At 46.7% G+C, this 144,179-nt stretch overlaps 4 protein-coding genes and 1 long non-coding RNA gene across 8 annotated transcripts in view; all 5 read right to left on the bottom strand.

The window, feature by feature from the left end:
* Positions 1 to 13,958: 13,958 nt before the first annotated feature.
* On the bottom strand, positions 13,959 to 24,178 carry LOC135821589 (uncharacterized). The gene is made up of 5 exons (XM_065334589.1): positions 23,756 to 24,178; positions 19,621 to 20,080; positions 18,509 to 18,695; positions 17,853 to 18,171; positions 13,959 to 17,019 (listed from the first exon to the last, which is right to left on the bottom strand). The coding sequence occupies exons 1-5, from the start codon at positions 23,852 to 23,854 to the stop codon at positions 15,802 to 15,804; spliced, it is 2,283 nt and encodes a 760-aa protein (XP_065190661.1). The 5' UTR covers positions 23,855 to 24,178; the 3' UTR covers positions 13,959 to 15,801.
* Positions 24,179 to 33,364: 9,186 nt separating this feature from the next.
* Positions 33,365 to 119,155, bottom strand: LOC135821570 (phospholipid-transporting ATPase ABCA1-like). 2 transcript variants are annotated; one of them, XM_065334568.1, is made up of 56 exons: positions 118,855 to 119,155; positions 115,344 to 115,437; positions 114,415 to 114,544; positions 112,563 to 112,662; positions 111,915 to 111,978; positions 111,638 to 111,729; positions 111,223 to 111,450; positions 106,673 to 106,780; positions 98,074 to 98,154; positions 96,720 to 96,794; positions 94,113 to 94,199; positions 93,562 to 93,652; positions 93,138 to 93,309; positions 91,385 to 91,526; positions 90,324 to 90,491; positions 89,818 to 90,115; positions 87,918 to 88,035; positions 86,407 to 86,580; positions 84,801 to 84,915; positions 84,271 to 84,378; positions 83,047 to 83,129; positions 82,598 to 82,736; positions 81,504 to 81,605; positions 81,077 to 81,179; positions 78,380 to 78,800; positions 76,261 to 76,392; positions 75,084 to 75,164; positions 74,679 to 74,878; positions 74,126 to 74,295; positions 70,645 to 70,717; positions 70,420 to 70,524; positions 69,082 to 69,314; positions 66,570 to 66,609; positions 65,381 to 65,410; positions 64,871 to 64,975; positions 63,665 to 63,870; positions 62,173 to 62,315; positions 61,341 to 61,502; positions 60,528 to 60,758; positions 60,161 to 60,263; positions 59,732 to 59,840; positions 59,169 to 59,229; positions 56,727 to 56,901; positions 55,289 to 55,404; positions 54,610 to 54,757; positions 54,144 to 54,270; positions 52,532 to 52,688; positions 51,843 to 51,975; positions 47,717 to 47,785; positions 47,223 to 47,329; positions 46,684 to 46,825; positions 45,248 to 45,382; positions 44,599 to 44,702; positions 43,820 to 43,912; positions 36,807 to 36,912; positions 33,365 to 34,778 (listed from the first exon to the last, which is right to left on the bottom strand). In XM_065334568.1, exons 1-56 carry the CDS (start codon positions 118,924 to 118,926, stop codon positions 34,458 to 34,460), a joined length of 7,482 nt encoding a protein of 2,493 aa, XP_065190640.1. In that variant the 5' UTR covers positions 118,927 to 119,155; the 3' UTR covers positions 33,365 to 34,457. The 2 variants fall into 2 exon arrangements, with proteins under 2 accessions (XP_065190640.1, XP_065190642.1); XM_065334570.1 differs by lacking the exon at positions 87,918 to 88,035 and adding an exon at positions 87,749 to 87,866.
* Positions 119,156 to 120,766: 1,611 nt separating this feature from the next.
* On the bottom strand, positions 120,767 to 123,584 carry LOC135821558 (uncharacterized). Of its 3 annotated transcripts, XR_010554388.1 has the most exons (5): positions 123,039 to 123,584; positions 122,844 to 122,925; positions 122,434 to 122,488; positions 122,239 to 122,342; positions 120,767 to 121,320 (listed from the first exon to the last, which is right to left on the bottom strand). XR_010554388.1 is itself a non-coding variant. In XM_065334560.1 (4 exons), exons 1-4 carry the CDS (start codon positions 123,161 to 123,163, stop codon positions 121,305 to 121,307), a joined length of 327 nt encoding a protein of 108 aa, XP_065190632.1. In that variant the 5' UTR covers positions 123,164 to 123,582; the 3' UTR covers positions 120,767 to 121,304. The 3 variants fall into 3 exon arrangements, 1 of the variants encoding a protein (XP_065190632.1); XR_010554389.1 differs by lacking the exon at positions 123,039 to 123,584 and having other exon boundaries at positions 122,844 to 122,996; XM_065334560.1 differs by lacking the exon at positions 122,434 to 122,488 and having other exon boundaries at positions 123,039 to 123,582.
* A 6,544-nt stretch (positions 123,585 to 130,128) lies between these two features.
* Positions 130,129 to 132,738, bottom strand: LOC135806927 (uncharacterized). Its single transcript, XR_010551349.1, has 2 exons — positions 132,184 to 132,738; positions 130,129 to 130,691 (listed from the first exon to the last, which is right to left on the bottom strand). It is a non-coding gene; the product is annotated as an uncharacterized LOC135806927 (long non-coding RNA).
* Positions 132,739 to 136,537: 3,799 nt separating this feature from the next.
* Positions 136,538 to 144,179, bottom strand: part of LOC135821579 (uncharacterized) — an 8,971-nt gene continuing 1,329 nt past the window's right edge. The window contains exons 1-3 of the mRNA XM_065334580.1: positions 143,420 to 144,179; positions 141,957 to 142,037; positions 136,538 to 138,154 (exon numbers count right to left, since the gene is read on the bottom strand). The exon at positions 143,420 to 144,179 is cut by the window's right edge and continues 1,329 nt beyond it. Of these exons, the coding sequence (XP_065190652.1) occupies positions 136,933 to 138,154; positions 141,957 to 142,037; positions 143,420 to 144,179 (2,063 nt within the window). The 3' untranslated portion in view covers positions 136,538 to 136,932. The remainder of the gene's footprint in view (positions 138,155 to 141,956; positions 142,038 to 143,419) is intronic.

Below are 144,179 nucleotides of genomic sequence, written 5' to 3'. Positions count from 1 at the left end.
TTCGTTCGAAAGAAAATGTGTTGTCGCTACAATTGTTTGGTGTTACTCCTCGTCGAGGTGGTAACAATGTAACTTAATTTGCTCACTATGTAGTTGTCACTATTATTTTTTTCCTTCGAGTTTTGTGTCGTGCTAAACTTGATAATTTTCCACCTTGTCACGAGTGTTGTTATCTAATTATCTTTACGCTATATAAGTTTTAGTCTTTCCAGCTTGAGCCATTCCCTGTATAATCCTTGATGAGAAGGGACCGAAAACGTTCGGATACTTATGACAAGTGCCTTATTATGACTGGATGTGTGTTTGCGTGGATATTTGCGACCCATAACTTACCTTCGTTTTAAAGTATTATCCGCCTCCGACCTCTTTAAAAAAATTATTATTATTATTATTATTATACTTATTATGTAAGCTACATGTACTTGTCATTTACTTGAATGTTCCTTGAACTTATGGTTGATACATATGGTGGTAAAGACACACCTGGCAATAGGGTGGTAAACACACGCCTGCCAACACACGCTCTCTAGGCTGCAAAGTTTGGCACAGAGCTCTCCTTCTCACTACCACCACCATCAGTTCGTGCCTGGCGCCTAGTCGATGCATGGTTGGCGGTATCCGACATAGCAGGCCGGTACATCAAGTAGCGCAGGGCACATAGAAGATGACACAGCAACGACATAGCTCGATTGCGACGTACATTTCGTCCCCGCTGGACTCACCAGGCAATCTTCTTCTTGGATGTCTTCATACGGAGCTTGACTTAGGAGAATGAAATTGAAGACACCACTGCAGCTGTACTTATGGTTGATGAAATATGGTGGTAAAGACACACCTGGCAATATGGCGGTAAACACACGCCTGCCCACACACGCTCTCTAGGCTGCAAAGTTCTGGCACAGAGCTCTCCTTCTCACCACCAGCACCATCAGTTCGCGCCTGGCGCCTAGTTGATGCATGGTTGGTGGTATCCGACATAGCAGGCTGGTACATCAAGTAGCGCATGTCACCGCCAACCATGCATAAACTAGGCGCCAAGCGCGAATTGATGGTGGTGGTGGTGAGAAGGAGAGCTCTGTGCCAGAACGTTGCAGCCTAGAGAGCGTGCGTACGTGGGCAGGCGCGTGTTTACAGCCATGTTGCCAGGTGTGTGATTACCACCACATTTATCAACCATAAGTACAGCTGCAGTGGTGTCGTCAATTTCATTGTTCCTTAAAACTGTTTCGAGAAAACGTCGCGAAAAGTTTCCATGGAGATAAGAATGATACCAAAGCAATGAATAGAGTGAGCTGCACACTCAGTACAAACAATTAACAAAACCCACCCGTCATGTACATGATTGTACTGTGTATGTTGCACTATGTTCCTTGAAGTTGTACTGAGTGCACTACTGGCTATTCATTTCTTTGGTATCATTCTTATCTCAACGGCACTTGAACTTTTCTCTAATAATGTGTATACACAGGAACAAGCCAGATACCGGGTGAGGACACGTGCCACGAGCCCAAAGTGAGTTCATGGTACACCAAGGGCAGTTGGGTGATGATGCCTTGGAGCAACAAAACATCAGTGACATTCCAAGCTACGAATAAATAACTTGAAAATCGCAGTCCCTTACACTGCCACTAATGCACTGATTATATTAAAGATTCAACAGTTAGAAACAGGCAACTGCCGATAGCAGATCTGTATGAAGTTAGAAATGGGAAATGCTAGGCTATGACAATGACCTCTAACTAGTCCAAGCATGTAGCCATACGAAAAAAGGGATGTGCATGATCTGGCAAAAGACTACAGTCATGTAAATTGACTCAACAAGCCGAGGCTGGTTATCATAACTAGACAGCACATGTAGTATGCTGTACTGGAGACAAAGAGGACCAAGGTAGTAAATTGCACCATGCACCTCTAACAGAAACAGAGCACGGATTCGTAGAATAATTGTAAAACTTTGTACAGTATCGCAATCAAGGGAGAAAATATTAACTTTTCTCTGCCCCCTGTGAGAGTGGAATTTGATTCCAGAAATACAAGGCACATTAATTATTGGCAGGATAAATAATAAAACATGGCTACCTATCATCCTCGGCGAGAAACAAATCGAGAGCCACACTTGATGCAAGATATTGCGGACTTCTCCTCCTTGCGGGGTATATACCAGCAATGGCCACAGCGTACATGGTACTTCTTATATCGAATTCCGCATGCATTGCACAAAGGTGTGCCATCTTCAGCATCTCTCCAAAGCGGTGTTTTCCGTGTTGCACACGAAGCACACTCTTTGATGGTGGGGGTGGGGGTGGTGGTGATGGCGGCGGTAGTGCTGGGAGTGGAGGTGGTAATGGCTATGGGTTGGTTTGCTGGAAATCTGGGTTGTGAAATTACGACTGTCACACGGTGGCGGGGTGCAATGAACGGTGGGACATAGGGTGGACTAGAAGAGTCGTTACTGCTCTCCGGACTCCCAGTATCACTGCTATCATCTGATCTGAAGTAACGACAGCGATGTCGCCTTGGACGTAGGCAGATGCCAAGTGGTTTTGCCGGAGGTTGCAGTATGTTGACAAAGCTGTGCTCAATTTTCAATTCCGGTACGGCAGTGTTAAAAGCAGGTTGTTCCATGCGAAATGTCAGTGAAAGACCAGAAAAACTCGGATCAACAAGAGGAGGTGATTTCGTCGGGCAACCTTGCTTCCGGCGGTGGCGGTGGCTGATGCCATTGGCTTGTGGCACCCTGTGCACAATAACAGGTGAAAAACAAACATACATGTTGATCTGAGTTTTCTGGTCTTTCACGAACATTTCGCATGGATCAACCTGCTTGTAACACTGTCGTACCGGAACTGAAAATTGAACACAGCGTTGTCAACATTCTGCAACCTCCGGCAAAACCACTTGGCATCCGTGCCTACGCCCAGGGCGACATCGCTGTCGTTACTTCAGATCAGATGATAGCAGTGATACTGGGAGTCCGGAGAGCAGTAACGACTCTTCTAGTCCACCCGATGTCCCACCGTTCATTGCACCCGCCACCGTGTGACAGTCGTGATTTCACAACCCAGATTTCCAGCAAACCAACCCATAGCCATTACCACCTCCACTCCCAGCACTACCGCCGCCATCACCACCACCCCCACCCCCACCATCAAAGAGTGTGCTTCGTGTGCAACACGGAAAACACCGCTTTGGAGAGATGCTGAAGATGGCACACCTTTGTGCAATGCATGCGGAATTCGATATAAGAAGTACCATGTACGCTGTGGCCATTGCTGGTATATACCCCGCAAGGAGGAGAAGTCCGCAATATCTTGCATCAAGTGTGGCTCTCGATTTGTTTCTCGCCGAGGATGATAGGTAGCCATGTTTTATTATTTATCCTGCCAATAATTAATGTGCCTTGTATTTCTGGAATCAAATTCCACTCTCACAGGGGGCAGAGAAAAGTTAATATTTTCTCCCTTGATTGCAATCCTGTACAAAGTTTTACAATTATTCTACGAATCCGTGCTCTGTTTCTGTTAGAGGTGCATGGTGCAATTTACTACCTTGGTCCTCTTTGTCTCCAGTACAGCATACTACATGTGCTGTCTAGTTATGACAACCAGCCTCGGCTTGTTGAGTCAATTTACATGACTGTAGTCTTTTGCCAGATCATGCACATCCCTTTTTTCGTATGGCTACATGCTTGGACTAGTTAGAGGTCATTGTCATAGCCTAGCATTTCCCATTTCTAACTTCATACAGATCTGCTATGGGCAGTTGCCTGTTTCTAACTGTTGAATCTTTAATATAATCAGTGCATTAGTGGCAGTGTAAGGGACTGCGATTTTCAAGTTATTTATTCGTAGCTTGGAATGTCACTGATGTTTTGTTGCTCCAAGGCATCATCACGTTTTCACAGGGGGCACGCAAACAGAGTGGGGGGGGGGGGGCTGCACCCCCCCCCCCCCTTAGGCTAGAATACTGGACATGTCATGCAAAATGTGTTCTAAGTGGTTAGTTGAGAGGCTGCCAGGACTAGCCCTTTCCCAAAGATGCTCTCCACTTTTTTCACAACTTTTCGTTGTTAAGAAGAGGTTGGTGCGACTTCGGCAATAGTAGGGGAAGAGTGTGTTGCTCCCTACATGGGAGCTCGCGGTTTTCCTGCCGACTTGAATTCTCACTTGACTTGATTTTCGTTGTTGAGGAGGAAATCGCACCTTTCGCATTTTTCTTAATTTTCGCGGAAGTATTTCGCAACTTTTCCGCAACTTTCGCCCCATGGCATGGGGTCAAAAGGTCACGTCACAGACTACATGTTGGACAAATGCCTATTCACTCATTTCCCGCCTGCCCGTTCACTTCATACCAATTTCAGAGAAACAGTAGATCAACGTTAGTTACGATAATGTGCATTCCCTTTTCCGTGCACTGGAATGATGTAGGATACATGTAGGCTTTCCCCAAATCAGCCCGTTTTTTCGCCTATTCGGCGTTTGCTAAGCTCAAAAATACATCAGATTTGGCTGCAAAATCAGCTGATTGTTCAAAAATCGGCTGCAAAATTGGAATATATTGGAAAATCGGCTAAAAGAACTGGTGAGATATTGGAAGATTTGGTAGATTTTCGGCGATTCTCAAAGAAACCCTCCAAAATCGGCGAAAGGCTTAGCGATTTTTCAATAAGTCTTGTTTTGGGCGAATTTTTCGGCCGGCCGATTTGGGGATCTACTGGTAACGATCTTCCTAATAGCTAATGTTTGTTTGAGAGGAGGTCAAAGGACACGATTCACACGACCTCAACACACTAGTACTACAAGTACTGAGGTAGAGAGCTCGAGCGGTCATGCTTGCAGCAACATCATTTGTTCGTAAACGCACTTTGCAACAACATTTGGTAGATTTTCGGCGATTCTCAACGGAACCCTCCAAAATCGGCGAAATGCTTAGCGAATTTTCGATTAGTCTCATTTTCGGCGTATTTTTCGGCCGTCCGATTTGGGGAAAACCTTTAGGCACCCAAGATGGCAGAGGTCGTATCTGTTCACGGGGGAGACAGATGAATCCCGGGACATACCTCCCTGGGGCCTAATAAATTACAACTCCGAGGAGAGGGCAACTTTGTCTAATTGTTGTTGTTTTATTTAGAACAAAGAGGAAGAAATGTTTCATGCGCATGCGTATATCTGGTGAGGGAGCTGAGGTCATGCAGCCGCTCGGAGGTCGCTACAGTACTCCCCCACCAGAGAACAAGCGGAGTGCAGAGAACGAAAGAGAAAAAATATGATACATGGTGAGAGCGCTGTGTGTATGAAATTTGTTACCAACGTGGCACGAAGGCCGAAACAAAAATCAGAAAAGCAGGAAGCGGATAGAGAGATGCATGACAGAGGCGGGTTAACGTGTCAGAGGTGTGTTAACGTGACAGAGGTGGACAGCATGTCAGAGGCAGAAAGAAAGAAAAGAGGAAACGTACGCATGACAGAGGAGTGTTATCGTGTCAGAGGCGGAAAGAAAGGAAATGTACGTGTGACAGAGGAGTATTATCATGTCAGAGGCGGCTGCATGTTGCAGGCTTGGCGGGATACCAGCAGGAGCGCTGCACTGGGGCGAGGCGTGCCGAGTGAGGCGGGGACAGATGGAGGCGAGCGCAGCTCCATGGGGTCCGGTGCCGGGCGTGTGCCTGCGTGCGTGCACAGTGAGTGAGCTGGTACGACGGGTGGAGGTGGCCAATTTCCAGCTTCAGGCCAGGACGAATACGGACGACGACGACTGGACGATGGGCCGTGGTAGGATAGCGGGGTATCCAGGTGGGAGGGTGGCAGGGGCCACAGCAGCTTCGAGGCGGATCCAGTGATGGTGAGGCTCAAGTTTTACGTCAACAGCCGGCGATTGACGGGCAGCCAGAATGTGGTGCACACAGGAACAGACTGTGTCGAAAACCAGTGATGGCTGGCAGGCTGACGGGCGGAAACAGCATGACGACGGATGGCGGCGGCAGGAGGGCGTAGTCCGCAGCAGCTCCAGGTGTGCCGAGGGTGGGTGGGCGGCGAGAGGCACCACAAATTCCCAAATCCGGAAAGTCAAAAACTACAAATACTCCGCGAGCGCAGCGTCAGGGGTCACCAATTTAGGCACCCAAGATGGCAGAGGTCGTATCTGTTCACGGGGGAGACAGATGAATCCCGGGACATACCACCCTGGGGCCTGATAATTTACAACTCCGAGGAGAGGGCAACTTTGTCTAATTGTTGTTTTTTTATTTAGAACAAAGAGGAAGACATGTTTCATGCGCATGCGTATATCTGGTGAGGGAGCTGACGTCATGCAGCGAGGTCGCTACAAACCTAGATACATGCAACAGGCTACTGGCACTGTGTAAAGTTGTGGTTCACAGCAGGAAGGGGTATACAAGTGTGCTGTCGCAGCACTTCTGCTATTTCTGTTCCTTTTTGGGTGTTTTTTTGCACAAGAACTCTCCAATTTTAAGTTTGATGTTAGCAACTTTTTGAGCTTTTTCTGAAAATATGGATGCGATTTCAGCAACTTGCACTTGTTTTGGCATGGTTGCAAAAAGCATAAGTTGCGAAAAATTGTGGCATCTTTGGGAAAGGGAACCCTTTTAACAAAACAGCAAAGCTAGCTGTGGAAAATTGGGTCCACAAATAGCACTCCCTGATAGAAACCCGCTCAGCTTATGCGAGTCATCAGCATGATCATGGAGAATATCTGGATCGCCCTCACTCCAACCTTCAGTGTAGGTAGTACGAAACTTGTACCAGGAACATTCGGTTTCCATCGTCGGAGCCCATATCATCATTACAGCGTGCAACTCTGCATATTATTATGCAGAGTTGCACGCTGTTGCCAGTCTTGGGAGCTTTCCTCCGTTGTGATAATACATACATACATACATACATACAATACAATACATACATACATACATACATACATACATACATACATAGGAAAGTACTGTAAGCAGCCCTGTACTTCTGTAGGTCTACTGGGATTGATCGAAATTCAGCATACTTTTCGGATTGTTCATCACTACTGTTCTTCAAATCGCCCCTTTTCAACCGGAGCGGTAATACCACTACTTACTAGTCTGTCCCCGGGGAAAATCGCGATTCCGCGGCCGCGTTTTCCGCGTTTTTTGCGATTTTTTAAAAGACCGCGTTTTCCCGCGTTTTTTTGAACTTTTTTGTTGCACTATACGTACACACAGTGCACTGTTCGGTCAGCAACGTCTCATCGTGGCGGCTTTGTACTCAAAAAGAGTCAAATATGACGAGTGCTTACACTAGAGACTTGTAATGATTGATTTCACTACATACTCACTGAGAATTGCCTCATATGAACTGCAAACTTGCCGCATCATAAAATATTCACCGCATATTTACCGCAAATTCACCGCAAATTATGCCACATTATGCCGCGTTTTTTCCCGCGTTTTGCGATTTTCCCAGGGACAGACTAGTATTATACCGGTAGATGACGTGTAACACTGACAGGCTCCCACTCATGGTGCCACACCAGCAATAAGTACCAGAATGAAGTAGTTTAGAACATGTAAGGACGATCATGTCATCGCCTGAATCAAGCAAATAACGAAAAACCATGCTAATCGGCAAGGCGACTTGATCGTCGGCCTTACAACTGCAAGATTGTCGAGAGTCAAAAGCAACATTAAATTTTGTTTTGCTGCCCTGAAGAAAGAATCAATAGACCAAGCAAGTAAGTAAGTAACACTACAGTAGTTGGTTCCACTCACCGTCCATTTCCCGGACAAGTGCCTGCTGCCGATTGCGAAGAAGGTCGACTAGTCAAATCCTCGAAATCGTGCCGGCTGAAAGCACGCGCAAACTGCCGCTCTGCCATCTTTTTCCGGGTCCCTTGTGCTGTTTCGCTGCGCTGCATGAAGGAAATAAGACTACGATCAGATCCGCTTATAACGGGACGTTCCGCGAGAAGGCGCACATAGTGGTGTGAAAGACATGTGCGCATGGTTTTCTGAAGTCGCACCTAGGCTAGAGCCTAGTAACCCCTGAACACACCGTAGTCATTTTCTTACTTGTAGACGCTACTCCATCCGTAGCCTAGCCTGTCGCTGGGTAAACCAGCGTCGCACCTTTTTCCGATACAACAAAACGCAACGGCAACAACCCCTCCCCAGTTGTTATTATATTCACCTTCCAATGGGAGCAGAAAAGGAGGAGGGGGGAGGGGGGATATAGCCAGACATTGCACATTGCAGCAAACTGTAGTGTAGATCAGGGAGTCGTAAAAGGCGTTTACGACTCCCTGGTGTAGATCTACCAAAACAGATCAAAATCACTTTGCTTTCTTGGCACTTCTTGAGTCTGCTGAGCGAGCCTCCATGCCGATCGCAGGCGCGCGCCCTACATTCGTCTTTTCACCTTCCGGTAGACGTTGACTGTGATCATGTGATAGGGCGGAAAGCTTACTGAAGCCGAGTGAACGTCTACCGCAAGGTCGCACTTGTTCCACCCTACAACCTGTCCCCGGGGAAAATTGCGATTCCGCGGCCGCGCTTTTTTCCGCGTTTTTTGCGATTTTTTAAAAGACCGCGTTTTCCGCGATTTTCCCGCGTTTTTTGAACTTTTTGTTGCACTACACGTACACACAGTGCACTTTTCGGTCAGCAACGTCTCATCGTGGCGGCTTTTTACTCAAATAATGGGTGCTTTATACACCAGAGACTTGTAACTGATTGATTTCACTACATACTCACTGAAAATTGCCGCATTCACCGCATATTTACCGCATATTTACCGCAAATTCACCGCAAATTATGCCATATTATGCCGCGTTTTTCCCCGCGTTTTTTGCGATTTTTTTCCGCAATTTTCCCCGGGGACAGTACAACTAAGTAATTTAGTTACTTTACAAGTAGACCTACACAAGTCGTACAATCATTCATAGGGTAGCACGGTGCAATGATAATGGTCACTACTACCACGGTAGTAGACCCAGGTGCTCGAAGTCCGTACACTTTTACAGTGTGTGTTTGCCGAGCTGAAACCCACACTAGCAATGATCACTTGCCAGAATCCTGCTCGTGGATGGAAGGTATCTTGTTCAAGTAAGTTTGTTCTGAGGCCAGGCTCGATTGAACCAGGCCATCTTTCGATCCGATCTGTTCCTCTGGAGATCGCTGATTTTTCATATCAAATTTTTGTGTCGCAGAGGGTACTCTAAGTCCGTACTGATCAGAGGTGACTCGAAATACACACATATTTCTGCTAATTGCTAACTTGCAATCCCTCGGTTACGACGAAAGCACCGAAGGGATATGTTTGGGATGTGCCTCCACCAGTATTTCTTGCAAAAGCGTAGTTTGTTGCCGAAATGCAAGCTGTTTTTAGTCGGCTCAGAGAAGAAGCAGCTGCGCTGTGAAAACCGCGGGAAAACAGTGGTGGAGATGCCAGGAGTGTCAACCTTTCTGCAAGGATTGGTGGTTCTCTGTAAATTCTTCTCCTCTGGCCATTGTCAGCTCTAAGCTGGCTCTTGATGATTGAGTGAAGGTCTATTTGACGCTGTGTCCGTTCGAAATCGGCAAAGTTGATTTTTGCATGAAATGTAACCCAATTTGTATTTCGTACGGACACTCGAAAACCCACTCGCGTGGTATGGGACTTCTGCTTATCGTAGATCCCTGAAAATTGCTACGCGAGGAGAACATATGCCACACTGTCCCCTCCATAGAATATTTGAGTCGAATACAATAACAGAAGCGCTGACCGAATGCACTCTACGACAGGACTTTGAGCTGGGCAATGCCATTGCGCGCGTCCGGCAGGCAAAGGCGCAGGCCAGATCCGATACCCGGGATAGTGCTCGAGCTGATGCTTTGCTCCTCCGCTCATCGGTGTCGGCGGACATGCAGAGAACCCTGGATTTGGCAGCGGAAAAAGGCGCCTCCAGCTGGCTCACCTGCAGACCTCTTCGCTGTCACCGCTTCAACCTCACGAAAGGAGAGTTTCGCGACGCTGTGTGCCTGCGGTACAACTGGCTACCTCCCCGACTTCCGACATCCTGTCAATGCGGGAAGGAATTCTCCGTGTCCCATGCCCTGTCATGTTCCCTAGGGGGCTTCCCAACCCTCCGGCATAATGAGATCCGGGACCTAACCGCCAGGACATTGAAGCAAGTCGCCCATCAAGTTGCTGTGGAGCCCCACCTTCAACCACTGACAGGGGAACAGCTACGGTACCGGTCTGCCAACACCGATGACCAAGCCCGGCTAGATGTGGCAGCAAGTGGCATTTGGGGTGGGCGATTCGAGCGCACCTTTGTTGATGTTCGGGTGTTCAACCCACATGCGTCCTCGAATCGCTCCAACTCGATTGCCGCTTGCTATGTCAAACATGAGCGGGAGAAGAAGAGGGCATATGAGCAGCGGGTGCGCAATATCGAACATGCCTCCTTCGTCCCAGCCGTCCTGTCCACCACTGGGGGCATGAGCAGATGCGCCACTGCATTCTACAAGAGAATTGCTAGTCTGCTAGCTGAGAAGACCGCCGAGCCCTACAGCAACGTGATGGCCAACCTCCGCTGCCGCTTGAGCTTTGCATTATCGCGTGCCAGCGTCATGTGCCTCCGTGGGGCTCGCAGCACATTCACAGCTCACCTCACTGCTGATCCTGTCTCTGCTGAGGTTGTTGTTGCAGAAGCTGGCGTTGCCCGTTTTTGAAATTATGGGCATGTGTTTCTGTGGAGAAGGCGGAGAGCCGGAACGCAAACAATAATTATTACTTTATCATTTTATTAGTGCAATTAGGAGTATAATCGATGCAGACATGGCCAGACAACAACGAGTTCATGGAATTTTTAAGGATTTTTTATGTTATTCAAAATCGATTTTCGTGTTCCGCTCATCAGTGAATAGTATCGGAACTGAGGGTACTGTGTACAAAATAGAACATTTTATAACAGCATAATTAATTAAAAGTGTGAACAACAAAGGAAGTGCTACAGCATTACATAATAGGTGTCAAACATAGTGCTAACGTATATAACTGAGTGCAGCCACAAAGCAAGAAGTGATACAGTGCAACATGACACAACATTTACATCATTTCACCTCGGCAGTTGCCCTTGCCTCCACCTGAGCCACCCCCTTTACCTTTGGTGACTACCGAGACGGTGGTCCCCCCCGTCCTGGGATCCACGGTGCCGACTGTGTCTGGACAGAGAGGGAGATCATCGACAAACCAAAATGAAACCAATATCCTCACTCATAGACCCAGAAGAAGCACAGCAAACTATTCACTTGAAATTTATGCACGGAATGGACTTGGCCCACGCAAAATGGACAATGGAAATGGGTGTGCAGTAGCAGAGAACCCAGCAACGGTGACGCGGAGCAGCGGTCAAACGACTTGTGATGCTGGTGGAGATGATGGAGCCATGTTGGAGGCTGATAAGGAGTGCAGTGAGACTGAGCATCAAACGGATGATGAGGAAGTGACTGATGATGATGATGATGGTGGTGATGAGGACGATGATGATGAAGATGAGACGGAGGACGAGGATAGGGCGGAGGAGGTCGAAGGAAAGGAGCGGGATGAGACGGAAGAGAGCGACGTGAGCAAAAAGTCAGCTGTATTTTGTCACTTGTTATCACGTCCAGATTGTCTTAGTGTGTACGATGATTCTCACTTTTCTGTTTTGTGCCGTGCAAGTTATGTTAAGCAGTTGAAGGTTCTGGAAGCTGTATGTATTCGTGTGCATAATCCTGTTCTTTGTAAACAAAAGAAGCACGTAGTCGCGCTAAAGTTGTTCTCGTAGCTGGTTATCAGATGTAAATGTTGTGTCATGTTGCACTGTATCACTTCTTGCTTTGTGGCTGCACTCAGTTATATACGTTAGCACTATGTTTGACACCTATTATGTAATGCTGTAGCACTTCCTTTGTTGTTCACACTTTTAATTAATTATGCTGTTATAAAATGTTCTATTTTGTACACAGTACCCTCAGTTCCGATACTATTCACTGATGAGCGGAACACGAAAATCGATTTTGAATAACATAAAAAATCCTTAAAAATTCCATGAACTCGTTGTTGTCTGGCCATGTCTGCATCGATTATACTCCTAATTGCACTAATAAAATTGCTTTCTCCACGCCGACTCTTTAAATACTTTATCATTTTGGTCATCTTTTGTATTTTCATGACATGATTGTATGGGTTTATTAATTTTGCCCGTACAAGAGGCTTCGTAGCTGGAAAAAAAATACAATAACAGAACATGAAATTATGGGCGTACGAACTTAGGATACCATGTACGGACTTCGAGCACCTGGGTCTACTAGTACTATGTACAAGACCTACAGCCTTACAGGCTACAGTACATGACTTGTACAATGATTATGTACACCACTCATCAGGGAGTACTGTAAAAGCCATAATAATAACGAAGTGAGAAATCTGTCGTTAAAATAGGAATCGTTATACAGAAATCGATACATATACTGTCCTATTGAGCGTTGAGAATGAGTGAAAATCGTTACCTTTGCTGTCCCCGGGGAAAATTGCGGAAAAAAATCGCAAAAAACGCGGCATATATATGGCATAATTTGCGGTGAATTTGCGGTAAATATGCGGTGAATAATATTGATGTGCGGCAATTTTCAGTGAGTATGTAGTGAAATCAATCAGTTACAAGTCTCTGGTGTAAGCACTCGTCATATTTGAGTAAAAAGCCGCCACGATGAGACGTTGCTGACCGAACAGTGCACTGTGTGTACGTGTAGTGCAACAAAAAAGTTCAAAAAACGCGAGAAAATCGCGGAAAACGCGGTCTTTTAAAAATCACAAAAAAACGCGGAAAAAAACGCGGCCGCGGAATCGCAATTTTCCCCGGGGACAGCCTTTGGTACACGTAAACTAGTCAATTTTGGGAAATCGTTTATAATATATGCGCCTCGTTAGAATAAGTATCTAATATTGACTGAGTACGAGGTCAATATAGGAAATAAAAGCCGAGTAAAAGACCGAGGCGAAGCCGAGGTATTTTACGAGGTTTTTATTTCCTATACTGACCAAGTACGAAGTCAATATTAGATTTATCACGACAAACAGTCCGTATTTCAAATTCCAAAACGATAACCTCATGAATCCTGGTTTTATGATTGCACAACCGTTGCACCACCACCTACTCAATAGTACTCATGCAGTGACAATGCTGCACTAGGCACCGTTCAACTGCGCGACCCCTAAGCAGTCAAATATAAGCAGTCAATATAGCCCTAAGGAGTGAAATATGCAGGAATATTTGACTGCTTAGGTATGGCAAAAATCTATGTGAGTCAATACTAAGGGAGTGATAATGCCTTAATGGCTTTTACAGTAGCATTCACACCGCGTGCACGGACCGGTTGTAGTATGAGCATTTCACTCCCTGGTCGGATCCGGTGGACCTGTACTTGTCTTGCGCCTGGTCAACAAGGCTGTTGACTGTTGCGGGATCGTCATCATGGTCATGGAATTGAAAATGAAACGCTTTCCCGATCCCACTGTTTACAGACCTACGCCAGAAGATGAGAGTATGCAGGTACAACAGACATGGCATGGCCAAAGAAATCCAACCACATGAATAAAAATAGCGTTCCCGGGCGCTACGCAGCCCTAGTACTACACGTGCTGCACTGGTCCGTGCACTCTAACACGACGCTGCTTTATTCATGAGGTTGGATTTCTTTGGCCAGCACTGTCATGTAGTACATTTTACCTAACAAGGTTGAATGATCGGATCATGAAACAGCCGTCCAGAGATGGAGAACAATAATAACCTATTCGCCATACAAAATGTTAGGGTTTTCCCCCCGGTGCACAGACGAATCAATTAGTCTACAGTCAGAGCGAGCACGCATAAAGATAACCTAGTACCGGTAATACCTTTTTTGTAGTGCGAACTATCGCCAATCTCACGGCTGGCCGGGCAAGAAATCAAGTCAAAAAATGTTCATGATGAACATCTCGCCTCTGGCATGATCTGTTTGGCAAACTGTTGTGAAGCCAAACAATTGCAAAAATTGCTGGAAGTAAGTTGGTTATGGAAAAAAGACATGCAACTCAGCATGAGTCACAATCAACTGGTTATTATAACTGTAAATGTTCCACGTACTCAAGCAGCTCAGGATTTACAAAAGACCATATCTACAGAGCTAGCGGCTAGAGAGCTGGACGCGGAACTGGAAAAAATATGATCATCATAGGTGAAATGCAGGATCCTAGGAAATGAAACATAATCAAGAGGCATCTGGTAACAACTGATTCACATTAGGAACTTGTATGTGGTTGCAAATTCTAACTACAGTGTAAGAAATGATCACACACAGTATAGCAAACAGGTTTAAGCCAATGATGGGCTATTATAAGATCAACTCACAGTGGCGGATCCAGGGGGGGTTCCGGGGGTTCCATGGAACCCCCTAAATTTTGCAAAGTGTACTGCTGAGAAATATCGAAAAATATCATGTGTGCACAAAAGGACGTCCGTCCGATCACAGTGCAGTCACTGAGTCAAGGAGTACAGTGCACTGCATGCGGTAGATCGATACTGTACGTAGTCTGTCTACTGGCGTTCATGTCCGTGATTTACAAACGGACACTGCACTGTAGTGTAGACAACATTGGGTGGTTGTTTCCTTTTTGATCTTTGGAAACGATCCAAATTTTACCTCCATTGGCGCTGTCATTCACTGCTGCTCTGGATGGGTATGGTCAGTATTCCTTGGACAAGTTTTTTTCCGGAAGAGAAAGGATGTTCCGATTGATGACACTCTTCAACGAACTTCGAATCGTACACGTAGAGTTCAAGCTCTTCAGAAGATGAGGGCTCCGACATCAAAGCAAAGTCAGTAATCTCTACCTGCTGCAGCATGCAGTAGTGACTAGTTGTTACTCCGCAGGAACGGAGTGCTGCGCCAGCGATGTGTTTTAGATGGCCTTGAACGGATTGTCGAGACGACACTGTTTCGCTGTTGTTGTTTCTGTCAAGTGAAGACAATGCTCCTGTGATTATAGAGCATTTCGCATCGTAAAAATGCTAAAAATTTCCGAAAGTACAAACGGACAGGGAAAGTTGTCATTTCGGCATTTCTGGCTCTCAACGAACCCATGGCTTGCATATTCGATCTTTACAAGAAAAGTTGAAAGGGTCTTCAAGCCCTCACTGAACCTGTGTGCCAGTCGATTGCAAACATGACTATGTGTCCATACAAGTAAATATACAATGTAGGGTAAGCAGCAGCATTTGGCCCTGTACAGGTTTTCCATCGTCCACCACACCACAACTGAGCTCTCCAGCGATGGTGCAGTGGTGGTGTGCTGTGGCAACGTGGAGAGCGCTGTTGTGGTGTGGTCGATGATGGAAGAATATGTGTCCGTAGTTTGTTTTAAAAGCATGCGATTCCAACTATTACTTAGCACAATCGGATTGTCCTGTACAACCGCACAACTAACTTCAATACAATCTGATTCCATAATATTTTGGCTGTTCAATTTTGGTTCAACCGGAACCCCCCTGTAGAGATCTCTGGATCCGCCCCTGACTCAGTGGGCATCGTAGCCTTTCCAAAGAGAAATGATTATGACTGAGGTCAAGCAATCAAAGCAGTCAATGAAAGCAATATTTTCACATGGCTGCATCACAGCTCGGATAGCACAAAATTTAATACAGATACAGAAAAGGTGCTACGGTGGTTTTAGGTCCTTGTCGTCAGTCATGAAGTTATCAAGCAGAAATCCAACTGGATAATTTTTTAGGAACAAGAACCTGATAAAGGTATCAAGAGGCTACTTGTGCTTTGTGGATGGGCGTGGGTGGCTTGACTGCCATTGGCCTGCTGCCAGTATGTCTTAGAGAATCACTTTGAGTTCGTGTTCGGTGGTACCCAGTCTCAACAGCTCTCTTGGCCACCTTTCGTCGAGGCAGTCCTGGCTTGCTAGCGGCGGCGGCAGCAGTGATGATTGGATCATTGAGTTTGTTGTACTGTTCTATCCGGTCGTTGGTAAATGGCTTTGGTGGTAAGTCTGGTGGTGGATGAGCAAGGCGTGCATAACCATCGATGACACGTTTTGAGTCGTGATCCAATCTGTCATAGCCATGGTGCATGGCCGGTTCTGATGCGGATCTTACTCGAATTTCGTCTTGAATATTTGCACGGCTGTAGATGCCTAGCTGAGATGAATTGGTAGGTAGGTCAAGTGGCGGTCTGGAATCGATGCTGCAAGCCGCACTCGGATGGCTGGACACGGATGATGCCAGTGGAGACTCATTCAATGGAGAATAGCCTGCAGAATCAGGGGATGTAGATGAGAGAGAGTGCATAGGAGATCTCAGTGGCGATGGAGACTGTGTCTGTGGTGGGGAACGTGGTGGTGATGATAGTTGAGCAGGTGATAGAAGTGGAGAGGATGCATAAGGAGTGCCTGGGAAGGACGGAGAACCTCTTGGTGATGGTGACATACGTAAGCGTGAGGAAGGATCTCTGCTGGCCACAAATATAGGACTATACCGGCGCTTCAGAGCTGCTTGTGCTGATGCCTCTAAGTTGAGTGTGTTTGCATCTGATTCAAGTTGAAGTGGTGAGAAATCTTTGACGCGGGCCGGTTTGGGTGGTGTTGGCGGTGAACTTCCGTGTAGTGGACGGCACTTGGGCTTCACTTCACTATAGCGAATATCTCTTGTCTCGACTTGATCCTTCGAGCACGGATCCTTCTCTACTTGCCGTCCTGCGGCCCCGGGCCGCATTGTTTCGTACTTGTGACAATCAGTACTAGGCAGTGCCTTTGTCTTGAGTGGCGGAACAATTGGCTGAACAGGAGCTGAATGTGAGCGTATCTTGACAGTTGTGGCAGGGGACATGTGGCCATTGGGAAAGCTGCTTAATTCTCCGACGTCATCTTCTTCCTCGGACATATTAGTCTCTTCATCATTAGACTTGTTGAGAGCTTTACTCAGCGCGATCCATGAGTCCCTGATGCGTGTTATTGAGTACGGGCCCTGAGCAGAAATAGAGCAAAATACAAAACATAGCGAGTATTAGCTGTGGTGGATGCAGGCTATGCCCTAGTGGTGTTGATGTTACCTCCAAAGCGAGACCAAGCAGCTTTTGAAGTTAAAAGCCATGTCCTCACAGCTGTCTTGCAATGCAATCAGAAATGGCAAGCACAAGCACACGAGAGCTTACAGCAGTCCTGTTTCATGAATCACAATAGTTGGTGTTGAATACTTCAGAAGGAATTGCGACGCACAGCAATGCGCGAAGTACCAATGAGTTTCCATACACTCTTTCATGGGTAGGATGTGATATGTACATGTACTTTGTGCTGACACCTGCGCTACCAGACTTTACTGTGGTGGACACTACCGGGTCTATTCAGTTCCTACTCACTCAACGCGCTGAGTTACTTGAAAAATAGTCTTTTTGATCAGATTCTGCAGAATTTTGACTTTTCGGGTCAGTAACCCGTCATCCGAACGAAAAGGTTCTGACGATGGGTGAGTGGACTGAAACGTCATTATTCTACAAGTGAATTAAACTTATTTTTCAAGTAACTCATCACATTGAGTGAGCACAGGTAGTCAGCTAACAAAGTTTTTCTCTGTACTATCTACAGTGAAAGAATTCCTACTTTCCCCGCCATCACACTGCGGCTATACATCAACAACATGATCTACAGTGCTGGCAACTGAACTATCCGACCCCTTAGCGATGCGTTCACATTCTAGCGGTCTCTATTTCCTAGTTTTACTATCCCGTGTTGGGTGTTTGCGATGTGAGCTCAGCCGGGTCGGATAGTTCAGTTGCCAGCACTGTACTTATGCATACTCACAGCATTATCTTCATCAATGTTGAACTTCTGCAGGAGAACATTCTCGGACAGCAGAACATTATCAGAGGTAGAGCGCACCAGCAGTGGCTTGACTGAGGGTTCACTCCGGATACATGAGCTGCGGATCTGCACTGCTTCTGTGTTGCCAGCAAAACACTGTGGCCTAGTGTTGACCGACGGAATGCTGGGCCTCACTTCAGTGTCTGTGTACTTGCCATCCGCTAGCTTTTTTGACACAAACCGGAGCTTCTTGGCAATTTCTTCTGCTACATTGGTATCGGTGTTGAAGGAGAAAGTAGCTGGTCCAGTGGAACAAGATCTGTAGGGTCAACAGTCAACACAACCCAAAGTAATGAACTAAATATACCGTTCATAATGATAGGTTTTCCCCATGGTGCAGGAAGTAGCTATAAGTAGTTTTCTCCAGGGTGGGCAGAACAGTGAGAAGGTGTGCCCCATGAGCAAGAAGAACATAACAGACACACCCAAGCACTCTGCCAATCCCTTTCTGTTTATAGCAAGACCAGCAACATGCTTTATTTGTCTTGGCAAAACTTTATAATATGCAGTATGTTGCATATGTCACTGTGAGAGCAATTGCCGGCTATGCCGTATCAGGTTTAGTACATGCAGCTGTCTCTCCAGGTTTTACTGACCTTCCTGATTCAAAGTAGAAGAAGTGGTCCCGGAGTCCAAACTTCCTGATGGAATTGACCGGCCATTCAACCTGCTGGCTGCTCTTCGGGTCGGATAGTGTTAGAGATGACGCTGTGATGGTCAGTGTTGATTCTCCCGAGAACGGAACAAGGGGAGAAGGCTCCAGATGAACAGAGTAGGTAGACGCTGTAGTGTACATAAGCGTGGCAAAAGAAAGAATGAATTAGAAGTAAAAACAGGATGACAGTGGGAATAAACTGGGGAAAAATTGGATACTAGTATAAAAAATTTAGGGGAAGGTCCCTAGTTCGAGTCCTGGTGGTCACAGCCATTTTTCTTCTTTTCCCTTTTTTTCAAATCCCTTAAAGGGGAACAGTCACCCAAATTTTCTTTTTTTGCCTTATTGCTTTGAGGTTGTGTCCTTGCTTTGAGGTTGTGTCTTTGCTTTGAGGTTGTGTCCTTGCTTTGAGGTTGTGTCCTTGCTTTGAGGTTGTGTCCTTGCTTTGAGGTTTTGTCCTTGCTTTGAGGTTGTGTCCTTGCTTTGAGGTTTTGAGGCTGCTGATCACTTCATTTTCTTTGGAGGCGATTGAAAGTTGGTCAAAACTCCAAGCAAAATTGTCCGTAAGTGCAGAGTGACGTCACGCTCGGCTTCAAGCGCATCTTCATCATCACAATGAAACAAATCACGTCTGGTGTGCTGTACTGTAGTCAGTAGTGCTGAAGCATGCAGAAAACCAGAAATGTGGGGAGGCATCAGTATGTGTTGAGTTTTATTTGAAGCTTCTGGTAGCCATGGTAGCCAACTGAGACTTCCTTCACTGTGCTTCATGAAAATGAAATACTTACCCACAAATTTGGGAGAGAGAGGAAGAGATAGAGAGAGAGGCAGAGAGAGAGAGAGAGAGAAAGAGAGATTGTATGACTTTCCTGGCTATCCCACTGTGACACACCTATCTCACTGTGATTAAAGCTCACAGCCCCTGTCACCGCACTATCCGCACTGCACTGTGACAACAGCAGTCGCATGCACGCAATGGGTACAAGCAATGGGTGTACATGTGCAAGTGGTTATAATACATTATAGTATCTGAAATGCACAACCTTAGCTTACCTGAGGGCTGATACATTTTGTTGAAATCCAAACTGTGCAGGGAATCACGCTGTTTTGGATCACCTTGCTTTGACAGATCCGGCAAAGATCCAGTGAGGTTCTTCCTTAAGGAAGTACTGCCAGATAAGTGTGAGGATGGTGCGCTTTGTCTGAGAACTTGAACCCACTCTTCAGCCGCATCTTCACAAGAGGCACCGAAATAGAATGTTGTAGACTGCAAAGCCATGTGCCGATCCCCAATGCGAGCAGCTGACGTACATTCCACCAGAAATGAATGCTTCTTCTTCTCCTCGGGCGTTGGCCGGATACACGTGGCGCTTCCTAAATCGATACGTGCAAAGCAGCCAAGATCTTGTGCTGCATCGACCTGTGACTTGTACTGGGAAAGTTGCACTGCTGGACCCCGCCCTGAAGAACCGTTCCTTCGAACTTGACACCACGTCTTACGCCACGTTGACCTCTACATAAGATGAAACACAGCAAACATGTGTTAGAACCTAATCACGACTGTGAACTAATAACACTAATGAAATACTAACTGATTGAGCTATGCGCCCAGGCTGAAACCAGCAAGTGCCGACACAAATGTCACTCCACACACTTACAGCTAACAACAATTAATACAAAATACTCATAAGATACAAAATAGTTGACCCTTTGGGTCATTTTCCCTCACAAAAGAACCAGCTGCGGCAGTTACTGCAAACACTAGCAGATTTTTTTTAAATTCTTTATTCTCACGATGGCACCATCGCCAATAAGAGATGGTTGTTGTTGTTGTTGCTGTTGTTGTTGTTGCTGCTGCTGTTGTTGTTGTTGGTGGTGTTCTTGTTGTTATTCTTTCTCACGATAGCGACTCACGCCAATAAGAGATAATTGTGGTTGTTGTTGTTGTTATTGTTGTTGTTTGGTGGTTATGGTACAGCTTACACTTGAATTCAAAGTGTCCCCTATGCCCTTTCATATACGAACAGCTTCGGTATGTTGTTCAGGGCATCGCATAGGCCTGTGACATTTTTTACAGGTGCCTTGTGAATGCAGGTGGTGTACGAAAGAACTTTTCTTCTTCTCATTTCTGAAGACAGTTGGGCGTGCGAAAGCCACAACCCTGCAAAGTACCAGACCTCACCTTTGGGCCAATGGTGCTCCCCAAAAAAATCTACATAAGAAAATACAAAATTTAATATTCTTCTTGACTGAAGACTGTCTAGTTTTCAGATTCTGCAGTCATGTCCCAGGCCATCCTACATGGAATGTCAACGAAACTAACTTTGACGCACCACAAATCCCTGTTTCTCTCAATACATCTCCGTGAACTGTCCCCACCTTCCTGATAAGATGCGTTCTTACTACTTGTACACGCTTGAGATTGATGTTACTCTCCAAAGCCAAAGGGATATTTAGGTGCCCTCCTGCTGATACCATACCAACAGTATCCTAGCAACTATCATGTGACTACACAAGCACGTCTTGAATAACAGAACAGAGAGCCAGGACTGGCCCTGTAGTGTATGAACAGGCGCGTGCACCAGGTCAAAAAAAGGTGGTTTCCAAAAAATTTCGACCGCCATTTTGCAACAAGCTACCTGCAGATTCAGCAGTATTAATAACACGCATTACACACTGAAAGAAAGCTTTAAAAGTTATGGCTACCAGTCCCACCGAGCCATCAAAACAAATGTGGTACAAAGGCATTTTCCTGACACAGGATAAACGAATAGGCTAGCCGACGTTATACAAGTAGTTCGAAGTAGTGAAGGACGATTCAGACATTAGACATGGTTAGCATTTTACCGTTCACGCTATCTTCGACGGTCGGCCTGTACCGTTTTTTCGTGTGTGTGTGTGTGTGTGTGTGTGTAGACATGGCATTTTACCGTTCACGCGCTAGATCCAACGGTACTCGTACCCAACACCCAAAATACCGTCAGTTTGGTACCGTTTCGACCATAGAAAGCTCTGTTTAGCGGGAGAACGAAACGGTAAGATTCCAACTAGGGTTATTCCCAAGTCGATCGTTGCGTCAGGAGTGAGGACTCAGAAGCTGAAGTGCTAACCGTGTCTCGAAAACACCAAAAAAGACAGTAGACTCGCCCTACACGCCGACCATCGAAAATAGCGTGAACGGTAAAATGCTAACCATGTCTAGTAAGTGAGTCAAAGAAGCAGGTCAAGCCATGTCACTGTCGGAGTCTGCAGTGGCACTATAGCCCTGAGAAGACACGCGCAACCGGAAATTGAGACAATTCGTTAAGATCCATGGTATTTTTGTACATGTAATATCCATCGTAGAGCGCTCCTTTCTTTTGTAGCCGCTAAAGACCTGTGCCTGACGTCAAACATGTCTATGCATGTCTGGACTGTCGTGCGATAGAGGAAAATATTTATGACAATAATAATAATTGCCACCCAAGTGCGGAAGTGAAAATTTGCAATGGGACGTAAAATACCTGTTGAGTGCCGTAACTCCACTATTCGACCTTGGATCGACTTCGGATTTGTTGGAGCCGACAGCTGAGAACTTTCTAATGCGAATAGACCTTTCAATTCAATTCCGTTCAGGGAAAGCCAAGTTACGAAATATTCGAGTGTTTGCAGAATGCACTTCATAGCGGATGCAAAAAGGTGGTTTCCGGGCTCCAAGAAAACCACGCGGTGCACGCGCCTGATGAACATGCCAAATAACAGCCTGAAGAGGGACAGGAATGCTGTCGTAACTGAGCAAGACCTTACATGCAAGGTGCTACGCCCTGGGATACTAGTAACTGAAAGGATCATTATGTACATCGTATGACAGGTTACGAGCTGTTGTAGTAAGGTGGCAGGGGATGGCGCTCTCTTACCAAACTGCAGCCTTCAGGCTAAAAAAATACACCCACAGAAATTTCAGATTGCAAATTGTGCTGAAGACGCCTAAAACAGGTGAGATACAGCCAGGACTGGTGGGGACTGAGGATCATGACATTCCGCCTCTGCACAGGGAAACCAGTTGACCAGTCTCAAGTCTCAACCCTACTATTCCTGTACTACTACTACTACTACTACTACTACTACTACAGCAGCCCTGCCACAAAACATAGGACATTTCAAAATACAAAATGAGTCGTTTATACAGCTCCCTAGTAGGCCCTGGGCATACCCGATGATAAAAACCGTATTTTAAAAAATGAAGTCCAACCTCATAACCTCATAGGGCTTGAAAGTGATGACGTTAAAACGGCCAGGGAGTAGTAAGTTGACATCAGATTTCTATTTTTGGATCCACTAAGGTGTGACTTTGCTATTGCCTAAGTATGTGGGTGCATAGCAACCCACTCATGTCGCATGCAGGTGTGACTTTTATTTCACCACCAGTTGTAACCCTGCCCCCAGTAGCTAAATCAGTCAGTTTCACTGGCTACATCACCATGCTGTGGTAGTGTGGGTAAGACCGCTTGAAATGTGCTTGGATCCATACAAAACTGGATCCAAGTGGATCCAGTTTTTGAATTTTTGAAATTGTTGCTATGCTGTGACGTAGCACTTTCAAGCCCTATTGTGAAAATAATTGGACGGTGCACCAGTGCATGCAAGTACTGGCTTTATCATTCAGCCGGATTTTACAAAGCATGGCGCCACCGTATTTCAGTCTGACTTCCTTTTTGAGATACAGAACTGTGTATCCTAACTTGCAGAACTGTGTATCCTAACTTGCAGATTGTGTATCCTAACTTGCAGATTGTGTATCCTAACTTGCAGATTGTGTATCCTAACTTGCAGATTGTGTATCCTAACTTGCAGAACTGTGTATCCTAACTTGCAGAACTGTGTATCCTAACTTGCAGATTGTGTATCCTAACTTGCAGATTGTGTATCCTAACTTGCAGATTGCCTAACTTATCACTTTATAACTACAGTAACAGTCACCGATATACAAGGAATCCACATAATCATTGATCCTGTACGAGCTGCTACTAGAGCATGTCATTGAACTCGTTCAATGAACGTGCTAGAACTGTACCCAAAACGCCTCGTGTCGGAGTCAAAGTACCAATGCCGAGCTAGTAGTAGTACAATACAAATACGTGACTATTTGTTTAGGCCCATGATGGGAACGACCTCTGTGACTTCTCTCTATCACTACGAATGCACTTACCAAGCGGCTGCGCGACTTCACCAGCAAATATCCTTCCTTGATGACCTCAACGGACTGCGTGAATACACTCTTTCGGTTGGCCTCCATAGGCAAAGCCATCTCGATCTTCTCTCCAAGGTCCTCACGTTTTCGCAGTTTGACTAGCCACAATGCTAGGTTTCTGGCAAGGACACTCTAGAACTATCACTCCTCACCAACAGTACTCGCTAACTTCGTCTCACAGTTTAGCGCTGGATTACGTCTCTGGCAAAGTTTAGTTTACTCAGAGGCAGAATTGTTTTTTAGGTGAAACGCTGAACGTGCCAACATTGAATGCACTGAATCACGTCCGATGCAGCAGTGAACAGCAAAACTCATTGTAGTACTACATGTACATGTACATGTAGTACGTATTAACAGTGTGTTGTAGCAACATACAAGCGCTGCCTGTCCGGAGGGTCCGTGTACCTAGCAATCACGAGTCACCCGTATCACTCGGGGCTACGAGAGAAATTTCCAAGCAGTTGCCATGAAGTAGCAGCCGTGATGAGCCTTTGCACTTGCCCCTCACACTGCCAATTGCCTTATTCCGCATGAAGGAAAATAGTGACTGCCTACGAAGTTTCCTCTCTTGTCCAGCCTAGCGCCTCGCAATTGTTCTTTCACACTCCGTGTGTGTTCGAGCGCTCTGCATGTCACGCAGTGGGCAGGAATGTGTCATGATCTCAATCACAGACAAGCTGGGAAAGCCGTCACCTTTAGGTCCGCACGTCAATCGTCTTGACTAATATCTACAGTCAGTAGTTGAGCAACTCGCCTTCGACTGGCGTGGATCCGGCGATGTGCGACTGAGGCCCAGTGAGCAGGGTGAGGGACCTTCACCGCCGCCAGATAATGAGGTTGGAGGCTCGTTCAGAAATGAAATGCCTTCACACGGGTAAGACCAAGACTGGCAAGAGCTAGAGGTGAGCATGAGATGATCGTCCCGCTAACCTTTCCAGCCGTATTTTTTGTGCTGATCTGCAGTGGAATTATGTATAAACATGAACGAAAGCAGGCAGGCACAGTGGGTTGGTCTAAGACCATGATTGAGAAACAGAGGGTACCAGGTTCAAGTCCTGCTTGGAAGCGGAAGGAATTTTTCCAGCCGTGCTGCGACCCACAGTTATTTGGGAACTTGTGGCCTGGCACGAGGGTAACATGGATGCAGCTAATGATAGTAATGGGATTTCGGTCTTTGACCACTTGGTGGTGGGTCTGATCTACTCACCTCCCACCGTTTAGGCGCTGCATCTGCGCCTTTGATCGTAGACTAGAGGGTGGTGGCGTTCCCATGACGGATGCGGAAAACTGGGCTTCCAGCCGAGTCTCACGCGAACCATGAAATTTTAATTTATTATTTATTATTTATGAACGAAAGTAATTAGTTCGGTACCGCATACCGGTACGCGGTGCCGCCAGGCGCTAGGCCTAACATTTGTACGTGTAGGCCAGCCGAGTGAGCTTGTATCAGGCCAGGGAGTGGTAGATCTACGACTCCCTCCCTGCTTGTGAGTAACAGTAGTTAGTGTCAAGCATGCATGCATGGAGTAATAGTAGTTAGTGTCAAGCATGCATGCAGGGAGTAATAGTAGTTAGTGTCAAGCATGCATGCAGGGAGTAATAGTAGTTACTGTCAAGCATGCCGCAGGGAGTAATAGTAATAGTTAGTAGTTGTAGAGTCATAATTATTCATAAAGCCTGATGGCTATGTGGGTCTGTAGAGTGTAGTGTAGTGTACATGTAGAGTGTTGTTTTCAATGAGCATGTCTTGAGCACTACCAGACAACCGTAGGCAGGTGGCCTGCCAGTTCTTTGAAAAAATTGCGTCGAGTCCAAACTAGATTTGTGGTTTTTATGTAAAGAATGAAGATCATAGTTCGTGATTGATCGATTCAGTATAACCAGGGAGTGCTAAACCTTCTTCTCTCTTTTTTAAAGGTCAAACGCTGGTTTTAGTACTCCCCTGTTTATGATACATGTATATATAATATAACCCAACATTCTGGTCGTAGGGGTGCCATGTATTTCATAAGGCAGCATGTGTTTCATAAGGCAGCATGTGTTTCATAAGGCAGCATCATCAAAAGAACAGAGAAAAAAACAAACGTAACATGTACTAGCCAGTAAAGACCGAGTCGCGCTGTGCAGGTGCTGCAATCTTGCTTCAGGGTGGCAAAGCTCGGTCGACCTTCTCGCGCTTCTTTTCCCCAGCACATGCAAAGACTGAGTGAACGCTGACATTAGCATGGCCGGTACAGCATGTATAGGGGTGACGACTAAATCCCCAAACAAGGAGTTGTCCCTGGCAAACGATATCTCCTGGTCAAATGGTAGAATAAAAGTTACCCCTAATGTCGTTGGGGGATAGTGTGTAGTTGTGCAGAAAACTATTGTCGGATCCACTTCCAAATTCCACCATCCTTTTAAAAACAAGCTCGAAAATTGTCACTTAGGAGCTGGGGAAAACAACCCCCGTGGCTACCGAGCAGATTGTTGAGGATTGAACTGTGCCTTTCACAGTAGACTGTTGCTGCAGAGTGCAACCCTAGACCTGTCCTAGACCTGTCATAATGGTCCTGATGCTTCCATACCTGCCAGCTATGTTCTGGGAGAGCTGGCACACACTGGCTTGTCGGCATGGAAACCTGTTGGCTATCTTAGCCATGATCTCCGCAATGTGTGTGTGGGTGTGCGTGTGAATGTGCATGTGCATGTGTATGTGTGTGTACATACTATGTGTGTGTCTGTGTGCGTATGTGTGTCTGTGTGTGTCTGCGTGTGTGTGGTGTGTGTGTGCCGTGGAGATCCCTTTGATGATTCGAACCAATATGTTACTTGGCATGCAGGTTAATAACATGTGACTTTATCCTGCCCAGAACATCTTTCAAACGTATTTACTATTAATTTTTAGCATTTGACACGTGCACAAGAATGTGCTAACAGTCACATGCATGACTCATTATTGCTTTGACTACTCTATGAATCACAGGGTGTAGTGTGTGCCTGTTTGGCCTAACAAACTCCAACAGCAGAGGTACAGGGATGTCGAAGCCAAGACAACCAGAGCAGTGTATTCTATGTAGCAGCATGGCCGCATCTCATTCATCATTACAAACTGTTGAGAGTAACACGGCCCTTTACACATCCCCTGCTACCCTGACCAGGAAGTGATAAACAAAATCCTGCATAGCCGAATAGCCCAACTTACTTCTCCAGGGACATTGTAATGAATCGGCATTCAATGCATGCGTGTCCCGGGTCAGAATGAGAATGTGTACATGTAACTTATGACGTATGTAACTTCTTACAGTTGAGTTGCTTCGGCATGTGTATTTTGTCAAGTGACACCACCATTGTACTTCAGCTATTTGTACATGAACATTGTACAGTTGTGGCCAAAGAAATCCAATCCCCGTGCCGAAAGCAGCGCCAAGGCTCATGTGGCCCTCGGATCAGATTTTGGGAACATGCATGATGTAATTGAAATGGAAACGCGGCGCTACTTTTGACTCGCGGGTCGGATTTCTTTGACCGCGGCGACTGCACATGCCAAGGCTCATGTATGGTGTCTCTACCTCGTCTCACATCTTCCCATGATCTGGATTCTGATGGTTCATGTGCACTGCAGATGATGTCTTTCCTTTGCTGTGCTGTGTCATGTGTGTGTGTGTGTGTGTGTGTGTATGTGTGTGTGTGTGTGTGTGTGTGTCTGCGTGTGTGTGTGTGTGTGCGTGTGCGTGCATCATCATGTGTGTGTGTGTGTGCGTGCATGTGTGTGTGCGTGTGTGTGTGTGTATAACCCATACATGTCTATGCATTATTGTGATGGTATTCTGCTGTTTCACTTGCAGCATAGTAATAGACTGTGTGGGGGTCTGTGTTTCGGCCAATGAGCCATCATCGGTGCAACTTCAAGATAACTAGGAGAAAAGAATGATGGTGCTCTCGTGTATTTCAAGAATACATCGGTTCTAACTTGCCACATCCCTATCTTTGTCACACGGTACAGTGCTCTTCACGACACTCACTTACATGACTGTGTTGACAAATATGGGCGCAGAGGTAGCATGTTATGCTGTGAACGTAACTGACAACTGCCAGATACTGAGCATTATCATGTTGGAGTCGGCGTGCATTGACGTCATATGCCATGAGAACCTGGGAGATTACGTACACGTGTCATAGCAAGGGTTGATTTAGCTTTGTCAGTTAGACTACCACTTTCTAAGACTAACTGTACGTTGTCATGGTTGGTTAACCATTGTACTATGTACGGTACTACATGCCTGCAGTACGGATGATAACATGTGTGCTGTACGGATGATAACATGTGTGCTGTACATGCCACAACTGACATATTTGGAGAGACCAGAGTCACATGCTAGAAGAGCCACTCAGTGACCTGTCAAGACTTCGGTGCATCCAGACTTGACCAGTGTAGGGGTAAGAAACAGTCCGAGGTATTTCTGCTGCTTGCACTTTCTACACTGTGTGTGTATGTGTGTGCGTATGTGTGTGCATATGTGCGTGTGTGTGTGTGTGTGTGCGTGTGTGCGCGCGCGCACGCGCGTACGTGTCTTTGCCTATCTGTGTGCACTCTTCCTCATCAGCAAGTGTGTGGTTGTGCATGGTGACCCGACGCATGTATCCAGCGGGGCACTACACTTGTAAGGCACTGTCTCAGCCTCAGCCTCAGCCTCAGCCTCAGCCTCAGCCTCAGCCTCAGTCTCAGTCTCAGCCTCAGTCTCAGCCTCAGTCTCAGTCTCAGCCTCAGTCTCAGTCTCAGCCTCAGTCTCAGCCTCAGTCTCAGTCTCAGCCGCTCGTGAACTGAGTACTTTACAAGTAGCTATGTACATGTACAGTAACACTGCCCAGATCCGGGTTGCAGGCTGGGACCGAACACTGCCCAGATCCGGGTTGCAGGCTGGGACCGAACACTGCCCAGATCCGGGTTGCAGGTTGGGACCGAACACTGCCCAGATCCGGGTTGCAGGCTGGGACCGAACACTGCCCAGATCCGGGTTGCAGGCTGGGACCGAACACTGCCCAGATCCGGGTTGCAGGCTGGGACCGAACACTGCCCAGATCCGGGTTGCAGGTTGGGACCGAACACTGCCCAGATCCGGGTTGCAGGCTGGGACCGAACACTGCCCAGATCCGGGTTGCAGGTTGGGACCGAACACTGCCCAGATCCGGGTTGCAGGCTGGGACCGAACACTGCCCAGATCCGGGTTGCAGGTTGGGACCGAACACTGCCCAGATCCGGGTTGCAGGCTGGGACCGAACACTGCCCAGATCCGGGTTGCAGGCTGGGACCGAACACTGCCCAGATCCGGGTTGCAGGCTGGGACCGAACACTGCCCAGATCCGGGTTGCAGGTTGGGACCGAACACTGCCCAGATCCGGGTTGCAGGCTGGGACCGAACACTGCCCAGATCCGGGTTGCAGGCTGGGACCGAACACTGCCCAGATCCGGGTTGCAGGCTGGGACTGAACACTGCCCAGATCCGGGTTGCAGGTTGGGACCGAACACTGCCCAGATCCGGGTTGCAGGTTGGGACCGAACACTGCCCAGATCCGGGTTGCAGGTTCGGACCAAACACTGCCCAGATCCGGGTTGCAGGCTGGGACCGAACACTGCCCAGATCCGGGTTGCAGGCTGGGACCGAACACTGCCCAGATCCGGGTTGCAGGCTGGGACCGAACACTGCCCAGATCCGGGTTGCAGGTTGGGACCGAACACTGCCCAGATCCGGGTTGCAGGCTGGGACCGAACACTGCCCAGATCCGGGTTGCAGGCTGGGACCGAACACTGCCCAGATCCGGGTTGCAGGCTGGGACCGAACACTGCCCAGATCCGGGTTGCAGGTTGAGACCGAACACTGCCCAGATCCGGGTTGCAGGTTGGGACCGAACACTGCCCAGATCCGGGTTGCAGGCTGGGACCGAACACTGCCCAGATCCGGGTTGCAGGCTGGGACCGAACACTGCCCAGATCCGGGTTGCAGGCTGGGACCGAACACTGCCCAGATCCGGGTTGCAGGTTGGGACCGAACACTGCCCAGATCCGGGTTGCAGGTTGGGACCGAACACTGCCCAGATCCGGGTTGCAGGCTGGGACCGAACACTGCCCAGATCCGGGTTGCAGGTTGGGACCGAACACTGCCCAGATCCGGGTTGCAGGCTGGGACCGAACACTGCCCAGATCCGGGTTGCAGGCTGGGACCGAACACTGCCCAGATCCGGGTTGCAGGCTGGGACCGAACACTGCCCAGATCCGGGTTGCAGGTTGGGACCGAACACTGCCCAGATCCGGGTTGCAGGTTGGGACCGAACACTGCCCAGATCCGGGTTGCAGGTTGGGACCGAACACTGCCCGTAATTAGCAATTGCTCCTAACTCAGAACTTACATACTTAGTGCATGCAAGTAAGATTATGGTGCCAATCAATATTACTGTTTTGGGGCTGTTTTTCATTGAAAAGCCATTTTCTGTAACTCTAGATGGGTCAGATAGGTGCCTGGTAGACGGTCGTGCCCGGATTAGGGACGTCCTGGTAGACGGTCGTGCCCGGATTAGGGACGTCCTGGTAGACGGTCGTGCCCGGATTAGGGATGTCCGAATCTGGCGAGTTTACCTGTATGAGCAAGTGGAGTAATAATGTCTGCACACCATGACTAATGTCTGCACACCATGACTCGAAAAATCTATTCATGCGTGGGGACAACAGTGTTTTTTTTCTCAGTGAATCTCTATGTTGACAAGAGTGGTCTTGATCTTGATGATAGCAGCTCATGTTGACACAAATGAACACATGGATATACTGGTTCCTGTGCCATTCTGTTGAACTAGGCTTACAACACAGCTACACAGCATGCAGCTTCAGCTGAGATTGCTGGCAGGGCGGCGGACCGCTGCACAAAGCTATCAAGAAACAATATAAACAATGCGTGTGTGCACTGAGTAACACTTAGTTTGATCAATGGATCTGGAACAAATTGGTAACGGGCTCTCTAACCAATGTGCATCCATTGACCGTGTTTGGCATGTTCCACATGATGAGATTCTGCAGTAATCAGTACCATGCCAGTAGAGTCTAGTGGTGGTTGACGTGGGAATGACGAGGCATTTTCATTGCATGCGCCATGCAGAATGCCTGGAGCCACCATGCCTGACAGGAATGTGTCACCTGCCTTTGCAACAGGTCTGCAGGGTCAGAGTGACAGTAATTACATGCTGCGTTGTTTGAAATCAGATCTCCATGTATTTGGGTTGACCGTGACAGAACCAGTATGCCACTTGTCAACTCAGCAGACAGGTTGTAGCCGAGTGTAGGCATGGGCGGGTTGCACAGGCCGGCTGGTACATGCTGGTGTGAACCCTGCACACAACTACATGTACAGTGGAGATTGGATATAACGACCTTGGATGTAGCGACAAATCGAGTTTAGCGGCAAAACTCTGTTGCCCAAGTCGTTTAGCAAGTCCTTTCTGCACATTATAGATCGGGTATAACGACCTCGAAAACAACGCGATCGAATTTACTGACACTTTTCTGGTGCCCGAAGACCTGAAAATACATCGAGTACAACGACTTTCCTCTTGTATCAGACAGACTGGCGTGCATGGAACATGACTGTGTCACGTGTCCGGACCTCCGGGTCACTCCACACGTGCTTTACATAATGTCATTGCGCATTGTAGCCGCAGTGCAGCGGTGTAGTTGCCATGCATGACTTTTGCCTTGAACACTGCATGCAAGACACATGCCCATAGGATGATACACATCTGAAATTCACATGCATTATATCATGCACATGCAATACATTTCTGTCATTCTGATATACATATTGCATACTAAAATCGGGTTTAGTGAAAGATCGAGTGTAGTGACATTTTGTTTTCTCCCAAAAGAGTGTCATTATATTCAATCTCCACTGCACATGTATGAACCAGAGTGGATAGCAACAAGGCCAATAAAGGCAGACAACCAGTTCAACAGTTGATACTGCTAATAGCTGGGTGGACTGTTTGTAGAGTGACATTATGAACCTAGTGACAGCACACAATAATGAGTTGATAGTACACATGGTACATGCACTGGTCCAACACCCCAACACCACTGGCAACAAGATGGAGAATACCGGCAGTTGACTGTTGTGCATAGTGTTGATCTGGCATCAAGTACAGCTATTACTGTATCACTGTATCAGCTGGTGTATCAGTGATCAGGCAGAACTACATGTAGACAGTGCTGGTCAGTGCAACCTTGCTCTGGGAACACATTACCAGTAGGACACAGGCCAGAGGCAACTACCGTATTTCCTCGATTATAAGTCGTACTCAATTAAAGTCGCACCCCCACTTTCAGGTTTGAGCCAAAATGATTCGATAAATTCACTTCAGCAGTAAGTCATGCTCGATTGTAAGTCGCACCCCTTAACCCTTTTGCCCTTGAGTTTTGTGTAAAAAAGTGCGACATGTATTTGGGGAAATATGGTAAACCAGGGTGGACACACACACACACACGCGCACACACACACGTGCGCGCGCACACACACACACTTGTACTTGTTGCTCAGTGCCAAAAACTGGACACGTGGCTCTCCCCGGGAGAGGGGAGAGAGACTCAAAAGGAATCTCGGAAAGTTGACTCAATTGGCTATTGAACCGCCCAACGGCCGACACCCCCTAAAATCCCCAAAACTCTGGGTGGACTTGAAAATGATCCCACTTATGGGCTCACCACACCTCAGTATTAAAGTGGGTGAGGACGTATGGTCAAGTGTTTGTTCACCTATATTTTTCCCTTTTTCGTTTTTGGTTGTGCTTTCTTTCTCTTTTTCTCCCCTTCTCTTCTGATATCATGTCTAACATTGGGTGTGGCCCAAGCGAAGGCTAGGCTAACGCCGATGCCAACGCGAAAGGGCTGATGATGATGATGATGAGGAGGAGGAGGAGGAGGAGGAGGAGGAGGAGGAGGAGGAGGAGGACAAGGTGCAGAAAAAGGATTGACGGCACCAGGGTATCCATCCCGGGATCCAACTGCAGTTACCCCTGCCCCCAGTGAAGGTAATACATGTACTTGCTACTAGTGTGGGTGGCTAAATCAGAGTGGATCTGATATAAGCTTAACTAGCACCATTGATTACACAAGAGTTAATCTAGCCAGAAGCAGTCCATGGTTAACAGGTATGTATACTTCAAATAGAAAGTATATGAACCCTGGAACCAACAAAGGTGGCAGGTACAACATTACACCTTCAAGGAGCCAAGCCCGTTGGCAACAGACCCAACACAATCAGGCATAAGTGTACCCACCAACCGAACTGACTGGCACACACACACACACACACACACACGCACGCACACACACAGACACACACACACACAGACACACACACACCTCAGACACACACACAGACACACACACACCTCAGACACACACACACACCTCAGACACACACACAGATACACACACAGACACACATATGCATACGAGAACACACATGTACGCACATACATACATACATACATACATACATACACACACACACACACGTACACACACACAAATGCACACACATATGTAGACACAACTGGAATAACTTAGAAATGTGTTACACGACAGGGCCAGCCAGTTAGAAGAGAGTGATGTGCAAACGAAAAGAAACACTGTGAATTCTGATGACATTCCGTCCGTTGCCGTATTTAGCGTGGAATATAAGCAGCCGTGCCTGTGGATGGAAAATGTATGAACATATGTATCATGTATAGTAGACAGTCATTATGCACGCCGACAGAAAGATATGCAGCAGCCGCATAAGCAGCATGATCCGCAGTTCCTTACACATCGAATTTGGGTGTTGGCACAAGATATGAAAAGAAAAGGTGGCACTGCCAGCAAAGGTCTCACATCTTATTTTAATAAAAGAGAATAAATACAAAGGAGATGACTAATGCAGCAACAAATTACAATATGTGAACAGCAGTGAAACCCTAAATTTGCAAATGTGATTCAGTTTTCTGTGAATAAGAAAATATGCGAAAATCAAGAAATCCAGAGCACTAACATCAACAAGACTCAACAGAAGAAACACATACACACACACACACACACACACACACACACACACACACACACACACACACACACACACACACACACACACACACACACACACACACACACACCACCACCACCACCACCACCACCACCAGCACCAGCACCCAAGCGGATGCATGCACACACACACACACACGCTCGCGCGCGCACACGTGCACACACACTCGTGCGCGCACACATACAACTTGCAGGCGTCGACTCCAACCTTGCAAGCATACAAACTGCTGCTGCTACTACTACTACTACTACTACTAGACACGATCTTTATTAGGAAACTTGAAATGGAGAAGTGAAAAACAAATACACCCATGTAGATGGAGCAGCAATGCAATACAATTTCCAAAAAACTCAAAAATTCACTGTCATGGGGCAGTACTACTACTACTACTACTACTACTACTACTACTCCACACACACACACATACACACATACATACTAGGTAGGTGCAAAAAGCAGCGCTGCGATGACCCCAGCATCGCAGCAGCAACTACTAGCCATAGTTAAATGTGTGCAAGAAGAAAAAGAGAAACGGTTCAAGAAACAGAGAAAATATCTTACACATCGCAAGTGTCGGTGCCAGCAGTTGCATGGTCATCAATGCGAACTTCACCCAGATGATAGCGAACGGTGGGATTAGAGATAACATTGAGAGCACTGTGATTTGATAGCCGATCTTCTTCCTCTTCCTCCATGGCACCCATGTCATCAGTCTGCTTCGATGCAAAACCAATAAAGACCTGGTCAAGTGTGGTTTGGCTGACAGAGTAGTCTTCGATCGGTAGGTGACCACGTACCTCCTCGAACGACTGGAAAATGCGTGAGAGCGACAGCAACGCGCTCGGCAACTGGTATACCACCATGTTATGATGCTCTCTCTGCATGTAGGAAAAAGAGACAATATTAAACACAACCATGATATGATGCTCTCTCTCTCTCTCTCTCTCTCTCTCTCTCTCTCTCTCTCTGTCTGTCTGTCTGTCTGTCTGTCTGTCTGTCTGTCTGTCTGTCTGTCTGTCTCTCTCGACTGATGGGCATGAGGTGTAGAAGAGTCATCAATGCTACCTAACAGGTGCTCCCGTTTTCCACAAGAGCAGACTCACAAGATATAGGATCAGAATGCACACCGTGTCAAGGAAACATAATGCATCGCTGTGACGGGAATGGTCTTAGAGACTGCTTCTCCCATTCCCGTTGGCCTTCCAATCACATAATTACTTACACTCTTTCTGCATGCTCTGTATGGTGATCCCCGAATTACTTATTATTATTCATGCATAATCGACAACTATTACTCTACACACTATCCACCTTTAGGAACAATCTTTATTTCTACACATCCTTATTCTACCTCCTACACCGTACTCTGAACACAGCAGGGAGTCGAATACGACTCCGTGCATTTGATTCTGAAAAGATGAAGCTGGCCACGACGAGGGTTTCCCCTCAGTTCTTGGTTAGTCCAGAAAAGAGTGAGATTGATTTGTCGAGTGAGCTGGTTCTCTTACAATCGCACAAGCCTATGACATCGCTGAAACTACTGTGAAAAGCTGCATTCACCTCCATTGGCTTTGGGCGCAACAAGGAAGAAGGGAGCAACACGACGGAGTGTTCATCACTAGATTCACTACCATTACAGGCATGTGCTTGGCATATAAACACAATGAGTGATCAGTCACACGTGCTCTCTGATGAAACTGCGTGTGCGCATGACTAGAGCACATGATCACAAGTGTAGCACTGTTCCCACACTTGTACACAAACACTCTGAGTCTCACACATAGATAATAAATTAATAAGTACAGTGCTGCTCAATGAAATCCAGTCGCATCACTCAAGGTTGCGCCTTGCACCATTTCGCAGCCCAGTGTTTGCAGGTCTAGAGCTGCGCAATGTCCGGCTCGTACTTGCGTGACAACGCGACTGCATTTCATTGAGCGACGGCACTGTACATGTAAGTACGTATGTAGCTATGTGTGGACACTACACACACACACACAGGGTATGTAGCTATGTGTGGACACTACACACACACACACACAGGGTATGTAGCTATGTGTGGACACTACACACACACAGGGTATGTAGCTATGTGTGGACACTACACACACACACACAGGGTATGTAGCTATGTGTGGACACTACACACACACAGGGTATGTAGCTATGTGTGGACACTACACACACACACACACAGGGTATGTAGCTATGTGTGGACACTACACACACACACAGGGTATGTAGCTATGTGTGGACACTACACACACACAGGGTATGTAGCTATGTGTGGACACTACACACACACAGGGTATGTAGCTATGTGTGGACACTACACACACACACACAGGGTATGTAGCTATGTGTGGACACTACACACACACACACACAGGGTATGTAGCTATGTGTGGACACTACACACACACAGGGTATGTAGCTATGTGTGGACACTACACACACACAGGGTATGTAGCTATGTGTGGACACTACACACACACAGGGTATGTAGCTATGTGTGGACACTACACACACACAGGGTATGTAGCTATGTGTGGACACTACACACACACAGGGTATGTAGCTATGTGTGGACACTACACACACACAGGGGATGTAGCTATGTGTGGACACTACACACACACAGGGTATGTAGCTATGTGTGGACACTACACACACACAGGGTATGTAGCTATGTGTGGACACTACACACACACACAGGGTATGCTAGGACAGAGCTACGTGACAAGAGTGCACGGTCACAAGTGTAACACTCTTCCGAAAAATTTATAGTAATGTTCATTTCATGGCAACCGCCATACTGGGGAAGGTTGCCATTAGTTTCCTTCATTCAGAAAGAAAATGCCTGGAGTTTGCAAATAGAACGAAAGAAAGAGGTCCTTATCACTAACCTGTAGGAAAGATCCGGGGAACGTTTCACTGAAGAACTCCTTGACTGGTGTTAAGTCCGGGTGTGTTCCAGTCAGACGTACAGTCACTGTGTAGCCATTGCCGAATCTGAATAGCAGCAGTACATAACACCAGTACATGTGCACAAAAGGAAAAAATCAGACGGTGCCCATGCTGAGCATAAAGTGAAAAACACACCTCCATACGTGGTAAATTTGCATGTGAACATAGACACATAGACGCACAGCCCGCCTTTGCTTTAGCCCTACCTAATGCTTCTTCACAGTATGGTCTCTACACTTTGCCATTCCTGGCCGCTGACAGGTGGAATTCGTTTCCAGCAGAGTGCCGCCAGGCAGCCTCCTTCGCCATGTTTAACAGTATTCTACGCAGCCTCTTTTGCAATACATAATGGCATTAGTATGCAGCCACCGTTTTTCTTTACTCTATTTTACACACTTACGGTTTTCTTCATTTAGCTCTATTTCACGCACTTACCTAGGGTGCCCTGTAAGAAGACTTACAGTCTGTGGGGATCGCCCTAGTCCTAAAAAAATAAATGCTACTACTACCGTAAAGTACCGCCAGAGCGCCCCACCATCTGGTCCTTCCGTGGCCGTCTTGTGGGGGTGGTTTCCTGTCTGTAGGTCATACGACACGGACCTTGTACACACATTGCACGTTGTGGAGTCAATCCGTATCCAGTTTACCTTCGCGAATTTGAGCGGATGCGAGCCCCACATAAAACATGCCAAGTGTGACCTTAGTACACTAGAGGCATGTTCGATAGGTAAGGATCGGGATCCAGATCTCAGATCTGTTGGATCCTGCACAGTCAACAGAACACTTTATTCCCGTAGCTATGCAGAAGACGTTACTTCAGTAACGTCTGGCGCTAGCCAGGGTCCACCCAGCTTTAATTTGGTGTTTGTGTGTTTGTGTCACGCCTGGCGCTATCCCGTATCTGTCCCGTACCGTACCGTACAATCAAACACAGCTGGCCACATACAGCTGGCCGCAATATTCAAATAGGGCTTTCAAACGCAAGATCATAGCGTGAAGCAACTTGGAAGAATGAATATGAATGCGAAGTGTATGGGGGAATGCATGTAGGGCGATAGTGCGGGTTCGAATCCCAGGTAATGCATGAAAAAAATAGGAGAATTGAAAAATTTATAACATCCCTATGCTTTTTTTGCCTAGGTCATTGTAGTGCTGGGATTAGTGCTATCATAGTGGTCAGTGTTAGGTTGTAGAGTATAGGTTATAGCATTAACGCCATCATACTATAGTGTAGAGTTTGGCACATTCCGTATTGTGTTATAAGCCGAGTGTCGCATCATGCAGAATCAGAATACAGATCTTCTGGAACCAAGCAGTTGCTCTGGCAAGCGTGGGCTACGGTACTACATTGGCGCAGTGAACCGGCAGTCAAGCATCTGGACGCTATGGCGAAGGGCCGGCCACCCAAGGAATTTCATCCTGACTTCGGACAAGACACGGGTGCCGACTTCGACCTATGGCTGGAGGATGTGAACGACTACATGAAGATCTGTCAAGTTTCGACTCCAGAGGACAAGAAGTGTCTCTTCTTGAATCTGGCTGGTCTTGGGATCAGGAAGATTGTCAAGGGTCTGGTTGTTCCCGCTCCAAGTGATGCAACACACGACGACCCAGGAGACACATACAAAGCCCTTACAGAGGCAGTCCGTGCTCATTTTCGCCCATCCAGAAACACGACGTCTGAAAGGCACAAGTTTCGGCAGATTAAACAGACGCCAGATGAATCTGTCTCCACCTTCGTTAGTCGGTTACGCGAGAAGGTGGAGTGGTGTGACTTTGCAGCGACAGACGTGGACTCGGTCGTCAACACACAGGTGCGTGACCAACTGATTGCAGGGTTGCGATCGCAGGAGCTGCGACGGGAACTGCTAAAGGAGGCAAAGCTGACGCTAGCGGATGCCGTTTCAAAGGCTGTGGCCCTAGAAGCATCTTTCTCCGACTGCAAGCTATACGAAAGTCGGACGAGTCCAGGAGGCTTGGAGACATCAGCGCATAGAGGACCAGAATTGGCTGCTGTAGTTTCGGGCAGCGTCTCGGGTGGAATCGGAAGTGGCGACCCGCGCGCCATGGGGAAGACGTCCACCAAGAGCCTAGGATGCAAATACTGTGGTCGTGTACATGCCAAAGGCAAGCAATTTTGCTCGGCTGCACATGTAAGGTGTCGGGACTGTGGCAAAGTAGGTCATTTCGCAGCAGTCTGCCTCTCCAGCAAAGCTCATGCGGTGCAGGATGAGGACAGTGAAGCCGCGCGAATTGTGTACGATTCGATTTACGCTTGCAGCGACAAGGCAGCCAGTGGTCAATTCACTATGACGCTCATGGTGAATGACAGGCCGTGCGAGGGACTTCTCGATACCGGCGCAACACGGACAATCCTGACGGATGATGTGGTACAGCCCACTCGCTGCAGTGATCGTAAGCTGCGCGCGTACAATGGCGGCGAAGTCAAGACACTTGGCATGGCGGATGTCGATGTTGCCGTCGGGGAAAGGTCAATCCAATGCGAATGTTTCGTTGTACCGGCAGGCCGGCGAACTGTACTGTTTGGCCAGGATGTTATCGCACAACTGGAGCTGCTGGTGAACGCCCACCTGGCAGACACGGCACGGCTGGTGGACACTGCTCCCGTGTCCATCACTGTCGACCAGAAAGCACGGCCTGTGGCGCAGCCAGCTCGTCGTCCACCGTTCAGCGCCAAGGCTGACATCGAAAAGGAGCTGACGCGATTAGTGAATGCGGACATTATTGAACCAGTGAAAGAGGCGTCGCCCTGGGTGTCGCCTGTCGTCCCTGTGCGTAAGTCGAATGGTTCACTCCGATTATGCGTAGATTATCGGCAATTGAACAAATCTATCATTAGGGAGCGGCACTGCTTACCTACTGTAGATGAAATCACGGGAGAGCTAGCAGGCGCGCAGGTCTTCTCAGTCTTGGATGCGGAATCTGGTTTTCATCAATTGCTATTAGAGGAAGAATCCCGATTCTTCACAACCTTTGCTTCGCATTGCGGCTTATACCGGTTTAAGAGGTTGCCGTTTGGCATCTCTTGCGCTCCTGAAATATTTCAACGTGTTGTTTCTGACATCTTGGCTGGTTTACCCGGTGTTACTGTCTATATAGACGACATCTTGATCTTTGGCAAGAATCGAGTGGAACATGATGCTCGTCTAGCGAGTGTTCTAGAGCGTTTGAGGGCAGCGAACCTCAAACTGAACTGGGACAAGTGTAACATCGGCAAGGATCAGGTGAAGTACCTCGGACACATGCTAACCAAAGACGGAGTTCAAGCCGACAGCAGCAAGCTCAGCGCTATTTCCGAGATGGCACCGCCAAAGACAGTGGCAGATGCTCAGCGCTTCCTGGGTATGGTCACCTACCTCGGAAAATTCGTGCCTTGTCTGACCGGTGCCACAGACCCTCTGCGTCGGCTGATGAAGCGTGAGCCGTTCACTGTGGATGAGAGCCTGTTGAGCGCATTCGCAGCCGCCAAAGAAGCAGTGGTCTCCTCCCTACAGACGCTCGCTTATTTCCAGCCATCTATGGACGTAGCAACAGCCATCAGCTGTGACGCTTCACCCACCGGCCTTGGGGCGATATTATGGCAGCAGAGCGAGTCAGGTCAATGGCTGCCGATTACATGTGCAAGCCGCACACTCACAGACGTCGAGTCACGGTACTCTCAAATGGAGAGGGAGATGCTCGGGGTAGTGTTTGCGCTGACGCGGTTTCGTCAGTATGTCCTGGGTCGCCACGTGCAGGTACACACCGACCACAAGCCTCTAATTCCGATTGTCCAGAAACCATTTGACGAAGTTCCCCCTCGACTCCAACGGTGGTTGGTGGCTCTTATGCCTTACGATTATACCCTGAAGCACGTGCCGGGTAAGGAGCTATTCTGCACTGATGCGCTGTCCAGAGCCCCAGTTCCAACAACGGATGCTTCGCCTGCAGAATCGCGTTCTCTACACGAGTATGTTGGTCTAGTGCTGGAGGCAGCCCCGGTAAGTCTCGACGACATTCGCTGTGCTGCTCGAGATGACCCAGTCGCAAGCAAAGTAACCCAACGCGTGCTGACTAATTCATGGCATGATCTCTCGTCGTGCGAGCAGCAGTACTACCTCATCCGAGATCAGCTGACTGTGGTCGACGGCATCTTGATGATGGGCGGGCGGTTCGTGATTCCGGAAGGAGTGCGATCAGCAATTATGACACTGGCTCACGAGGGGCATCCAGGGCAAGAGGCGTTCTTAGACACTCTTCGCCAGAGAGTCTGGTGGCCAGGGATGACTGGAGACGCAGGAATCTTCGTGGAGCGTTGCTCTGAGTGCTGGAGAAGGCGCGCAAACAGTCCGCAGGAGATTCTACCGACAGAGATTGTTGGCATCTGGAACAAACTGGCAATCGACATCGTGACAATTGACGGATATTCTATTCTTTCGGTCATCGACTACGGGTCTCGGTATCCTCTCCTCAAGATACTGCGCTCGACTACCTCTGCCGCAGTCATCGAAGAGCTTGAGGACATTTTTGCTACTTTTGGCATACCCGATACCCTTGTTTCCGACAATGGGCCGCAGTTCGTCTCCGGGGAGATGGAGATTTTCCTCAGTCGCCTTTGCATTTCCCATGTTCGCTCCAGCCCACGGTACGCCCGCTCGAACGGCATGGTGGAGCGACTACACAGGGTGGTGAGGGAGAGATTGGCTGCTTTGAAAGCACACCTCCCATTCCGACGCCGGCTCAACCAAGTGCTGTTTGACATCCGCAGCTCGCGTCACAGGATGTTGGGCACATCACCGAGCGCAGCACTGTTCTCTCGGCAGCTGCGAACAAGAATCCCAGCTCGTATAGACCCTACGATCGTCAATCCACAGCATCAGTTGAAGGCTAAAGCAGGCATGGCCAACGATCACGATTCTCGACGAGGTGTACGCATGCTGCCTGACCTAAGGCCTGGCACGAAGGTTGTGGTGCAGGATGGCTACTGCGACACGGCAAGGCCGTGGACGGTGGTGAGTCAGTACGGTCGTCAGATTGGAGTAACGGATGGCTCCCGATACCTACTCCGAAACCGGCAGCATGTCCGCGAGTACGTTAGCCCTCACAAACCCGTCGAGTGTCCGCCTATGCCATTATTACCTGAGTCGAGACAGGATACGTCTTCTGCGCAGAGGTCGGTGTTGACCCCTCCGCATCCAGTGGATTCACCCCCGGCGTCGCATCAGCCTTGTGTCACCCAGAATCCTGAGCTCCAAGATACATCCGAACGGTCGACGACCGAACAGACCACTGCTGATTGCGAACCCGTGGCGTCCAGCAGCGGGGACCGCCGTTTCATAGATGGGGCAGTCACCCGCTCCGGACGGCAGATCAAGCTGACAGAGAAGGCCCGTCTGTATTCGGACAGTCTGCGCTAGACATTGTATGAGCTTTGGTACTTACCACATTGCGTTACTTAAGTTCTGCTCAACCTTCATTGTGTTCTTCGCTTATACTTCTAGCCTTTCTGCTTATCTCTTCTTCATTGAGAGGGAGTAATGTAGTGCTGGGATTAGTGCTATCATAGTGGTCAGTGTTAGGTTGTAGAGTATAGGTTATAGCATTAACGCCATCATACTATAGTGTAGAGTTTGGCACATTCCGTATTGTGTTAAAAGCCGAGTGTCGCATCATGCAGAATCAGAATACAGATCTTCTGGAACCAAGCAGTTGCTCTGGCAAGCGTGGGCTACGGTACTACAGTCATCAAGGCGGTAGACGGTGTCGTGTTACCCTCGACCGTACCTGTCCCGTACATATCCCGTACCTGTCCCGTGCCATCAAAGACAGCTGGCCACAATGCATATTCAAATAGGGCTTTCAAATGCAAGATCACAACGTGAAGCAACTTGGAAGAATTAGTATGTATGCGAAGTGTATCGGGGGATGCATGCAGGGCGATAGTGCGGGTTCGAATCCCAGGTTATGTCTTAAAAAAAGGAAAAATTTATATGAATTTATAACATCCGTATGCTTTTTTTTGTCTAGGTCATCAAGGCAAAAAAGCATAGCGTAGGGCCCTGAGCTTCCAAGCTCTCTCGTTTTGGACCTGACTGTTGCCATGTTGACAAAGTAATAAAATGGCGCTCACAAGTCACCCAAAAGAGTGAAAGTCGTACTCATCGCGCGCGCGTTGTACAAAAAGTCAACAAGCTCTATCTTGATCCACGTGTGCGTACCACAAAAGGCACAATGTGTACAAAAATGATTTTTACCCGCCATATACGCACAAAGGTCATATTTGGATCCGTTGGATCCGGTCAACCCTGCTCCCCGAGGTGGGTTGACTGGATCCAGATCCGAAGGATCCGGATCCGGATTTGACCAATCGAAAGGGTGTGAATCCAGTGGATCCTACCAATCGAACATGCCCTAAGGTTCTCAACACCGTACAAACTTAGTAGCACTCTGCCATACGGTTTTCTTCCCTTGGCTGTAAAAATCAAGGTGGGGCGCTCTCACGGGACGGGGCGCTCTGGCGGTACTTTACGGTACTACCGTAAAGTACCGCCAGAGCGCCCCACCATCTCATCCTTTCGTGGTCGTATTGTGGAGGTGGTCTGCTGTCTGTAGGTCATACGACATGAACATTGTACACACATTGCACGTTTTGCAGTCATTTCGAACCTTCCAGCCGACACAAGCTCCACACAGAAACCTGCCAAGCTTGACCTTAGTACACTAAGATTCTCACATCGTACAAACTTCGTTGCACTCTGCCATACGATTTTCCTTTCTCTGGCTGTGAAATCAAGGTGGGGCGCTCTCGTGAGACGGGGCGCTCTGGCGGTACTTTACGGTACTACTACTACACATGTGTTCGCGCAGACACAGACACACACTATGGGCATACAAATCCTAGCTCCATGTTATGAGCCCAAGTGGGAAATACCCACTTAGATTAGAAACGTACTTGCTGCGAAGGTGTTGTGGACTTCCAAGGCACTTGAAGCGACCGTTGACCATGATAGCGAGACGCTGGCACAGTGCTTCACACTCCTCCATGCTATACAACACAAACACACACACACACACACACCCCCACACACACACACACACACACACACACACCCACACCCACACCCCCACACACACACACATGTACACACACACACACACACACACACACACACACACACACACACACACACACACACACACACACACACACACACACACACATGTACACACACACACACACACATGTACACATACACGCACGCACGCGCGCACACACACACACACAAGCACACATACACAGTGCAGCAGAGTCATTGAAGAACACATTGTAAGTCCGTATTTCATATTGTGGTACAGACACACCAGTGGCACAATACATGGTGTGCATGTAGGACTCTCTTGAGAGCTCTGCAAGTAATTATCAACACCAGCACTACTCCACAATCCACTACATAACGGTACATAACGGGGTGTAGAAAGGCAATCTACAAGAGTGGGCACTGGCAAACCTACTGCTTCATAAAGCCGTGGTTGGCTATAAAAACCTTGCAATCGACACACAAAGTGGTCATTGGCTACCCCAGCCATGTATTGCTTGGAATAAAATAAATAACAACAACAACTAAAAACAACAACAGCAGCAGCAGCAGCAGCTCTGCTAACAACAAAGTAGGAATAGAACACAGTGTTACAGTATTCAGCACAGCACAGAGAGTACTGTACTGGTCTTACCTGTGCGATGTCAGGATGATGCAATGGCCAATACGTGCCAGACCAGACACGATTGTCCACAAGAAACGCCTTGCCTTCGGATCCATGCCAGTTGTGGGCTCGTCCTTCACACCAAACAACACACCAAACAACACAGACAAGAATGTCATCCCCACCAGCACCAGCACCAGCACCAGCACTAGCACAGGGATCAACACAAATAAGCAGCATCAACAGTTGCACTACCTGATATTCACAGTAGAGACAGTTGACGTGCCATTTGCCTCAGCGGAGACACTATCACAAGAACAACAGCTGGCCAAGCAACTGTCAGTTCATACACACGGACAGCATCTACTACTATCTAAAGTACACCGTTGCTTATCAGCGCTACACCTATCCGTGATTATTAGGTCATAAACAAGTGGCCTATTGCGTGTTCATGCACCATGGGCAATACCTGCTGGCAACAATCGGTGCCGAGATCAGTGCTGTGCATGAACTGTGTGCCTCACACTGATCTACCATTATCTGCACATGTATCAGTGGACCTGACAGGGGGGTATGTGAGGGACTACTTTACTACCGTGACAACACTGTGCTCTTCTCCTTGCTACATACAGGTATCAGAGTACCCACACATCCGCATGACTCCTTGCACACCACTTACCAAGAATATGACTGGTGGCTTTCCGATGAGAGCCATGGCGGTGGAGAGCTTACGCTTATTACCACCGCTGTAACTGCCAGCTGACTTATTAGCATAGCGTGTTAGACTGAGCTTTGACATAGCCCAGTTCACAACCTACAAACACACACACACACACACACACACACACACACACACACACACACAGCACATACAACACATACACAACAACAGTAAGGTGGTGGTCAGCTTGACAACTGACAAGTCATCAGTGCATCTAGACATTACAGACGGTCAGCATAGGTTAGCACACATACACACGCACACACACGCATGCGCACACACACGCATGCGCACACACGCACGCATGCACACACACACACACACACACACACACACACACACACACACACACACACACACACACACACACACACACACACACACACACACACGCACGCACAGGACACAGGCTGGTAACAGCACTGTGTTGCCATGTATTTATATGCTGCAAAGGTACGAGATACGTTTCTAACCAATACGCCTCAGCTGGGTTTGGCATAAACTTGTTGCAACACGCACTTCTGTTCACGCTGCCATGTGAACTTCACGCTTGTACTAGTTGTAGCTTCTTCGACCTTGAAGTTTTCTTCTGTTGTGCTACTGCGAACTGCATACTATACACATTGCCCCCTGCATGCATTGTCATTTCGTGCCATACTGCTATGAGTGCTGCACGTAGGTTGCTGCTTTAGGTAGGGGTTTCGTTCGCTTTTGATATTTTGATACTGTATTAAAGACATGGGTTTGCTGCCACACTGGAGCTCGCGCTATTCCGCCGACGACTTGACGACTTGACACTTGACTGACTCACGACTGCCATCCAGAGATCCAGAGAACACGAGAAGTCCATCGAATAGCGCGAGCTCCAGTGTGGCAGCAAACCCATTCCTAAACAAAATCATCGCCGAAGTCGCAACCTCTATTTTGTATTAAAGACATGTTATTATAACGAGTCGCAAATTTAACGATTGTCCAAAATTTATAGGTTAACGAGAAGAAATGTTAACGATCTTGCAGTATTTCGGCATATCCACACACAACATATATGACGGAGTACGGCCTCGACGGATCTTACTATAACGAAGAAATGTCATCCGTTAAAAAGTTAGATTTACTTCCTCGCTATATATACATGTCTTACAGTATTGCATTTGCCAGGCTTTTGCTGTTCTTTCTCTTTTTACCTAGTCGTATTTGCCATGTAATTTTCTCCCTCTCTTTTTCCTTTCATCATCTTTCTTTCTGCAATAATACTAGTCCCGAACATTAATGAATAAGTGGTGTGGAGACAAGAGTTTGACTAGAACGATGACTAATATTAGTGAGCTAGACATTGAACGTGCTGAACATTAGTCGAGATGAGACTAGGTGACAAACTGGCAATACTATTGTACCTTGCGACATTCAGACTCTGGTACGCCGCGGAGTCGTGCATAGAGTGTCAGGTGCTCACGGCCAGTCAGGAGATCATCCAGGGCATCAAACTGCGGACAGTAGCCCATCTTCTGTTGAACTTGCAGCCTTTCCGTTACCACACTATGCATGGCAGTACACAACATGAAAATGGGTCACAAGAAATAGGGGCAACTCATGTTTGTAAGAAGAAAAAACAAGCAGAAGACTTCACTGTCACTCACATACAACTATTCACTTCAAGCACAACAGAGACATCACACAACGTCATGTCAGGCGGATGTGTGTGGTGCTGGTGGTGGTGGGGGGGGGGGAGGGGGATCTAACATAACCCGTGCAAGTAGTGGGACGTGTTGACCTGACGACTGGCGAGTACACTAATTCATGTTCTTAATCTCCGTAATCACAGGTTCAGGTTTGTGTGCACTGATACATGTTTAAAACATCTCAAAGTACAATGTAGCAGCGGTGTCACACTATAGAACAGCCACTAGCATTCCCTCCATGGAGGACAGCGTACCTGAGTCCGTTGAGGAACGCATCTCCAGATGTAACACTCTCTTCACCGGTCAACATCTTGAACGTGCTTGTCTTACCGGCACCGTTCACACCTAGCAGACCAAAGCACTACATGGTGTATACAATACAACACCAACCCAAACACACCCGCCACACCCATGCGTACACCCACCCACACCCATTCGTACACACACGCGCACACAGACACACACAGACACACACACACACACACCAGCAATGCAAGACGCAAGCAAAGTAAGATGAAGACCGATACCAAATCATGCATAGCCTTAACATTAGCAGAAAGGGAGCCACACTGCATTCAGGGAGGCTCATGCCAGCAGCAGCAGCAGCAGCAGCAGAAGCAGCAGCAGCAGTTGCTGATGTTGCTTAAGTAAAATCAAACTAAAACCAAGTGGCGCTTCTAGAGCATCAGTGTTCAGATGCAAATGCAACACTCAAAAGAAGGGAAAGAGTGGGTCAGAAGAAGATTACCTCTCCTTTGGGGACACCCAATGACAGCTTTTTGACGGCGCAGTGGTTCTCCCAGCGTGTGCCGTACACCTGCAATTTGCAAACAACGTCATGTCAAGTCACACAGAGAACAAAATACTTGGAAAACAAATGCAGGTTGAAGTAGAGACTTACAGTGGCTGTGCAACAGAAGTTACATGACCACAACAGTTGCACTTGCAGCACTACCACACAACGCTAGTCACATCAGCATGGCTTTGGACGGATGGTATTACTGCAGACGATACCATTCGTATTGATATGGCATGTTTCGCTACCCAAAGTCCATTCCGTAAAAAAACACTCACTCACTGACTTGTCAGTTTGAGCACTATGGCAAGGTGCGTTCGGTCATGGTTTAAATTTGGCTTTAAAATTTCATTGCAACCGCATTTTACCGGTTATAAGTCGACCTTTTAACGACCTAAAAAGCGACCTAAACGGGGCTAGTCGACTTATAACCGGGGCATAGCTGCCCGTAAACCGGTAAATTGAGACCCTAAGTCTAGAGGTCGACTTATAACCGGGGTCGACTTACAACCGGTAAAATACGGTATCAGGTTCGGCCTCATTTTCTCTGTGCTGTGATTGCAAATGTTTTCAGTTCATAAGAAATAGAAATAGTTCTATTTTGTAAAGAGCCGTTTCGGAGAAAGAAGTTTCAGCAAAGCAATAAATAAAACAATTGAAGCCGACTTAATACCATGATGGACTAATAAAACTGCCTGCGTAAGCGCCACGTTGTTCGTAGTAGTACCGTATTTTACCGGTTGTAAGTCGACCCCGGTTATAGGTCGACCCCCGTATCCGGAGGTCTCAATTCTGCGTTTTAAAGTTTTCACCCAAAGAAGCACTACTAACCCCTCCCTGCTATTAACACATCAACAAATATTGTAAACATTCCTTGTTGGAGGTTTTAACATCCCAATCCTTCAAAAGACCAATAAACTGGAAAAATGTGTACACATAGTGCACTCGTGCATGCAGTTCAGGTTTTTTTTTGTAAGATTCTGATAGTTCCCGGTTATAAGTCGAATCCCGGTTGTAAGTCGACCCCCACCCTTTCTCCTTCTATTTTAAGTCGTAAAAGGTCGACTTACAACCGGAAAAATATGGTACATAATTATAATGTTTCGTTTCTTCACTTCACATACATTTTTATTTTACTAGTCCATCATGGTATGATGTCGGCTTCAATTGTTTTATTCATTGCTTTGCTGAAAGTTCTATTTTGCTTGGAGTTCGTTCGCCATGCTTCACGAATAAGTAGCACATCGTCGATGTCGACGGATGAAGAAGTTTCTTTGTATATATTTTATTCCCGTAGCTATGCAGAAGACGTTACTTCAGTAACGTCTGGCGCTAGCCAGGGTCCACACAGCTTTAATTTGGTATTTGTTTGTGTGTTTGTGTCACGCCTGGCGCTATCCCGTATCTGTCTCGTACCGTACCATCAATCACAGCTGGCCACAAACAACTGGCCACCATATTAAAATAGGGCTTTCAAATGCAAGATCATAACGTGAAGCAACTTCGAAGAATGAGTATGAATGCGAAGTGTATTGGGGAATGCATGTAGGGCGATAGCGCGGGTTCGAATCCCAGGTTATGCCTTAAAAAAAAAGAGGAGAATTGAAAACTTTATAACATCCCGATGCTTTTTTTGCCTAGGTCATCAAGGTGGTAGACGGTGTCGTATTACCTTCGACCGTATCTGTCCCGTACCGTATAGGCCTTGACAGATTATGCTAGCATAATTTTTCGCATAATTCCTACCAAAATCGAATAATCGCATAATTCGAGGCAAATTGCATACGAATCGCATCAAATTGGAATAATCCGCCTGTTCGCATCAAATTCCATACAGTTGTACATGTTCTACAAGTACAAGTACGTCATGTAGATGCACCAGGAAGTCGTAGGTTTACGACTCCCTTGAGAACATGTCCAGTCCACTACAATCAGTGACGGTCGTAGCTAGGTCGGACGGTGCGTTGACCCCGTTGAACTTTTGCTACTACAGTACAACGCCCTCTACAAAAAAAATCCCCTGTTATTTTGCACAGAACCATTATACATTAGCAGCATATGTGAGCATAATGCGGCATAATATGATAACTTTTAGCATAAAAATAGCATAATTCTGCAATTTTTTCAGCAATGCGAAAAGCATAATTTCACGAAAATATTAGCATAATCTGTCAAGGCCTAGTACCGTACCGTACCGTACCATCAAAGACGGCTGGCCACAAACAGGTGGCCACGATATTCAAATAGGGCTTTCAAACGCAAGATCATAACGTGAAGCAACTTGGAAGAATTAGTATGTATGCGAAGTGTATCGGGGGATGCATGCAGGGCGATAGTGCGGGTTCGAATCCCAGGCTATGTCTTGAAAAAATAGGAGAAATGAAAAATTTATAACATCCCTAATTCCCTATGCTTTTTTTGCCTAGGTCATCAAGGCAAAAAGGCATAGCGTAGGGCCCTGAGCTTCCAAGCTCTCTCGTTTCCAGATCCGAAATGACCGTGCACTCTACAGGTTTCGTGGATGAAAACTTCCTTGCCTGTTTCCGTGAAATTACACTAAGCGAGGCATGATCTCGGTACAAAAGCAATGATGCAAAAGCAATGCGACAGAAACGACATGCAAAACAACGGGAAGCTACTGGAAAAAAGAAGATGAAAAAGACTCGGAAAAAACACCACAGAATTCAGAAATGACGGGCCAAAAAAAGGAAACTACACGAGCGGTACGAGGAAACAAGACATGAAAAAGATTCTGGAACCTTTCACTGTACCTCGCACAGTTCTCAAAACAGCGTGAATGCAAAAAGCCTCGTACAAGAGGGTTCCGTTTCCGCTGAAACTTTTCAAGCGTCTTTTTCATGCATCTTTTTCATCTTCACACCCGTCACCGTGGCAATATTCACACGCAACTCACTTGCATGCGGGTTTTCAAGTAGTGTGAGTACAACCTTACACGACCACACTATAACTGATACATGCTGTACTTCGCACTAGAGAAGGAAACGTTCTTACCTGTGTCGTATTGACCCATTTTGTTCTCTCATTCTTAGTTTTTTCTACCTACCGTTCACCTCAAGTCTTGTTCCCTTCCATGAGAAGTCAGTTGTCCCCGACCAAAACTTTACTAATGGCTGATCGCTGTTCTCATCTTTCTACATGTATTTCGCTGGTCAAATAATTTTAAACCACTTTTAGGCAGGGTGTAGCCTTGCACGGACGTAAAACAATAATTTAAAGGATTATTTTATGTGTGTGCAAGGCTGCAAGCTGCATGCTCCACATGAATACACTGCTCGCGCTCATGCTTTAGTGATCTTCATGCAGCCATGTTCGGAATATTCTATGATGCGCATGCTCGAGAGGACGAGTCTTTGATCTGGCCGGATAATCCTCGTGTCATGTGTGCATATTCTTAGCAGCACAGCTCCCTATTTTGTAGCAATTAAAAATGTCTTAGCATCCATAAATTTTAGTAACGAATGTTACGAATCGGTCATCTTGTAAAGGTATTGTTCTGGTGTGGTGACACATGGGCAAACCTGACCTTGAGGAGATTTTGCTTACCAGGCACACAGAAAAGCAAGTAACATACAGGTAGGCCTACTACTCAAAGAATTCTCTAGAGCACTACAAAACTTGCTCCCCATGACAAAACAAAATCAAGAGCTCACAACATTGTCTCTCATCCAATAATAGTAACCAGACCATCAATAAACCTGCTGTACCATCCATAAAAGGGTGGAATAACAAAATGCACATTTTGCCGATGGACACTTCCAGAAGTACCCCGATGGACACTTCCAGAAGTACCGCCAGTCTGTTGGCACCCTTCAAAAAGCCTCTCCATGTCGGGCTAGTGAAGTACAGAAGGGAGGAACCCTGGCCTTGCTGTGTAACACTCAGTGTGCAGTGCATTGAGCCTTCTCTAACTCTGACCATTTCCGTGCTTGAAGTGGGGCTTTGGATACAGTGTGTATTCGACAGGTCCAAGATATTGCTAAGACACAGGCACCCCAGCTACGAGAGGTTTGTAGTATATTGTATTCCTGTAGGCAGGCAGGCAGGCAGCACTACTAACCTTAGTAAAGTCGCTCAAGACAATAGTGTCATCAGCAGCACGGCCAGACATCACACGTCTCCTCTCCCTGGCCACGTCATCATCCACGTCATCATCCACTGCCTCCACAGTACCAGCTGCCTCCTTCACTCCACTGCAATCATATTGACAACAAGCAGAGTACATACAACAGGCACTGAGGAAAACTCAGGTTTTTGCCACGAGCAAGATATCTCCAGAAAGCTACATAGAAGCGCTTCAGCAATTGTTGCAATAGAAAGCTGAGCTCCTAAGTACTTCGATTGTGGAATTTGTCATGATTTGAGTGAGGTATGAATGTTACATGCATGGGGCACCACTATCCCAGGGTTCTTGCCAGGGGGGGGGGGGGGGGGGGGAGGGGGAGGGGGCAGCGCCACCCTACTCTGAGCGCGCCTTACTAATCTTTTGATTTTTGTGTTTTTACAAGTCACACGACAAAAATGCGGCCACATATCGATCGTTTCGGGTGCTCGCTGTGCCTGTGCGGTGTATTTTGTGTGACAACCCCCCCCCCCCCCCTACAATTTTTCCTGGCTAGAGTCCTGCTACCCCTTACATTAATTTTAATATCAGATGCAGCATTTTGCAGGTGAGGTGATAACAGTTAACACGATGGATATGGCAAATGACTCGAAATGAGGGTTGGGATAGAGGGTAGGGATACTTACACAATACGACCGTAGATTGCGGAGAGGAATTTGGTTTCCAGCATGAGTGTGATGAGGAAGAAGAAGACCCCACACAGTGCCATGGCCAGCAAGTTACGGCCAATCTGATCAAGATCAAATCCCCATGGTAACTTGTATGGAATCAGGGTATTTCCAACTGTGCAAGAAACAGGATAATATCACACAGACACATATTATTGGCATCTCTCGGAGCTCCATACACCAATGACTGCGCTGAACAAATGGTGGACTTTCACCCAAACTGATGCATTACCACCATGGAAGATATATTTTAAACAGCTACAGATGCTATCTATTCACCCACAACATGCATACAAATTGATATAAAATATGCAGAAAATGTGCAGAAATGTGACCAAAATAGAACGAATGATACTCAGAAGTAGGACACACTTCAGGCTATTGAACATTTTGAAAGTTTTCACTAGTATACTTTAATGCCTTATCATCAGGTGAAGCAAAATCAAATGAACATGGATACTGGATGATTAAGTACAGCAGAGAGGTGATAGAAACAGCCACGTTCATTTGATTTTGCCTGTATTTCACCTGATGAAAAGACATGAAAGCAGGGCGCGAAATAACGGTCGGACATCGGACAATTTCCGACCGTTTACGGTCAGTTTCCGGATGTTTTGTACACACCCGGACAAAGTGTCCGCGCACTTTTTTGCAAAGTAAAAAAAGAAAAGGCACGTCAATCCTTTGTCTCATAGTACTAGTCATTAGTGATGTCGTCTGGCAAGAGTAAGCCAAGCACCGCTGATGCGGGTGCTCCTCTTGGAAAGAAGCCCAGAGGAGTCAAGACGACCACTTGTGACAAGTGGGTCGCCGAGTATGATAGGGAGCTTTCAACTTCTGTTTGGCTGAGCTATGAGCGCAGTCCCTCAGATCGTAGCGTTGTCGAAAATTTGAAGTGTAAGATGTGTTCCCGTTTTGTTGATAAAATTCGCAGCAGCAAGAATTTTTCTGACTCTTTCGTCGTTGGCTCAAGGAACCTGAAAACGTCAGCCTTCAAAGATAATGCTGCTTCTGAAATGTATCGCCGTGCCATGGCATTGTTTGGCAAGGAGCAGTCAAGCGGAAACCCAATAGAGTATGCGCCAATCGCTCGAGCCTTGTGCAAACTTGACGACGCAGCAGCAGCCAAAGCTTGCAGTGGTAAAACAGTAACTACAACAATTTTAATAATGCTCTTTTCATGTCGTGATAACATTTCGATGGTATTAATTCTACGCTGAACATTCTGTGATTTGATGTGAAAATTTGCATGTCCGGACATGTCCGGCCATTTTTGCAATTGGCAGGACATTGTGTCAGAGCACATTTAAATCCTTAGCGTATGCCCTGTGAAAGTATACTGGTGAAAACTTTCAAAAATGTTCAAGAGCCTGAAGTGTGTCCTACTTCCAAGTGTCATTGCATTCTTGTCTCCAAGGAAATTGCTCCCTTAAAATAAAAGGATTTTGCTGTTCATAAATTGATAATGGCAGATGGCAGATCGTCCCTGTACAGAAGGTGGAGCACACACGTGACCCAGTGGAAACACTTTCACATTCGCACAATACATGTACATACATCATGTACATACCTCCAACTGAATCACTGAGTGTCTTCAAGTAATACTGATAGGTAAGATCCATCAAACCTCGGCCAAGACAATAGTTCGGAAACACCAAGAAGGCAACACGTAGGACATCATTGATAGCTGTCAGTTCCTACAATGCACGAGAGCAACAGAGAAGGTGACACAAGCAAATCTTTGCAGGTCACCAGTTTTCCAAATGTACCGGTACATACTTAGCACAGCACAAACACTCCCCCTGATGGCAAATACACCATACACAGGGTATGCAGTAACGTATTACAACCGGCTTGCTGGCCAGTAAAACCTGCAAACGGGTGCACTTTCCACAGCATGAGTCAAGCAGCCGCAGATTGAGCCCTGCAGCTGTGCAGCCTAGCTTAGATCACCATGCAACTCGCTGTGCAATTCTTGAGTAAGTGGTCAGATCTCATTGGTCAGCACTGCCGCAGTGCGCAAGCAGTAGACTAACCTCATCAGACGGGAAGAGCTGTAAGATGAATGTGGCTAGAGTACCAAACACACCGACCAGGATATTACAGGCAACCAGGAACACATACGCTGTTGATGGCACACTGAACACGTAGGTGGCTGGGTACATGAGCGGAGTGATGGACCAGCTGAAGAGAGGAAGTTACAGCACAAAAGTAAGAGTCAGTAGTACATAACCCCAAGAGTGTGCAACTCCAGCTATGGGGTCTGCGACGGCAGAACTTCACATCACGTGATGAACCCGTACACATTATTTGCACTCTGTGCATGATAGATACAGGGTTGTACACAGCCCAGCTTTGGGTACAACTCTCTTGTGGTCACTTTGCACTGTTTGCCAGCATAACCTTTTGAACCATGTCACGTGATGTGAAGTTCTGCCGTCGCAGCACAGCATAGAGGTTGTGCAGGCAGTTGCACACTCTTGGGGTTATGTACTCTTGATTTTACCTGTAGTGTCACTACGCGCTGGAAACAATGAAAGAACATGTGTTGAAGTGACGGCATCACGAAGCAAGACCTCGATAGAGAAGCTCCAGTTTTTTGACATGAGAGAAACCCCTCCAGGTATATAACATGATAATGAGTGAAACTTATATCGCCAAGAATACCAGGAGATCGCAATGCCTTCCACAAAATAGATAGCCACCAAACCTTACCCATAGAAGATGAAAAGAACCAGAACCGCAGGGAAGATTTCGGCTGACGTGTATACTTCAATGTCGAATATTAGGAAGATGAGGATGCAGACGAATACTGTCACCATGTAGTTGCACTAGTGTAGAGGAGGAGAAGACAGCATGCATAAACACACACACACACACACACACACACACACACACACACACACACACACACACACACATGCACACACACACACACACACACACACACACACACACACACACACACACACACACACACACACACACACACACACACACACACACACACACACACACACACACACACACACACACACACACACACACACACACACACACACACACACACACACACACACACACACACACACACACACACACACACACACACACACACACACACACACACACACACACACACACACACACACACACACACACACACACACACACACACACACACACACACACACACACACACACACACACACACACACACACACACACACACACACACACACACACACACACACACACACACACACACACACACACACACACACACACACACACACACACACACACACACACACACACACACACACACACACACACACACACACACACACACACACACACACACACACACACACACACACACACACACACACACACACACACACACACACACACACACACACACACACACACACACACACACACACACACACACACACACACACACACACACACACACACACACACACACACACACACACAACAATCACAATATGCAACAGCAGTCAGGCCTCACAGTGTCACAGCATTCGTCACTACTGTATTAGTCATACACCAGCAAACATGTCACAGCACTGCTGCAGCTAGCTGTGACAACAGTAGCAGTGAACAGTAGTACCGTAAAGTACCGCCAGAGCGCCCCACCTTGATTTTACAGCCAAGGGAAGAAAATCGTATGGCAGAATGCTACTAAGTTTGTACGATGTGAGAACCTTCGTGTACTAAGGTCACACTTGGTATGCTTTTATGTGAAGCTCGAAGGTAAACTGGGTACGGATTGACTGCACAATGTGCAATGTTTGTACAAGGTCCGTGTCGTATGACCTACAGACAGGAATCCACCTCCACAAGGCGGCCACGAAAGGACGAGATGGTGGGGCGCTCTGGCGGTACTTTACGGTAGTGATACAGAATGGCAAGAACCATTCAAGGTGAAAGCCAGTAAAGGTACGACAAAAAGATCCTGTACCATGCCAGCCGGCAGGCACTAGCAACAACAATGGCAGGCATGGGAGAAGAACCTCACCATTTCCCATACATAAGCAGGTATGAGAGAAGAAACTCACCATATCCCATACATAACTGAGAGAAGAAACTCACCATATCCCATACATAACTGAGAGAAGAAACTCACCATATCCCATACATAACTGGCAGACCAGTAGACAAAGCCACTAACACCAGCCAAGCGTTGTAGATGTTTTGCATTACTAGTGCGCTCCTTGATCAAGAAGAGCACAAATGAGGCTGGTACGAATGACATTGCAAAGATGATGCAGACCGAAATGATCAGATCAACACCACTTTTCCTGGAGGACGCAAACAAAAGCATAAGAGAGGGAACTTATTCGCAAAGGCAAGACACCATGACCAGAAGACAATATATATTATCTTGTGCAGCCTACCTAAGGGTGTGCAGACTCCACTGTAGCCACTTCATGTTTCACACAGTTATACACCACTGCTCAAAAACGGTCTCTTGGCTACAAATTCTTCCAAAAATAATAAAATCCAAATTTTCGGGCCAGGCCCATCTTCAGGAATAATAAATCCTTGTGCAGCCTAGACTGAACAATTTCATTTGAGGCACAAACAAGAAAAGTATGGTCTTCAAAAGCTGACCCGAGGCAATCCTGCAATGTGAGAGCCCCATACTGTGCTTGGGCCAGCTTCACACTACGTGTACTGAAAAACACTGTATCCAGAGAAAAACGGAGGTTCCTCCTTTTTATACCGCATAGCATCCCGTGGCCTTTCATGCGTACAAGTGCTTTTTCGACAAGTTTGATGTGGTACGAATCCTCCTCAGCCGAAAAAACATAAAATGTGCAGTTTATACTTTATAGGCGTGGAGGGCTTGCATTTCTCATCGTACTCTCATTTGCTGTTTGTCGCCTGAACTATGTCGTTTCTATGCGATCTGCACAGGAACTTCACGTTTATGTGGATTTGTGTGCAGTGTGAAGCCGGACTTAGCCCAACATAGGTTAAAGTGAGGCATGTCTCCTACACACACATACTCACGCACACACGCACGCACACATGCATGCACACACGCACACACACACACAGAGTCACACACAGAGTCACACACAGAGTCACACACAGAGTCACACACAGAGTCACACACAGAGTCACACACAGAGTCACACACAGAGTCACACACAGAGTCACACACAGAGTCACACACAGAGTCACACACAGAGTCACACACAGAGTCACACACAGAGTCACACACAGAGTCACACACAGAGTCACACACAGAGTCACACACAGAGTCACACACAGAGTCACACACAGAGTCACACACAGAGTCACACACAGAGTCACACACAGAGTCACACACAGAGTCACACACAGAGTCACACACAGAGTCACACACAGAGTCACACACAGAGTCACACACAGAGTCACACACAGAGTCACACACAGAGTCACACACAGAGTCACACACAGAGTCACACACAGAGTCACACACAGAGTCACACACAGAGTCACACACAGAGTCACACACAGAGTCACACACAGAGTCACACACAGAGTCACACACAGAGTCACACACAGAGTCACACACAGAGTCACACACAGAGTCACACACAGAGTCACACACAGAGTCACACACAGAGTCACACACAGAGTCACACACAGAGTCACACACAGAGTCACACACAGAGTCACACACAGAGTCACACACAGAGTCACACACAGAGTCACACACAGAGTCACACACACACACACACACACACACACACACACACACACACACACACACACACACACACACACACACACACACACACACACACACACACACACACACACACACACACACACACACACACACACACACACACACACACACACACACACACACACACACACACACACACACACACACACACACACACACACACACACACACACACACACACACACACACACACACACACACACACACACACACACACACACACACACACACACACACACACACACACACACACACACACACACACACACACACACACACACACACACACACACACACACACACACACACACACACACACACACACACACACACACACACACACACACACACACACACACACACACACACACACACACACACACACACACACACACACACACACACACACACACACACACACACACACACACCTCAGACCTCAGACCTGCCCATCGCGGAAGCGATGATAGCGAACAGCTATGTTGGACATAGCAACTTGTGCTGGGATTACACCATTCACCAGCTTGCAAGGCTGATGAATTGACCGCCACTATTTTTAGCCTGGTGTCCACCACACAGCTGATTGAAGACACACACACACACACACACACACACACACACACACGGTCACACACACACACACACACACACACACACACACACACACACGGTCACACACACACACACACACGGTCACACACACACACACGGTCACACACACACCACACACATGCACGCACGCACACACCCACACCCACACCCATACATACACACTTCACCACTGCCACTGCCATTGCCATCACCACATGTCCTCAATGAACTTACAGGTAGTCTTGTGTTAGCTGCAGCGAGGTCTTGTTGAATGGCTGATTGTACACACTGATGCCTGAAGAGATGAAGAAAGGCAAAGGCACGCACAAAAGACAATGTATGGCGTCAGCACATAATATTATGTGCACACTGGTGCACATAACAGCCAGCACACTCAAGAAAATCCTCTACCCACAAAGCACCAACGGAGCCACATCAGCTATGGGTACCTACAGTGCACGGCTTATGACTTAACGTAAACAAATGGACACCAGCACAACAATGACAATAATGTGTGTGTGTGTGTGTGTGTGTGTGTGTGTGTGTGTGCGTGCGTGCGCGCGTGTGTATGTGTGTGTGTGTGCGCGCGCGCGCATGTGTGCATGTGTGCAAAATTGATAGGAAACAAAACAGGATCCGTTTCATTGACAAAGAAATATTCATACTCAAATGAAGCAGAGGGTTAGTGGACAACAGGCATGCAATGTGCAGAACTGAATCACATGCGCAGTTTGAAGTTTTCCAGTACCATGAGTAGCATAGCAAGTAATGGCCGTGGAAATAACACATCCACTTACCATATTTATTGGGATCAATGGATGGATCGAGTGAGCTACGGAGAATAGCATTGTTCAGCACATTCAAGTAGATCGGATACGTGTGGTAGCCTTTGGTATTGATCCAAGCCTACAGTACAACAGAGTCAGTACATTGAACAATAACTGCTACATGGACATTGTCCCAGTGCATGCTGTATTGAAACCAGCATGAAAGTCAGCTCGAAAATTTCTCCTCAACATGACGCACATGACCCAATGACAATAACCGAAGGAGAGAACCTACTTCTTGGCAGTCAAGATCCAAGGCAGCGTGGTACTCCAGGCAAACATACTTTGATGTGCAACTAGACGGCTAAGCTACTAACAGTTAGAATCTATCAGTTGAATGCACAGAGTATCTGCATAGAACATAGACAGTTCTTGAAAACATGCTTCAGTACTATTTACCCGTGCTGCCTTCCTTCTTGAGAGGCGATTCAGGAAGCGGTAGGAGGATGCATTGTGTGACGAGGTGGTTAGATATTCAGATCCAGCTGAGAGGGCTCCCCACCTGCAAGCATACGATTGTCAATCAACAAGCAAACACAACGAACGATTAGATTAAGAAAGTCTGCAACATGCAAGCACTAGCAATAAGTCACCTGGCACGCACATTTCTCATGTTCCAATATCCGTAGACCATTCCTACAGGTGTGCAACGCTACAGTATGTCCACTGCATGTCGTTGATGTGAAGGGTTTAGGCGGTAGTGCTACTGCTGCTCATGTCAATGATGAAAAGATTTTTTAAACGAGCCGTAGAATGAAACATGTACCTTTGCCTGCGGAAGAAGAGAGTAGTATCAGTAATCCATGCATCCAGGTTAGATGGGGAGATGTCCTGTAGTGTGGTACCACCAAATGTATCAGCTTCGGTGATGTTCCGTGGCAAGTCCTTCTCACACCAGTTCGGGTAGAGTGAGCAGGCATAGCTATAGCGACACTCTGCCTTGCCGGTGTTCGAATCCTCGTCAAACGAGGCTGGGTATGATGTAGTCCTATTGAACCTGGTTAAGCACAGAGTTGCACACATTTACACGTTTAGTCCTGCAAAACGGCCAGCAGTGCAATGATTGACTCTACATGTACATGCACCCTAAAGTACCATTGATTTGCTCCCTGGAGAGGGGGGATAACATATTCGTGAAAATTGCGGAGAGGCACTAACTTTGGCCTCAGTGGCTGTGGGTGAGAAGCAGTCTGGTGCTAGATTGGCTCCCGGAGGTTCCTCTGCAGAGGTTCATTTACCTCAGGATGGATGAAAGCCAACCAGCAGCACCCAGGCCAGCACAACTGTGCGACTACTGTGGAGAGCAGCACCCACCTGGCAAGCAATTCTGTCCTGCTGCCAGGCCAAATTGCAGAAACTGTAACAAGAATGGACACTTAACAGGACTTTACCGCACTCGGCTTTTGGCCTCAGTTTGTATTTGGTGTATATTTTGTATAAACACTCCGGCTCAGGGTCTACCCCATACATACCAGGCCTGAATTGAAGCCTGGTCAGTGGTCACCCTATCAGTGTGTACAGGAACAAGTCTGGCTTCTACAGGTAAACTGGTTTTTTACAGGCACAACAAATAGCTTACTGTAAGGTAGCGCCCCAATAGGCAGGTCGATAGCTAGTTCCGTAGCCTGTGTACGCTGGATAGCTGTAGCATTCACTGATGTTCAGATTCAGATGGAAGTGTTCAGTGCTGATACCACATGGGTGCTTCATACTGGATATGATACGAGAGGACTGTTCTTGCCTATCAACACATGGAGAGAATGCAACACAGCAATACATAGTTGGAGTATAAAAGTGCACAACAGCAGTGCATGGCGCACAGGATGAGAAAACACCACGTTCAAAGCTTCATTGATAAACACAACAACACCATGAGACCTACCAGTAGCTGTTTCCAAACACAGGCTGGGGTATGCCAAGTCGGGTTTTTAAAACTCTTTCAATGCTGATGACGAGATATCTTGCCCTTCCAGGGGACATATTTCGGCCACAGTGCGCATGTTCGGGTTTTCAAACAAAGCGCTTGGATCTCAGTTTTGCAGCGCAGGTTGATTCTGAGGATCGGTTGGATTTGAGTGAGGCGAACAAAAATATGATTCTGCGGCATGATCAGGAAGCTTTGAGAGGACATGGAGGTGGCCTTGGCATGCCAATGGTGCTGAGAGCCACTGAAGTGTCTTCGCTTGGCTCAGACCTTCCCAACAAATCATAGATCGTGGAATCCATCAAGGTATCAAGGTAGCGTGTTATGTTAAGATGGCGACAGATCTTGCTCGGTGCTGTGCATGCAGAATTTGACAGAGAGTAAGTGTGCTGAAAGCCTAGCTGTCCAGGAAACCTAGCCCGGCAGTGAAAGGGTTATTGCAAGGATATGTCACATCGATTCTCAACACAGGATGTACATTACTTACGATGTGTCATAGTTCCTGAACGGTGTCAGCTTCGGGTATGGATAGGTGGATGGGACAAGAAGGAGACTGGGCATGTTGCCAGTTTTGCGTGCCAGCAACTTGACGACCATAGCCAATGCTACAAACACTGCTGGAATAATCACCTAGAGATGAGAGAGAGAGAGAGAGAAAGAGAATGACACACACACACACACACACACACACACGCGCATACACGCACGTGCACACACACACACACACACACACACGCACGCACGCACGCACACACACACACCTATGAATGCAATAAGAGACTATACTAAAGCAGGGACAGTAAACCTGTGTTAAAGCGACCACTGCAACAAGAAACCACCTGTAAATAAAGGTTGTATTTCTCCGCAACATGGGGTAGCTGTTGAATGCAGGTTTGACTGTATGAATAACATAGGAAGGTAATCAAGCTGAACAATTGCTTGTTATTTGTAATGTTCTCTCGACGTCCTAAGTACGTGTCGAGAGTACACCAAATAACTAACTCAACACGGTCTCGTTGTGAGGCAAAGAACCCTTTCAATTATCAGTGCAAGAACACAAAATAGTAGTGCAACAATTATCAGTGCAAGAACACAAAATAGTAGTGCAAGAAACATAATACAGCAGGACAGTCGCGGGTACTCCATATCGGGATCTAGTAGAGTACTTGAGGGTACGCTACAGTGCATGACACATCTAGATCTGGGATGAATCATCAAAGGGATACCGTAATGGATAGTCTAGATGTATAAAGAGAAGAGTCTTCATGACCATCATCCTAATGATGGTCATGAAGACCGAAACGTTGAAACGATACCTCTAATGGATGTGTGTGAAATGCAGTGCTCTCTTGAGTGTAGGCAGGTTGCCTGCAAACTATTCAAGTGTAATGAAGCTGCGTGAAGCGTCCTTCAAAATTTTGAAATAATAAATGTAAAGAGGAAAAGAACAAAATGAGTTATGACCCAAGCGGGATTCACAGAAGCATTTTTGCGATGCGCAATGCGACGCCCACAAACTGGGAAATCCCCAAATTGCATCCATCTCGCAGCTCATGTAACTGAATCTGCCATCTTGCCAAAGAGGGAAAGAACGAAAAAGCACGAGCCTGCAAAAAAGATTGATCCAAAATGGAGTCTCACGAAAATCGTTTTTTATTAGTTTATTTTAAAAAGAATAGAAACTTCGCCCTCGTGTTTGGGAGAAATAAAAACCCTCGTCAATTAACCTCGGCTTCGCCTCGATTTTTTTATTTTTCGTAAACACTCGGGCTCAGTTATTATTCTATAATTAATACTGATACTGACATTTTCGGTGCGTTTTATTTTAGGTAAAAATTGTCGGCACCGAAGTCACCGAAAATAAAACACCACCGAAAATGTCTGCTTTTACAGTAACCCAGTTCCCTCAACACAATCCAACAAGAAAAGCTTAATACATGTACATGCATTTTAGCATACTAGTAACAGTCAGTACAAACCTGCGCTAGAAAGCCCTTGCGGTTGCGCCGTGAGTGGTGGAAGCGCTTCATGAACAGTGCACGGAACTGCTGCAGTAGGATGCGGATACCAGTGACTTGATAAGATCCACTACCGCCAGCAGTGAGATCTGCCGGTTTGACAATGCCATCGGTGTCCTCTACACCTTCCTCAGCAGGTTCCTCTTGGTTATCCATGAGAGGGGCTTCTGTGCAAGACAGAGTTACACCAAAACAGTAGTGCGGTGGTATTGAGAGTATCTCCACGGTCCATATTTGCACGGCATGCTTATACACAGTCACACACAGTCACACACAGCTGCAATCACCCACAGGCAGTGATACAGGCAATAACGCACTCAATGACACAATGAATAGGCGACGAGGAGGCACAAGTAGTTACAGGCCGTAATAAGTGATTAGCACGGCAGGCGAATCAGCAGGTGTTCTGACAGGTACAACACTCCAACGTTTCACACATAAAAGTCGGGCGTAGCCCAACTTCAAGTGAGTTGGTGACCATGGGGACAGGCGAGGATTCAAAGGCTTGAAGGTCCGAAGAGAGAAACATTTTTGTATGACCTTTTCTCTACAAACTACAACTACTTCGTACGAGTTTGTCGTGTATTTAAGTATTTTATCGGATGCTGACTGAACATGCCAAATGGCAACCATCAGATCCAATCTCCAGCAAACTAGTGAGTGAGTTGCCGGGTGACTGCAGCCACTTTCTCCGAGTGAGAATCAAGTTTCACGGAGCTTCCTATCCAGCTGCATTCTGTGAAAAAGTCAGCTTCCCCATTTTCAACTTATTGGCAAGAACATGCAAAAGAGTGACACAAGCAAAACAAGACAAGCCGACCTCCAAACTGAACACATCAAAACACACAAGCTTGGAAAGCACAAAAAGAACTATTTCCTTGTGCAACATGTTCTTCACTGGACTTTCAGGAGCTTAACGCGGGCAAAAAGCTCGCGTGCATGTTTGGATTCCTGCGTGCAAATCCTGCTTGTTCGTAGGCAGATTTCCATGGAAACAGGTCTCAAACGTGAGAATGCCCATTGTGTGAATCGCCTGTAACACGGCTAGTTACAAATCCCACTCGACTCATAAAGCTTGCAAAAGGGTGTCACCCTGAAGAGACTAATAGTAGCTCTATGACACGCGTAGATACACTTGCACACTGCACAGAAAAGACAATGACGAACCTTGGTCATCTGTCATCAGGGGCTGATCGCTGGATATTGGCGAGGCACGATTAGCGACTCCATGCACTGAACCACTACTTGCACGAGTTAGTCTTCGTCTTGCAGCTACAGTAGCAGCAGTAGTGGCATATAGGAAACGGATACACAAACGTCATGATAGCAGATAATATAAGAGACAATATAAAGGACCATGCACACATGTACAGCACAGTACTTGCCCAGTACAACACATCTATTATGCTACAAATTCAATACAAATCAACTACAAGCATACATTGCAACCTTGCACAACAGAGAGACAATAGAGACATGCATGTACCATGTGTACTAAACTAAAGTCTATGATCATGAGGGGACCTCGTTGAATCTCAGTGTGAGGACAGCGGGAGTGAAAACACTGATGACTCTGATTTTCCATGCTGGCCATGGTTCCCCAAATGGAATGATAGCAACCCTGGTGATAGTGTGAGTGCGAGTGTGAGTCATCATTTGATCATGTAAGTTACTTACAAGCAAAGAAACCACCAGTATCAGCCAGGTCTACAGACACAGAGCACAGCACAGGCACAACACACCAGTACTATTAGAGACTATTACTACAAGTAGGACATAAGCAACCAAACTCACCGTGAGCCGAACTTAAAAGATTATATTCGTGACATATGCTCTTGCAAACACCCCGCCCTACCCAACGACAACTAGCCTATTGAGTGTTTCCTGTGTTCCTGTTTTACGGCTGCCACAATTCCTCAATTTCCTACAAAAATACATGCACATGTACATGTCTTCAGGCCCTTCACGCAGACACCATGCCATGCTACTAAGATGTTTAGAATAGCCGCTGATCCACAATATGTACGTGAGTAACGTAACACAAGGAAACAAAAGAAGCAGAAGCAGCCACCACTGAGACGCTGAAGTCGTGAAGATCACCAATCAACGGTAAGCTTCCAGCTAGTGTTGAGCCAAGTCCTGGATGCTGTTTGCTCTGCAATTATCTCCCTCTCCACCACGCTCAAAGTCAGATTTCTCGACTGTTTGTCTTTTATTCTTGCTGTGTAGTAGAGCGAAGGCATCATCAAGCAAACTTACTATCTTTCACAAAGAGCAGCAAACTGCACTTCAACTTTTACTCCTCTGCTACTACTAATATACGGTGTATGTGCGCTTGGAACACATGAAAGAAACTTCACTTCTTTTCCACAACCGTCAACGCAAACACCGGACAGCCAGAACTACAAAACGGTGTGGAACAAACTGCTATGTCAAACATGTTTTTTTTCTTGTGCAGACCATGGTACTGCTGCTAAAGAAGACTTGTGGAGCACGATACATAACCACAGCATGTCCTGACACTGCACAACTGCAGGCAGGTACAGTAGTGACAGTAGTTTGGTTTCAGATTTTGAAAACATGTACCTATGTGTAAATGAAAACGGGGAATATCGTAGAATTGTTAAAGCGTGTGTCCGGCAGACACGCACGTGCGATCAGCGGACAGTGTACCATAGTCTTTGTCGAACAAATATCGAAATATTAGAGGGGGGGGGGGGGGTGCTTTGGCACACAAAGCACCCCCCCCCCCCCCCAACCTATGCCCCCTGTGTTAGGACAACACATAGAGGAAAAGAGAGAGGAACGGAGTCAAGGAGAAAAGAAAAACAAGCATCAGGAAGAGACAAACAGAGACAATACTTGCCATTGTTTACGGAGCCATCATCCGACACCTTCAGGAAAACCTACATGAATAAAGCCAAATTACAAAAAAAGAAGAGTTGTTTGCGTCCTGTCACATTCACTGAAGAGCAGTTACGCCACATTCACGGAAATAAGAGAGTGCCAATCGAGTCCCCTAGTCCAAAAGTTTGTCCGTGCTCGTATACGACTTAAATACTCGGTAAAAGACAGCTACGCACAAAACACATAACCTTTTTAAATTAACTTGTATTGTGCCAACACTGGCCAACACTGGCCAACACTGGCCAACACTCAGATATGCACTGCTTCTTCACACAGTTGAACAATTCTTCTTTCTTCTCAACGTTTCGGTCACGCTGACCATCTTCAGGGTGAAATAGACACGGAAGCAAGGCAGACTTTAAAATAACAAGCTGGCTAGGTGGGTGCGGAATACAGCAGGGAAAAACAAAACAAAAAAACAACTCCCAAGCGAAAAATGACACATGCCACATGATCACAATAGGGGTGATAGTCCTCACATCATGTGAGAGACTAGGGTGGTGACATGTACAATTTGTGGAATACGGCAGGGGGTGGGGGGTGGGAACACTCTCAAACGAAAAAACGGCAACAGCCACATGATTACAATAGTGTTGACAGTCCTCACATAGTGTTAAAGTCTAGGGTGGTGTAGGGTGGTAGGGTGGTGTAGGGTGGTGATATGTACAATTTGTGGGTGCAAAGGTTTCACACGGATAGCTATCACTCCAATGAAAAGCCAGGCAACCACAGTTCACAGGAGATCCCAGCCACTGCTGGTGTTAATATTAGGCTCCATGTCCCGGATCTTGACCTTTTTAAATTGCAGCAAGTAAAATCTATCCGATATTATAGTTTCTATTGGCTGCCCAGTTGAGTTGCAAGCGTAAAGCATGCATAAACGAGAGAGCTTGGAAGCTCAGGGCCCTACGCTATGCTTTTTTGCCTTGATGACCTAGACAACAAAAAGCATAGGGATGTTATATATTCTCTAAAAAATTCCTTTTTTTTAAGACATAACCTGGGATTCGAACCCGCAGTATCGCGCGCCCTGCATGCATCCCCCGAAACACTTCGCATACATACTAATTCTTCCAAGTTGCTTCACGTTATGATCTTGCATTTGAAAGCCCTATTTAAATATGCATTGTGGCCAGCCGTCTTTGATGGTACGGTACGGGATAGGTACGGGACAGGTACGATCGAGGGTAATACGACACCGTCTACCGCCTTGATGACGGCAAAAAAAGCATAGGAATGTTATACATTTTTCAATTCTCCTATTTTTTCAGGCATATCCTGGGATTCGAACCCGCACTATCGCCCTACATGCACTTCGCATTCATACCCATTCTTCCAAGTTGCTTCACGTTATGATCTTGCGTTTGAAAGCCCTATTTGAATATTGCGGCCAGCTCTATGTGGCCAGCTGTGTTTGATGGTACGGTACGGTACGGGACAGATACGGGATAGCGCCAGGCGTGACACAAACAAACAAACACACAAATACCAAACGAGAGAGCTTGGAAGCTCAGGGCCCTGCGCTATGCTTTGTTGCCTAGCTCATCGTGGATGTTGTTAGAACTGATGGAAATGCCTTTTCCTTTGATTAGCTACATCATTGTATTGCAAAAACGTTTCAATGAGATACTGAAGTACAAGTAACGTCTTCTGCATAGCTATGGGACCGGCGCTGACTCTGCCGATCACGGGCGTTCTGGAGTCGACGGGATGTCTGTCCTGACGTTTCCTGGGACTGGCGCTGACTCTGCCGATAACAGGCGTTCTTCTTCTTCTTATTATTATACTGACGGCAACTAACATCCATTCTGATTGCATTTACTCGTCTCCCTACTTCGTATTTTTTTGCAGAAAATCTCCCCATACAGCAGGGAGTCGTTTACATAATATGACTCCCTGCTATAGATCTACATGACTGTATATACGTTATAATTATTATGCTATCGGCCTACATGCGATTCCCGGGCTGGTCGACAGGCGGCCCAGCCAGCCTGCTAGTGGGATCTCGGCCTCGCACACAAATCCACACAAAATGTTACTGCACTGAATGCATTCCCCCGATACACTTCGCATATATACTCATTCTCTTGATGGTACCGTACTCTTGATGGTACGGGACAGGTACGGGATAGCACCAGGCATGTCGATGGCACAAACAAACAAAAATATTGTGGCCAGCTGTCTTTGCTGGTACGGTACAGTACGGGACAGATACGGGATAGCGCCAGGCGTGACACAAACAAACAAACAAACAAACACCAAATTAAAGCTGTGTGGACCCTGGCTAGCGCCAGACGTTACTGAAGTAACGTCTTCTGCATAGCTACAGGAATTAAAGCTGTGTGGACCCTGGCTAGCGCCAGACGTTACTGAAGCAACGTCTTCTGCATAGCTACGGGAATAAAACTGCGTTTATTATAAAAACACGGATTTCAAAGCGGATAGACATGCCATATCGGTGGTCATGTTACCTCTTCAAGGGTGGTGTCAGAGACACCATACGATGCAATACCAAGCTCATTCAAGTGCGCATCCAGGTAAGTAAAGAGGCGTGTAAAGCTGCCATCATGAGCTCCACTGGCTGGTAAGTTGAACATCAACTCAGCACCAATGTCCTCTACCATGTTCACTTCACCAACAAACGACTTCAACACACCAGTCACCACTGATGCCTGACACTCTCCAGTGCCACGAGGAATGGCTTCTACATAGGAGTATGCACGCATGCACACACGCACGCACGCACGCACACACGCATGCACACACACACACACGCACGCACGCACGCACACACACACACTTGAGATCTTACTTGTGCAAATCAACAAAAGTGGATGAAACCTACAGTAAAACTCCCCTAATCCAGGGGCACTACTGACTGAAAGAAAAAAGATCTCTAAATTGATACCTCCACCTCCACAACAAAAACTAGGCTTCTACAGCTTCAAGCTGAATTTTGGCAATTAAGACCGTTTCTTCGCCAGTACCAAATCACAGATTCTAGGAATTACTTCCTCATCCTTTTCGAAATCACAAACTCCTGCCAACACTCGAAAAGAAAGCACAGTCTACATTGTAAACATGTGCCTACGAGTGTGAGTGACCTGCAGTCCTGCACGTGAAGCACAAATTAGTGCTACACTCCATGTATTGCTACATTGTACATGCACATGACAACCGTTCGTGACCGCAAAACGCAAAGGTTTCATAACTGCCTACATGTAGTGTTCTCGTAATCACGCCTTTTCTTAACTGCTAACATGACAATAACACCCTGCGTGTATCTAATAGTACTCATTTTGTTTTCCCTGGCTGCGCTGTTCAACACTGCTACAAGTATCTCAGATCATTGAAATGGAGTAGGACATGTGCAGCAGGATGAGTCATCAAACTCCAGAATGAAATAGCCCAAGGTCAAGAGGTGCTACAAGCAGTCAGGCCCCGTTTGCACAAACTCGACAGCGGTGAAAAAGTTTTGAATGGTTTCAAAACTGCACTGATAGGCCTATCATTTACACAGAGACAGCAAAAAATATCTTTCCATCCTGTTCGTGTAGACACTGAAAATGGACTGAATTCGCTGCAAAGTGTATCACATCATCTCCGTGTAAACGGGGCTTCGTGCAACTACCACAATAACAACCACAAATCGATTCCAATGAATTAGTCGCAAGTAAGATGATGGCTGAAGGGTTTGTCAGGTGATGTATGAAGATCAGATTGCAGTGGGCCGGGCACAAAAATCTGTATTGCAGTGCGATAGGACAAATCAAATTGGACTTTTATTGGCTCACAGCTGTACTACATACCGGCAGCAGCAGCAGCATCTGCTATATCCTTTGCACCATTAGCTTGGGGTACGTCTGATAGAGATGCCATGGAGCCAACACCTTCGTCTTCAACACCTGTCCATCCTAAACAGGGGACAAAGAAAGGTTGTACTGGCACTTTTAAAAGTTCTGCACCGTAAGTCCATAACAATATGCTGCTCTATGGCATGGAAACTGCAAATATGTCGCAGAGCGAGGACATACCTCTCTGGTTTGCAGCATGACCATTATCACCATTGGCACGCTGAGGTGGAGGTGACGCACTGCCAGCTGAACTCTACAGTCAACAACAATGCACATAAAGTAGATGACGATCAGTCCAGAGTTAAGTCTCAGACCTACAGCAGCAACAACAGCCTATGCAGTCTTATGAATGACACAGGTACATTGCACTTCAGCCTTCTGTCACAGACGTTAGGCAATATTAGTACATTCAGCTATGGGTTAGAATTTACTACAGTAACAACACATTTTACAAGTGATGCACGCACACTCCATGGACGAAGGAATGAAGGGGAGAAATGATAATGTGATAACAAATGACAGAACACAAGCAGCATAAGCACAGTTGAGCCACAGTGCATATTCAGTGCATATTCAGTGCACATTCAGTGCATATGCAGCATCCAGGACTGGTGTGACCCTTGATGCCATGGATACTTGGGATGTCATATGAATGCTGCTGGGCACGTGTATATTCTTTCAGGCTATATCCAAGTACATGTACTGCATTCAGAAAGTGTGCATGAAGCGCATAGAGATGAGTGCAGTCAGGTGCTAGCGTTGCACGCTGGGTTGTTTTTCACTGAGCACAACTATAGATAGAGTGGCTCAGAGCGTAAACGATAACAATGTTGAACAAGTAGAGGACAGGTCAGGTAGACTCACCCCTGACAAAAGACACTGCAAATCTAAACCAGCTTTGTTATAGAACTTGTGCGGATTCACAGTGTCCTTTAGAACAGTAGACCCACCTGTCTTACTTAAAGGGGAACTACACCCAAAAATCAAAACTTCATGGTCCGTAGAGTTTTGGACGCTGAGTCGAATGGTGAAGGTCCCACTTCGATCCGATCCGACCAAGCGTATATTATTATATCAGTTTGAAATTGTCCTTTTCGGGTCCGTGCCGTGACGTCACAAATCCGTGACGTCATTGAGACTTGGTGATCCTTTGGCCAGATCCAGAAACACTGGGATTTCGCATCTTCTTTCAGTTTGTCCATGAAAGAAGAGGGTATTTGCTGTCATCATGGCTTCTGGCTGTGTTGTTGGCTACTATAATCTTACTGGCAACCCCCCTGGGATGAACCTGCACCAATTTCCGAAGGATTGTGCTCGGCACAGGCCGAGCAGTGCACCATAGCAGCTATCAAGCGACATAATTATTTGCTTGACAATTTCGGGACTACAATGTAAATCCTTCGCGTGTGTTCCAGCCATTTGGCAGAGGAGGATTTTCAGGAGGAATATTATGCACTCATCCGATGCGGACGCTGGTGGATGAAACTGTGGTGTCCCTTTTTCGCACGCCACACTGTGAAGCGTCAGTCGAAAAGCGGAGGTGAGTGCAATATTTCAAAAACACTAGCTACTGTATGTAGTTCTTTCTTTTCCAAAGCATTTGTAGAATTGTTTTGGACTACATCACTACGAAATGTGAAGCTTTCCGAAACCGGCCTGATGACAGGTGGGCGGCAGTAGATCTACTGTTTCCCTAGGCTATACTGCGTGCGATCGATGAACCTGTCTGCGATTGCTGTTCTTGATTTTACAGGAAGAAGATCAAGAGCGGCTGTACCATCGGTCGCTGTGACTCACTGTTGAGCTACGACCACTGCCACCGCCCAAAGGTTATAGGAAGGACTGTTTGCAGCGCCAGCGCCTCTAGCTAGCATGTTTTTTCCTGTATGAACAGACAGTATGTACTGCTGATAAGCTACAGCACGCAATGACCTGCAGTTCAAGGAGAGAAGATAGTCCACATACCGGCACCAGTGTAGACCTATTCAGGAACTCGTTGCGTTTTCTCAGTATGGATGCAGATGAGAGCCAGACATTATTACTATTGTGTGTGTGCGTGCACGCGCGCACCCATGCGTGAGTGTGCGCGCACGTGAGTGTGTTTGCGCGCACACGCGTGAGAGACAGACATTATTATTATTGTGTGTGCGCGCACGCGCGTGAGTGTGTGCGCTCACTTCCGTGAGTGTGTGTGTGCGCGCGCGCGCATGAATGTGTGTACGCGCGCAGGCGCACACATGTGTGTGCTTTCGTGTAACGTAATTATAACATTTCAAAGATATTCACGTCATCTATTCTGTGTTCTCCTTTATGTCATTCTCTCCCCCTTGCGGGAGGGACATGGAATGACAAGTAGTAGATGCATTGCCGTTAGTGATCCTGAGGGATGTGTGCGTGTGCAACCAAGTGCATGAGTGCGTACATGTGTGCGTGCACGAGCATGTGCACAGGTACTTGTATGCTTATGCACTCGTGTGCGCACGCGCTTGTGAAATTGCGTGTCTGCGTGCGTGAGCATGTGTGACTACTATACTATGTGCCCACCAAGGTGAGCACATGTGCGTGCGTGTGTGTGGGGCGCAGGCGGATATGTGCACACATTTTAGAATGATAATCAAGAAGGACAGAGAGCTGTGAAGGTAATGCAGTCATGAGACACCACAGTAGGGCAAAACGCACTCAATATGCTACTGTGCTGTTGCTGCTAGAGTGCACAGCGTTGGTACACAGCTACGTGAAATGCAAGAGAACGTCTCAGCATTCTGTAAAGACTAAGTGATAATGCAAAAGGTGAGAATGTATTTCGCCACAATACGAATTGAGGTGCAGTCCACTTATGTGAGATAAAGCACAAGTGAACCGATACACATTGCACGACTTGCACGGAGATAATGCTAGCCATGTTACGCAGCAAACTCCATGTACAGGAGTACGAGTGAGGAGACTATTGATCTGAGTACTGTGCGAATACAAAATTTCACACAATTTACGATATGAAGAGAACGATTCGATTTGTGAACATTACGTAGGACTATACTGTGAAAACACTTACGGATTGTCAGGCTTGTCTGAGCTGCTTTGGTCTGCCGCTTCATTTCGAAATAGCCCAGCCAACCGGTCGCCAGATGTTGCTGATGGAGAGCGACTTCTCCAATTGCAGTCATTTCTGCTTCATCCACATTTACAGCCCGAATGGAAGCCACCGCTTGCGCTGCCATATCCTTTCCTGAAAATTTCGGCTCATGCCCGAAGCCAAACATTTTCAGCCCAGTCTCTGAGCTTTCAAGCTCGTCTGATAGGTCGGAATCGCTCATGGTGAGGAACTATTCCTTTCACATACCAAAATACTTGTACTTCTGAGCTTGGCCCAAGCAGGCTAGTCTCAATGACGTAGAAGGGCGTTTGGGGGGGGGGGGGGGGGGGGGGGGGTGTCGCGGCCGCATGACGTCATGGCGCGTCCCCCGAAAGTACAATTTAAACCGAAGATATCTCAGGAACGCTTGGTCGGATCGAAGTGGGACCTTCACCATTCGACTCAGCGTCCAAAACTCTACAGACCATGAAGTTTTGATTTTTGGTGTAGTTCCCCTTTAAATGAAATTGCAACAAGCCTCAAAACTTCTATGGTGAACAAGGTTGCAAATGAATCACAACAACTCACTCCATCCGTGACTTTCTTGACCATGGTGAGTGTATAGCCTTCTCCATACTGGCCCTTCAAGAATAGAGATGAGCCGACACAGCGCAACTTGCCGTTAGAGATGATTGCAATGCGGTCACCAAGAATGTCTGCTTCATCCATGTGATGTGTTGACAAGATAATAGTACGACCTGAAGTGTCCACATTGTACACATACAAACAAACACATCGAACACACACATATCCACAACAGATTACAACACAAGCACAACCAATACACTACCAGTACACAGCAAGACTCAAATTCAGCTAATACACAAGCCCATTGGATACAAACCTGAATAATGAGGAGAGCTAAAACACAAGGAACCTCAGAAGAATGTAAAACAACCCCCACCAAACGGACACTCCTGGCAAAAGTGCATCGTGCTAAAGACGGTGTTGCATGTGCAGACGATCCAATCAAATGTGTATTCATCACAGAGTTCTCGAAAGAAATATGATGCGTGCAGCGCTTTCCCAGGGGACATCATTTCAAAAGGACAAGATTGATATGAAGAGGGAACAGCTTTACCTTTGTTGCGATAGCGCACAAGCATGTCCCAAATAGCACGTCGTGAGTAAGGGTCAACACCAGCAGTGGGCTCATCCAAAATGACTGTGCTCGAGTCCCCGACAAAGGCAATAGCAACAGAGAGCTTGCGCTTCATGCCACCCGAGAGATTCCTTGCAAGGCAATCACGCTTGTTAGACAGGCCGACTTCTGCCAGCCAGCTGCATACAACCATAGAGCGGTAAAGGAAAACACAACATGCAAAACACTGGCTGGCATGTACATTAGTTATGCTGATAACAGCCAGAACACCTGGAAGAGTTCTCAGGAGGAAGTACACATGCTCATGCGTAATTGCTATGGACTGCGAGTAACTTACATCTTTTCGCCAAGTACCAATTAGCAAGTGGACAGATAAGAACTTACTCTGACATCTTCTGCTGGCATTCGGCTCTGGAAACGCCCTTGACCTGCGCGTAGAATTCAAGATGCTCCGCCACTGTCATCCTGAAAGAAAAAAGGACGAGAAAATCCAAATCATAGGTTGGCAAAATGCTCAGTAAGAGAGAGAATGAAAAAGAAGTACTAAGCGAAGACCAAGCGACACTAGATCTCCCTACATAAGGTACTTCATGTCACATAAAAAATGGATATACTAGTATCCCTTTCCAGGTGTTAAATCTTTTGAGCACAAAGGACATAATAACAATATCATTCAAAATGCTGTTGTCCCGCGGAGTACGATTAGGTCCCGATATAATGCCCCCCCCCCCTCCCCCGATTTTATTACTACATCCAATGCATCGCTAAGTTATAAGCGATATTACATGCGTAAGTACAATGTGCTCGTACACGGAGCGCAACATGGTCACATGTGTAGATGTGTGCATGCAAAAAGACACAGTCCCGCGCATGTACTGACGACACGTTATGCCTTTCAGGTGCACATGCCAAACACATGTACACAACAACCACAATTACCCATACTAGGGCCATAGCCACACTGGACCGCCCTAACACGGAGAGGAAAGAGAGGAAGTGCTTAACAGCTCACTGCCTAATATCACTAACTTTGATGCATCTTGCAGCTTCACCTGCAGGAAAGTAGTTGGGTGGACACGCCCATTCCCAAAGCACTGCAAAGGACCGAACCAATTCTTTTACGTAAACTAGGAAACTACTTTCTAAAAATGCATATTGTTTTTTTTAATGGTTTAATCCGATATCACTATAGTCGATGTAGTATACACTCTATAGCCGACACCAAGGGTACATAACCCCCAAGAGTGTGCAACTGCCTGCACAGCCTCTATGCTGGGCTGCGACGGCAGAACTTCACATCACGTGATATAGTTCAAAAGGTTACGCTGGCAAACAGTGCAAAGTGACCACAAGAGAGTTGAACCCTAAGCTGGGTTGCGTACAACCCTGTATCTATCATGCACAGAGTGCAAAAAATGTGTACGGGTTCATCACGTGATGTGAAGTTCTGCCGTCGCAGACCCCATAGCTGGAGTTGCACACTGTTGGGGGTTATGTAGTCTTGGCGACACAGACTGCACAAGGGAGTCAACATGCTCAGCAATACTACCAAGTACTATACCTGTCAAACAGTACGTTGTGCTGCGGGCAAATGCCCATGTTACGGCGAATATCATTGATTTCCGTACGAATGTCATGTCCGTACACGTACGCAGTGCCAGACGTCGGTGGGTACATGCCCGTCAGGACAGACCTGGCAGCAGCACATTCAACACAAGGCAAAAAACCATGAGTTGAGCAATCTCAACAAAATAGAAGCACACGTGATGCACTTGAAGTAGTCATGCACTAATTTCTATCGACCACACGACAGAACATACATGTACATTGTTGGGCCTGACAATAGGTTGTTGAAGTGCCTACGTCACGCTGCCTGAAAACTCGTAGTTACACGTAGTTACAAGGCCAAATGGTGACAAACAATAGTCGCGTCACCTGCAATTGTCGTGTTTCCAACGGTCACGGGATCACTTTGACTGGGGCGCGCTGGTGCAAGATCGCGACTTAAAATTTTGTTTTACTTCAAGCAGTTTCTCCTTCGCTCTCAAGCCATCGTGCAGTGTTTTCCTGCTGAGTGTTCACCAGCACCTGAGAGATAGGAGTTCTGATTTTCGCTTGCTGCTGGACAAGGAAACGAGCTCAGAGTTGGCTGGTCTCAGAACTAAAAGAAATCAGCGATCGCTGCGATAGAATAACAGAGACACCCATCATTGCTTCTTGGCCGGCGACTACATGTAAAGCCGAATGACAGGACAGGCACAGCAGTGGCCAAGCAAAAAATCAGCTACGGCTTCTCCCTCTCTACAAAGCAAAAACTACAAACTCGGCGACAAGTAGCAGTTTATTTGAAACAAGTAGCAGTTTATTCCCGTAGCTATGCAGAAGACGTTACTTCAGTAACGTCTGGCGCTAGCCAGGGTCCACACAGCTTTAATTTGGTGTTTGTGTGTTTGTGTCACGCCTGGTGCTTTCCCGTATCTGTCCCGTACCGTACCGTACCATCAAACACAGCTGGCCACATACAGCTGGCCGCACTATTCAAATAGGGCTTTCAAACGCAAGATCATAACGTGAAGCAACTTGGAAGAATGAGTATGAATGCGAAGCGTATTGGGGAATGCATGTAGGGCGATAGTGCGGGTTCGAATCCCAGGTAATGCCTGAAAAATAGGAGAATTGAATAATTTATAACATCCCTATTCTTTTTTTGCCGTCATCAAGGCGGTAGATGGTGTTGTACTTCCCTCTACCGTACCTGTCGCGTACCTGTCCCGTACCATACCGTACAATCAAAGACGGCTGGCCACAATGCATCTTCAAATCGGGCTTTCAAATACAAGATCATAACGTGAAGCAACTTGGAAGAATTAGTATGTATGCGAAGTGTATCGGGGGATGCATGCAGGGCGATAGTGCGGGTTCGAATCCCAGGTTATGTCTAAAAACAAAAAGTAGAAATTTATAAGAATTTATAACATCCCTATGCTTTTTTTGTCTAAGTCATCAAGGCAAAAAAGCATAGCGTAGGGCCCTGAGCTTCCAAGCTCTCTCGTTTGAAATAAATAGTGTCGCTTGCGCGCTCCTCAGTCAAAATGATACTGTAGCTGTGTTCACTGCATGCTGCTGCCACTGGAAACACGACAAGTGCAGGTGACGCGACTTTTGTTTGTCACCACTTGGCCAAGTAACTACGCGTTGTCAAGAAGCTGTGACGTCAGACTTCGACGGCCTATAGGGAGGTTTAGTTACGGGAACGTGGGTGATCACGCAAAGTTCATGCAATGGACCCACGTTCACAATGTTGTGTTAAGTCACACGGAACAAACAAAAGCATGAAACGAAAGGCCCAAACTTGGTCAAAGACGAAGCTTCGAAGCTCATCGAATGTTTTGATTTCACCCTTCGAAAACTTCTTCAGCTGAGCACCCTCACAGCTTGCACAATGCGCTCCGTTCTGATTTTCACTCACGCTCTGGCGGAACGTGGGTGAGCCTCCATACACGGTATGTCGTGAATCAGAAAACGGCTGTCCGTGGGGTCACTGAGTATCACGTGGTACACACACGTAAAGTACACACGGATTACGTGGGACTAAACCTCCCTAATATGAACATTACCTGTACAGTAAAACCTGACTGAATATCAATAATCGGTACAGTCAATTACCCGACAATACATACATTGTTGTGGTCTTTCCAGCACCGTTGTGGCCTAAGAAAGATGTGATCTGTCCTTCATAGAAGTTCAGGCATAAGTCATCGACGGCCAGCTTGGTCACACCTGTTGCACTGTCATATGATTTGACCAAGTTGTGGAAAGAAACACCGCATTTGAGATGTTTCGGCTCATCCTCAGACGCGAGTGGCGTCCTCACTGCAACCGGAACGCTGCCACCGGCTACACAGTCAGGCGATGCCGAACGAATGGAGTCAGCATCGGCATCTTCCATGTTGTCCACAAGCATGGCACCATCACCTGCCAGTTGGATATGCATGGGATTGCGGCGATTCTTTCGCAGCTTGCGGCGAGCCATACGCTGCGGACCAAGCCAGTAGCTCTTGGTGAAAGGGAAATACCAGACACGTGGTATTCCATACTGACCTGAACAGCAGAGAGAAAGAGATGAGAGAGGGGGGGGGGGGGGCATGTAAACACACAACCAGTTGGCATGGCAAAGCATCGAGCAAACCACGCAGGCATCAGTGGGAACTTGGAAAATTGAAAATCACTGAACAGGGAAAACACTTCTAACTTAGACAATACACTTATACTGCCTAAAGTTCGCTCTTTTCACGAGAAGGGCAAAACGCAAATATTAACCCTTTGGGCCTCCACTGAAATAACCACAACAAGTAAATCCCTCATCGTTTGATTTCCATCATTACATTGGTTCTACTTGACCGACTTTGACAATCCTGGGCTCTTTGGAAAGCTTTTGGAGTCAGGATTACAATGAGCCCAAACTCATCAAGGAAATCCGTAGTAACTGTTGTCAAACACAATATACCAGAAACACTGCTGTAACACAATATACCAGGAACACTGCTGCAACACAATATAGAAAAGGAACACATCGATACCGCCACCATTTCATTGTCATTCACTTAAAATCATTCAATTTTTGGAGAAGATGCAGAAAGTTGCGGCAACGCGCTAGATGTGAAGTCCCGCATTTGTGTGGGTTTGAAGCCGAGAAAACCCTGTTTAGGGCAAAGAAAGGAATTCACCAAGCGCAAGACCGTGAAAATTCGAATTTTTCGTTCTCTTTCCGCTACGTCAAACTTCGTCCCATAAAGCTCGGAGTCGTCTGCACCGACTCCTGATCGTCTCTGCTACCATCTAGGTCTTTCGATTGTTCAATTCGGTTGAGTAATGATCGAGTTAAGATCCGTGGAAGACACATTGCACGACACTATAATTAAATGATCCATTTCGATTGCGAGAGGCCCAAAGGGTTAACCAGCGTGAAGTAAACCTTCAACAGAGGATGTGTGTATAGTCTGTTTCAAAAAGATTTACAATCAGGTTTGGGTCTTAAAAAGTATGAAGATAAGGGAAATTTGGACAACAAAGTACATAGAATGGCTTGTTAGGACACGGCAAATTGTTCTGTGAAGGTTTCGGAACAATTGGACCAACCGTTTAGGAGTTAGAATTTCGGCCAGGTTTCCGGCCTTTTCCCATGGTTTACAATTTGCCCAGGAAGCCAGTATCGATTTTTTATCAAAACCCACGATTTATCCTTTCCTTTTTGGCCTTGTGGTTATGAATGCTGTCTGCTGACCATGAAGTTGTGAGTTCAAATCCCAACCTATCCTCAAGTCAAACTTTTTTTTCATTGTTTTGGACTTTTGGTGATGAAGCTGGTACAAGACAAAGAAGATGGCTGCACCAAACGACTTGTTGTTGGAGCTCGCGCTTCCTGCCGAACTGACTGACACTTGACCTTGTTGACTGGCTCACGCATGTGAACACACCCACAACACTGCAATGGTGTGAGTGAATTATAATGGAAGTCATCGCGCTGTAGCTTTTTGAGATTTATTTTAGTATTTCAAGATCGCCAATTTATTTGAATTTAGCAGTCAACTTCTATCAGCGTTCACAAGCGTCTGCTTTTCTCAAAATGTCGTTGAAGTCACACGGATAGCTTTGCCAAGTCATGGCCTTGGGAATGAGCCCGTGTCGATGTCGTTTTCGTCACACGGTGAGTAAATTGCATCGCAGCTCAAAGAAACTATTTTGGTCACAAAGCGGACCCATGCAGCTCGTCAACATTTACAACACTTTCGTTTCGACATGTCCTCTCTGACTCCATTATCGATACGAGGAAGAACTCGTTTGTTGTAAACCAACATGACTGTGTCAACGTGAGTGAGTTGTCATTTTTCCTGCTTTCGCGCGGAATATTTCTTCGAGTTCACAGTGAGTTTTTCCAGGCAGCGCTCGAGTGCTCATACGGTAAGACGCCAAACTCCGCGGGCGATCGCCAGGATTGTAAATCTTTTTGAAACGGACTGTAGGCACAGATTTCCGTGAACATTCGCCAACGCAAACTCACTGATTTGAGAAATCGCCAAAAAATTAGTGACGGGAACATCGGCTGGTTTACAATACTGATACAGTCAGACCTCGCTTATCCGGTCCTCTTTTATCCGGATCCCTCGCCATCCGGAAGAAAAACGTTGGTTACCGATTTACAGCATATGCCATGCATACATACCGTGTGTGTGTGTGTGTTCGATTATCCGGTTCCCTCGCCTATCCAGTTATTTTTCGTGGAAAACGAATGTGTGCGGTTAAGCGAGGTCTGACTGTAGACCTAGAAAGTGCTGCCATCAGGCAACAGCAGCAAGAACAACATCAAAAGCACTCACCGGGCATCACATTGTCTAGATACCAAACCAGAACACTGTAGATAATGGTATCAATCACCATGAACCACAACGTCAACGTGAAGCTGAAGTCATCATCAACCAACTACAAAAAAAGCCAGCATTCACAGTGAGACATAGGGCAGAACATGCAAGCATTCATAGTGAGAGACAGGGACATTATAACATAAGCATATGAGTGAACTAAAATAAAAGTAATTAGGTGACAAGAGATGAAAACTGAAACAGTGGCAAGCTCAATGTTGACACCTCTCCCCATCTCTCTCCCTCTTCCTCCCCCTCACACACCCACAGCCGCACACATGCACACACGCATGCACACACGCATGCACACACGCACACACACACGCGCGCACGCACACACACACACACACGCACACACACAACCTCCCCTCCGTTAGTGACTTACAGGACTTTCGCTCAAGTTGTCCCACTGCATACCAGTGGCCTGAGTTTCATAGAATGAAACATACTGGGTAGATAATCCGAAAGCTGTCGGCGCCAGTAAACACTATAATTGATATCACACAATACCACAGGACAGTGGCATACAACATTATATACTAACTACTATAGAAATACAGCAACAACTGGATAAGCCATGCAGCAGCAAACAGGCTTGCATGTTCCAAACAAACCAGTCAATCAGTGAATATGAAATGGGCTTCACCGGCATGCCATGCAGTTACCATGGCACTAAAGTAAAACACCAACACCAAGTGTTGCAAAAGAAGGATCCACGAGCGGGATTCAAACACAGCACCCCTGTCTTTCCGGGACAGTGCCCTACCGATTAGGCCACCGGGGATCACACACACACACACACACACCCGTGTGGCTCCTTCTTGCTACACTGCTCCCCCACCCCAACAGGCTGTACCCTCACGCCGTGCCTACTCACGGGGTATGATGGGTCGTGGGTTCGAGCCATTGCCAGGTGCCAATGTTGCAAAAGAAGGATCTACGAGCGGGACTCGAACCCAGCACCCCTGTCTTTCCGGGATAGTGCCCTACCGATTAGGCTACCGGGGATCACACACACCCGTGGCTCCTTCTTGCTACACAAGCTACATATATGTGTTGCACAACCTTCAGCCATTTCCAGGAAAGTGCTAGGCCTACACCGGTTTTTTTAAAATACACATGTTGTCTTCGCTTCACATACAGTAAAATCTGTCAAGGCACCCACTCCGATAAGGCAACCCCACCTGTCTCACGGGACCACTACAACTAGGACCAAGTGGGGTCTTTTCCAGTCAAATGACTCTGGATAAGGAGACCGCCTGCACACAGATGTGGCTTGTTGTCAGCTTTCGTTTACAGGAAATGAAGCTAGGATTAAAAGAACAGAGCACTACCGCTGCATCGTAAGATACCAGAACCAAGAATGCAATCCTTGACACATCACCAGACCTCAGCAGGCCCAGCTTAAAGGCAAGTATAATACTGGGAATAATAAATGCCCTGAGAGCTCTGCACGCAACGTGAGGAGAAAAGACTTACAGCCAAACACTTCTGATAGTAGGTGGTGACATCTTGGCGAATAAACAGTATCACCGATGGCAGATAGCAGCCAAAGTAGATGATGGCACCGCAGCAAGCAGCCAAGTTGGCGCGTGAAAAGAACATACTGACCAGGAAACTAATGATAAACACACAAACACACAGACACACATGGATATGCTGCTGCACCATCAGGAGCAGTACCCACTCCGCTATTTCGCATGTAGTCTAGTTTTGACAACAGTGGTGTTCAAAAGATTCACTCTGCTAATCAGACATTGTGCAAGTAAGTGCTCACAAACTGCTCACAAAACAAAGAACAAGGGAGTCGGAAAGTACCTGTTTTGGTGCATACTTTGAACACGGCACCAAATTCACACCAACCTCGCGTTTACACATTTCAGATGTAAAGCTGAAAATACGATTAGAGATCTACATATTCTACTAACCAGAACGTGATGGTTGAGATGCAGAACAATACCAAGTATAGCCATATCAGCACCACGTTGCTATATTTCAGAACTTCTCCATACTACAGACAAGCAAGATCAGTCAGAACACACATCACTCAGTTTACAATCACAATAACAACAAATGGAGGTGATAGCAACAACAAGAGAACAACAGCTCATGGCAGATACAAAACATAAAAGTTCTTACTTAAGAGGCCATCCGGCATATCGTTAATTTTCACGAAACGAAAAAGTTTAGTTTAGGACCCTCCCCCACCCATCCACCCCCCTGAAGGAAAAATAGATTGACTTGACAGGTAGAATGCATTGATGTCTCACATATCAATATTTTTCAAACCGAAACTCCCCTTGACCCACCCACCCACAAGCGAAACTTTTTTCTTTTCGTGTAAAAGATCAACAATTAAGGACGGCCCCTGGAGATTCAGAAAGAACAAAAGAAAGGCTACAATGGGTAGGGCTTTTGAAGATACCCAGTAAGATACACAAAATAATAATTTGAGTGTCTTTGAAAGGTTGGTGTCCACTATAATGAAGGCACTGCATTTAGAAAAAAATCAAAACACGATCACAGCCTCCATTGGCAACTTCTCTTGTCTATATAGCCAGCACTCAGGGGCGGTGACCCTTTCAGGGCCACTACTAATTCCACGTATTCCCGCCAGGGCACATGGCGAGGCATGTCTCAGCCGGAGTACGCAGCTGTAAAATTTATAATTTCACCATTTTGGTCTCATCGGCAAGCTACAGATCTCCTCTCTCCAAATAATGCAACTAGATGTCCAGTAGGAGCAACAAAATCACCGTCATGCCATTGGGGGCTGCCCTATTGCACGTGAGTGAGATACGGCACCAACCTCGACAATTTTCTTCGGTCCTGAAGTTAATCTCAGTGCAGAACACTGAACCAAAGTTCTCCAGATTCCTGAAGTTCAAGCGAATCTTTTGGGGTCTACTTCGCATGCGCCGTGTAGCGATGAGTCACAGGGGAAGCCCCCTTTTGAGAAGATACTTCTTGCTGCAGTGATCACTGTGCACGCATGATCACTGTGCACGCAATTTGTCTAAAGGTTCAAGCATACTCGTGTTTCTCTCGCTGGCGCTCCGTAAATCCACATCGCGATACATCAAGCTATTTCCGCAGCTCTCTAACGAGCTATCATTTGCGATGATCGTATAATTATGAAAACGTAGACTTACTTTCAAAGCCAGTGTCAGAGTTGTGGCGGATATGACCATTAGGACGAAGCTGTTGAAGAACCAGGCAGCCCAGTGCATGCTACTGTCCAAGCCCATGACTTTCATCACCTGCAACCAGTCGGGAATACCAAGATAACGTACACACCTGGCAATACATACGCTCACACACTCTGTTTCTCTGTCTCTCTGCCTCTCTCTGTATCTCTCTGTCTCTGTCTCTCTCTTTCTCACACACACACACACACACACACACACACACACACACACACACACACACACACACACACACACACACACACACACACACACACACACACACACACGGACACACACACACACACACACGCACGCACGCACACACACACACACACACACACGGACACACATGCACCGGCTAATACCGACCCCAACAAAGGCAGCACTATTAAAAGTATGGCGGATACATTTCGATCCTATGATACTAGTAAGAAGGACTTGGAAGCTGAAGTAAAAGCCTTAGCTCACACTACCATTGTATATCCAGCACTCACCTCCTTTAGACGATTCTCCTTCTCATAGACAATGTTCTTGATGAGCATAGCCACAGACAAGATCCAGCCAAGGACACCAACAAGTGGCATGATACTAGCTATGGCCGATGCAAACCTACAACACAATGGATGACAAATATAGTCAACTTGATGAGTTATAGCAGCAGGTGTAGACTCTTAGCATGAGTCCATAACCCCCCAGAGTGTGCAACGCCGATCCAGCTCTGCATAGGGTCTTGGTCGAGCGGAATCGGATCTTCTGATGTCATGCGTACACTCCACACCAGCGCAAGGCCGGTCTCGAGGCAGGGCACCATTGTTTTTGATCCGAGAGTACCCGCGACTTCCCGGGTTCCCCTCAGATGTGTACGGTATTATGACGCAAAGATCCGATTCCGCTCGACCAAGACCCTATGCACAGCTGGATCAGGCGTTGCACACTCTGGGGGGTTATGTACTCTTGCTCTTAGTAATTGCAATTTATGCATTTGTACCATGTCCATGTGGTTATAATATTACGACTATCTCCTTGATTCTCTCTCATTTCGCACATGTTGATGTGGATAACTACTAGTGAAGGTGGTGTGTTGGCTAATTCATTCAGTGAGAATGTGAAGTTAATCCTGTGAAAAGGCTGTGATGCATCCTGCAGAGCTTGGACATTCAAGGAGTGTACAGCAGAGTGTCAGAGAGATTTTTTATGACACTTCAACAAAGTGGAAAAAAGCAGGACACCAAACAACTAGTTCAATACTATCCGGATGCAGTGCACGCTCAAGGCTACCGACAGACGAGATCAACCTACTCTACGAGATAACATACCGTATTTCCCCATAAGTTAGTACGTACTAACTTTCGAACTTAGCAGCCACATGAGTACTAACTTTCGGGGGTGGCACTATCTTTCGGGGGTGGCACTATCTTTCGGGGAGTACTTTTTTATCGGGGGTAAATGACACGCAGTGGGAAGCCTGCGCAACTCTAGTGTCCGTGCATATGATGTATGTACTGTACGGTGTCTGTACATGTAGGACGGGTACGAACTTACTATCTTTCGGGGGGAACTGTCTTTCGGGGTGATAACCTCGGCAGTGGAAAGTGTATTTTTTATAGGGGGTACTAAGTCAATGGAGAGAACTAACGTACGGGGAAATACGGTAGTTCACAGACAGTGATACAATCATACAGCGGTGGCAACTGAAATCCAATTCCAGGAGCAGTGCGCTTGAACAGCACCAACACACCACACAACCACACCAGCCCCAAGGCATGAACGGTGCATGCATTCGCACAGCGTACACATACTTGCGCTCGTCAAGTATTTGGTGTATTCATGAACATAGGAAAGCACACAGTACAACGGTGCACATGTACATATACTAGTACACACGCATACACATAACAAGAGAACGAATGCCATAAAGGCGATTTCATGCGTTGCTAGCGTGCCAGGGGAGTGCACACTACTTGCGAAGATTCATTTTAGCTCCGCAAGATTGGTACGTAAAAATCCACGCAGTTGGATTTCACTTTCCAAAGCTGTACAATAATAAACAGAACAGGCCAATAGCATTGACGGAGGTCCTTTTCCGAACAGCAGTAGTACCTGTCATTCAAAAAGCATGGATACGGGAAGTCCTGCACCCATGCACCAGGATCGAGCTCTATCTTGTTTGTCTGCAACTCCTGTATAGCTCTGTCAATCAGGTCTTGAAGGAACAGGAATCCACCATAGCGGTAGCGAGAGCAATACCAGCGACACGGTCCCGGCGACCAAAATCTGTCCAAGTGTTCAAACATAACACACACATACACAGCCACAGTCCACACCCACACATCCACACACACCACGCATGCACGCACACACACACCCAAACACAGCCACAGTCACAGTCCACACCCACATATCCACACACACCACGCATGCACGCGCGCACACACACACACACACACACACACACACACACACACACACACCACACACACACACACACACCACACACACACCACACACACACACATACACACACATACACACACACACATACACACACACACACACACACACACACACACACACACACACACACACACACACACACACACAAACACACAAACACAGAATGACTACTTTGAAGCACTTGTAGCCACCAGTCAACTGGCCAGTACCTAGCAAAACTAGTACGCACTCTGAGACTACCGAAAACAATTTACTTCTAGAACACTGTCAGTGTAAATTTACATAGTGAGCCTACCTACTAGCCTACCTACTAGCCTACCTACTTGTCTCATACACAGGGTGCCATGTGTGAATTTTTCACTTTATTCTACGATTCAATGGGGAAAGTTTGAAAAATTCACAACACATCAGACCAGTATCTCCACGTTTGAAGACACAATTAGAAGAAGAAACATGACTGGTGTGCTGCACGTTTGTCTATCACAATAGAATGGGTGCTGCAGAAAATTCATCTATCACAATAGAATGGGTGGTACTGCACATTCGTCCATAACATGAGGGTAGAAATGCAGTCATCTAGACAAAACATGCATATAATCACCATGCACGAAGTAGGGCAGTGATCATGACGATGGGCAGGGCAGGACACAGTAGGAAGGTGATAACCGAGTAGTGATGAGGACGATGGGCAGAACGATGGGCAGGGCAGGGCAGTATGAAAGTCATAGGTAGGATGATGGGCAGGGCAATGGGCAGGGCAGTGGGAAGGTGAAGGGCAGGGCGAAGGGCAAGATGATGGGTTGGATGATGGGCAGGGCGATGGGCAAGATGATGGGCAGGGCAGTGGAAAGGTGATGAGTATGGCAATGGGCAGGGCAGTGGGAAGGTGAAGGGCAGGGCGAAGGGCAAGGTGATGGGTAGGATGATGGGCAGGATGGGCAAGGCAGAAAAACAGGGTGTGCTGGCATGCAAGACTGCTTGAACTTACAGTCTGGACAGTTTACGGGTGCTTGGCACAAAGGTCTCGTTCTGTCGTATCTTGTATATCACATGTGGGACTTTGTTCAGGGAGGTTTCGTTGCTAGGCAAGTTCGTGAAGACAACACCTGGCAAAGATTTTCACAAATTCCAAACAAAACGGAACAAATTTAACTTACATGTTTGCCAGCCACCGAGTGCTTGGCACAAACGTCTCATTTTGTCGAATCTTGTAAACGACGTGTGGAACGTTATGCAGAGACGTTTCGTTGTCAGGCAAGTTGGTAAAAACAAGTCCTGTCACCAAAGATTAAAAATGAACTCTATTTACTAACGGGACTCCAGGCAATGAACGCAAAACACAATCATTCCAAATTTCCAATACCTATATACAACCAGCTGGGTCATCTAATCAGTTGAAAACACATGCATGCACATACGAGAGGGAGTCGTACATGCACACACAAAAATACGCTTTCAGGGTGTTATCTAAAGTGACCTACCGTATTTCCTCGATTAATAGACCCGGTCTTTTGTTTTTTGAAGAGGGCTGGACCCCCGGTCTCTTATTTGGGCATGGCCCATTATTTGAGCATGGTCCACTATATTTTCATCGGCACATCGCTGGAAATAGTGGATTTTTAACACGTCATCAATATAGAAGTTCTATAATGATTTTTAACACGTCATAATATTATTATGACGTGTTAAAAATCCACCATTTCCAGCGATGTGCCGATGAAAATATAGTGGACCGTGCTCAAATGATGAAAGAAAGCACTAGCCACTACAAAAATTGTAGTTGCGCAACCTAAAATCGCGTCCTTTTTGGATCCACCACGTGCTTTCTCAGTGCGCATGCGCAAAGCGATGAACTCTAATAAGAGACCGGGTCTCTTATTCGGGCATGGTCTACCATTTTTCCGTGAGGACTCTAGGAGGGTCTACTATTTGAGCATGGTCTATTATTCGAGCATGGTCCATTAATCGAGGAAATACGGTACATTGGCCCTGTGCTACTCCCGGTTTTGGTGTGCCTTCGACAGCTTTGCACAAGCTTTCGTCATAGCATACTTAGTGTACATGCTCAACCATCAACTTTTCTAGTTTCACGTATTACTGTGAGCACTAGGGAAAGATGAAGAACAGCTGATATTCTCAAGGAAAATATGATTGTACTCATCTCTAAGGTTCTCTAGATAATGCCCTTTGACTGCTGCAGAGTAGTGCTGCCCGCCCACTAAGTAAGGGCCAGCAAAACGGGTGACTTTTAGTGAAAAGAAATGACCTCTAAAAGTCCGTGACTCTGGCATCCACTCTCAAATTTCATGGTCTTTGGCTTACAGCGACAAGGAAAACGATAAGCTTAAGCGCAAGTCACCACAAGTTTGGAAACCAGCTTGAAAGCCAATCGAATCTGTCCCAAAGTTGTAGTGCAGTCGCGCAGGTCAAAGAAACTGTGCTTTTAACCAACATTCACTCTCCTTGAGCTCAAATTAGTCCACTGCTCAATTCGAACTGAGATTGTCATGGCACCAAGCGGCAAGAAGTGCAGAAAATAGAAAATCAAGAGCCCACGCATTGGGCAAAAAAGTTAATGCGCATGTGAAGTTGTGGTTCCATCAAGTGCCATAAGGCCCATAACTGAACACAGTTGCCCCTATCACTCCAGCGATTGTCGCAATTGCAAGCTGAGAGTTTTCTCTTCGACCTACATTATTCCGAGCATGAGAATCGCGTAAGAATGGGCGAAGTTACGATCATTTGAGCATACACGCATCCTGAAAATCCTCATCAATGCGCGATATACATTCAGGACATAAAAACACATAACAGTACAAGCTCGGGTGTCATCCAGAATCACGTAATAGTACGAGCTGAGCAGTGGATGGGTTAAAAGAATCCTCACCGGCACACATTGTCACGATAGCCACATAGTCGATTTACCCTACCCCCTCTGATACTGCCCTGACAAAATCCATCGCTTTCTGTGTGTTAACTCAGAAGGTGCAGAGATAGATAAACATGAAGGGAGCCGATGAGCACTGCGAAACCGAGCGGTGACTGACCACAGCTTACCAGCTAGAGCAATGATCTTGTTGGCATACTCGTTATCAGCCAGCACCTCCAAGTCATATTCAGTCGGTAGACCCAGAAACAGGCTACGTACATAGCGTTCGCCAGTGGAGCTGTAGTTGACCAGTGTGCTAAAAGCCGTGTCAGTGTACAGCGCCAAGTCATCCAGCTCAGGCACAGTGATACCCTGGGGAAATCCTGCCAGCAGGATTTTCGCAACGGCAGAGCTGACTCCAAGAGGCTGGTTGAAAATCTGACGTCCCAAAATGATATACTCACACAACTGACGGTTACTTGCAAGCTGCAAGATAGCACAAAATAAGAGCACAAAATGGCAACACTAGTAGCAATCAAGTTGAACTCTAAAAATCTATGCAAATGCCGAAGAGATTTTCAGGAACTTAATCTCAACAAAAGAAGGCAAATACCATTGGTCCACTATCATTCAGCCACAAAAAAAGAGAGAAAAAAGAATTCTGTATCCCTGACTGTGCCAACCAAGAACTTACCATTGTCTGGACCGACGAGCAACTCGTTGCCACAAATGTGTCAGCAAAGGGTGATGACAGTGAGGCATTCACCTGCGGAATAATGGCAGCCAGACTTGATGGCAGCCCTCGGAAAGATGAGTTTAATGCGATGACAAGGTCTTTCAGCTCCACCAACGGCTCAAGCATCTGTTACACATAGAAGAGTTGCCCACAAAACGTTAGGCAATTTGAGGCAATTTGAACCTGGGTAGCAAGTTTATTGCCAAGTGAGAGGCAGCAATAAATGGCATAGCTGAATACATTGTACTCCCGTTTCATCTTGCCCACTCTGCTTGGATAGCTGTGCCAAGAAAATCCAACCTTATCAACTGTGACACATCCCACCAGCATTGAGTTAGCGCTTACACTCACACTTCCATTCACACCTTATTCCCGCATCTACACTTGAATTGTGTTAGTTACCACCTATGTTCTCCCCCTATATATACCATGCTATCTACTCCCATTCAGTATCTACTCCTCGGCTCAAGAAGTTGTTACATGCAGATGATGGTGTCAGAAGTGGGATACAAGCATCTGTTACACATAGAAGAGTTGCCCACAAAACGTTAGGCAATTTGAACCTGGGTAGCAAGTTTATTGCCAAGTGAGAGGCAGCAATAAATGGCATAGCTGAATACATTGTACTCCCGTTTCATCTTGCCCACTCTGCTTGTATAGCTGTGCCAAGAAAATCCAACCTTATCAACTGTGACACATCCCACCAGCATTGAGTTAGCGCTTACACTCACACTTCCATTCACACCTTATTCCCGCACTTACATCATCTACACTTGAATTGTGTTAGTTACCACCTATGTTCTCCCCCTATATATACCATGCTATCTACTCCTCGGCTCAAGAAGTTGTTACATGCAGATGATGGTGTCAGAAGTGGGATAGCATTGGGACCTACGCAGAACCAGTACATGAAAATGTGAACCAGAAACACGTAGGTCATGGTGCTGTGCACAGGAAGTGTGCTACGTATACTATAGAGTCAAGGGTCAGCTCTATCAGGTAAATGCATTGTATAATACCTGATCGATGATTTGATTGCCCAATGCATTGTTGGGTGAGTAGAGGATCTTCAGAGAGCCATTAAGGAGATGTTCAGAGATCTGACCAAACAGCTTAGATGTCACCAGATTCTCTGCATTTTGGGCACCACTGTTAGCCAATCTAACACATGTATAACCACAGAGACATACACACATACATACAATGTACCGAAAACGTTAGTACAGTAGGCTCGTACGCCCAAGAACGCGGTTTCAGAGGGCCAGCCTAGCAAAGTTCTTATTTTTCAGCGTCCCTGGCTACGTTCTTATTTCGCGTTCTTACACGTCCAACATGACCCGTGACGCTCATGTACAATGCACTTTGCGCTACATGTACCGGTTGTACACTTTACATGCACGTGTAGTATGTAGCGCTGCACTGGGTGATGTTTTCGCGAGGACCCGACAAGAGTTTGTGGTTGCGGACTTGTTTTTCGTGTACTCGGACAAGATCATGAACTGATGAAGGAAAAATGTGGTCCGAGCCACCTTAAATCCAGGCTGGGGCGTTCTTAGATTTCCAGCCTGGACGTTCTTGGGCGTACGAGTCTACTGTAGCATAATCTAAAAAGCCAGCCCCTACACCAAAGTATCAAGTTCCAATCTTCCTATGTACAGTACCCTTCACTACTCTCTGAATGTACACACAAACTAAACCAAGCTTCACTCTGACAGTCCAACGTTCACCTTGCACAAGTGGGCATCATCATGGATATGAGCAGCAGTGAACACTGAACCAACCTATATACATGTGTACACAGTGTCAAACTCAAACATGCAATGTGACAACACCCCCCCCCCCCCCCCCACACACACACACCCAGCTCTTGGGATTGAGGAAAATGTGATATAAAGGCCTGAAGTATGAAGAAAGAGTCATACATCACACAGCAGTCACTAGAGAGGTTCTGCAAAACGAAAATGCGTACGAAGTTTCGCAACGGGCCTTGCGAGAGTTTGCGCGAATTTTCGCACGAACTTTGTGTTCTGCACATTTTGCAGCTCACACGCACTCCATACCTGCCAAGCATCCCGATTTTCGGAAGACCTTCCGAAATTCAAAAATTCTTCACAAATATAAAAAAAAACTTTAGTGATTCATAAACTAGCACGAATCGGCGAGGAGATATTTTCTGTTGATCGCAATTCTAAAACATATTTATTTAAGGGATCAGAGTTTCATGCCGTAAAATTCATGCATTTCATATGCTGTGCAATTGGCGACGCCTAAAGCGGGATTCACAGAAGCTTTTTGCGATGCGATGGGCGATGCGACGCGATTGGCGACGGAGGCGTGCGATGCGAACTCGCGAAATACCATTCACAGAAGAAGTCAACGATGCGACGACGATTTGCAGATCTGGCGCGAATTTCACTGCAGGTGAGTATGTCACCATGGTATTCGCGCGGTTTGCTACAACTTGTACAAATTTACAGGCAACTCTTGAACCTTTGTACAACTTTGCTGTAGAAAAGGTCAAAATCGTACGCCAAATCGCTTGTCGCATCGCAAAAGTTAAGCCAAGCTCAACTTCTGCGATGGCCCAGTTGCGGCAGTTGCGTGGGGTGTGAGATCGCTGCGATTTGGGGATTTCCCGGTTTCGCGGCTGTCGCATCGCGAGTCGCATCGCAAAAAAGCTTCTGTGAATCCCGCTTAACGTTAGCGAAAGAAATCCTTTAGCTTCACCAGTGTAGAATAACCATTTTACAGTATTCACCCAAAAGTCCTCACTTATCATTAGACACAGTGGCCTCCTCAGTGAAGGGTAGCGTAATTCCTGGTTGTGTTGTTCCAGTTGTTCCTGGAGTGGCAGTGGCACCAGCACCAGTTTGCAAATAGTTCAGTACAGTTGGCGCAGATACCACCAGAAGACGAGCGAGTTGTTCGACGGACTGTAAATTATCTGGCAAAAGGGGATGAGACAAAGAGCAGATGCTGAGAACAACGAAATGTAATAGCACAGAGCAGGGTCATTGCATGCAATGACAAGAAAAACTTCATAAAGTTCAATAGATTACAGATGGCAAAACCTTGCCATCTTCAAACAAGAAGAGACTGACCATGTCACTGAAGAGAAATGCCATACTGCCTTGATTGGTCAAAGAAATAGTACAAGTTGAGTACGGACAACTATACAACACTACAGATCATGTACCATTGTAGCCGTTGAAGCTATTTCTGTATGGCAAGTCAGACCCACAGAGGAAGTTCGATCCGATGTCCACCACCGAATTGTTCTCGCCCAGCTGAAGGGAGGGAGAGAGAGAGAAAGAGAAAGAGAAAGAGAGAGCAGAGAGCAGAGAGCAGAGAGAGAGAGAGAGAGAGAGAGAGAGAGAGAGAGAGAGAGAGAGAGAGAGAGAGAGAGAGAGAGAGAGAGAGAGAGAGAGAGAGAGAGCGAGAGAGCGAGAGAGCGAGAGAGCGAGAGAGAGAGAGAGAGAGAGAGAGAGAGAGAGAGAGAGAGAGAGAGAGAGAGAGAGAGAGAGAGAGAGAGAGAGAGAGAGAGAGAGAGAGAGAGAGAGAGAGAGAGAGAGAGAGAGAGAGAGAGAGAGAGAGAGAGAGAGAGAGAGAGAGAGAGAGAGAGAGAGAGAGAGAGAGCACAAAGACAGACCATTCGAATTGAACAAATATGAACAAACAGAACGCCAGTAATAATACGGCCTTGTACATCTTATAGGGTAAAGTTAGAACCAACTTGTTCCGGCTTACCTTCTTGATGGCATAGTTGCCAAAGTCCACCAGCACACCAAGATCGGTATCATTCAGCAACTTGAGACTGTCGTTTAGAAGAGTAATCTAAAAAGCAAAAGCACACGCATACACACACGCACGCACACACGCACGCACGCACGCACGCACGCACACACACACACACACACACACACAGGTAGAATGAACAACTACTTGGCTCCCAATACATAGAGTACAAGCAGTGGCAGGTTTAGCAGTAATGCCACTTCTGCTGCTGCTATTCAGAAGGGAAAATGGTCTTCACTAACCAATACTTTGGTGTCGTTTTTCTTCAGCGAATCAACTTTTGTGACTTAGAACATGAATGTGCTCGAGATCAAGAGAGGTTTCACTGTTGCAGTCAAGCAAAGCCCAGAAAACAACTTTGAAGCAGTCAATGACTATCTTACCACATCATTATAGCGACAAGTCGTGTTTATGGACAGTGGACTAGACAAAGGTGTTAGTGAACAATGTCGTACTTCAAAGTACGTATATGTGCGAGCAGCACTGACATAAAGAAGATGCATGTACTACCTGTGTTCACAACTGGCGCGTGTACGAGGTACTACCTCAGACAAGCGAAACTTGGCGTGTTTTTTTACTTCAAATTACTCGAAATAACTCACACTTTACAATCAAAACTAATGATTGACTCACCAAAATTCAACTTTGTATTGCTCAACAAGGACATTAGAGACATCTGTTAGGCTGAACAACTCTCCTCTGATTCAGAGATCGCAGTTTCTTTCGGACAGGAATTGTCCCTGTTTTGAGACGAAAGTGCGACTAGAGCGGATTCAGTTGCAGCAAGTACCTCTGTTGTAATCGCTCTGACAATCTCGATGTCGCTCCTGTGTGCAGTGCTCGAGCCACGGTGTCGAGGGTAGTCGTTTCCGCCGCCACTATCCAGATTGAAGTGGTAAGAACTGTGCAACACCTCCACAAGCGCCTGGAGTCCAACTGTTTTGCAGGGTATTCTTGCCAACTGTCCAAAATTGCCTGCAGCAATTCCTGGCGATTTTCCTTAGCCACCAGAGACGCATTGCTCTGGTGACTGTTGAAAGGCACTAGGATTGTTTGGCATGGACGCATGGACTCTGTGCTGGCGGAGTGACCAAGAGGAGAGAGAGAGAACTCCTTGGTTTTGCATTGCAACGCGAAAGCACGACGATTCTCCTTCGCAGAATGGACGCGCGCACAGTTTTGCTAGTACACGAGAGACACGCACGCCTCTGACTAAGTCTGAGCCATGTGCCACTCACTAGCTCGTCGCTTGGCTTCCTGCACCCGGTTGCATGGAGCTACAACTAGTACAAGTAGATCGTACCTCACAGCCTTGTGAAATAGTTTTGGTACCAACACAAAAAAATCAAAAACCGCGCCAAGTTTCGCTTGTCGGAGGTAGTATGTTTGTTGGTTTGTGCCCAAACGTGCGTCCAGGCTTTCACAGAAAATAGAAATTCAACTTGAATTTTAGGTCATGCTACGCCTTTGACTTTGACTACAATTGCTTTGATCCCGCCAGTCAAAGTGACTGGCAGGTACGCCAGTACGCGCTTGATAAGAGCCGAAAAATATAACAATCATGTTGGGATTTCTATTTCAGCACGTTTCCAAATACGTGACGCCCGCAGGTCAGCAAATATACGCGCACACACACACACACACACACACACACACACACACACACACACACACACACACACACACACACACACACACACACACACACACACACACACACACACACACACACACACACACACACACACACACACACACACACACACACACACACACACACACACACACACACACACACACACACACACACACACACACACACACACACACACACACACACACACACACACACACACACACACACACACACACACACACACACACACACACACACACACACACACACACACACACACACACACACACACACACACACACACACACACACACACACACACACACACACACACACACACACACACACACACACACACACACACACACACACACACACACACACACACACACACACACACACACACACACACACACACACACACACACACACACACACACACACACACACACACACACACACACACACACACAGTGACACATGTGATTTCACGCGCACACATGCCAGATATGATAACTTATGAAAACAGCTTTAGTGCAGTACTGTGTAAGCAGAAATATCCGTCTGGAATGTAATTTCGTCTTTTCGTTCAAGGAGTTGTCCAGCTTTTAAATAGGTCCGTGGACTAAATTCTAAACCAGACGAACTCCCTTTCTATGGAGTTGGACGAAATTATTGACCGGCTAAATGTTCTGCTTGTACAGTAGATACCTGTACAGTGGAGCCCGGGTGAGACGTACCCCATGAGAAACAGGAAAGTGTGCTCAGTGTCTGAGGACTTCTTATCCAAACACAATTCACTACGGAACAATTCAACCGTGCCTAGGACAACGCCGGTACTACGCCAGTGCACATGTTATCAGAGTACGAACTAGGGGAGTTCCGCTGCACATGTACATTTCAGTAGAGCAAGAAAAACCTACGTCAGCGGCCAGTTCAGAAAAAGCAGCAGGCTGTTGCTGGATTGCACGAGTGACATTGGCTAGGACGCCAGTACCCTGTACAAAAGTGTAAAGCACACAAGGACACAAACTGACAATGTAGTATCTTCAATTATCACCATGCAAGTCACTGTCGCTTGTGCTTGTGGCATGCTGCTATACAAAACAGCCAGTATAGGTGTTCAAACACACTGCCTCAGATCCTAAATGTATGTGAACCGAATTGAGTTGCATTGCATCCCCCCCCCCCCCCCCCCAACACACACACCACTCGCATACTTGAACTTGAAGCAATCGGGCAAGACAACTACTCCCATTTATAACTTGTTATCTTTTGTAAGACCACATACCGTAAAAGCCTCTGTATACGCCCACTCGAAATTACGCCCACCCTCCGTGTACACACCCGGTCAGGGGAAGTCAACACTTTTGTTTCAAAATAGCGTCCCTGCCCATGTATCTCTTAATTTGCTAAATCCTATATATAGGATTTTGGTCATACTTTTCAACTCAAAATGGGTGTGGCATGAGAATAGCAAAAAGTATGTGACCAATTCTTCCTTGCTAGGTCTTATTAGATATCGAGAGTTGAATAAGATAATTTTTTCAAACACTAACATCTCAGGCTCATCTCCTTGCCCAGTATTACTAAGGCCTGTGCCCTATTTTTCGAATCCTATATATAGGATTTCAGATTTTATTGGACCTTGTTTTATCCTTAAAACTGGTACTTTCATGACGGCATGTGCGATATGTCGTCATGAAGCCACCCCGTACCACACCTGTAATGTTCTTCTGCACATTCACTGCTTCAGTCCTTTCCATGACAGCAGCTGAACAATTATGCTCAAATTTCCAATTATTGCGGAAAATAGGTATTCATCAGAAATATTATCACCCTATGAATCTAAAATGTAAACATTCATGCCTCAAACATATTTACAACTTCCATGAAAACCATTATGCTGTTATTATTGGTCGTGATGACCAATAACAACAGCATAAAAGGCACACATTTTCAAATCCTATATATAGGATTTTCGGCCAGCAAATTAAGAGATACGCCCAGGTATACCGGCAACACCAGTATATGTACTTGTACAGGTACTGATACTCAAAACTTACTGCTATCCCTATTCCAAGTATACGCCCGGTTCCAAAATAACGCCCGTGCCCTTGTATACACCCAGGAAATCGAGGCTGCTATTCTATACGCCCGGGGCCTATACACGGGTTTTTGCGGTAGTTAAACGCCATTTAAAAAAAAGTGGTCTTACAGTATTTGTACACAAAAACGCCTCTCCCAGAACAACACAAAGATACCATCGGCACTTACATCCACTGTATTTGTAAGGTCAGTGATCAAGTTCGCCAACTGGGTTGCGTTGATATGACACAAGCTTGACTGAATCGTAGCCTGCAGAGAAAGAGCAACACAAGCAAAAACAAAACAAAAAGCAAGAAGGAGGAGGAGGAGGAGGAGGAGGAGGAGAGAGAGAAAGCAACGAACCATACGGTAAATAACAATAAAATCAGTGTAATGCGGTAACAGCAAGATGTACTCAGGATGCACTAAGGCAAGAAACAACATTAGTCACTGCCTAAAAACTTGAAAGAGTCTGTTCTACTTTGCTCCTCTTCGCGCCCAGTCACACTGTTCATGCACGAGTAATGCACCGTAAATACTTGAGATATTCGGTTTTGGAGAAATGTTCTTAAAAATGGCATATCTCAGACTACCGTAGAGGCCCATAAATGGCATAATACAGGTGGAATCCTGATACATGTAAATCAAGCCCCAAAATACCAGGGAAAAACGTCTAACTATCCGACATTATAATTATCCAAACACACACTTGAGAGGGATCAAAAGCGTTTCTTCTGTAACACGGTTTTAACCGATTTTCACGGTTTTAACCGATCATCAGACAGCAACTTGACTACAAATTTCAGAAGATATAGGCTGCAAGCTTGGATCATAGCGCGAATGGATGATCCGGGCTGATAGTGTAAATATGAAAATGATTGCGTGAGTTGGTTGATGGGGTGCAAAAATAGGCGCAAAAATTATCCAAACATGTACCCACAACACATTATGCAGGTAAAAAGGCTCGCATTTTCACGCAGAGTTATGCTATGCACCTGAGACACAGATTTTACGGGCACTGAACTGGACACAACAGCCTGCTCATGCACACTGAGCTGCCTTGTATCATGTGCAATCAACTTCGAATTATGCTCTGCCAACTTTGGATTATCAGCCTCAATCCCACACAATTTCTATGTAGATTCCGTGGGACTTTTGATTAAAGGGGCACTCCGGCTTCATTTTCGACGCCGAGTTTTCGATGCCAAGACGAAGGTAGGTGAAAGAGAAGACCCCTCGAACAAGAACGAGTCTCCAGAAGCGATCGAGTCGAGCAGGAAGACGACTTTTGAATTTCGCCGAGCGAGCGCTGACGACGTAATGAGGGATTAGCTTGCCAGTGGAAATGCACCTGCGCACATACATTTCACACACTTTTTGGCCAATTTTCAATCGAAGAGGAGGTTGTTTGCTATGTTCTCCCAACGTCGTGAGCGATCCCGCCTTCTATACCCTTCCAGGTACCCTGAAGGTCCTCCAGAGGAGAATTTATCTCCAGCAAAGCGTCGTTGATCCGCTAAATTCGTCTCGAAACATATTCACCCAGTGCAGTGCTGATAAATGTAGAATGTTGAATCTGTGATAATTGTCGGCGATGGAGAGAGAGGTTGATAGCCGCTGTCGCAGGGAGAGTGAAGCTGCTGGAAGTAACAACGGGGAGCCCGTTTGTATCACCTGAACAACCAGACTTCAAAGCAGCTTGACCAAATCGGAGGGTGCCTCGTTGCTTATCGTGAATATTATACCGACATGAATTACTACAAGTAGACTGGTGAGTTTTTATCTTGTTTTGTTCGTATGCTAATACCCTGGCCTGGAGTTCTCGTTAGCAAATTCCTATTCCCTGGCGTTTTCTAAACATTCCGTGTAGTACTGAATATGTGATCAAGTATTCCGATTTGGGTAGATGTGGAATTTGGACATGTATTTTATAAAAAAATTCAATTTTCCAAATAGAGCGTTCGTAGAGAAATGGTTGCCCAAATACAACAAAATTGATTCTGCAGTTCTACAACTTGTACTGAAATCCTGTCAAAGTAAAAATGATTCTTCATGACAGTTCGGGTCAATGAAATCTGATCCAGGCAAATGAATGGTGACGCCTGCCACCCCGGGAACGAATGCCCATTTGGTGGGGATACCAAAGTACTCGAAAGCGTTGCGTGTTTCAATGTGGCATTTGGAAGTTCTATAATGATCTCTGGTCAATGCAGCATACGATAGCCATCATGAATTGCAGGCCTCGAACGCAACTCGGACCAGAATTGGCAGTTCCCTAAGTTAGATGCTTTATATTTCCATGGTCCCAGCTGTAGTTATAGAGGTTTTGTTGCACATTATTCTTATAGTCGATAGGTTTATACTGATGGCCACAAACAATGGCAGTTCAAACTTCACTGATGTGTTCATGAGCTGAGAGATTTCTCTCCACTATTTCTGTTGTGCACACAGGTCTGTCCAATATGCATTGACCGTATTGGGTATGGTATCTGCTTTGAGAAGGGAATCGCTGGAGCCACAGTCCAACTATACAGGCTTTCAAGAAACAGAGAGGAGCCATCTGAGATACCATACGGACTACGTCTGGTGTATACTTCATACTTCATAGTACTCCTTCGACTACTGTCTAGAATCAAGTCAACTGAAACAAGTTCAAACAACTCTGGCTTCAAACGAGCCGTCGGTTAGACAAACAAAACATTCTCTCATAATATTATACTAGAGCACTCTGACAACTCACGACCTATTCCTAACGATCGCCACCGCTTATAAATATGTAGACTGCTGATTGGAATGTTCTCACAATCTCAACAATTCATTGCTATAATTATTTGAACAATGTAGAAATTATTCCACTTTTCCTTCCATAAATGTTGTATCCACATATAATCCACAGTGCTGCAAAGTTTCAGAGTTCTCAGGGTACAAACAAAATTATTTCAAATACAGTGAAATTGTTCGCGGACATTATAGCGTAACTTGTAGTTCCCTGGTCCTTTTCTTTGCTATAAATCAATCCTTTGCTCTCTAGCCGCCGGCGAGTCCAACAGTGAAATTGTTAGTTCATATTATTATAATGTGGGTATGTGGGAGGGGGAGGGGGAGGGGGTTGAACATATTTCTATATAAGGGACCTGCAACTGTAATACTACAGGGTACAGTAGCCGGCAAATATGTAGAAAACAGAAATACATGTTCCCATCATTGTACATGGACGGGCGCAGCAGGCCGAAGCTATCAGCCAGAACAGGATTTACAATCACCTAGAGATACTTGAGCTATTCCAGTATTCTCCGTGAGCTGTCCCATTCCACAATGGTCCGTGCCACCATTATTTCGGGTAGTATCCATGTGCATAATTCCAACACCATCTCAGATTCTTCAGCAATTTGTGTCACGGCAAAAGACAACGCTTGACTCGGTCACTGGGGCTGTCAAACTTCCCATCACAAATGAACTTCAATTTCTCATGTGTTTCAAGTATATTGTACAGCCATGACTTGACCATGCTTCAACCACAGCTGGGCGAAGATTGTGGCGTTGAATTCCATAGCGCACCTTCTTGCTGCCATGCAGGAGTATGTTGAGAGAAGTGAACATATTTTTACTAAAAAAACAACAGCCGCTGAAGAGGATAGCAATAGCCTTGGGTGAATTTCCTGAAGGTAAACGTTGTTGGTAGGTCTACTGGTCGGTCTCCATATTGTCAAGTTCAGAAATCACCTGTACTACACATCTTGTAGAAGGGATCCTGATCGAATAATTTTCTGGTCATAAAATTCACTAAACTGAGGGCGAGACAAATTATTAGTCAGTACTCCCCGATTCCGTCAAGCTGCTTTGAAGTCTGGATGCTCATGTGATGCTAACAAGCTCTCCATTGTTACTTCCAGCAGCTTCACTTTCCCTGCGACAGCGGCTATCAACCTCTCTCTCCATCGTCGACAATTATCACAGATTCAACATTCTACATTTATCAGCACCACACTGGGTGAATATGTCTCGAGACTAATTTAGCGGATCAACAACGCTTTGCTGGAGATAAATTCTCCTCTGGAGGACCTTCAGGGTACCTGGAAGGATATAGAAGACGGGATCGCTCACGGCGGTGAGAGAACATAGAAAACAACCTCCTTTTCGATTGAAAATTGGCCAAAAAGTGTGTGAAATGTATGTGTGCAGATGCATTTCCACTGGCAAGCTAATCCCTCATTACGTCATCAGCGCTCGCTCAGCGAAATTCAAGTCGTCTTCCTGCTCGACTCGATCGCTTCTGGAGACTCGTTCTTGTTCGAGGGGTCTTCTCTTTCACCAACCTTCGTCTTGGCATCGAAAACTCGGCGTCGAAAATGAAGCCGGAGTGCCCCTTTAAGGGGGTTCGGGACAGTTAGGCCCAAAAAATTAATTTCAACATCAGCCCAATCTGACATCAGGTTTGAATAGGTACAGCCTTATATTTTCGCTTAGTAACATCAGTTTTTCAATTGCCTGAATAGGTCTTGCCAAAAACACAATTTTCCTTGATAACACAAAATATCGCAAAATCCGAAAAATGATGAGAAATCGTCCATAACACCAGATAGGACAGAAAATATGACAGAAAATTATACAGGCTGTTTGAGGTATTGACTAAGATGATATCAACACCGAAAAATGTACACTTTGGTTGACGATGGGATCCAGGTCGTCATTTCCTGGAGAAGAACAAAAAGACGCAAAAAATGAAACTTTGAATATTTTTTGCAGCTTACTGTATAACACCTTTATTTCGGTGTAATTTAAATTTCGGTAACTTCGGTACTGGTCCTGGATCACCTAATTTAACATTACACCTAAATTTTCCGAAATACCGAAAATATGTAAAAAAAAATCATGAAAATCACTGTCAAATTAAAAAAATCAACTCGTATACTGGTATACTGGTAGTACATTGTACATACATAACATGTACCGGTATTATACATATTTATGTGGAGCCTTTTGGCCTTGGCGGAGATATTAGTGCAAGAGCGTTTTTTTGTTTTTTTTTGGTGCCATGCATACCGAATTTATCCTTACACCGAAAGGTCAGGGGTTGGCTTTTACCGAAATTTTACAACACCGAAAATAAGGTGATATACAGTATTTTTGAGTTTGCCCCATATGTGGATACTTCAAATACGTTCTATATGTGGGTTGGAACAGGTTTACCGCGGCGAAAATAGAGGTCACCGTGCATATTCTGGAGAAAAATCCAAAAAACTGTCAAAATTTGCCTAAAATTGGTAAATTCACGTATCTATATTGCTTGTACTTCTCTGCTGCTGCTGCTTTGGTCATAACTTATTGGATTTTTGGCTGTGAGGTGTTGCATAAACTCGCTAGAGCCCTCGGCGTTCAGAAGAATACAAGGATGGAATAGCTGAACTAGTGAATTTGCCGGAAAACCCTGGGTGCACGCATTATCGATAGGTACTTTTCTCCATGATCACTCTCCTGTTGGTACTTGGTTTTGATACATGTACATGTAGCTGTGATAGCGCTTAGCACTGCCCCATATCAAACTACAATGAAAGCGGACATGTTGGAACGAATCAGACAACATTGAGTCCTCTTGTTCTTCAACTATGCGAGCTAGAACGTGTCCCCACACTGGCAAAAATGATGGTATTTTCGGTGCGCACAAACAAGTGAAGCACTGTGCCACAGGGCGTTACTTACAGTTGTGTTGCTGCTGGTTCTTGGCTAGGTGTTCAGCCACCGCTAATATAATCTTCCTTGAGGCTGTCACCCGCTTCTTACCTCCGACTTGCTCCTTCATCAGTCTGGAAATGGGTGGCTCACCACTTCGTTTGTAGGACAAGACAAAGTGCTTCATCACCAACCCACTAGCAGCTGCCCGCACTGCAACTGATTTAGAGAAGCACGTTGCTTGGACCAACGGTTGAAGGGTGGCCAGCCGCTTTTGCTGATGTTCTGCAAACTCCATCGCCGAACATGCTGATGCAAAAGTGACAGAGTGCTACAGGATACTGGCATCAGGGCGAGCTTCGACAATTTTAGCTAGGGCCGCAACATCCGCAACAGCATCATGAGCAGCGAACTCATTCCCAACGATGAACTATAAATCAATCGGAGGCTGTAGCTTGGGAGCTCCGGTATCGCAGTTTAGGGATCAGAGTGTTCACCCAGCACAAAAATGCACACCATCGACACACACATGCGTTCACACATACACATACACACACACACACACACACACACACATGTAACACAAAAAATTATAGAACCGCAATAATGGGATAAAAGTACCGGCAATCAGAATTGAAAACACTTGTAAATTCGCCAACACTCCAAAACACTCCAAAGCTGTGCTTAGTATGACGATAGTGTAAATGTGATAATAAGACAAGAAAGACGAAGCAAACTCTATGAGCACCAAAGAAAAAACTCTACCATGAACAAGAAAGCCACCAAGACAAGGCTACTTCTTGCCCAGAGGAACAGTCCCGAAAAGGTGCTATGAAACCAGAAAAGGATACAAGAAAAGAAACAAGTGCAAAATTCCGTACTGCGCCGCACGGTGCGTGAGAACCCCGCGCGGGATCAGCGGAAACTTCGCGGAGAGATTTAGGACACGCATTGCCAAAAGGAGAAGTGTGAAGAGGTCAAAGTACAAGTGCGATTCCAGTGCAAAACAGCAGATCACAGAAAACTATCGCAGGCAAGTCAAACTACACGTATGCATGCGTACCACTACGGCACTAGCAGATCCGCGGATCTGGCGCTAGCAACAATCGCTCGTGATCACATGATCAATGACATAATAATTATTCAAAAATGGCGCTGCTGCGACTGCACACTTCGGCAGCTGGCACATGCACATGGCAAGAAAGAAACGAAAATAATTCAAAAACAGTTCGAACACAACGAAGGAATAAGTTTGAGAGAACAATTAAATTTATCAAGTAGAACAATGTAGTATGAATCTGCCAGGGGGTGCTTGCACCTAGCGCTGGGTGACAGTAAGCGCTGAGAGACAGAAGAGAAAGAACTAACAGAGGAAGAGAAATACTACAGCGCTGCAGAACGACGATCAAACGGCAAATTCAGTAAGTCTGTCTGAGCACGCAGCGCGGACAACACTCATCATTGAACGCACTACAAAACGCAGGCCCACGCCAATACACACACACACACACACGCATGCTCTCACACGCAATAGAACACACGCGCGCGCGTACACACACATACCTTCACGCACGTGTACGTACCCACCCACATGCATGTGCACACTCATGTGCACGAGTGGAGATGCCCGCATACACATGTCACACCAACATGCCCTGGGAGCGGTCATGCACGTGTGTATAGTATGTGTGCGAGGGCACGTCCACATGAGCGCATATGCATGTGCATGTTCATACATGCGTATGGTGCACACATGCACAAACATGTAGGTCTAAGCAAACACACACACGCTCGCGCGGGCCGCGCATACAGTGTGCTCATACATTTCCATAGCCATACGGTGGCAATGACTCGCAAATATCATGAATAAATCTTATGAGATTGAAAAACACACTTACCCAAAGCAGCCTTTGGTGTTGCTTGTGGAAGCACGCGCACGGAGGCCAGGGTGCTGAGCAGTTACAGGGCTATCTGTATCTATAAAATTCTCCATCCCACACTGCTGACACGGAATGACAAGTACGCTGCCCAGGCCGTACCTCTTCTCTTCAACGCAATCAATAAGCGCCAGAGGTTTGCCACATCCAGGATTCTGGCACGCAGACAATCCCACAGCCAGATACCTGAAATGAACGATTCGTCGACCGTGAAGAGGGGCACTGAACGACCTCTTCGCGGGAGTCGAATCCAGTGGCGTTGGTGGTGGAGATCGCCCTTTTCCGTTTTTTCAGGAACTCAATCGATCGTTTGAGCTTGCGAAGCGTCCCCTCCTCGGCTTCTTGAATCGTCCAGTACGCAGAATGCGAGGCCGCGTCGTGGGTGACAGATTACTCTCCCGCGTCTTCATCTCCACGACACATCGGCAGGAGAACCAAGCTATCCAAAAACCGCCGATGTCAAAACAAATCCGCAAGTCCACTAGCTACTGAGCTTCTTCCTCAAATCTTGTCTCGACTCGAGCACGCGCTGCGAAGTCATGGTCAAACTGCTTACTCGATTGTGCATGATCGTGTCCCATTTTTCCACTCCGAAAGGCATTATTTTTCAGAAAAAAATTCGGAAATCCAACATGGTGCTAACTGTCGCGGACCCCCTTAACTGGACATCCCCAGTTCGAGGTTTGAATTATCAGATATTGTTATGTGGGAATCGTACTGATGGAAATCGGTCCTAGAGGAAACTTCTAATTAAAGGTCCATAATACAGGCGTTAATATGGGCCTGGGCGTTATTTCGGCCACATGAAATCAGACAAGATTTCACATCAACATATTCATCAACCACTAGGGTCTGTGGGTAACTAACTCTACTACCGTACTGCACTTGCACGTGGAGCTGTGCATGCACTGCCCAATGGGCGTACACACAGTGGCGGGCTAGGAAACGGAACAAGAGTGTTGACACGCAGCATCCGGTCGCGTACACGGGTAGTGCGCATTATGCTGGGTGGGCGCCTACACTGGCTTTTACAGTACTGCATACTGTCAGAAGTTAGAACGTAGTTACCGGGCATGACTTGTGCATGTACGGTGCAACTGGATGCAAAGAGGAGGCTCGTAGAACTCCAATTGGGGTTGGAATGCTACAAGTCTCCTGAAGTTTCTATTCACACAACATACCTTGCTTGCTGCACTGGTTGCAGCTGGAAAAGTGAAGACACTGTCAAACTGTGCGCTGTTGCAGAACACTAAACGGAAGCTACTAGCTGACAGGTTGGCCGATTGGATCTAAAAAATACAAAAAAGGAGAATATATACCAGATTGTATGTATGTGTGTGTGTGTGCGTGCATGCGTGCGTGTGCGCGCGCGCGTGTGTGTGTGTGTGCGTGCAAGTGCGTGCGTGTGTGTGTGTGGTGTGTGGTGTGTGTGTGTGTGTGTGTGTGTGTGCGTGTGTGTGTGCAGCCAGTGCATGCCGGAGTATGTGGTGTGATGTGTGTGCGGGAGCAAAAATAAAAAAGACCAAAAAGTAGGGATTCACTGGCCAAATAGCTGTGTGGTGTAGACCAGGCTGAATAGTGGCGGTCAATTCTTCAGCCTTGCAAGCTGCTGAATGGTGCAATCCCAGTACAAGTTGCTTTGGCTGTAGCATCGCTATCATCACCTCCGGCGATGGGCGTCCAATGGTCCAATTTTGTGTGTGTGTGTGTGTGTGTGTGTGTGTGTTGTTGACTGTCTTCTTGGGGGACAGTTTGAATTTTTCTAGCTCCGGAATTTTTCTATTTGCTGAGACTAGTTAGAGCCTCCGAAGCAGCGTAGGTACACTCAGGGCTCTCCTAGCTTGCTAGGAGAGCCCCTGGCGTGTCAAGTGTAGACCTTTTGAATTTAGGGCAGCGGATCCAACGACGTGACTTACAGGACAATTATTTGAATTTGATATTGTCACTGTCGCGTCGTCCGTAGTCCTCCATCCGCAGTGGGCTAGCTACCCCTCGGATGTGTAGAGTTTCAGCTTCAAAGCAGCCAGAGTTTGGAGGCACCCGTCGGAGGCGCCCAGCTGGTGCTCTTGTCAAATTTGCTTCGTGGAACGTCAGGACTTTAGTGAACATCGATGGCCCGGTTTCAACTGCTGCTCGTGGAAAGCGCGTCGTGGAAGACAAGAAAATCAACATCGTTGTCAGTGAACTTCGTCGGTACGAAATAGAAGTGGCTGGATTCCAGGAGTCGAAGTGGTTTGGTAAAGATATATTCCGTGTCGAGGATGCAATTGTTCTCACGTCAGGTCGCGCCATCCCAACGGACGATTTCAAACGAGGCGAAGGAGTTGGAGTCGTACTACGCGGACGCGCACAGCAAGCGTTCGTAGCAGGGGGAAATCAGTGGTCTGCTGTCTCATCGCGTGTAGCACGCTGCAAGCTAAAGTTCGGTGACATTTGGGTCCACGTCGTGGTGTGCTACGCACCGACTTTCCGGTCCAGTCGCGATGCAAAGAACGATTTCTTTGACTCTCTTCAGGAAGTTATTCTGTCCGTACCCACCCAGGACTCCTTGATAATCTTGGGAGACTTCAACGCTAGAGTTGGAGCTGAAATCTGTGACGATGGCTGGTATGGAACACGTGGCCCACATGGTGTTGGCACTGTCAATGAGGCTGGCGCTGAGCTTCTCCAGTTTTTAGCGTGCAACAGCCTTACTGTGTGCAACACCTGGTTCATGAAACGTAACATCCACAAGTGTACCTGGCAACATCCCCGCTCGAAGCGGTGGCACTGCATCGACTATGCAATGGTCCGGGAACAAGACCTGTCCAACTGCATGGATTGCCATGTCATCAGGGGAGCTGAGTGTAGTACAGATCACAACCTTGTGTGTCTCACATACCGCATCCGCTCATCTGCTTGCCACAAGCGTGCAAAAAGACCTGTCAAGTTTGATGTGCAACAACTTGTCAAACACTCCTGCATGACGGAAGCGCAGAGAGCTGCAACCTGTAAAACTCGTGAGCAATATGCGACGTCTGTTGCGTCAGAGTTACGATCCTGGAATCATGATGGCTGCGTTGAGGACAAATGGTCTGCCGTCAAATCTGCTATCGTCACCAGCGCTGAGAAGCATCTTGGCCGTCCACGTCGTCGCCAGCCTGATTGGTTTGAAGCGTGTGCTGATGTTCTTGCACCTATGCTGGATAGCCGCAATGCCTTACATCGCAAATGGCTCGCCTCTGGTTCTGACGCTGACAGGCGTCGCTTTGTCGAGGCTCGTGGCAAGTGCAGAGCTGCCGTGCGTAACGCAAAGAGTGAGTGGATTGGACGTAAAGCTAATGTGGTTGAGTCAAGTCGGTTTAGTGGCAAGCACGCATGGTCTGCAATCCGTGATATACAGAAGTGCTATTCGGGACTATCACCTATCTCCATTCCATCCATCCGTGACAGTGACGGAGTTATCTGTAGCTCCCAGGAGGGGCAAGAGAAATGCTGGCTGCAGCATTTTGCCCGTCTATTGAACATTCGCAGCACCTTCGATGCTACCATCTTTGACCACATTGAGCAGCGTGAAGTTGATGAGTCACTCGGCCAACTTCCCTCGCTAGAGGACCTCACTATGGCTATACGCCAGCTGGCTAATTGCAAGGCTCCTGGCTCATCTGGAATTGCACCTGAACTGCTTAAAGCTGGTGGTACACCATTGCTTGAGGCTCTGCTTGATGTTATTCACACTGCATGGACCAACGGAACGGTTCCCCAGGATTGGCGGGATGCCCAACTCGTCCCGATTCCCAAAAAGGGTGACTTGACCAACTGCAACAACTGGCGCGGCATTGCCCTCCTAGATGTCGCTGGCAAGGTTTGTGGCCGTCTCATTCAGGACCGTCTCCAACTTGTCGCGGAACAAGAACTTCCAGAATCCCAGTGTGGCTTTCGCCCTGGTCGCGGCTGCGCTGATGCCATCTTTTCCATTCGCCAGCTCATCGAGAAATCGTACGAGCACCGTCAGAAGCTGTTCTGTGTCTTCGTAGACCTGAAGAAAGCATATGATTCCGTACCACGCCAAGCACTCTGGCTAGCATTGGGGAGGCTAGGCATTCCTGAAGGGCTCCTCAATCTAATCCAATCGTTCCACGAGAGCATGCAGGCAGCTGTGCGCGTCGGTGCCAGCACTACCGAGCCGTTTGCGGTCAACAATGGCCTCCGTCAAGGCTGTGTGATGGCCCCAGTACTTTTTAATCTGTACTTCGGTGTTGTGCTTGAGCGGTGGGCACAAGTGATGCAGGACAGCGACCATCCACCTGGCATCCCCATCCAATTTAGCATCAATGGCAACCTTTTCTCAAAGCCCGCTCGCCAGTCTACTGCCGCAATCATCAACGACATTGAGTACGCAGATGACGCGGTCTTGCTCGCTGAAGACCGCCCTGGTGCTGAGAAGTGCCTTGAAACATTCTGCACGGTTGCCTCTTCCTTTGGCCTCTGCGTCAACGCTGCTAAAACGAAATTTCTCGTGGCAGGTAGCCAAGTCAACATGCCTGATAGAGCCGATATGAACGTCAACGGTGATACTGTGGAGCACGTTCCATCCTTCATTTATCTGGGGTCCGTCGTGACACCGGATGCCCGCTCCTCTACTGACATCAGTCGCCGCATAGCTGAGGCTTCCAAAGCCTTTGGAGCTCTTCTTCCAGTCTTGTCGGATCGCTCGCTGTCATTAGTCAGTAAGCGAAAGCTATACGTGGCCTGTGTCTTGTCCATTTTGCTGTACGGCAGTGAGTGCTGGACGCCCTTGAAAGCTGATAGTAGACGTTTGGATGCCTTCCATCATCGCTGCATCCGCACAATATTAGCCATCCCTCGCAGTCAGCAGCAATCCGATCGCATCACGTCTGCGCAGTTACGTCGTCACTGGGGTGACCCAGTGCCACTCTCTGTTAAGATGTGCCATCGTCGTTTAGAGTGGCTTGGTCATGTGGCTCGGATGTCGGAGGACCGTGTCCCATTGCAGCTGTTGTTTGGTCGTTTGTTGGCTGCGCGCCCCTTCTGCGGTCCCAGGCGTAGGTGGAGAGACGTTGTGGCTACTGACACGAAGTCCATTCCAAACTGGTTTGATTGCGCACAAGACCGGTCAGCTTGGCGAGAGCAGGTTCTGGTTTTTCAGCCTCCTCGGGCAGTAGAGAAATCCGTACTCTGCTCATCTTGCAACCGGGCTTTCTCTCGTCCTCAAGACAAGGCACGGCACAAGTGTTTGGCTGAGCGCCAACTTCCCGTCCACCAACAGCGTGGTTCAGCACAGTGCGTCAGTTGCTGCCGATGGTTCCGCAGTAAGGGTGGGCTTGCAGTTCATCGCTGCCAGCCTGCACTCCCTGAACATGCAGATACGGCATTGACGGCGTCTCTCGCTAGTTGCTGCTTCCAGCATTGTCAACGCTGCAATCGCTGCTTCAAGTCCCGGGCTGGTTTTAACCGCCATAACTGCAACCGTGGAAAACGTCTTGCTGCAGCCGATAGGGAATCACTGCCGCTGATCTGCATGCATTGCCCGAAACGTTTCCGACGACAGCAAGATTTGACGAGGCACCAGAACTCCTGCCAATGACGGTGCACTCCAAACTCTGGCCCCCTCCGGGGGTGACATTGCCCAATGGGCAGTCATGCTATAGTAGTAGTAGTGTGTGTGTGTGTGTGTGTGTGTGTGTGTGTGTGTGTGCGCGTGTGTGTGCGTGTGTGTGCGAGCACATACCAGTTTGTTGAGGTTGGCTGGGCCCAGCGGCTGGCCATTCAACAAATCCTGCAACGATATACTGCCTGTAGTGGAGTAAATAGACGCAACCGACGCCGCGAGAAGTGGATTGGCCAGTAGTTGCTGACGGCACAGGCTTGCAACAAGTGGCAGCTGATCACATAGCTGAAGCGGACCTTTGAGGACTTCCTGAGTGGTGTTAGAATCACTCAAAACTAGCCTTGCCAGCTGTAATGGACAATATCAAGAACACAGGATGGAGATAGAATTACAATCCGAATTTGAGAGAGAGAGAGAGAGAGAGAGAGAGAGAGAGAGAGAGAGAGAGAGAGAGAGAGAGAGAGAGAGAGAGAGAGAGAGAGAGTGGGTGAGTGAGAGAGAAAGAGAGAGAAGGCAGCAAAAGATATCCCTGTACCTCGGTATAGTTCACAGATGCTCCAGCTAAAGCCGCCGCATCAACTGGCGATAATTGCAGTTGCTGTTGAAGTTCTCTCTGCAAAGCCGTCACTGAACAAGACAATAATAATTACACACAGCACACACAGTTGGAGAGAAGGGCAAATTTACCACAATGCTCATAGAGACAACTTCAAGCAGAGCACTGAATCTAGTTGTTGGAGAAAGAAAAAAGGATAGAGAGGTACTGATACACATGTGGATGGTGACAGGCATAAGTGTATGACAACACTCACCATTCGGATTGAATTGTGACGTGTTTGCTGCCAGCAAGCCCAATCCACCAGGAGTCTGTAGTGCCTGTGGGGCACAAACATTTTAAGCATGAAGATCAAGTCAGTATTTATTTAGTATTCGAGCATACTAAATTGGCCGTTGACAACTTTGTAGCAACTGAGTACAAGCAACCATAGCGTCCCCCACCATGTGTTGTTTTGCAGTGAAAATTTCAAATTTTACAGTGTACCTAGATATCTTTTCTCCATTCGGGAAATAAGTCCACCAGCCCTTCCTCCCTCCAGCAGCACAGCATAGAGCAGTGACTTGCAGGAAATCACAATCACCAGTCATCGTGCGAGTCCTGCGCTTTACATTGTCTTTCCCGAGCAGCAAGGAGATCGACTTGGACTCGCAGGTAATGTCTCCTGCTGACTGTGGGAGGCGATGAGCCCACAGATTGCTAAAAAAAACAGTGATGAGCAAAACGACGCTAAGGTTTTTGTACCAACACAGCTCGTTGGCATGCGTCTGGTGTGTGTGTGTGATGTGTGTGTGTGTGCGCACGCGCGTGTGAGTGTGTGTGAAGTCATAACTTTGGAGCCCTATAGGGAAGCAGGAGTTGTCTATTCAACATGGTCATCAGAATGGTGACATTCTGCGCATACCGAAGAAATGGTCTGGAACGCACGCGGGATGTTATTCAACTGAGAAAAGTCCTGACCCGATCCAGCAAGTACTTGAACCACATTAGTCAAAACCGACGCTCTAAAGGCAACAAGACAAGAAAAGCACACCAAGATAGACAGCAAGCGCAAAACAAGGACAGACTGATTGCGACACAATTGTGTGTGTGTGTGTGTGTGTGTGTGTGTGTGTGTGTGTGTGTGTCCGTACCCAAGCGCGTATTGGGACTGGAGGGGAGGGGGTAATTCACTGGTCAACAGGCTTTGCTAATGGGTTACTGAATAGTGGCAATGAAGGGACGTTCGCATGAACTATCTGTAGAGCCTAAGGGTGCTTTCATACTAAAGGATTGCGGTAACCTTTACCAGCGGTTTTAGTGTGATCAGGCCAATTCTCCATTCACATGCACTAGTAAGTAACCCCATCATGGGAAACCCCAGCCTGTTCCCATCATGGATCTGCTAAGTTGACCCACACCTGCTCGTAAATTCTCATGGGATGATTCTCCTTCTCCGAGGTGAACATGACCAGAGGCATTCTAGATCAAGAGTTGCATGTCTAGGCATCTAAAGTACTCAGCAAGAGCCCAAAGGTGAATGGACACAATGGAAAGTACAGTGGTCTGCGTGTGCTGTGTGCCAGTGCTACATATTAATTGCTGTACGTTGCCGGCAGTAAAGGCTTCTGGACTCCTTAGAAGTGGTGAGACATATTTAACGTAAATTTTGAAAAATGTCAAGGCGATATTCCCATTACTGGCGCTCTATCCCAAAGCATGAATTCACCCTACTTATAGGGGATTCACACTCACGGGGAAACCTGAGGTCACGGGACAAGGTAAAAGTTGGGACCTTCGGGCAACGGAGTGGGTCCGTTCACACCCGTGGTCAGCTTTCCCTTGGCCACATGTTTGGCCATGAATTTGTGGCGGGGCAATTAAAAAAATAACCTGTACTGCATTTTGTAGTACATTCTGTACTATATTTTGCATTCGCCATGCACGATTATCCGATGGGCACTGTCTGAAAATGCAGGTTGCGATGCACTCGTACACCTAGGGTTCAGTGTTCTCGCCAAAGACAAGATCTACGCATGCGCGTCTTATAACCATGGGATTTTTCCCTTGACAAACGCCCTGAGGCCCACGGCCACGGCTTTGCCAATTTTTCCCGAGAGGTTCTTCCTTTCCCCCAGTACCATGGTTTCCATAACCACTTTCCCATAACCTTATTTTACATGTGTGTGTGAATCCCCTATTAGATAGCCCAGTGGCAAAGGCAGGCGCATCAACTCATGCAAGGACATGGATACGAGTGAATGTGCAAAAGGCATTCTAAGGCTGTACATAAGCCGTAGTGTGCAGTTCATTCACAATACACTCATACCTTCTTTATCCGAGCAGTCTGGGACCACTGCCCGAAACTTTGAAATGTCTGTAACTCAGAATCACGTACCGTATTTTCCGGAGTATAGTGCGCACTTTAGATGTGCTATTGTAGGCCCTAAATCGCAGGTGCGCACTATGCACTATGAAATGCATGTACTTCAATGAAGATTGAAGTGCGCACCCCCAATGAAGATTGGGGGTGCGCGTTATACAAAGGTGCGCACTATACTCCGAAAAATACGGTACATTTTGAAAGGCATTAGATATGGCATATGGCATCACTATTTCCATAAAAAGTGACAAAAGAGTAGTCATATTTTCCACTAAAACTCGTTCAAAGGGTGCCCAGGTAAACCAAAGTGCCTATAACTGAGGTATAAGTGCACTGAAGAACTGAAAGGGGCTGCTATGCGCGCACATATGCATGCAGCCACATCAAAACTTACGGTGTGAATGAGAAGTCAGGGAACCCATTCCGGTCCACCTTCTGTGCACGTGCACCGTGTGTGCTGCAAACGTACGTCTGCATCCATGGAATATAGCCAGCTGACGGCATAGCAACTCCCCTGCCACGCTCTGAAGGCAAAAGAGATTGAAGTGTACATCAACAGTAGCAGCAGCAGCAGTATCACCACCGCTGCCATCACCACCTCCAGTAACACGCGCCCAGTAGCACAGAAAGCAGCTGGGACTCATTCACTTACAAATGATAGCTTGCAGCAGTAGTCAGGAAACAACACCACATCACCATACAACTGGTCATACAGTGATTCCTCACCCGGTCCTTCACAGCAATAGTTTTGAACTGTAACTGCTCAGATGGTCAAAGTCAATACAATCCGTCATACAGATGGTGCTTGGCGGTTCATTGCAAAGAACCACTATTTCTAGCATAATGCATACATGAACGCCGCTGTCACGAGGCAAGCTTGGAAAATTGTGGCCAAGAATGAGATACGTGAACGAACAATGAAGCACTGTAGCTGTAGTGCTGTGCATTTTGAAAAAGACTTAGGCTTACCACTAAAGATTTTTAAAAGACTATTTTTGACCATTTTTTTTAAGAAAAAAAGAAGAAGAAGAAACCAACACGGTACAAGCAAAAAAATTAGTCGGTGAGTAATTTCGTCCAACTCTAAGAATTTAAGTTTGTCCCGCCGAAAATGTACAGCATTTAACTTAGTCTGAAAACTCCTTGGCTGGAAAAGACAACATTAAATTCCTGACAGCAATTTCTGCTTACACAGAACTAAATTTGGTCACCATCTGAAGATGCCAGGTATCCAGCCTTTTGAAGTAACTCAGCCAAACATGCTGTGCACGGTCAAGAATAGTCTACTTGCACTAGTGAGAGACATTAAGGAACACGACTTACGTTGCATGTCCCAGGAGCCCTTGCGTGTCCGCCGAATCCCGCAGATAATCAGTACCAGAATAAGCGGCCATATCAGCTCTACAAGAACAACAATCTGAGACAAGCAAAGAGAGGACAAAAACAAGGGAGATATCGGTGATGCTAAGACTAGAGCGATCTACACTGTGCTGGGCATGTGCACAGTGACAGGCACGAGTGCAATGACTAAAACACACACTTATATACATGAATGGACTTGGATGGAGAGCCAAGGGAGATGTGCTAGAGCTGTTAGCCAGTTAGTTGTAGAACGTCAGTACCGTCGGTCAGTGTCGTGCAATGTTATCGCATGAGCTGATTGTTTAGTAACTGGTGGTGTTAGTGGACATTATAGCGTAACTTGTAGTTTCTTGGTCTTTTTTTCTTTACTTTTAACCCTTTATTACTGGCCTGCAGACTTTCGATCATATATGATCGAAAGTCTGCAGGCCAGTAATATCTTCGTGACTCGACCATTTCTTGTGCGAATTCAACAATCGAAAGGTCGATTTGGTAGCGGAAACTCCAAGCTATCCAATGCAATAATCGCCGAAGAGTTACCATGTCGGACACCAGAGATATCGCACGCCGTATTCTCACCTCGGCAAAATTCAAATTTTTGATCGATCACTTCGCCATTTTTTGGGAAAATCCCTTGTCGTGCGCTCTTTGAGCGACTAAGCACATGATAATGACGTAGTCAGCTGAAGTTTGAATCGTCTGAAACAAATTTGAGCGTTCTGCGATGAAGGAGAGTGGAATGGCGTTGATGGGACGAATTTGCTTGCATATCAGGCTTGGAGACAACTTTGCTATGTTACCACACCTGATCTGTGGCGACTGGATAATGGAGCTTGGTACCCTGGCGTTGCTCTCGCCAAGAGCTTTCCAACGAGCCCTAGATTGTGAAAATCAAGTGAAGGAGACCAAAGTTATGACCTGGTGAAGTTGGAAATTGTGCTGAAATTCGTAATCCTGGTGCATGCTGTGCAAGTAATCCGGTAATAAAGGGTTAACTTATATACATGTAGCTAACATGTTGTTAGTTTGACAGCATGAAATAAGGTGGGGGACACTGTGTTCGGAAACAGTGACCTTACTACAACCACCCACGGTTGGCAGAGTTAAAGTAGCTACATGACTATCAGGACATCCAGGAGCGATCAAAGAATACACGACTGACGTAAGGAGAAGTCTAAAAACTCCCCTAGCATAATGAGGGTCAGAACCGGGTTCAACACCCATATGGTAGCCAGTGCAGGCTAAATTTTATTTTTCAAGGAAACCCTTCGAAAATGGTACCAATCGATTCAGCATGGCATTTTCATTCCTCCTGCAAAGTTTCAGCTGATTTGGAGTGATGACAAGGACGCTATGGCGATTTGAAGATCGAAAAACTTCACTTTTGTTTGTCAAGAAGAAAGACCATGATCGCACACAAATCATACAACCCGTGTGGCACAATGATTTTTGAACGAAGTTGATCCGCGGACCCCGTGCATGCTTCGCGCATGCATCATCATTGCATGCATGCATACTGCATGCACACACACAGTGCAGAGGCTTTTTTGAACGCGGATATGTAGTTCTTCGTCTTCTTCGAAATGTCTTCCAAATGCGTGGTGCTGGTGTTGTTCTCAGCTTCGTCAAGGCAGAATGCAGCTGCATGTGATGCTCCTGTGTGTTCATGCATGTTCTCTTTTCGCGTCTCGACATTGTAGCGTCCAGACTCAGCTCGACTGGAGAAGATTGAGGAGACTATGCTTTGATCCACATGGAAAATCGATGAAATTTGGTAATTATCGTCGGGCGCTAAAAAGCGCTGGGGAGCATGGGGCTAAAACTTCGTAGCAGTCATCCCTACCATGACAGGCATCGACTGGTATATGTTCCATTCTGTTCCCAACCACTACGGGTAGTCTGCAAAGCTTTCTTCTTCGCCGATTCTCGGACAGATCGTACGTCTTCGCACTGTATCTCTCGTCTCCCTCAACGGATCAAAACACGGTTTTCGCCAGGACGAACACAAACCCCCAGATTTCGCGGCGGCAACAACTTCGAGTAGGGAAAAGCTAGCAGCTAACCAGGAATCACCAAAAAACACGTGTAATACTCAGTGTGATTTGCGACAGCTGTCATTGTGCCGTCGCACCATGCATGTACCATGCACGGGAATGGAACACGGATGAGTCGTTTTATTACGACAGCCTGCACTGGCTACATATGGTTCAGATGGTCCCAACGGACCGGGGCCCTGCCAACAGTGGATGGTTGTAGTAAGGTCACTGTTTCTGCACACAGTGTCCTCCACCTTGTTTCATGCTGCCAAACTAACAACATGTGTGAACTATACCAAGGTTTATCTAATACTTATATTACTAGCATTGAACTAGTATTGGGTTATATAATACCATGTAGCTAACATGTAGCTAATATGGTTTCAGAAAGAAAACGTATCACTCACACTCTTCAAGTAATACGCATGCACTATAACGTTCATCCACACAGTATCACATTCATCTGCCACTACCTTTCTCACATACACTATATTCACACACAGGAAAGGTGTAAACTTCGCTTTTTGCTCTTGCTGGCTGCTGTATTTCTACCATATTTAGCTACATGTATAACTGTGTGTTTTAGTTATTACATTTTTATGTGACGGCGTTCCACTGATGAAAGTCACGAGAAAACGTTATGGAACTTAACTTTCTTCATAATTTGCTGTTGTTCTCAGTGCACAATTGATCTTATTGCCATAGGGGACAAGATCTGGAAAAAACAGATCAAGACTGCCTATACCGTAGAATCCCGCAGATAAGCCATGGGCTTATCTGTTTCATAAGGACATTTCGGTGGGCTTATACAAGAACATGGGCTTATACGCGGACATGGGCTTATAGCTATACGCTGACACCAACATTGTGCTATTGAAAAGTACCAAGAGAAATACATTGCTGAAAGCCACTGTGCAAACAAAAACAACCAAAGATTGTGTTGAAATGTACAAAAAAACCTACATGACATTGTACTACCTACATTTACATGGTACGACTTAGGCCCATGGGCTTGTATCACACACTGTCTGTCACAGTGTCAGCGAGAGAGCATGTGCCAGGTGCCTGACTGATACTAGTAGTATAGTTTTCAAGGAAAGGCTTTGCATAGACAAAAGAAAAAATGAATTACACGATGCAACAAGTGCAATAGTATAATTATTGGATACGGTGCAGAGTTTTCAAGGAAGCAGCATCACACAAGGTCGTAACTAATAAAATACTTAGTTCTGCAAATCATACGAATACGAGCTGTTGCCACCTTTGTTTGCGTCGCAGCTGACGCCTCTGTTTAGCATAATGAATTTATACTTCCACATGATCATGCAAAATAATCACATCTCACGTGCACGCATCACTGAAATCTCTCATCGGTGGATTAGATCGTGTAGATTTAATCAACAGCACCAAACTAATATTACTTGACCATTACTAACCGGCTGTCTTCTACGTAGGAGAAAGTTTTTCCACACTAACAGCTTGAGCTGAGCAAACTTCAGTCGAATCATAATGCTACGATATTCCCATGTACAAACAGTTCGTCTCAAACAGATCGAGAAGACAACACGAGGCTTCCTCTCTCACAGCCAATCAACGTTACAAATTGCAAACGGTGTATATCGATCAACACCCTCCACCTTCCAAATCCAACATCTTGTTCGTCCAATGAACACTGTCAATCTGACTGAATGATGGACTGACTTTTCAGCTTCGTACCAACACCAAAAATAGAAAACACACAAGTAGTTCTCCTTGACTCCACCTGATCTGAGCTGACCTGTATCATTCATGTGTATGCACCAGGGTGTCGTAGCCGGATACATGTACCTGCCACGACTCCCTGGCCTGGTAGTCTACTACAAGTACTACTACATTTTGTACTAGTACTATGGCATCCATGCATGGTATGCACACATTGCACAGTCAGTGGGGTCGACACACAAATCGCGTGAAGTTACGTCTTGATGAAGGTATGCATACACCATGTACACCGCGCGCGGTACCGGTACCGGTATCCGCATGTGCATGTGAAATGACGGAGTAGATCTACGAGTCGTAGATCTACGAGTCGTAGATCTACTCTCAAGTGGAGGTCATCATGACGCAGCGCAGAAGGTGTATATCTACTGATTCAGTGATTGCATGCAGGGAGCCCTACACATACCAATTTATTTACCATGCATACCGGGAGGTGACACGGGCACAGAAACTGTGCATGACGGTATGTGTAGGGCTCCGGAGCTCCCTGATTGCATGCACATCCAAAACCAGGGACGCGACGCGACCGGGAGTCGTAAATACCATAATTAATATTAATTATTAAATTATTTTTACGACTCCCTGTCCAAAACTGTTACTTGCCTGCTCCATAAAATGCAGTGCAGGCATGCCGGTGGCCGTGGAGACTTCTAGAAGTAGAAGTACGTAACACCGTCATTGTATACTACTAGTTAGTTACCGCAATATGATGTGAGGCGCTATGCCTTGACATCCTGAGCCAGCTCTGTGCCACTTTGTGGCTGGGCCGTCATCAAAGTAAAATAGCGCTCCTCTTGTCTTAGTCTTGGTGTCATGTGGTGCCAACAATCGCGATCGCGATATCGCGCAGTGTGCCTCGCACATAATTATTATTACCCATATAAAAACCGCTCTGTGAGCGGTTCTGAAAAACCTCTACTGGTGCAGCCCCGTCGTAAAAGTAAGAAATTAGAACTGGCGCATTGTCCTCCCAAATGTGAACTGATCCACCTAAATCGCGATTGACGGGACCCGAACGCACCAGTAGCACGAGGTTCCTACCTGTGGATGCAGCTGGGGACGCTGGTCCATAGCCAAAGCCAAAGCGGCAAAGGTGGGCTTCGGGGTAGATCTAAGTGTTGTATGGTAACTTGATCAGCGCCGACGCCGGCTGTGATCCTGTGCCCTCCCGACCTCGTGCTACTGGTGCGTTCGGGTCCCGTCAATCGCGATTTAGGTGGATCAGTTCACATTTGGGAGGACAATGCGCCAGTTCTAATTTCTTACTTTTACGACGGGGCTGCACCAGTAGAGGTTTTTCAGAACCGCTCACAGAGCGGTTTTTATATGGGTAATTTCAGTTCTTTTTCTGTTCCCTCCCCCACCCTAGCCCAGCTCCGAAGATAAACATGGTGAGCACGCGCGCGATGCACTGTATGTAGCCATGCAACTGCAGTAGCACACTGATACATTCCAGCCCTCCCCACCTCCCTACCCCGCACACAGACACCTTGTGACAAACACGCACATGCACATGGCACACACACACATGGGCACGCACACACATACATACACACACACACGACCCAAACAGGAAATTCTTGATGAACATTGTATAATGCCATGCAAAGCAGTGGCCACCATACTTCAGGAAGTCAGTTGTGAAACAAAAATAATTCAACTACAATGTGTAGGTAAGCTAGCAGCCAAAGTATAACATTGCAAACCGTGATGATATTTGCCTAAGGATTGCAGTTTGCAGACCACACCATGGAAGCAGTGAATACAGAATTATTGTAATGTCATACAAAGACGAGCAAAGAAGTGGCCACCATACACCAGAAACTTGCAGAAAGTCACATATCCAACAGATAGAGAAGTGAACAGCATCTGGTACAGCCCACACAAAACCAAGCTGACCTGATACTCGTCCGAAGATCGTAAGTGGCAGATCCTTTTCAACGATAGCATGCAGGTGTACGTTACACGCATGGACAAAATCTGACCGTGTCATCGGCATACATTGTCATCACATGCATACCCCACAGGTTACACACATGCACAGTAGAAGCACAATAAAAGCAATGGAAAAATATGAAGGGGTTGCTGAAGCATCTTCACACTTCAATTTCAGACTTCGATGTGGTCGTCACGGGGTGATATACCTGTAAGATACAAGTGATACAGAAAGAAAGCATAAGGTCGTGAGGTAGGCTATGAGACACCACAAATGGGTCACCTACATGTATGTTCAGGGCTGGTGTACACACACACGCAGAATTATCATAATCGAGAATTTCCCAAACTACAGAAGAGCAATGAAATCCATTTGCATGCACAGGAGCAATTTTGCAGTATGATGCGCAGCTCGGGAATACACCTGTTGGCAATGGATTACATTCCCATTGGAATTCCCATTCACGTGGGATTCACAGAAGCAATTTGGCAGTGTGCTGCGCAATGCGACACGACCTGCGATTCTGCGTGCGATGCAAACTCGCACAAAATACCATTCACAGAATCAGGACAAGACGTCAGCGATGCAACAGCGCCTTGCTGACGTGCCTCAAGTCAAACCTCAATGAGAATGCGTTTGTCGGTTACAACTGGTACAAATGTACAAGCAATTTCTGAAAATGCTCCTGTGAATCCTGCTTTAAGCAGTGCAGGAATGTCCCTCCTCCGCTCCCCCCCCCCCCCCCCCCTCCACACCCTCAGGGAACTTGACAAGGAAGGGTGGTCTTCGCGGTTCCCAACATCTATTTGCAGTTTCTGGTCTCCACTATGTCTTTTCAATGGGGATTTGTACGTACCATAAAAGCAAGCCTAAAAAATGAACAGCACATTTGCCGTTCCCCCACTGGGGAGGATGCGTTCCAAAGCTATCCTGACAAGATACTCCGAGAAGCGGTGCTGAGTGCAATGCATTGTGAAACTGAAAAAGCTGACCAAGCCGCGGCATATAACGTCTAAACTTCAATTGTAGTTCGCCAGCTGACTACTTTCAGACTCCATGTAGGTTGGAGTACAGCTGGCTTAGAAGTTTGACAACGGCGCACGCACATAAGCAATGGCCACCTTACCTGTACTGTGGCAGTACTTCCGAGTTCCCGTATGGGAGTTCCCTCACTGTGTGTGCAATAGCAGCCTCATCGGACCAGTTCAATGCGACGCGGACAGTCCGACACTGAGGAGGACATTGAAGAAGTCAGAGACAGGAAGAATGGTTGATTTACAATTCAACTAGCAAGGCTGCACACCAACGAAGTTCCACTCACCATTGTGCCGTCCTTCTTGGAATGCAGAAATAACGCTTCCTCTCGAGAACGCAGCCTGTGACAGAGAAAAAGGAAGGAGCATCGCCATCGGCATTGGTCCTCTGCTATCACCGATTGCCGAGTTGCACAGTTCACTCTAACAAGACTGAGGATGTTCAAGAACTCCCCATCCATACCATTATTGGGGTAAGAGGAAAGGTCAGATTGCCTAGTTCCTAGGGCCTAGCATTCCTGGATGCCAGGATGTGCTGCCCCCCCCCTCCCTTCTACTGCCTGGAAAGGGCAACATATGTGACAGCGTTCACCAGTACAGTCGGAGGAGAACATGGGAGAAGGCAAAAAAGGGCAACACACATGAATCCCTTATAAACAAGCAGTGGTAACTCTAGCACCAGCAATGTTGGACTTACATCCCAGCCATTGCCGCCGGATTCAGCGGCTTCTTCTTCTTCGTCTCCCATCTTGGAAGCACTCCTTCCCGTAAGTTCAGTCCTGGGATCGGGAGTACAGTCGGAGGAGGACGTCGGAAAAGGCAAAAAGGCAACACGCATGATTCCCTTATAAGCAAGCAGTGGCTACTCTGGCACCAGCAATGTTGGACTTACATCCCACCCATTGCCGCCGGATTCCCACGCTTCCTCTTCGTCGTCTTCCAGTTCCCAGGTTCCATCTTGCAAATACTCCTTCCCGTAAGTAAGTGCAGTCCTGGCCTGGGTGGATGCGCAGTCATTGACGATGGCGGAGATGGAGCAGGTCAGGGAGCCCTATAGGGGTCCCGAGAGCAGATTGTGGCCAAATTCGGGACGATGCCGGACGCCAGTCAGTATGAAGTAGCGAATTGCGGACCGCCACGTAGATTGGGGTCGCGGGGTCATAATCCATGGGCACTACTCGTACGTTGCTCCAAAAAAGGGCACTGCACTGTTCCACAGTTGCTGTTAGCGGTCGCCAAAGGCACTTGGTAGGCCGGTAATTGGGTCACGTGTCAACAAAGTGTCAACAACGTGTCAACAACGTGTCGACCACGTGTCTTTAGCGGTACACTAATTTTGGTGTCCCCAAACTGAAAACATCGAGCACCAGTATGGAAAGGCTTTAGACAGAAAGCCTTTCCAATAGTGCAGTGAGTCCGTACCGTGTCCACCGTGTACTGGCTGCTCTCAACACTGCACGAGCGATCCACTACTGCACTGCACTTTGTCACCATGGTCACAAAGTAAGTAAGTACTAGTAGTAGTAGTACTAGTAGGGAGGTTTCGCTCTACGGAATTACGTATGAAAATAACGTATGAACTGCACGGAATTTTCATACGTGAAAATCAGAGCTGTTGGGTTTCGCTCTACGTGATTTCTCCACGACTGCTCAACATGCGTTGTTGCTTTGGAGACGCGTTGGCTGCATGCGCCCACCGTATGCACCATGAACCGAAACCGCGTTTTCCATGATATTATGCACGTGGTGTACGGTGTGTGTACCTTGTGTTTCGCGCGGCTTGAATGTTGCCATGGACAAATGCGGAAAATGCGAAAATATATTTCAAAAAGTCCTACGGAGGACCCAACGTAGGAAAGAGCTTTCCTACGGAAATCCGTAGAGAGATTTACGTATGAAAGTTGCCCTCGCTCCCCGGATCGTACGACATACGGATTTTCATACGTAATTACGTAGAGCGAAACCTCCCTAGTGTAAGGGCGCGTTCGAATTGTCTTCATCAACTGTTCAAACAAATTTTATAAAGAGATTACCGGTAGTCACAGTGAAGTGTCCCATTAGAACGGTTTCTATCATTAAATTTTTATAGTTTTTCGGTGGAATTGTCATGGCGATGATGACGTCCGATCAGATCCACCATCTCCACGTACTACGTGACGTAGCTATTCCAAACTAGGCCTCGACCAAATATGCTAAAAAAAGAGCATATTATGCTCGTCGCATATCAGGGAAAACGTCGATAATATGCCAAAGGCTTAGCAAGATATGCAAAAGATATGCCAAAATACGCTCGACAAAAGCAGAACTCTGAGTGTAGATCATTTCAGTAAAATAATACAACCTTGGAATATTCATTGGCTTCAAGGCTATCATGCTTATGGTAGGGATCTCAGTGCGTGAACTGCGCAGCCAGTCTGCGCAGGTGAGATTTCGATCCCAAACGCGTCCAGTGAAGAAACCGTGGAAAAGAACATTTTTTTCGAAATAAATCAAGTAACTTAGTTGAAGGCCGCAGACAGTAGAAATGGCTGAATGTTGCGTCCAGGAAAGCACGTTCTACGGCCATCTCCAAGCTACCTATCTCCCAGACACTCTCTCAGAGGAACTATGGAGGGTCAAAGAGCACAATATTTCACTCTTGGACGCAGCGTGAACACCTCTTCTACTGAGCGCGATGTCTTCTTTCTGAGTGATAATGGCGGCGATGTTCAAGTCGCGATGGCTGATGCACTGAAAATCGAAGTTAGGACCTAACCGGAGAAAACGTCTGAATTTTTGACGGAATCCTCTCTGAAGTGGGTTCTTGCCGCATGGCAAATTATAGGAAAATCGACCGGGGCGATATCGCCTTGGCCACGCTGTCCTTCGGCGGGAATCACAAAGTATGTTCGAACGACGATGAAGATGACGATTCCACTAGTGTCCACCGCTTCCGCTAGCGTCGAAAATCGACCGTCGCCCCATTTTCTGCTGTGTCCGCGATAGGCCTGTCTGGATTATTTTTCGCATTTTGGGTTCAGCTTTTTTTCGCATTTTGGGGGTTTTTCAGCATTTTTCAACATTTTGAGCATATTTTGCATGCTCATCGGGATCTGTACGGTCGGCAGCCTTGAGTGCACTGGCTCTGAAGAAGCCATTATTTTTATTTTTATTCTCGTATCCGTTCCCAAGGGGAACTCACGACAATGGAGTGAAAAACATACACAAAAATAAAAAAACATGGTGATGTGGAGATAATAGTGTTGCATACATTGAGTACAAAATAATACAGATACAACCAGTGCTTCGGATGCCTGTAGACCCTGATATACATGTAGTGAGCACAAGCACCGTCCACACACGTAAGACAGTCCATATGTTCATGTGATGTCCGAGCAGATGTTGCCCCATCTCGTTCGATCGGCCGCAAAGTCCCGGAGCGTGTCTAGGTGTCGATTCGTCTTCAGTGCAGCTGCACGGTTAGCTTGCAGTCTCGAAGAAGCCATACAACCAAACAAAATGATCGATTCCTTTAGACTATCGAAAACAACCACATCCTTTGCACGCGCTTCCTCCACGTGCACTTGGAACGGCAAGGGATTCAAGTTTTGCGCCATTTCGGTTGCCATGGTAATGGCAGCATAATTTTGCATTTTGGGTGAAATTTTGAATTTTTTTAAAAAGATTTTTTAGCATTTTGGGTAAATTTCCAAAAAATAAACATTTCCATTTTGACCCTTCAAAAAACGCATAATCCGGACAGGGTTTAATAGTCCGCGAGCTGCACTCAAAACTCGATGACGCAATGTATGGACAAACACCCTGCGCAGTGCGCACTGCACGCGCTGAGATCCCTACTTATGGTGCAAATCAAAACACATGCGGAATAGTATGGCTGGGGGTGTGTCCCCAGCAACCGTAGCGATAGTAGTGTTCATCCATGGGGAAATGTAGCAAACGTCTCAACCATTCCAAATTCATCCGTAAAAGGCACTGTCTGAACGCATTTTGTCCATAATAATTATGAATGTTTTGTCCTCATTTTCTTCAGAATATTTGAATTATATGCTGGCTTCATTCCAATACCGTAAAATTCCGTAAATAAGCCCACCCTAAATAACGCCCATGTCCGATAATAAGCCCAGTTTTAGGCGGTGTACACTTCAAGTCCTTTTTAGCGCCCATGCCCGAAATAAGCCCAGGGCGTAAAGTGGACTCAAAATGACCAGCGCGTGAGCATGCCTTCGCGTAAATGCCGGTACCTGTTGTGCCTTGTACTTACATGTACATGTATATAGCAAGTGGTTTACATATCAAATCTGTAATTTATCGCTACATTCTTGGTTACGACCAAATTTCCAGCTGTGGTTTGATGTACCTGTACCGCGCTCAGTGTGAATGATAGTTCACTGAAACTAGGGGGTTGCTGATAGATTGATCTTCTGCAGATTGCGTCCGAAATAACGCCCATGCCCTAAAATAAGCCCATGCCCAAATATACGCCTGGTTTTTGACCCTCTGCTAAGTATACGCCCAGGGCTTTTTACGGTATTCCCTTTGTCGCTCAAGGAAGAGGGATTCCCGCAGTATGAAAAGCAATGAGGAGCTAAAGACATGTACGTATCGATAATAATACTACACGGCATGGCAAGTTTATGAGTCAGTCGAGCTACGCATGATACGATCCGTACCATGATGCCACGGCCAATAACAATCAATGAGCCTGAAAGGACGAAAAAGACAGTTCAATTGCACACTGATCACAAACGAAGAAGATGAGTCCGTCTATGAGGGAATGGTGGAGTTGGGAGTACAGAGACAGCTGCTAGCCAGGGTCAAGATACGGAAACTAACCTATTACGGACACACACTGAATCGGAACGTGGCGCTGCACAACATCAGATTCATCTGCCCCCCCCCCCCCCCCCCCCTTAGCCACAGTCCTCAACAACGTATACAGATCGCCTGCTCGTCTGTTCGTCACTAGTGGCGTGGAACTCTCATCGGAGGAGGGTACCACTCAGGGGTGTCCTCTGTCGATGGCCATGTATGCACGGAGTGTGGTCCCGTTGATCGCGGCCTGCAGCGACGTACCCGTCGGCGATGTCATCAAGGCCATCCAGGTGTGGTTTGCTGATGATGCCGCCGCCGGAGGCCGGTTGATTTCACTCCGCCGCTTCTTGGACAAGCTTATGTCTGCAGGCCCTGCGTATGGCTACTTTCCGAAGCCCAGCGAAACATTCTTGGTAGTGAAGCCCGAACATCGCGACGAAGCAGCGCGAATCTTTGCCGGTACAGGCATCAAGATAGCCGGTGATGGTGACAACCTGGCCCACAAAGCTGGACAGCGTTATCTGGGTGCAGCCATAGGCTCAAATGCGTTCATCGAGAGGTACCTCGACTCGAAAGTTGATGCATGGACAGCACAAGTGGACCGCCTCGCCGACATTGCCGCAACACACCCGCATGCTGCATTTGCTGGCTATGTCTTTGGCCTCCGGCATCGTTGGACCTTCCTCCAGCGTAACATGCCTACAATGGGCACTCATATGCAGCCCTTGCTCAGTGCTATTCGCAGCCATTTGTTACCCGCCCTGACCAAGCATGAGGGCAGTGACGTCGAGATGGATATAGTTGCGCTTCCAGCTCGATATGGAGGTCTGTCGTTGGACCGTTGAACCCCGTCATCGATTCCTCCCGCAAACACACGGCATCGGTTGAGTGCACCGCTAATCTTGCAACCCAGATCGCCACAGGCGGCTCGGACCTGATAGGGAGCATCAGACAAGACCATGAAGCAAAGACTGCCGTGAAACAGCGTCACCGCGCCAACCTCGACACCAAGGCTAACAAAATCCAGTCTCGGCTGCCCGAGCCACAACAACGGGCCATGGCTTTGGCAAGAGAGAAGGGAGCCTCCAGCACGCTCGCAACAATACCGGTGGCTGAGCACGGATTCTGCTTCGATGTCAAGTCAGACTTCCATGACCACGTGCGCATGCGATATTGTTGGCCACTGGACAACCTGCCGGCTTCTTGCCCGTGTGGAGCACGCCGGCTACTCGGTGGATCATGCGCAGATTTGTAAACTCTCCGGCTTCAACCATATGCGTCACAATGATCCTACCGACTTTATCGCCTCATGCATGAAGGAGGTGCATTGTGACGTTGAGGTGGAGCCGAAGCTCCAACCTCTCACCGGTGAGGTCCTCCAGCGACGCACCGCCAACACCGATCCGGATGCCCGCGCTGACCTGAGAGTGAGGGGGTTCTGGGCGGATTGCAGAAACGCATTCTTTGATACAAGGGTGTTCTATCCTCATGCGCATGCGTCAAGTTACCGCTCCAGATCCCTCTCCTCTCTGTACCGAAGCTTTGAAGGGGAGAAGAAGCGTGCGTATGGGGAGAGAATTCCCCACATCGAGCATGGTTCCTTCACCCCTCTGGTCTTCTCTTCCTGGGGGGGGATGGGCCACGAAGCTGCCATCATGGTAAAGAGGCTGGCAAGTGCTTTAGCTGTGAAGAGGCATGCGCCGTACAGCCAGATGGTGTGTTGGCTCAGATGCATGCTAAGCTTTTCGCTAGCCAGATCTGCTATTCGCTGTGTCCGTGGCCCAGATCACGCTCACACCTTCGGCTCCCTGCTCCGTAGCATTCATCAACAGTACCCTGTCTGATCGGTTCTGATGAAAAAAATCCATATCAACAGCTAGTCAGCTACTGTGTTTCTGATCTTGATTTGCAAATTTCTGGGGTTGACACGCTCTCACGTACACAGAAAGTACATAGAACACTGGGAAAGCGCGAAATAATTTGGGACCCTAAACTAGATGATGAACAGTTATCCTATAGCGATGTCAGTTTATGCCTGTTGGAACCCCCCACAGCCCGCACGAAATACCTTTCAAATAATTCCAGGATGCAGCTCCAGACAGGGGGAAGAAGAACACCGTGGAAAATAACGGCAACGGTGCCCAAACTCTCGGGAAACGGCTGAAGTCTTGCTGAATAGCCATCGATTACCAGCGTGGTTTGGTGACTTTAGAACTGTTTTGAGACTTAGAACGAAGCGATATCTCAAATTTGATGGAATTGTGACCTGTCAAATGCGTGGGCGAGTAGGCCAGCTGATGGGGCTGTTAAGTGTGACGTCACGGCTCCTTCGATACGCATAGCAACGGAGGGCACTGGGGACAAACAAAAGTCGCGTCCTCTGGATGGAACCAGATGTCAAGGGCAACAGCATCTAAATGACTGGAGAGACAGTTGTTTTTCTTTGCTTTTTCTTCAAGCGATTGTTGTCGCTCTTTACTCCTTGTTCTTTCCTCTACAAAACTCCTGTAGTCGTCGAGTGCCTTCATGATGGCTGTGAAATTGGCTGCCCACAGTAAAACTCCGTGTTTGAGAGTGCTTTGAAGAAGTTTCGCGTCCTGATGGATCAAAGTATGAGCGCTCCTTGTGGATTCGATTATATATTATAGGTGAGTTGTTCAAGAAATCAGTGTCTTCTTTCTGTCTCTGCCCTCACGCTCAGCACAATATCAGCCTCTATATCCATGACAGCTCGCACCTCCCGTAAACTGCATGACTTAGATATATTTTCGCCCTCCGTGGTGATTGAAGACCCATGGAAGAATTTATTATGTTCAGAATGATGTCCTATTAAATAAAATAATTCTAGGGAATTGTCATAGGGTATTTTTGGAAGGATGGAGACAGAGAGAGAGCACTGTTTGAAGTGTTTGTCTCACTGTAATTACTCCAGATTATTGAATGTTGTATGATCTACTCTATATTTTCCACAATGGTTTTTCCTGATTTGCGGGATCTCTTCTTTTGCTGTTTGCGTGTTTACAGGAAGTGGCTGTCTGGTGTAACTGCACCAGATCCTGGGGAAATTAAGTCAGATGCAGAGGCAGGGTCGTCCAGTGATGCAACACTGCCGTTCTGTGAGCAGCGTTACCGCTAATACCCCCGGCAAAAACACAAAAAAGACAAACACGTGAAAAGACTACAGTATTGACCGTTCTGCTAATAAATGCATGACTGCTCCGACAGTCGATAATCGAAACACAGAGCACCAGCATGATGTTTTCATATTGGGAACCACACAACAGCTCAATTCTCAAGCCCAAAAATTGATGAATACAAATACAGAGCGACGCAACAAGAGATCATCCGGCAAACAAACACACCTGGGTCTAATGCACTGAATAGTCCTGAAATACGCAGGCCAGACAAAGCAGTGCAAGCACATAATGTTACAAGGTACATGCATTGCAGAACAAAGTGTAACCAAAGATACACAGGGTTATAGCTGTACACTTGTGCACGTGCTCGCTCAGCCCAGGAACACACGCTCATGATGATAGAAACAATCCGGGGGAAACACGCTAACACCGAAGTAAGCATCAACACGTAAATAGTGCAGCTCTGAAAAAATTACATTGACATGTACATTGGTGTGTCGAGTAGTGTCAGGCTTGAATAATCATCCAACCAAGACTTCATCAGGTCCCAGACGCTGAGATCGCACGCCGAATGTGAAGTGCATCTAGCCTTGAACCTGTCCCACAAGGCACACATATATGGCAAAATGACATCCACTCTGACTATTTCCAGAGGCCAATCATGACAGAACACAGAAATGAAACCACGGGCTCAACCAAGTAAACGCAAAGGAAGTTAGTCAAAATAATCCATGCAGTGCTCTTTTAATTGCAGCGCTGATTGCAGTGTTGCGTCATAGCCCGATACCCGCTGAGCACAGACACAACTCCATTCGTCAGGGGCAAGACATACTCTTTTGGAATAAAGTCATAAAGTACAGCGTTCCAATGACATTACGGACACCTCGTGCAAATGCATGGTCTGTTCATCTGGCCGACTCGGCCACGCATGAGAGTGTGTGCATGTACGTCAGGCGAAATTACTGGTCAGTCGGCGTCACGCATTTTTCACAAAAATTTGCCTTTCACCTGCTGGGAGAGTATGCGTGTACTCGAGTCTCATCCTGAGCACATTTTTTCTTCTTTTTTTCAGCTCCAGTATAGCTGTATTTTTCATTGCAAAGCCGTCCTCGATTGTTGTGTTCGTTGTTCAAACGAAGTGGACATTCAATCATGAAGGCAGAGGACATAGGAGCCTGATTGGAGTTTCTCGTGGCATAGGACGCCCACACAGAGACACTTTGGGATTTTCTGAATATAAAATACCGTACGCACGATGCTGAGATCAATTTGTGCGATATCAAATTGTTTGTGATCTACCACATCGAGCAGAACGGGATCCAAACACAAGCTTACCGACGGTTAGGTTGCCGACCTGACTGGACAAATGATCCCTGGCTTCACCAGACGCCAGACGTCGGACACCATGTCCTTTGCCGCGACGTCCATCTCCAAAAAGAACTCCATCTTCGTCGTGAAAAGGCTTGAAATACTCAATATTCAACCGAGATTCGCGGTCTCACCCTTTCTCAGATCGAATCATTTTTTGTTGTAGCAGTTGCAGGGCAGATCCCCGCCACTACTTCAACAGAAGATGGCTCCAAAGCATGCCTGGAACAAGCCATATCGAGGTTGCAAGCCACCCCTCTCAGCACTTTTTTTGAAGAAATTCGAAATTTCAATGGTGGAAGATATACTATGAAGAGAATTTCAAAAAGTATATTTCGCGGAGCGATCGCTCAACCTACGTCATTCAAACTTTGCAGGATGGTTCAGACGTACATGCTAGGCAAGGAACCACAGAAGATGATATCATAGCTGACACACAGAGTCACACACACAGCAGATTCGTGTGCACAGATACTAAATTAGTGGACGTCGTCATCTTCTTCCCGCTGATCTCAAATGTACGATGACGTGCTATTTCGCCTGACGACATGCGCGCGCGCAACACACACCATGTATTCGGTGCGTATGGTGTACCAGTTGCGGGACAATGAAGATGGAATCATTATCATGATGTTACATGTACATCTACAGTGTATGTTTGAGTGTAAAGTAAATTTTATTTTCTTGCACATTTCTTCGACACAACTAATAATTACTTACTTCACATGTTCGCATTTCTCATAATCGATCCACCTGCACTCCGTATCAGTCGAGGAAAAATTCTCCCAGATATACACTAGTCACCACAGCCATGTGATGACATTGGGATGGGCCCCAAGCACGATTGCACTCTCTAGTTACAATAAATTTGGCCAGATTATCTGTGAAGACAAAATGCAATGCATAGCGGCAATCGATGGATGAAGAGAGAGTTTGTAAATACCTATATCTTTCCACTTGTTCAGGAGCTTACCTTTTGGAGTTCACATCGTTTACACAATCTCTCATGCTGTCTTGCACCTTGGTTTTGTTGACCATGGATACGCCATCCCAGAAAACATTCTACAGGAGCTACTAATGCAGAGCGTTTTTCACGCTCGATCTCGGCGATCTACCTTGTCACGCCAATAAAATCCTCCGTGACACTGGCTACAGTCACAAGAGACGTCTCGGTAAGGTAATGAGCACGACAACATCGTCGAGATCAAGGACAAAGAGAAAACAAAACACTCACTGAAAACAGCAAAGAAGAAACGAAGAAATGTACACGATTCCTATATGTTGCCACTGACAACTGGTTCGGTGGAGACCACGCTACTTTTGTTTGTCCCCAGTGGGATCGTTGCTATGCGTATCGAAGGAACTGTGACGTCATCACTTAACAGCCCCATAGGCCTCCGCGGAATATGCTCGTATTTTTACCGATAATTCCTTTGAGCATTGCTCAAAATTTCGACCGATTATTCCCGTAATTCCACCGATAATTCTCACAATAATGCTTTTTTTCTTCCCTTTTTTTGCAGATACCGTACCGCGTACGGGTTTTTTTGCCACTTGTACGGGCAAAAAATCACGGTTCGCGTGAATTATGCATGAAACTCGGCTGGAAGCTTTTTTTTCTTTCTTTTTGAAATACCGGGCGATCAACTTATTATTATTATTATTATTATTATTAAAATTTTGATAGGGCAATCCCCACAGGCCTAAGGCCTTCTTACAGGGTACCCTAAATGTGCCAATACAAGGTAACGGAAGCGAGAAACTTACTTCAGGATCACAAGCTTTTTGGTACAAATCAGGGTGTTAAAAATGGAAAAAAATGAAAAAAGGGGGGCATTGCTCAAATTTTACCGATTATTCCACAAAAATTGCCAATAATCCCCGTTTTAAAAATCACACCGATAATTCCCGAAATTATGCCGGCACATTCCGCGGAGGCCTACCAGCTGACTGGTTGTTATGCATGAGCATGCATTGATTTTGCATGGTTCACGTGCAGAAAACTAGTAGTTGCCGCGATCCAAGTGCAGCTAACACAACAGCCGTGCCAATCTTCATAATCTTGGGCTTCCTGGAAGTGGAAAGAATATCCGGGAGAGGAAGAGAATGAGGTGACCATGATCATGATGATAGCCAGGACACTGTACAGTCATGTACAGTGTGTATATCCAGCAGAGCTGTGGCTTGGCAAAGGCCCAAACGCGTCCTGCTCCAGCGATTTTATTATTTTTTCTAGATCGCAGCGTTTTGCTGTGTAATCTTGAGAATATCACAAGTGGATTCATGAAGCCCCTGCTAATCATGAATTATTATTTGAGCAAGTCAACGTGACGAAAAGTTTCAATTCTTGATACTCAAGTCGCACTGCGCGCTTTGGACGAGATCGCGGCTCAACTTACGAATGATACCGTATTATCTCTAATATAAGCACGGTCCTTTATTTTTTCAATGTTCCTCCGCCCCGTGCTATTAATGGAGACGTTCCTTTATTGGAGACTGTTCCATTATTATTTCAACCTCATTTCAGAGGCATGTTGCCATGCCAAATTCATGTCAGATATGCACATTTCAGGGGGTTTTCGCCGGTACAGATAATGAATTTACACAGTGTGCTTATAATGGAGACTGAGCACTTTATTTTTTGAATGCCGTCCCAAGGTGTTCTATTATTGGAGACGTGCTATTATTGGAGACTGTGCTTATAATTAGAGATAATACGGTAACAATCCAAGGAACACGAAAAAATGCCGTTTAGCGTGAAACTCGGAGTAAAGCGGGATTCACAGAAGCTTTTTTGCGATGCGACACGCGATGCGACGCAATCTGCGACGGACGCGTGCGATGCGAACTCGCGAAATACCATTCACAGAAGAAGTCAGTGATGCGACAACATTTTGCTGATTTGGCTACGTCACCATGATATTCGCGCGGTTTGATACAACTAATTACTTGTACAAATTTATAGGCAACTCTTGAACCTTTGTACAACTTTGCTGTAGAAAAGGTCAAAATCGTACTCCAAATCGCTTGTCACATCGCATCGCATCGCAAAAGTTGAGCCAAGCTCAACTTCTGCGATGGCCTTCGATCGATGGCCCAGTTGCGGCAGTTGCGTGGGGTGCGACATGGCTACGATTTGGGGTTTTCCCGGTTTCGCGCCTGTCGCATCGCGTGTCGCATCGCAAAAAAGATTCTGTGAATCCCGCTTAAGAACAACATTTAATAGAAACTTGTTCCATTTTGTCCACACTGCCACATGATATCACTCGACTTTCCCCAAATCGGCCGGCCGAAAAATTCGCCGAAAACGAGACTTATCGAAAAATCGCTAAGCCTTTCGCCGATTTTGGAGGGTTCCTTTGAGAATCGCCAAAAATCTACCAAATGTTGTTGCAAAGTGTGTTTACGAACGAATGATGTTGCTGCAAGTATGACCACGGCTCAAGCTCTCTACTTCAGTACTTGTAGTACTAGTGCGTTGAGGTCGTGTTACTAGTGTCCTTTGACCTCCTCTCAAACAAGCATTAGCCATTAGGAAAATCGTTACTTGTAAAATCCCCAAATCGGCCGGCCGAAAATTCGCCGAACACGAGAGACTTATCAAAAAATCGTTGAGCTCTTCGCCGATTTTGGAGGGTTTCCTTGAGAATCGCCGAAAATCTACCAAATCTTCCTGTGTCTCACCAATTTTGAAGCCAACATGCCAACAATTCTTTTAGCCGATTAGGCGAGACCAAAATAAAATCGAGATTCCCGGGCAGGACCCATGTGAAATTGGTGCGGGCGGGCGAATTTTATTTTCTATTTTTTTCCTATGTATGTACATGACTATATGTGTGCATACCATGTTGAACTTTTTTTACCGCATTTTCCGGTAATTTTTATTCAATTTTTTTACAGACAACAGGTACGCAGTTTTCCCCGTTCAGTTTTTCTATATTTCGGCCAACGATGTCCCTGATCTGTTTCATCAGGGAGTCGTAGAAGCTCGGGTTTGTGTGACTCCACGTCACAGATCTACTCACACGATCAGTACTGTACATGTACAGTCATGTATGAACTGTTCAAAAAAAAAAATGGCTTTGGCTCGATTTTGGTGCGGGAGGGCCCGGGAATCTCTATTTTTTTTGGTCTCGCCTTATATTCCAATTTTGCAGCCGATTCTCGAACAGTCAGCTGATTTTGCAGCCGAATCTGATGTATTTTTGAGCTCTAATAGCGAAAAAGCCGACAAGGCGAATAAAACGGGCCGATTTGGGGAAAGCCAAGTGTGAAGATTAATGATGAGCAGAGAAGCAGTGTGTAAAAGGTGTGTATCAGAGGTCAGAGCATCTGTGGAAACCGTCTTGTGAACACTCAGTAGGATCTTTTCAGTCTCAGTGTCTTCTCCTTGGCCCGGTGCCGGTGGTAACTCATAATACTTGATAGAGCTGAGGAACACCCCCCCCCCCCCCCCCCCCCCCTCCGCCCTCTCCAAAATAACGCTGAGTAGTTGCACAATGATTATGTATAAAAACCGGCATTTGCTTCTGGGAAGAAGGATTCACAAAAAGAACACCATTAAATCATGAATTATCCATGGCTCACTGATATAACCGCACATATGGACAGTAGCTATTGCCCCTACTAACACTAATGCTATGGATTAAAAGAGAAGTAACGCATCAACATTACGAACAGCTCTACGATGAAAAACACAACCGGAAGCTTTTGGACATGTTGTCCGCCAGGCTACCACCATGTCGATCTCTATACCCTGTATTGGTGGCCAATGCAGCGCCTAATGGCAATGGTGCTCAAAGGAGTATGTTACATCTCTATACCCTGTATTGGTGGCCAATGCAGCATCGAATGGCAATGGTGCTCAAAGGAGTATGTTACATGTATCTCACAACCACGTGCCTAGCTGACATGGTACAAAACCTCGTCAGCTGCATCTATGTTCCCCTCGCTCCCAGTATAGATACCAGATAGGACACAGGAAAGGGAAGCAGATCACCACATGGTCAATAGGCCAGTATAGTGGTTATCATGAGGACGTGAGGCAATACGCAGCCTCGTCAATACAGCCATGTCTCGTTCAAAAGTCGCAGAATTTTTTTGATAGCGATGAGCAGTTGTTTTTGCTGGCTTAATCTTCCAAAAAGCACTTTAATGTTAGCAGGACACTAGATGCAGCACAAAGACTACAGTGACTATAGACGACTCTGATTGGGATAAACTTCCACAATAATCCTGACTATGTAAGAAAAAGAAGACAACTTTTCTGATAAACTATTCAATACAGTGCACCTATCCACACGCGCTTACGAGCAGAAAGATACATACATGAGGATCGGTCCATTTCTGATAAACTATTCAATACACTGCACCAATTTATTGTGGTACACATCCACTTACAAGCAGAAAGGTAGATACATGATCATAGTGGTCATAGTTAGATGGGCTGTAACTGAATACGTTTGGCGCTCATGATATAATTGTGTTGGCTGTCTGCTTCACCTTGAAGCTCATCTTGTCCATACTTTTCAGGTGAAGCATTGCTTGTTGCCAGCCAAGGCTGCGGGTATCCGCTGCTATATAGACATCAAAGCAGGCCGTGGTGATTGCAGGATGTCTCGCATTGATTCGGAGCATGGAACTGGAATGGTCCACAATCTCCGTGTCTCTGAATAGCAGCTTGGAGCGCCTTGAAAACTTTACCTTAGAATCATGTTTCAGTGGATTGGCTTGTTGAGATGGTGACATCTTGTGTAGATTGGGCGAAGCAGGATTTGAGCTAGTTGGTAGTTGATAGTGAGATCTGACTGCGACTTGTGGCTCTCTGGTGCACCACTCCTGGACCTTAGCATGTGGGATTTCCTCATAGAGTGTTCGTAGGTCTTCCATGGAACGTGAAATTTGCCGATCAAACGTGAACACGGTGTTGGTCTCCTGGCTCTTCTCCATTCCCACTACTGTCGGTACCCGGTCAGAGCCGGTTGGTACATTTGTATCAAATTTAGACTGTGGTCTGTGCTGAGAAGCCATTGGCGGTACGGGTAGCATCGAGGTGTGGCTCGGAGCCGTTGAAGCTTTCCTCATGGCAACGTGTTTCCTGAACTTTTCCCTGCGAGGTGATACAGGTAACATGGCAGGGAGTGACCCTCTAGATTGGACCTTCAGCTTCTTGGGTGACTTGTCTTGTGGTGGTATTTCCATATAGCCTTCATCGTCAAGCTGACTGTCCAAATTTCTGCGGGCTATTGCTGCCGAATCATTGCTGCTGTTACTGCCACTGTTTTCATCGATTGGTACAGTTCGAAATGTCCGCTGCCTATTTGCCACTGGTGCGTTGACAACCATGGGTGCCGAAGCAGCTCGGGGCTTGCGTAAGAGCAGTCCATCAGTAACACCATCCTCACTGTGGTCCCTAGACGACAGCATTGGAGCTGCAATGCCATTCTGGCCAGCTTTTGGCTTCTGCACACATCGGTATGGCGGTGATACTGGTTGTTCTGCTGGTCCTTGAGGTTCATCCAGATGGAATGGCTGCATGACTTCGTAACACTCCTCATCCTGCATACCATCATCTGCCTCTGGTGAGGTTGCATCACAGAGATCCAGCATACTCTGGCGATTTGCTCTCTCTACAACGTGGATGTATCTTGTGTGACTTCCAGGTGTCAGTGCAGAACTAGAGGTTGAGTACCTGAATTGCATAATCAACAAAATTACAGTGAAGCGAACCATGTCTTCTCTATTTTTCAGTATGGCACTTGTCTTTCATTTTTCATCCTTCCTCCAACCCATGCTGGTATTTGAGATGTGCCTTTGTAGGAGGCTGTGCTGTTCTTTTGCTCCGCTGTAAAGCTGGGAATTTTCGGTGGTGTAATATTTTCGGTATTTCCCAAAATCAAAGGCTCGGTAACGCGAAACTTTGGTAAACCAGTTTCCATACTGCAGTCGTCATGCATGTACTTCCTCCGGAAACAAAAACTTCATGACTTTTTGACATGACTTTTCAAGGAGTTACTGTGCTCAACAAAAGTGTTCTATTGGAAGAGAAACACTTCAACACATTCAATCGACATATCTACAATATCTACAGAATCGATTAGTGGGAGTAGAGTCTCAGTCTGGGTCGCCATCGCTCGACTCATCACCGCTGAAGCCATTCCAAGTGGCAGGTCGATCGACGCGATGTCGTATGTCACGGAGAAGCTTCTCCGCGTCCCTGATCGTCTTCGCTGTTACCTGAATGCCTTCTCCAACATCTCGGCGGAGACCACGGTAGCGCTGCAGCACTAGTACTCATTACCGCCTCCGCTCTCGCTCGAGGATGCCCCGGAATAACAAACACAGGCAATGCCAAACATATCATTCCGAGGGATATCATAGTCGTACCAGCACTTCCCGACTGCCGCAATCAGATCTTGCCTTCCTCCTTTGTGACCAAGGACACATCGTCGATGCTGCTGGAAAAGGCGAGGTCATCCATGTTGCGGTCTGGGCTCTGCAGTGGCTGAACGACTTCTATTTTGAACTTGCTCATCTTGCTCTGCTGCGCGAATTGACGATTGTCACATCTCTGCGTTTTGGAGCTTTGACATCTTGCCGACCTGTTCGCATGCAGACAGGTGTTTCGGGGATGGCAAAGATTTCAAAACACTAGCTGCTATTGCTATTCATTTTCCAATTTTCTTGCTCCTCGTTTCCATTGTCCTGCCCTGTCAAGTTCTAAACTAAAAAATAGCTACGACGAGCAGTGAGCGCAGTGCTTTTCTTCCCATTGGGCCTGATGGACGAAAAATGAAAAAAAACATGTTCGCTTTGCGTTATTTGCAGCGTCGACACCCTTGCTCTGCGACGACTGTCGGCTCTCCAAAATCGAAGTTTATCAGGGAAAGAAAACTACAAATCTCAAGCCTTCTTCACCATCATCATCATCATCATCATCATCATCATCATCATCATCATCATCATCAATGTAGAAAGAGCCGCTTTCACACCTCTCGTGTTCTCTGTGCATGGTGGTTGTGGGAGGCTGTGCAATGTGTTCCTCAAGAGACTGTGCCAGATGCAGGCCGAGTCATCGGGATCTCACTATTCCCAGGTCATTGGTTTACTCCGCTGTCGGCTGTCTTTTGCTTTGCTGCGTGCTGCTGTGTTGTGCATACGTGGGGCTCGGTCACGGTACCACCATCCGGCGAGATGTTTTCATGATGTCTCGATTGCCGTGGCCGAGTCAGGTCTAGTTTGGTAAGTATCGTGCTGTGTCCTGACTGTGCATGCTGGATTGGTATGGCGCTTACCCTTTTGTTGCTGTTTTGTTGCTTTCATGCCTTTAAGCATGTAATTGTGTTCAATTGTTGTATTTCATGGAAAAACGATCTTTGCGTTGGATTCATTTAAACTATTATTTGTGTAGGGTTCCACTCCTTCATCTTGGGAAATTGTGTTTTGTTTGCCCAAAGAAGTGGCTTAATCATCATCAAAAAAAAAAAAAAATCATCATCATCATCATCATCAACAAGGACTCCGAAATTCATGAACCAGTTTTCAGGCATTCTCTTCAAATGGAGTACAAGCAACCAGAACCAATGAAACATAGGGTGTACCGAAGTTACCGAGAATAGAACTCCACCGAAATTTTCCAGTTTTACAGTATCACATATCCCTGGTTTTGAGTGAAATTTTGTGCACTTCTTGTACCAAACCTAATGGTAAGTCATTTTGTTCAAGATAAATGTTCGAAAATTGTAACATGGAAATTGTGGGCACAAGTTATGCGATCGAGTCCACCAACAAAACCAGATTTTGAACAGTCAGATGTGCACAATCTAGCACAAGACTGAGAAGGAGTACTGAGACATTCCACGGCATGAAAGTCAGCTGATAGCGCTAACCAACGGCCTTCCAACCTGGAAGGTTCATGGATATTAGTGCTAATTCCAAAGAGGGGAAGGTGACAATTTAGTGTGGCGGCTTGATTGGAGACATGCCTTTAGTAGAGACTTTACTGATGATAGAGAACATAGTATATCGGGACCATGGGCGTATCACGGTCCTAAAAAGTGGTGCGACCAAACGGAAGCAAGAAGAAAGAGGGGGTCCGGGCCGGAGACACTTCCAGGGGGAAAAATTAAAATTTAGGCTCATGACGGTTATTTGGGGGCATCACATTCACGTTAGGACAGTTTCCACACTGGATACCATAGAATCCCGCGGATAAGCCCATGGGCTTATCTGTTTCATAAGGACATTTCGGTGGGCTTATACAAGAACATGGGCTTATACGCGGACATGGGCTTATACGCTGACACCAACATTGTGCTATTGAAAAGTACCAAGGAAGTGAGAAATACATTGCTTAAAGCCACTGTGCAAATAAAAACAACCAATGATTGTGTTGAAATGTACAAAAAAACCTACATTTACATGGTACAACCAAGAGTCCATAATTTATGGACTCTTGGTACGACTTAGGCCCATGGGCTTGTATTACGAAGCCTTGTGATGTTCGAACTTTCCCTGGGCTTATGCGCGGGCATGGGCTTATACGCGGGTGGGCTTATACGCGGGTGGGCTTATCCGCGGGATTCTACGGTATAAACACAAATGGTACAACCATGGTTGCACCACTCAGGAGGCATCCTTCAGGTCATGGCAAGTACCACCTTCATGAGTGAAACAAGACCACTGAGCCTGGTGCAGAAAAGAACATGATCTGTGTGTATGCAAAAACAGTCCCCCCCCCCCCCTCTCTCCCCCCTCCCCCCCCCCCCCCCTCCCTCCGACAAGTCTGAATAAGCGAGGTCTTACTACGGGAACCCCAGGTGAACCTTAGTTTTCTTGGAGGCATTGAATTATTCCCTTGTGTACTGATTCGTTTTTCTTACATGACACATGATTGTTGACGGGGCCATGGCCATTAGGCAGTCTTCCTTCCGCGGGCATACTCAGGCCATCAGGACGGTTTGACGTTATTTTGGAAATAATTCGACCATTCGACCTTTGACCTTCCCTAATAATTATGTTGCTTCGTGCTGTGTAAGAAATCAAATCAAGCACGCTCTGTATGCCATGACGGTTGAATCTTGCCCTTGCCTCCAGCCCTCGGGCCTACGGCCCTTGGGCTACAGACTCGGGCAAGATTCAGCCATCATGACCTCAGTCCTGAGCGTGCTTGATTACATACGTATGAAGCAGACATTCAGGGTACAAACCACAGGGATGATTTATGCCCGATTTTCCGAGAAAAAGAATGGGGGTTTGTTCCCGAAAATAAGGTGTATGTTACACATATGCCTCATTATGCAGAGAATGACTTGGGTTACAGTACCCAAACCCAGCTTGGTGAAGAAGACATAGAGGGTACAGGGAGAGAAGGGAAGAGGAAGCACAAAGAAGGTCGGACAGTTGATAAGATGGGGTTGCAGGTGGCAGCTGTGCCAGTGAGGTGAGTAGAGTATACGGTCACTTGGAAAGTAAGTAACCTTGCACAGACTTACATAGCTTTTGCCGGGGCACAGTTGCGCGTGACGGACGCCACCACTGGGTACAGGCAAACCGATGCTGGTGACACTGGTTTCCTATGGAGAGAAAAAGAAGAAGAATCATAGTCCAAAATTCCATACTTAAGCTTCATTTTGAAGAAGAGGTTGGTGCGACTTCGGCGATAATTGGGGACTTGTGTGTCGCTCCCTACGTGGGAGCTTGCGCTATTCCTGCCGACTTGAATTCTCACTTGACTGACTCACGACTGCCATCCAGAGCACACGACAAGTCCATCGAACCTTCCACTCGGCAAACCTGCAAGAAAGCATCACTCCCTGCTCAATACACAGTGTTTCAGGGAATTCACCCCGGAGTGATGCTTTCTGGCAGGTTTGCCGAGTGGAAGGTTCGATGGACTTCTCGTGTGCTCTGGATGGCAGTCGTTAGTCAGTCAAGTGAGAATTCAAGTCGGCAGGAACAGCGCAAGCACCCACGTAGGGAGCAACACACAATTCCCCAGCTTCATTTTGTAAAGAGAAAAGGACCTATAAGTTACTAGTTATGACTAACAGTCCACCAAGGTAACGAAATAATATAGAGTCAGATAGTGCAACAACAAGGTACCAAACTGACAAGGATATTGAGACATTCGACGACCTGACATCTAGTTGCAACACACACACTACGGATCTACGCATCTACACATCTACGAAGCTGTTAGTCTTAACTAGTAACTTATGGTCCTTTTTTCTTTACATATTACTATTGGCGCAACATAATTATTACTATTGGCTCAACATCCGAGTTTTTCTAGCTTCATTTTGATCATCAATATACTGTATGCCTCTAAAATATCAGCGAGCTTTAATATCAGTCTCCGTGAGCCAAAATCCATTTTGGCCACATTAAATTTCAGCCTGTGCAGCTCCTTCCTGTGTCTACTATATGGTATCATGCAAAACAAGTTTTAGGCCCCAAAGTGTCAAACCAAACAGCAAAAATTTAATTCCCGTAGCTATGCAAAAGACGTTACTTCATTAACGTCTGGCGCTAGTCATGGTCCACAATGCTTTATATGCACCGAATATTTGTTGAGTTACAAATTTTACAGTACCCGGTCCCCGGCTTCACCCTACAAACGTGATGATGAAAGAGATTCCTGAAACACTGAATTGTCATTTTCCGCCAGATTTACCCTAAACATAACAATTTTATTTTTGTTCCACTGCCCTACTGCTGGTCATGCCACATTCATGGATGCAGCTAAGCATAACTATCATCCGGAATAATCCAGCAGCAGATGCAGAACTCGTGGGGGTTGGGGGGGGGGGGAGAAGTCCTGCACGAAATCCAGTGATCTAGTAGATCTTCATCAGAATCAGCCTCCTCTGCCACCTCTGCCACTGCAGTGCCCTGAACGGTGAGTACAGCATACTAGTAGCTGTACCACAGATGACCGAAACTACCATGGACTTACATGAGCACTGGCAACAATCTCAGCTTCTTCCAGATGTTATGAGAGTTTCCACGTGCGATTTCATCGTCACTTTCCACATCAGCCAGGGTTGTTTTGCCAACACTCAGAGACAAGGCCATCATGCTGACCTTGCTCTTGTCACTGGCAAAGCAACAGTCAGCGTGTTCCTGTAGGACTGTGTGGAGGATGCGATGTCGGTGCAGGCACTTTGCCAACGTTTCTCCCAGGTACTCATCTAGTATTAGAAGCTGCCGATACAGTGCATCATCCTTCCCTCCCAGCTCTTTCCAAGCCTTCCAGGACAGAAAAGACTCAGGCATGCTTGCAGCAAACAGCGATGCGAGATCAGTGGCTGTTGATATGAAGTCAGCATGCTTGGACTTCAGAGAGATGAAGCTGGATTCACCGGCTGGCTTTTCTCCTCCCATAGCAATGGCTAGCAAGCTGTCAATAGCGTAGCAAATATTGACAGGGTATGGTTCACAGCTAGTGTGGAAGTAATGCTCAACTGACGCCTTCTCAGCAAACTGCTTGACCCATTCCTCTCGCTGCCATGCAGTGTTCTCATCTCCAAGTAGATCATTCTTTGTGGATACAAGTATGGTCGGTGTATCCCTGTGCCATGCAACATCCTGCATGAGCTGTAACACGAATTCTTCTTGGCGTCGAAAGCTAGCGTTGTCATGAGTGGCATTTAGCACAATGATTTGGGCACCAACACTGGCTGTTCCATTTTTTAGCATTTCCACTACCGTTTCAG

This window comes from Sycon ciliatum, chromosome 1 (genome assembly GCF_964019385.1).
Source record: "Sycon ciliatum chromosome 1, ocSycCili1.1, whole genome shotgun sequence".
Taxonomy (NCBI): Eukaryota; Metazoa; Porifera; class Calcarea; order Leucosolenida; family Sycettidae; genus Sycon; species Sycon ciliatum.
Note: the sequence above shows the minus strand (reverse complement) of the source record. Positions and strands in the feature narration are given on the sequence as shown.

Bases quoted from the DNA above. Each gene is read 5' to 3' on its own strand.
- LOC135821570 (XM_065334568.1), bottom strand. From the start codon at position 118,926: ATGATTCGACTGAAGTTTGCTCAGCTCAAGCTGTTAGTGTGGAAAAAC. The intron at 60,759-61,340 runs GTAAGCTATTTG...GTGCTTAACCAG, and splicing joins TATTGGGGCGCTACCTTACA to GTTCAATAGGACTACATCAT. The intron at 55,405-56,726 runs GTGAGTTTCTTC...CCTCTACACTAG, and splicing joins CCAGTTATGTATGGGATATG to TGCAACTACATGGTGACAGT.
- LOC135821589 (XM_065334589.1), bottom strand. From the start codon at position 23,854: ATGGCTTTGCCTATGGAGGCCAACCGAAAGAGTGTATTCACGCAGTCC. The intron at 20,081-23,755 runs GTAAGTGCATTC...CATCTTATGTAG, and splicing joins TGAAGTCGCGCAGCCGCTTG to AGGTCAACGTGGCGTAAGAC. The intron at 18,696-19,620 runs GTAAGCTAAGGT...TGTACACTACAG, and splicing joins CAAAATGTATCAGCCCTCAG to CGTCTACCTACTCTGTTCAT.
- LOC135821558 (XM_065334560.1), bottom strand. From the start codon at position 123,163: ATGACTGCGCATCCACCCAGGCCAGGACTGCACTTACTTACGGGAAGG. The intron at 122,926-123,038 runs GTAAGTCCAACA...TCCCGATCCCAG, and splicing joins CCGGCGGCAATGGGTGGGAT to GACTGAACTTACGGGAAGGA. The intron at 122,343-122,843 runs GTAAGTCCAACA...TGTCCTCCTCAG, and splicing joins CCGGCGGCAATGGCTGGGAT to TGTCGGACTGTCCGCGTCGC.